Raw genomic sequence first — 139,503 nt, 5'->3', positions numbered from 1 at the left:
CTGATGCAGGGGGTCACTGGTGCCAACGCGGAGGTTTGCCTCCCTGCGTGGCTTTACCCCGGCTGTCCCCAAAATGGCAGGGCTGCATTCACTGCACCAGGCTGGCTCCCTGCTAGGGGATCTTCCGACCGACCCTCCAGCGCACTTCAGGGGACATCCTACTAAAGGCATTAAATCTCAATAAGCAAAAATCCCATCACCTCCTCTCTCACAGCAAACAGATCCCTGGCTGCCCCGGAGCCCGGCGAGGCGTCTCCCAGCTGGCCCCCGCGCAGCTGCGGCACGCAGGTTTTCTCCCCTCCGGTTCCCCAGCAGCTCCATAATGCTGAAGTGTGCATCTGCAGCCTGACCACCAGCAAAAACCCCACGGCTCCAGAAATCCCATTTAAATGGAAATGCTGACCTCTAGCTGGGTATGAGCTTCCATCAATCACAAAATCCCAAGAAAACAGGCTGTGGTCCATCGCTGGGCACAGCAGAGCCCGTGGGTAGGTGAGCCCAGTGCCGGGGGCTGTGCATGGTGCCCAGAGGGCTAGCCACCATGCCCAGGGGGCTGGCCACCCCGGCTTCACACCTTCCACCTCCCCAAACCAGCCACCAGTACCTGTCTGCGCCCACGCAGGCCTGGGCTGCAACAGGGGCTCCCCCTCCGCCAGCCACAGCGAGGAGGAAGGGTGGGCACCCCGAGCACCCTTCGGCAGCTGGGGGGGCTGCGCCACCCGGGAGCCGCAGTGGGACTCGGTGCGGGTGCCACCAGCACGACGCCAGAGCCTCGCCTCGTGCCGCAGCCCAGGAGGGGACGAGCTGCTCTGCCGCGCATCGTCCACAAGATACAGGAACCCAAAGCCCACTTCCCGAAGTCCCGGCAGTTCAAAGGCCAGCGGAAAGCTTACGACTGCCAAGGTCCTACTGGTTCAGCCACTCAAAGACTCACCTCCTACCCCGGTGATTTAAAATAACGCCTGGCGCACACAGAAAACATCCCCTCGACTCGGCACGCCGGGCAGCGCCTGGCTCACGCGGCTCCCGGGGGACTTGAGGCAGCTCCTAGCCCAGCACTTGGCACTTGCAGGAGTCGGACTCTCATCCAAGCACCCAAAACCTTCAAATTGAGAGACATTTAGATTCTGTCTGATGTGTGAAAGAAGGGGAGGGGGGATAAGGAGTTGGAGAGAGAAATCACGCAACTCCAGGAAAAAAGCTTGGATTGAAATCCAGCTATTTCAACTCCTACTTTTCTGCCCACAGCCATCTCTCCTTAAAGGGATGAAATGATGGAAATCCTTTGCATTTTAGAGCTCTTAAGGACATTATTTAAAAAAAAAAAAAAAATCCCAAACATGCTGCAGGCTTGAAAGCCATAATTCAGGTACCATGAAATATTTGGAGCAGACATTTGCTTGGAGCACATTTGTTTCTGGCCTGCACGCCTGTGTTAAAGCTCTGCATCAATAACAGTGTGACGTTATCCTCTCACTTCATCTTCCCCCAGGTCACGTCTTTCTTACACTCATACCAGTTGATTTCTGCCCAGCTCACGATTTACATGCCTGAAAATAAAAGCAGGGAGCTTCCCCGCATGGCCGAGCTCTGCAGTGCATCAGAACAACACCCAGCTGCTGCAGCTCCAGCGCAGCCCTGCACGCAGAGGTGCGGCGGCAGGTAGCGACAGCAGCCATGGGAAGCATCAATCTGTAGCTGGCATCACACCAGAAACAACTTGGAGAGTCCCAGGAAAACAGCCAGCTCTTCATTTAAACATTTACTCTCGCAGCGCTGTAAGCATCAATTACTGCATCTTGTTCTGCCACTTCAGTCCTTACATGAACTCGCTGTTGCCAGAGGCGACATGGAAGCAGAGAGGGCGATGGGGAGACGGCAGCAACGCAGGGCCAGGCTCCCCTTTAACAGGGGGTCATTACAGTCAGTAGGTCAAAATTACTCTGGCAGGTCTTCCTTACGCCTCGTTGGCACGACAGTTCTGCTAAAGCACGAAGAGCGATTCACATACCTCCCCGCGGGATGGCAGGACCTCGACACGGCCACAGGGGAATTGCCTCCATTTCCCGCTGCCCAGGAGAGGTGCGGGGTAGCCCTGCCATGAAGCCCACCTCTCCCCGCCCCAGCAGGACCAGCGCCTGGGGATGCCCGTGGCCGGCGGGGGTGGAAGCGGAGCTCTCCCTCCTCCCCATCCCCATCCAGCAGCCCCCCGGGACCACGTCAGCCACCATAGATAGAGGTGACAAACAGCATTTGAACCAGGCAAAGGTTAAAAATATACCAAGGACTCAACTCCCGCTCCCCAGAGGCCACCAGCCTCCCTCCGCCCCAGGGTATCACATCAGCGCCTGCCCAGCACCACCTCGCCTGCACGGGAGCGCATCCAGAAATAGTTTGTCTGCAGTGACATTTTTCTCGCTTCCCCTCTTCCCCCCTGAGGTATTTCACACAGTTGGGCTCAAAAATGAAAGGAAAAAAAAAAAAATCCTCCTCCTTTCAGAGCAGGCACAGCCAAATCATAACTGATCATCCAAAATTAAGAAACAAAGGCCTGGGGGAGGATGCCTCCTTGGTACCATCTGCACCAGACAAAATTAACGTTTCCCAGGGGCCTCTGCCAGACCCAGGAGCCCATCGCCCCGGCCTCCCCCGGCTGCGCTCCCGACTCCGGTGAGCAGCCCCAGCCCCGCCGGTAGCACCGGGGAGGGGGTGCCGCACAGCTGGGGCAGCGAGCCACATTGCTAGCAGCTAATTCATAAAACCAAACTCCCCTGGAGCCCCCGGAGCAGCTTGCGGTGGGAGCAGCATTGGGGAGAGGTGCCCGCATGTCGTCCGGCTCCATCGCACCCCCAACCAGGCACAACAAAAGAGCGAAAGAGGGGAGGGAGTGCGAGGCTGTGCCGACAACTGCGTGGCATTAGAGCTTAATGAGCACAAACTGCTGGGCTGGGACACTGTTTACGAAAGGAAACACAGGCCAATTCTGCACAGCCCTGGCTCAGCTCTCCCGTCACCTAACACGGGACCGCAGGGCTTGAACCGCCCCTGACATTGCAGCTGTGGCTGCCAGCAAAGCCACCGAAACTGGGGCGTTCAAAGGTCTGTCCAACGCAGCGCTGGCAAATGCATGAACCAACGGCGCAGAAGAAAGGAGGGTCCAAAGGCACCTTCCTCCCGGGAGGCTGAAGCTGCCAGCCCGGCCTCCTGCAGACACGCCAGCTGCAGGATGGCGTAGCCAGGCCACCAGCCCCGAGGCACGTGGGCACAGCCGCACAATTCAGTCCCCAGCTCCCTGCAGCATGGGACCCTTCGCGGTGCAGCCAGTGCAGGCGGTACCTGCTGCTCCAGTCCCCACGGGATGCTCCGGCGATTTGGGCATAGAAAGGTGAATCGCTCACAGGGGGGCTCCAGCGCGGGCGGCAGCACGGGGCTGACCCTCTGCCCACAGGAGCCCTCGGCACGGAGGGCACTACCCCCGCCGAGGGACGAGCAGCAGGCGCGGGCAGAGGAGGGGGCTGGTGCGGGTACCCGTCTGCCTCCTCGGCAGTCAGAGCCCGCACCGCAGAGCGGAATTATGCCCAGGAAGGGCAGTGTAATTCTTTCCTTTGTTACTGGGGCTAAGAGAGACTGATTGCATCATTAGTGCTTTAATATTGCATGTGGCACGCTGAGGGTATTCATCTTTCTATTATGATTCTAGGGAAGGTTGTGGGCACCCAGAAATATTAGATTTTGTCCTGGCAGGAAGAACACGCTGTGCATATCATCAGCCTCAACGTACAAAGCAAAGGAAAACAGTGTCCGAATTAATTCTGACTCAGCGCATGGAATATTTTTAACAGTATTTTCTCCCCTTTATGGTGCTGCTGAAGTGAAATGAAGCGAGAAACTCAATGCCTTAAACAGCAGCTTCCCACAAAACCCAGTTCTCCAAGGTGGCTATTCACTGCTCAACAGCCAACAGGTCTGCAGCACCAACCGGCTGCCACGGGGGCTTCCTCAGCCCCCGCGCTGGGGAGCGGGAACGCCGTTTGTCACCCAAGAGGTGAGCTTCAGCCAAAGAACAGTACAGCCAAGGAGAGCTTCCAGAGACCGTAACGTACCTCCGTCAGCCACGGGGCTGCGCGTTGCAGGGGACTCTGTGACTGCTTCTTTCCAACAGCCCGATCTGCCGCTTTGCTCTTTAGGGACGGACAGCAGCCTGGGGAGCCGAGCCGCACAGCCTGCTGATCTACAGCCCGCTTGTTAAACTCATTAGGGAGGGCTGAATACATCTAAGGTTTAACTGGGAGGATCAGCCTGCAGAATAGAGCAAGAATTGCAAACACATCCCCACAGAAATGAAGAGCTAATTCCCAGCAAAATGCTCGGCTGGCCAGAAAAAAAGTTCAGCATATCAGCAGCCTCCTCAGGAAAGGCAGTCCTGCTCCAGGTGCCCCTAAGCCGAGGAACAGAAAACAGGGAGAAAAAGTGCGCTGAACGCGCCTGGGGAGAAGGGCGGACCATGCCTCTATCCTGGCACTGAGGTCAGTCATCCCTGATGACAAGGCTTGCTGGTCCGTGCACCGGCAGCACGGCAGTGATGTGCTACAGCCCAGTGACCCCCAGTGCAAGTACGCATCCACTTCGTCCCCTGGCAGGAGCCATCAGCTGCAGCATCGCTGCAGCTAATGGCTCCGGTTCCTGCAAGCACCAGGGCTTCCACGGGAGCCCCAGGAGCCGCGGGTGCCAGCCGCGCAGGAGGCTGTGGTCGCCGCTCTGGGGACGCTGGGTTAGACACCACAGAGCCCAGCCCGCGGAAAGCCCCGCTGCTGTGCTCGCCCCGTCCCGCGCGCTCTGCTCAGCATCAGCCGCGAGCTGCTGGGGCGAGGTGGGGGCAAGGGGCAGCGGGGAGCTGGGGAGAGCAGGGCTGGCTCCTGGCCCTGCAGAGCCCACCCGGGGACATCAGAAACACGGCAACGGAGAGCATGAACGCTGGGGTCAGGGCTCCGGGGAGCTCACTTTCCACCCACAACATTTACATGTCAGGGGCAGATTCAGTGCTGGATAAGGCCCGAGAGCCTCTTCCTTCTGGAGAGCAAGGTTATGCCCAGCCCACGCTGCAGCCCACGCTCCAGCTCCTCTTCCACAGTGTTGATGCCATTTGCCACGCTAACGGCTCACAGACTCATCCCTACATCCAAAGCGATCTGATCCCTCCTGCTCAGTTCTATGAAAACGGCTAAAAAACAGATCTTGGAGGAAGCCACCGCTTGACCTGCGACACGTCACTTCTCAGACAGCGGCGACAGAGGGGTCGCCGATCCCCCAGCCAGCCGCTGCGCCACGAGCATTCCCGGTGGCACAAGGAGCACTCGGCTACACCTTAGGGACCACAGCACGAAGGAGGGGACCCCGGGAAAGCAACAGCAACAGGCGCTCGCTGAGCCCCCCCCGAGCACTGGCCAGGCGCCCATGTCCCTCACAGCCGGAGCCCCTGGCTTAGCTGCAGCTTTCAGGTTCCTAATGAGCTCTTGCGCTGCTGCCCCGAGCTGCACAGGGGATGCTGGAGAGACGGAAAGGTCGGATGACTCAGCCACATGGGGCCGCATCCAGCCCAGAGCGCCCCTGGCTCCTCTCCGCCCCCGCAAGCTGCTCTCTCGCACTCCCTGGCCGGCTCTTTGCACACCGCGAAAAGGTGGAGCTGGTGCGAACCGAAGGCACTGGCAACAGCACGGCCAGCACCGCAGCCTTTCACCCTGCCGAGGCCCCGGGGCGGACACAGACAGCCCCAGGCTGCACCAGATCCGCCCCAGGGTCACCAAGAGAGGTGGGGGAACCCACTGGCTGCTGGTTGCAGCAACTGACTGAGCGCAGCACAGCGGGGGTCCTGTCCTCGTTCGCTTCGGAGCTGGGGAACCCACGGCCCCGGCAGGATAAACCCAGCAGCCATCGCAGGGGACAGGGGCAGTTCCTCCCCATGCATCTCTGGAGGCATCCCCACTCCACGAGTACCGAGGTACCCAAACGCCTTTGGGCAGCAGGAACGGGGTAGCACTGCTGCTCACAGTAAAGTGATTTCTAAACCACGCAGTGGCACCAGGGAGACCGGATCCATTCCCTAAACAAGGCAGCTCAGTGACCAACAGGCAAACTCTGATCAGCCAAGTTGGGGACCGCGGAAAGGGCTGTCCCAGAGCCCCCATCACGCACATCCCAGTGAACGCTGGTGGTGGGTGGGAGCAGAGCTCTGGGACAAGCCAGCAAGGGCTGCGCTCAGCCTTGCAGACACACAAACGCTTCCACGGGACCACTGTGGGAGAAGACAAGGCCAAACTCTGCAAAGCCTGGCTTGGCTCAGGACAAAAACATCAGCAGAAATCAATGTGTTTAACCATCTCTGGATCTGAAGTCCATCAATGCTAATTTGTCTTTTCTTTGCAGTATCGATCTCTTTGCTTCCAGGCAGTGCAGAGGGGAGGCAAGGAAAGCGCGGTCCAGGCTGTACGTTCAGGAACAAGCCCCGCTCACTGCCACGCGGAGCAAGCGACTCCCCAGCCCTCCGAAGCTCACCCTGCGCACAGCGTCGCGGAAGCCAGAGTCCTCCAAGTCCCCGGCTGCCGCCTTCGGGCCTCCTGGGGGTAACTGGGTTTGCTGAGCACCCTGCAGCACCGAGAACATCGCCAGCAATCACATTTTGGACACACAGATGCTCTCTGGGTACCCAGCCTGACACACATTAGCAACTGGTTTCTCCCAGCATCACACGACCCAGCTCTTCAATGCAGAGGAACACAGATCTGGTCTGATCACAGCGCTATGCACAGAAAGTCATCACGCAGACTTCCAGGCTCATTAAATTCTCAGCCCACTATGAATTTAACGTACAGAGCTGCTTGTTTTCTCAGGTCCACCCATTTTAGAGCTGTCTTGCTAGTAAGAGGGTGAAATTCCCTAGAGAGGCTCTCTCTTTAGGAAGAGCCTGCTCAAGCACACAGATTTTCTGTGTGTTTTCCCCACCTCCTCCAACCATGCCCCTTCCCATGCAAGCCAAGCCCAAGAGAGGATGCTTCGGACGAGTAGCAGACGCCCGTGTCCACACACCCTGTGCCTCCCCCGAGGATCCGGCAGGAAGGTTTCTCTGTGCATGCTGCGATACGCACACGGCGTCCCTTGCTCTGGGTGCTCCAGAGACAGCCCGGCCCCAGGCGGGGCAGGCACCGCTGCGGGCAGCGGCCCCCTCCCATGCCCTGCTGCGGGCAGGCAGGCAGGCGAGCAGGCAGGCAGCTGGCCATGCCCGGTGCCAGGTCCCCGGGCACCATCACCATGGCTACCTGCACATCTACTGCGCATCCCGCGCCACGCTCCCCTGCTACCGCTGCCGGGAGTAGCAGGAGCTCATCGCCTGCTCGCCCGGGCGCTGGAGGGGCTGGTGGAGGGAGGATGCCTTAGGGCAAAAAAAAATGACAAAACCCCGTTCCTGCTGGTTTTCACCTACGTGTCCCGTCACCCACAGACCCGGGGAGGGAGCCTGCCGCGCGCCCGCTCCAAGGGCCAGGGGCTCCCGCAGGTGGGGGACAGGCGGGTGCTGGCACGCAGCTGGACCAGAGGAACCGGAGAGCATTTGGCCCAGATCACACGCCAAACACGGGGGGGACGTGACTGCAGCCTCTGAAGAAATTGTGGCGAGACAGAAAAAGAGCTGCTTAAACAAAAAAGCAGGGCTGGCAAAACGTGGGGGTGGGAGGAAAGCACAGGCATGAGATAGACCTGAACATGCTTTGGCTGGAAATTAGGAGGTTTCTAATCTTTAATATAAACAGTCTCTGGAACGGTTTCCTAATAACAGAAGTAAAGGAAAAAAAAAACCCTAACTGACACTCAGCATGTTTATGAAGACATTAGAGGAGACGGTGCCCGCAGCCGCAGGGAGCTGGGCTCAGGGGAGCGGCGCACGCCCTCGCACCCTCCTTCACGGGGGCTTCTCCTCCCAGCCCGCGCCCTGCCCCGCTCCCCGGCCCTCCAACAGCACACGGTTAAGCAGCGACCGCCTGAAGCCAAGATGTGCTGGCACGGGATTAGATTTAGGCAGCAATCAGGGCTCAGAGTCAAGGCCAAACTTGTACATGGCTCCATCTAAACACTGCAAACAAGACGCGCAGGATTTGGACTCGAGCTTTTCAAAACCCTGCTACATCTTGCCAATATCACCTGTATTTTTCCACCATTTTGGGTGGTTTTTGAAAGAGCTGGGCTAGATTCAAATCCGAATCAAGAAACAGCTCTTTCTGGTTTGGCATCCAACTTGGAGGCAGATGTTAACTCTAAGCAGGGATTCATCTACCCCCACAAAACTGGTAAGAGGTCTGGGGAGAATGAGCTGTTTTTAGCTCCTGGAAAAAATGTCTCTTCCTACTGTTGCTGCTGAAGTCCTGTTCCTGTTTCCACAGCAGCCGCTCACGACAACCAGAGCATCTGACTCCAGGTACGCGACAGGCAACAGCAGCAGAGGGACTCTCCGAGCAGCCCCCAGGACCCCGCTACCATGCAGATACGCTGAGCCACGAAGAGGAAGGAAGGATGATAAAACCAGTATCAGCAAAGAAAAAAAAAAAAAAAAGGCAGTTTTGCTGCTATGGTTATCGTGAGCTGCCCTTTGGGAGGAATCAGCAGCAGAGGGAGAACGAAATAGCTCTTAAACCTGGTGTGTGCAGAGAGCGAGCCTGCTGGCTGGAATCACGCTTCTTGTTGAATCTGAATTTAGACTCCTTGGCGTGTTTCCAACCCCCAATAAATCGTGCTGTGTGGACAGATATTATGTCCCTTGCGCTACTAAAACAACAAGCAGTCTTAAATAAAACAGCGGAGCCTGGAGCCTGCAAAGATGAGGAAATAAGGCAGTACCGGGCAGGATCCATCTCGCGTCCCGTGTACACCAGGGATGCAGGCGACATGCTCGCACAGCCCTTATCAGCACCGCCGAGCTCGCACACCAGGCTACACCGGTGCTCTGCCCGCGGAGATGAGCAGGATAAGGAGAAACGCTCTGCTCTGGCTCTGCCTTGTGAGCAGACATTACGCTGCTTGTCTGACAGAGATAAGCTGCGATCTCGCTCAAGGGGAGAGAGGAGGAGGGCTACCCCGCAAACAGGGCGCCGGGTGCGCGGAGAGGCTCAGAACAATCTCCTTCCGTGCTCTGTTTCTGTCAAATGCAAAAAAAAGTGGGGCCCCTCAGCAAAGGAGGTGCCCTGCGACGGCAGGACCGCAACCCCTCGCAGCCTGCCGGAGAGCCGCTCGCAGCAGGCACCAACGCCGCGGACCCCCAAAGCCATCGGAGCAGAGCACTAAAGGACCTTTCGAAGTTGCCTCCTCTGAATTTTCAATATTTAACCTAAGCGTTGGTAATCACCACACCAGTCACAGCGGGGCACAGATCCCACGTCCCCTGGCCCCAAGCCCCCGACACACAAAGCCTGCGCTGCCTAAAGTAGTCATCGCATATTTAGACGCAAACAGAGAAGCCGAGAATTGTAAAGCATCTCAACAATAGATCTCCAGGCTCTGCCTCACATTTGCATTCAGACAAGCCCACGCAGGGTAAAAACAAGGGCAAATACAGACTTAAATCTTTTCTGTTAAAGGCTTACCCTGGATATTTACATTCTAGTCCCCACACGCTATTTAAATACCGCTATACATTGTGACCGCAGTTCAGATCTAGCAAGGCTGGAAAGCATCTTACCTCGATATCCTCGCTGATCTCTGTGCAAAACCAGCAGCGGCTGCAAGCCCCGGCGCGGGGAGGTGCGGAGCAGCGCGGTCTCCCAGCCCCGCAGCCACCGCAGCCCCGGGGAGGCTGCGCCGGGCGCTGCGCACCGCGGGCCCCCGCGCCCCCGGCCAAGGGACCGGTACAGCCCGGGCGGGGGGCGGCAAGAGCCGGGGGCTGCTGCCGGGCAGAGCCGCCCTCCTCCAGCCCTGCCTGCTTCACCCTGCCTTGCAGACACCCCTACGCTTCACCCCTGCCGAGGGGAGAGGAATAAGCGCTGCTCAGGTGAAGCGTGTCAGCAAGCTGGAAACCAGGACTGGGGACCTTGGAGGGGGAAAGGAAAAAAAATAGGAGGCTCAAGGTCCGATGGGCTCCTAGGCAAGGGTTATCCACCCGAGGGGCTTCGGGAGCATCGCTGCAGCAATACCCACCAGCGAAAGCTGAGGATCTTGCCCGTTAAACCTGCCTGGGGCTTTGAGAGTGAAAGGGCTGTTTTGTGAAAAAATAACGAGAAAATGGAGCAACCCCCCCTTGGATTCAGCTTTGAAAGCAGACTTCAGTCTTACATGTGAGTCCCCTCATCAGTTACAGCTGAATTAAAGACAGACACAGACTGGACCAGACAAAAGAGCTTCCAGGGCCAAAATCTGGACCCCCTGAAAGGAAAGGCAAAATTTCCATTCCCACCAACGGGCCCATCCTTTCTAGGTCATGGAGCACCGACCCCAGCCCCACGCTGCCGTCACCCCGCAGAGCCCAAAGGATGAGCCTGCACCGCAGAGCTCAGCCCAGCCATCACAAGCTGCATCGCTTCGGTCCCCCTGGTTCCTGAAGAGATTCAGTAAAACCAGTGCAATTCCCTTTTTTGCCAGCCCTGAAACCTGTTTAACAGCACTAAACATCGACGTAGGTGATTCCAGCGACCAAAGGTGCTCAGGGCTGAGCTGGGCAGCCCGCTGCGCCCCACGCTGCTGCCCGGCCGGCTGCCTCCACGCTGCCTGGTCCCTGCTGGAGCACACATGGCTTGGCCAGGCCAGCGCTCGCACTTGGTGACCAACAGCCACATGAGTCTTTAAAACCATCACGATCTCTTGAACCCAGGTTTGCTGTGTGGCGAACCAAACTGCCACGGCCACCGCGCTGTTCCCCGGCAGCGGGGCCCGGCTGCCAAAAGCCTTCCCGTGCGCAGGAGAGGCCCGTCCCAGCCAAAGCGGCTCTGCCGGCAGCGGCATGCCTGCTGCTTCCGAACACGACGCTGTGTGTGGGACCAGGGCAAAACCAACCCGCCTGGGTGGTTGTTTCCTATTTTAAATCCCTGTTTTAAGGGATTGCGTGCAGCCCTGCCGAGAAGGACTTGGGGGTACTGCTAGATGAAAACCTGGCCATGAGCCGGCAACGTGCTCTCGTGGCCCAGCAAGCCAAGCGTCTCCTGGGCTGCATCCCCGCAGCGTGGGCAGCGGGGCGAGGGAGGGGATTCTGCCCCTCTGCTCTGCTCGGGGGAGACCCCCCTGGAGCCCTGCATCCAGCTCGGGGGTCCTCAGCACGGGAAGGACATGGAGCTGTGGGAGCGGGGCCAGGGGAGGCCACCGAAATGATCCAAGGGCTGGAGCACCTCTGCTGTGAGGACAGGCTGAGAGCTGGGGGTGTTCAGCCTGGAGAAGAGAAGGCTGTGGGGTGACCTTATTGCAGCCTTTCAGTACTTAAAGGGGGCTGATAAAGATGGGGACAGAATTTTTAGCAGGGCCAATAGCAATAGGACCAGGGGTAACGGTTTTAATTTAAAAGAGGGTAGATTCAGACTGGATATAAGGAAGAAATTTTTTACAATGAGGGTAGTGAAACACTGGCAGGGGTTGCCCAGAGAGGTGGGAGATGCCCCATCCCTGGGAACATCCAAGGCCAGGCTGGATGGGGCTGTGAGCAACCTGATCTGGTTGTAGATGTCCCTGCCCATGGCAGGGGGATGGACTGGGTGGCCTTTGAAGGTCCCTTCCATCCCAAAGCCTTCTGTGAGTCTATGATTCCCACAAGAAACAGGACTCATGCTCTCATCCCTCTATAAAGTGCTGCTCGAGTGGGACCAATGAGTACATCAACGTGTACAAATAATAAAAATAATAAAATACACCTGTTACATTAACCCCTCCAGCAGATCAGCCATCCTCTTGCTCAGCTGTGTCACTACCATTACGCAAAGAAAAAGCAGCAAGCGCAAAATAGAGACAACGATCCGATTAATGTGACAGATAAATAATGTGGCAGCCTGAAATGCCACAGAGCATCCCAGTGTCAGCGTGCCACCCGAGGCACTAAAACGTTCCCTAGCCGAAGCCTCCGCAGCAACGCGCTGCGGCCGAGACGAGCATCGGTGCTGGGAGGTGGGCACGGCTGCCCGCTCGCCGTGCCGGTCCCCCGCCTGCCAGCGGGGACACGCCGGGCCAGGAGGATGCAGGACAACGATGTCCCACACGCTCTACCAGACTGCTCCAGGTAACTTCCCAGCCCACTGGGAGATCAAATGAATCCAGTGGAATTAGCCCCAATGGTATTTCACATTAATTATAAACGGCGTTACACGCATTTAAGTCCCACATGCTGCATGATATACGTGCATCAGGGGTGAGATTAACGCAGCTTTTGATAGCAATTTGTAAAAATTAGTTAAAATCCATAACCAGCATGGTAATTTCAGTTTTTGGAAAGCCTCCCCGGCTGCAGGCGGAGGAATTGCCATCTGGGGAAGCGGCCGGCCACGGCACACGCGCACACCATGGCTCCCGCCGAGGAAAGTGGGGCACCTCCCTCCTGCTCCCAGAAAGCTCTTCTAGGCGTGGATGTCGCCTCCGCTCCTGCTCCCCGTGAGCGGGGCAGGGCCCTTCCCGCCCAGCCCGGGGTGCTCAGCAGCACCGTCCCCCCCAGAGACCCCTCACCCTGCAGGGAGCCTCCGAGAGCACCCGCAGCCCTTCCCCATCCCGGGCAGGGGCTCAGCCCGGGCAGCCCCTGCTCCCCGCAGCAAGCCGGGCGTTTCAGGCACCCCCTCCCTCCCGCTGTTATTCTGATACATGCGATTCCAGAGAGATAAATACTTCAGGGCTTTAAGGGCTCTCAGAGCAAAACTGCTGCTGAAATAAAGAAGGAAAAGCTTTTAGCCACGCAGCCACCCAGGGACTCGGGGTGTTTCAGTGCTCTTAACAGGCCGGCAAACAGACACTGCGCTATATGTGTCTTGAGGCCCGCAAGGCTTTTATGTTAATGGCATTTTATCACCAAACACCGGGATCCGAACCGACAGCGATGCATATGCATCGGCAGGGAGAGCCACGGCACATGCCCAGGACCTAGCTCCGAGACATGTTCTCGACCAGCTGCGAACGGGAGAGGTTAAGCACCAAATGAAATCGGGGTATCAGAAGAAATATTTTCCAGAGATCGCTTACGGTTGGGAGCTACGCAGGCTCTGGCTCCCAATTTATTTTTTTAAGTAAATCTCAAGTGTGCTACATGCATAAAGCAGGTCCTCAAAAGATTGTGCGCTTGACCAAAAGCATGGCTTTTTAAAAATAAAAGTTTGGGGAGGCAGTCAGTAATTTGTCCTTGGTTAACAGTTGGACTCCATCATCTTAAGTGTCTTTTCCAACCTTAATGATTCTATCATTCCACTGCTTTAAACCAGAGGGGTGCTGATGCGATGTTTGCAGCTCCCAGCTGCGACCCCTGCATCTGGAACCTTACTTTAAAGCAAAACCCAAGCCGCTCGGATACTCACAGGGCTCCAGAGCCAGGCTGAGGCTCAGGAGACCCACATCAAAACCACGAGGGCTGGTGACAGAGCAGGCTGCCGGCAGCGCTGGCAGGGGACGGGCCAGTGCTCCCCGCGGCCCCCAGCCCCGCACCCACTGGGCCCCCCTTACCTGCTGGGTGAGCCCAGGTCCGCCCGGCTGACGATGCGGTGCTGGTGGGGCGAGTACAGCCACTGGAAAGCCGTCAGCGTCCTCTCCTCGATCCGAAAGCGGCCTTCTCGCACGTACCTAAAAATAACAGCGAGAAAGACTGAAATATTTATTAGCGCAGGGTTGTGGAGAGGGAGCTGCAGGACACGGAGAGCAGAGCGGCTGCCTCCGCAGCACTGCTCGGAGCGGCGAGTCCAACGCTTCCTCAGTGGAAGCAGCATAATGACATTACAGCCCCATCCGTCTGCATCCCTGCACCATCCCTGCCCATCAGTGGACGCTCCCATGGGCACGCAGCCGCGGCTGGGACAGGGCATCCCTTCGAGGGCATCCCCCAGGGAGGGGACAGCAGCCCCCCAGCCACTGCTGCCACCAGGCCAGCGGTCCCCATCACCCAGCGCAGGCAGCGGGACCCCCCCAGGCCAGACCCACGAGCTCCCGTAACTCCCACGCGCAGAGAAGCGAAAAGCAAACGTTCCCAAAGCAGCGCAGGACGTTTCACTGTAAAACCCTGGGAGGCAGAGGCGCAACACCCCCCGCTCGGCATCCCCACCCCGGGGCGCAGCCTGCCTCCCACCGCTCCCCACCAGCCCCGGCACCAGCCCTGTCCCCGGCGTTATCACTGGCTCCAAGAAATGCCTCCCTAACAGTATTTCGAACATCAGGCCAGATGTTGAGGCTTATCAAATAACATTCAAGTGATGAATCCATGGTTATTATCTTGATTAGAGAAGTACGGGTTCTCTGTTACATGAGTAAAATGTCAGTAACTGCGGTCGTTCCCATCTTTCAGAACACAATTCTGCTGCCTGCCTCCATCCCAACAACCAGCTGCGCTTCACACACCCTCCTCTGAACACGAAATTTCATCAGCAATCAATTAATTATTTAAAGCCGCTGTAGTACTGGTTGGAGACGCACGCACACACAGCTGCGGCATCCATGAAACCCCAGCCAGGGCTGGGGCGAGCTCGCGGTCCTCTCCTCTGCGTGGGGATGCTCTGGGCGCTGCGTTCCCACCATTAACCGCAGGGATCCGGCCACGCTGCCTGGATGGGGCCAAGGGGATGCCCCACATTGGCACGGGCTCCCGGCAGCCCGGCCGAGCAGGGCCATGGCTGGAGCCGTTGGCTGCTGCTGGGCTCTGCCACCTGCCCGAACTCATCCAGCCCAGGGCTGCGGGGTCCTGCCGGAGCCGGGGGGGAGCGACAGCGCAGGAGTCGGGACCTCCCGCTCTCGGCAAAAGGAAACCCGAAAGGCTCCTTGAGTATCCCCGGTACAGGCTGACCTGCTAATTTCCTTCGTATAAGCAACCAAGCACATTGCAGTCCCCGTGCTCCCCTGCAGCTCTTGCATATGATAACGTTGCACAAAGTAGCGGCAGGCAGGCCAGAACGTCTTTTGGGAAGGAAGGGAGGGTGAGGCAGCGGGGATGGCAGAACGGCCAAGCCAACCAGCCATTGTAACAGTTTAGGTCTAAGCGTGCAAGAAAATAAGTGCCCCAGGCTGCTGAGGAGGGGAAAACAGAAAGAGGAAAAAAAAAAGCTTCACAAGTTTTGAGTAATCCTCTGATGATTTCCACTCCGGCTGTTCACCCAGGTTTGCAGGGATCCCACCCACACCTGGGAGCCCCAGCGCCCAGCCTGGCTCTGCTCCCAGCCCGGCCGGTGTTGGGATGCGGGACGAGCCCTGGGCTCGCTCCCAGCCCCTACATCAGCAGCACCACGCTGTAACGGGAGTCACCCCAGTCACAGCCTGGCATCGCTACAGCGCCCTGCTCAAAAGTCACAAGCTTTGGACGTCACAAACTACACAATTAAAAATAAAAAAAATACAGAGAAAGCTTGTTTCCAATGTCAGCCCGTCCCAGCTGCTCCGGTCGCTGCAATCACCCCGTCCCCAGCAGGAAGAAGCGGGTCCCCACGTGCCAAAGCCCGGAGCAGCCTCAGCACCCCTTCACCCCACGACAAGAGCCGGGATGCCCCCAAAGCATCCCGTGAGCATCCCAGAGACTTCCCGCTGGCAGGTACAAGACCCAGGCGTGCCCGGGACCAGGACACTGCTGCTCCCCACACTTCTCCCGGGCAGGGCCGTTTCCCAGAAGCAGGATCTCGCTTTGGGATCCGACTCTTCTACCTCTACTGGACCCCAAATGCCAGAGATGCCCCTCGCCGCAGCTGCAGCCCCGAACCGCCCTCTCCCTGCCCCGGGACCTGTGCCCCCGCCCCGCTGGGACCCGCCGCAGCCCCGCACCCAGGACCACCCCGAGGGGCCCCGGGGCTGGCCCCCCCCCCCCCCGAGCCCTCCCCGGCCGGGATTCCCCTCTTCACCCGACTCGGCAGCCGGGACTCCCCCCCGGGGCTGGGAGCACCCCCTTACCCCATCCCTCCCCACACCAGAGCCGGGACCCCCCTTTGCAAACTCAGCCCCTCCCGGTCGCCCGCTGGGGTCCCCCCTCCCGGAGCCTGCCGGGACCCCCCCCAGGGTATCTGCCGGGACCCCCCCAGCCCCGGACCGGCCCCCGGCCCAGCGGCGGGCCCCCCCCCGCCCGGCCCCCGCACTCACCAGCGCACCAGCTCCCAGCGCCGCTCCCCCGCCGCCTTGCCCGAGGCCATGCCGGGGCCGGGGGGCAGCGGGCGGTCCCGCAGGGGCAGGGCTGGGGCAGCCCCACCGGCGAATCCCCGCTGCCGGCCGGGCCGGCGGGCAGCGCCGGAGCGCGGTCACCGGTCACCGGCCCCCGCGGGGGCTGGGGCGGCTGCGCCGGCTCCTGCGCGCTCCCGCCTCCTCCGGCGCCGGGGGGAGCCGCCGCCGGGCCGGGCGGTGCGGGGGGGTCACAGCACCGTGCCCGGTTACGCAAAGCGGTGTGCGACGGCCGCTTCCCCCCGGGGCAGAGCTGCCCCGCTGCTGCTCTGCGGGAGGGGAGGCTCCCGCCGCCCCGCGGGACCCCCCCGGAGCCTGCGAGGCAGCGCAGGGTTTCCAGCCTCAAGCGCTTGGAGCCGGCCTGAGCCGGGGACCACAGAGCCCCTCGGGCACGGTCACCGCTGGAAATAAGCACAGAAAGGGGCTCCTGGCAGCCAGCCCCCCCCGCCCAGCCCGAGCCCCCCGCAGCCACCCCGTCCCCCTCGCAGCGGCGCGGGCCGGGGGGCTGGAGCCCACCCCTCGAACCCTGGTTCTGTCACCGGTCCTTGCTCACCCTTGAAAACAAACAACTAACCCAGCAGAACTTCCCCAGCGAGGTCCAAGAACACCAAGGGAAAATTATTCTCCCATAGATTGAAAGCTAAAAAGCTGCCATCCGCCTGAGCCGGGCTTCCCAAAGCCCTGGGAGCTGCAGGGTGCGTTCGGTTATCAATGGCCCACAGGGCTCAGGAAACAAACTGGGAGCATACCTGGACGTTAGTTCAAGGAGCTTCAAATGACATGAAGATCTGTTTCTCAAAAGTAATGTTCTAGTCCTAAATCCTAACTTTTCTGGTCTTTGAGAACTTAATTTCACAACTCAGCTAACCCAGGTGTTGCACCCACAATCCAACAGCTTCCTTTAAATCAAATGATGTTAATTACTCAAGTAAATACCTATTCTTGGTAAGCCTAGAGTCAGGCCCAAGCACACCTGAAAGGCATTGATGCCTCCGTCTCAGCTGCCCCTTGCCGGGAAGCAGAGCGGTGCTTTGCCGCGTCGGCTGGAGGGGCTGTGCCTTGCTCAGGGTCACATAAAGCCAGTTCAGCTGGGGGTTTCCCAGCTCCTGGGCGCTGACCTGTCCTCGGGAGGAGCCGCTGCCTCTCACAAGTTATGGGCTGGAGGGAAACAGCCCACCCCGAGAGGCTGTGGCCAGACACAGGGCTGGCAGCCGGCTCTGCCGCGGGGGGCTGGTAGCTTGGTCCTCAGCTGGATGCTTCAGCCATAATGATGACCAGGAAATTGTTGATACATCATATTTTAATGAGCCGGGCAGCAAGTGAGCTCATCCCTCAGCAAGGCTCCGTTATCAGCTGCCTGCAGCCGTCAGGCACCAGCTCTGCCTGGACCGATGTTGCTCACGATCAGATTCGGAGCCAAGGACAGATAAAAAATCTGATCCCTGCTCTGCAGAGCCCGAGAGCCGTGCCGAATTTCACACCTGTAAGCGTAGAGAGAGTCTGAGTCCTGACGGATGAGTCTGCGGTGCTTGCGCCCACTGCGGGAGGTCACGGGTGGGAAGCAGCGATGGGACCCTGTGGGGCCAGAGGAGCGGGCGCGGGAGAGGCAAAGCTCTCCCTTCTGCCCCTGGAGCCTGGGAACTGACCCACCCCTCTTTCAGCACACGTGTTTTTGCAGGCCTGTGAGATCTAAGAAATAAAACCAACTTTTATTTTAAAAGAAAATACTGAAAAAGGTTCTCAAATAATGAGAAATTTAAAAAATTGGAGTGTTCACGTAGCACATACGCGCTAATGCATCCGACGTCTTCCATGTGCCCCTTTGCGCTGCCAGCGCCGTGCTGATCCCGGCGGCGGCCCTCCGGGCCAGCGCGCCAGGGCCGGGCTGACAGATTCGGCCTGTTGTTTGCCACAGCTTTGCCCCGTTCAGCCGGGCCCCGTTCTGCCTCCTTCGCCCAGCATCGCCGCGGCACGCTGGGCCCTCCCCACAGCGAGCTGGGCAGAGCAACAGCTCTTTGAAGAAGGACAAATTGCATTGCTTAGCTCAAGCAATACCCTTGCAAGTCTGATATTTTCAAATCCCTGTGGGAATGTTAAGCTAATGTTAAATTTATCAAAACCCTCTAGCTTTTAGCCCTCCATCACTTTAAGGAGCTTATTATTAGGTTCTTCAAAGCAATTAGAAGGCACACACACATTACATTTCAATTAGGTTAAAAAATAATATTTGAGGCAAAGTTAAACTCATTTTTAAATTAAATGCAAAAAATTCCCCTAATAATTAACTCGGGGGGTGGAGGGGGAAGCAGTGGTCTAAAAGCATCCCACGTGGCTAGTTGAGAAGGGCACAGGGTTTAAGGTTTAAGGCCCAGGTTTAACCTCAGTGCACACCGAGATGCACGCTCCCTTCGGGCAGCAGCTGTTTTATCCCGGTACCAGTCACCTCTGACGTGAGCTGGTCTCACCTCACCCAGGGCGTTTAACCACGGGCAGACCTGCGGGCAGAGGCTCCTGGCCCTCCGCTCCCTCGGCAGCCAGAGGGAGGAGGGATGCCTGGCCAGGAGCAGCCCGAATTGCTGCCCCGGTGCCTGTTTCTTGCCACTGGCTGCAAGCGGAGCGCGAGACGACTACCGCCTTTACGTGCCCTCCCCGAACAAACATCTCAGCTAAGATGGGGCCACGCCAGCATCACAGACAGGCCCTGAGCAAGGCCGTGGCTCATGGCACAACCTTCCTTGTGCCGCCTTCCCTCCGCAGGGCAGGACGGCGGCGGCCCCCAGCCCCAGCCCCCCGCAGCCACCCTCCCGCCTGCCCGAAGCACCGGGAAGCCCCGCAGCAGGGCTGCAGCCTTCGAGGGCTGCGCACAACCGCCACCGACGCGTGCACACAGAGACGCATGTGCACGCGCGGCCACCCGGGCACCGGCGCGGGGTCCCCCCGAGTCCCCCCGGGTCTGTGCCCATCCCTCGCTGCCGGCCGAGGCCTCCCCGCCCCGCAGCACCCCCAGCACCCCCAGCACCCAGGACGGGGAGCCCCAGCCCCGGGCAGTGCAAGCTGCCGCTGCCCGTACCGCTGCCCGCACCGCTGCCCGTACCGCTGCCCGTACCGCTGCCTGTCCCGCTGTCGCTAGAGGTCAGTGTCGGTACGGAGCTGCAGGCAGCGGGCAGCAGCCCGCGCCCAGCCCCGCACGGCAGAGCTGCTGCCTGCAACACCCGGCTGCAGTATCCGCAGTCCCTGCAGCCTCCACCGTCCTCTCTCCAGGGCGGCTTCCAAGGGGAAAAGCCACGTCCCCGCAGCAAAACCTGGGAGAGGCGCTCCGGTGAGGTGCCTCCACAGCTGCTGGCCCCCGAGCCCCGCCGCCACCCCGCCGCTTCAGCGCCTGCCCGCATCCACAGCGGTCGGCACCCTCTGCCAGGCACCGTTGCCGTTGGATGTCTCCCAACGGTGCACACGGAGCAGGCCGCTCTGCCCGACAGCCTCCGGAGCTCGGTCACGCACCTGGGCTGGCCGCAGGGACCCCACAACTCCTGCTGAGGCTGAAACGGGCATTCCTGCCACTTCTGACTCATTATGTTGACCACAAACCACCTCAGCCCCGTCAGAGAAGCGGTTCCTGTCTCTCAGAGCAAGGCAGGAGCGGGGAAGGGCCGCAGCGGCACTGCGGTGCCGGGCATCCCAGTTGCGGGAGGCATTAGCGAAGGGACGGCTAGGTCACGTCCCAGTCAAAAAAGCTGAGAGCAGCTCTCTCCAAGCAAAAAGCTGCCAGTGAAACCAGTTCACTGTGGACCAGTGAGCGCAAGCAAGACAGACGATGGGAAATACTAATAGTGTGTGTGCATCATGGCTGAACCCAAGCTGCCGGGCAATCGCTGCAGAGCAGCCGGCTTTATCGCGCGCCGCGCTGGGTGCAGCGGATGCGCTGTGCTCCGCTGCCTGCCCCCGCAGCACGGCTGTATCCTGGAGCGATGACCTCATTTACAGAGGCAGCTCTCTGTCCCCAAATGCCTGACCTTGATCGTTTGCCGGCTCGTCTTTTATTCAGTGGAAAATCAATGAGAATTGTACAAACCTGGTGAAACATGATGCACTCAGAAAACCCCCCTCCCTCTTCCCCCGGCCTCCCCGTCTGTAATTCACTGCTACTCAAGGTAGAACATGAGGTAGGGGAAGATAAGCGAGACATTAAAGCAGCCCCCCTCCCCGACACAGCAAACCGCACCGAGAGGGACGAACGCCACCGTGGCAAGCGTTGACCTGATGGTTGCAAAGGGGTGAGAGGTGCTCCTAATGAGACAGCACTTCTCTGAAGAAGAAAGTCTGCGCTCTCCTCCTTCACGCAGAAACCCTTCACCTCTTACCGACTTGTCGTTGCAGGAAGAACTCTTTTTTGAAGAGAAAACAAGTTGAGAGGAGGCCCACAGAGGAGCCAGCACGACTGGATGAGCGTTAGGAAGCACCGAAGCTCTCGATTGCGCTGGCTGGGGCCTTAAGCAGAAACATCTGAATAATTCACCACAAATCAGAAGCTTGTGTGTGTGTGCGCGGGCCTGCAGGCCTCACTGGTCACCTTTTCTCCTGATTTAATGATTTCTCTCAGTGTGAATTAAACTCACTCTCCATAGAAGAGCCCTAATCCCCAGCCCAGCCCTCCTCTGCTGTCAGCCCGCCCCAAGCCAGGCCGTACCACCCCGCTCCGCGGCAGGTAAGGACCCACGCTTCGGCTGTTACGGCGCAGGGATGTTACAAACCCGCCGTATTACGCCTGGCCCGCGCTCTTCTCTGCCTGCCCTCCCGCAGGCACGAGGCAGGCCGGCTTCCCACGGCACACCCTCGATCTCAGCCAGAGGTTTGAAACATCCAAGGGGAGGAAAGGACGTGTGGGGTGACAAAACGATACCGCAAACCACAGCCTGTGGGCTGCCCTACAACACGTTCACATGCTGTTTGTGCACCGGAGGCTGATGCACGCAGCATAGCGGCAGTTTTAATGTGAGGATGGCAGCACGATCCAGCTGAGCATCAGAGGAGGAAGACTGCAGTCTCTGGAGCAGATTTGGGTTTAAGGGACGGGAATCAGCAGACTGTCAGCTGACGGGGAGGGCGCTACCATTTCTCTGCTCCTTCACTGCCGTGCGACGTGGAACAGGCCGCTGCATCTCAGCTTCCCCTGCTGCACAAGAGGCGCAATGGATTTAGTCATCTCTGAAAGTGGAGCCCCAGCTGCTCTGGATAACACGAACAAAAGGGCATGAAGAATCCGTAACCACACGAGTAAACAACCTTTTCCCACCACCTCTCTGACCCCAGCTCCCGGGGAGCTCTTTTTCGACCCGCTCTTCCCCCCCCAGCTCCCCGCTGAAGCGGGCACCGTCCCACGTCCGACACGCCGCCCCCCCGCGCCGCGCCAGCGCTCAGAGCCCCGCAGGGGCCGGCCCGGCTGCGGGGTCCCCAGCAGAGCCCGACCTCCCCCGCCCCCGGGCCCCGCCGCTCGGGGCCTCCCCGCGCCCCGCGGCCGAGCCGCAGGCGGCGGCCCGCGGCGGGCGGCTTCAGCACCGCGGACAGCGGCGGGGGGAGCGGCAGCGCGGCCCCGGCCGCACCGGGGGTCCCCGGGGAGCGCGGCCCGGCCCCGGCGCGGCTGCCCCCGGGCTCGGTCCCGCGGGGCCCCGCGCCCGCCTCGCCCCGGCGGAGCTCCCCAGTTCCGGTCACGTTGCCGCCTGTTTACGGCGGGGCCGGGCCGGGCCGGGCGAGGCGGGGCCGCCGCAGGCAGCGCGGGCAGCGCGGGAGCCCGGCGCGGCCCCGGCCCCGGCCCCGGCCCCGGCCCCGGCCCCGCCGCCGCCCCATGACGCCCAGCGGGCGCCCCGCGGGGCCCCGCCGCTCCCCCCAGGTAAGGGACCGGGGCTCGGCGGGGAGGGCGGCGGCGGGGCGGGCTCGGCGGCTTCCCCCCCGCTCCGGGCGAGGGCGAGCGGCCCCGGCGGGGCCGGGGCGGCGGCGCGGAGCCGCCCGCGGGGGTGCGGGCGCTGGCGCGGGGCGCGGGGAGCCGCGGGGACGCGCGGGCGGGCGGCGGAGCGGGCGGGGGCGGCGCGGGGAAGGGGCCGCCGCGCTGCGGGGGCCCGTCCCTCCAGAAGTTGCCTCCAGCCCTTCTTGTGCCTGCGCTAGAAGTTGCTTCACCCCGTGCAGAGCCGCCGGCGGCTCGGTTCTCCTCCTGCTGCAGAAAGCGGCTCCAAGCAGAGCGAGGCTCTGCCTGTTTGCGCGGGCAGCCGCGGAGTTCAGTGTCCGTGGGACTCAGCTGGGGACCAGAAAGCAGTGCTCCGAAATTCCCAAAGTGCGGGATGGCACCGCAGGGATCGCCCGCTCGAGATGATGATGGATTCAAAGCCTTGACGGTGGGACAAATTCTGCTCCCGACGGAGAGCTGAATCCATCGTTAATTCCCCCGGAGCCAGCAGGAGCAAACACGGCCTTGCTTTCAGCATCTGCAACCAAATGACGAGCTTCAGCGTTGGCTGTTAGTCAGGCAGTCGTGTTTAGAGACTTGCGAGAAAACACCATAATTTATAATCAACGTTTGTATTGATTGTATCTTTAAATAGATACTGATAGATAATGAATAGCGAATGGGGCTCCGAGTGTCGTTCTGCCCCTGCTGAGATCAAGGAAGGTTCCCCCTGACTTTCCCAAGGCCGGGCTTTCACCTCGAGGTTCTATTCCTGGCATCGCCACTGCCTCTGTGACCTTCTGCAAGTTTCTTAGCTTCCTGCTGCCTTATTTTCCATACGTTTGAAGACATACTTGCTTCGTGGCGTTGTTGCCAACTTCGTGTTCGTGTTCTTTGAGATTGTAAATACTAAGCAGTATAGATTTCTAATACGTATCAGTGTTTATTCCTGCGTATGTTTTAATGCGAGGGAGGGGGGGTTGCTGGCAACCACAGCAGGATAAGTTATCGACCTGTTCCTGCAAACCTTGTTTGTGCCCTCTGACTCCTAGTTAATTTGCCATTTATGGGGAAAAATAATTACGTGAATAAGGGCTGGTTCTCGGCGTGATGGTGTTTGTGCTGGGGTATGTGTATGTGCAATACCCTGTCTGCCTTTGAAGTGCATCGTCAGGAACGGAGGTTTTTTCTTAGGTCAAAGTTTTGGGATTCTGATTGGCATTAAACAACAGACCTCGGTATAGCTTTGCCCCGCAAGCAAATTCTCAAACAAGCTGTCTGTGCAAGGGAAATCAGTTCTTAGCAGACTCGCAACTAAATCAGTCGTAGCTACTGCAAGGGGTTGCTTCAGTCATTTTGTCTCGTGAGAAATAAGAATTCTGATAAATTGGGATGAAACCTCCCAGAAACCTCCTCTAACTTATCCAGCACTTAACCGGCTCAGCTTTCACAGTTTGTCTGAGTAAACTGGCGGTTGAGGGTTAAGATATTAAAAGTGCATTTTTAAAGCTAAAGATCTGGTCCCAAGTGCCCTGCTGAGCACTGCCCCACCGCTCCGAGGAGAGGCCTGGGAGTCCTGCGCCCAAAACCTTGCACGGTCAGCAAGGGAAACTTGTTCCTGGAAAGCTCTCTCCGATGGAGCAAAGCCCCTTGGGTGTCCAGTCTCCAAAACCAGAGACAGTGTTCAGCTGCAGCTCTGCGGGGAGCAGAGGCCAGCTCAGACTGTAGGTGTCACCTTTGAACAGGGGCAAAAATCACTGTTCAGCTGATTGCTGCCTCCTTTCCAGCTCTGCGTGTGTGTGTATACAACAATCAGAAGCACAAGGGCACAGAGCATCCTTCAAAGTGAAGGGGACTGTCACTTACCCTTGCCTTTTATTCTCAATGACATTGTTTTCTGGAGTCGTAACCTTGTACGTAACTCCTCAAAGCCACAGAGTACGTGGTCACCGCGAAGGCTTCCTCCACCAGTTGCTTTGGCAAGTTAGAACTAGTCTGGAAGAGAAAAGTGACAGCTCCAGCAGCAAGGCAGGGATCAGGGCACTTCCAGCCCCATCCCTACTTGCTGCAGGACGACCATCCTTTTGGGAGCAGCGCTGGCGAGGCCGGGGCGGGGGGAGCTGGTGCTTCTTAGCACGCCTAGGAGAGACAGCCCTAGTCGCTGTGCTTCGGGCCTCGTGCCTCTGACACAGGCTGAAGGTTCCCACCTTGCTTCACCGCGTAGAAATACGGTCATCAGCCCTTGCTGGGTGCTTTGAAGCCCTCGAGATGGGGAGCTTTGGCGTTATTAGCTGGGAGATGCGATGGCCCAGTAAAGCGTGAAGTCAGCCAGCAGCAGCTGATCCCCGGTAACTCCCAACACTTCCCAAGTGATTGTGCTGGGTGAAACGACGAAAGGCACGCATCAAACTAAAGGCTCAAAATGCTGCTGCAGTCTCCACTTGACTTTGGAAGCAACGGAGGGAAGATATCAGTTGTTGAGCGTTCGGTTCTGAAGCCCTTTGGGGTAACGGGTGGACACAGCCTCGGCGAGGCGGGAGTTCATTCCCTGCCTTCTGGTAACGCTAGAGACACCGGAACGGCTTAGAGATGCTCTTGGGGCCTCAGGACTAAATTGCAGCTTCATTAATAGCTCTTGGCTCTTGCATCATTACCTGTGACACAGCTGTCTGAGGGCTGCGGAGCAGAGCGGCACGTTCCTCCCTTCGCTCCGGGGGGCTGCGGGGCTGCAGAAGCAGCAGCAGCCTCAGGTCACCGCCCGCAGCCCCCCGGGCTCCCGTTGCGAGGGGCACAGGAGCCCCAGGAGAGATCTCCCCATCTCTGCTCTTGGGCAGCAGCGCGACCGGCACCGGCGATGTCCCTGTTTGCCTGGGAAGGCAGCTCCTGCCCAGCCTGCCCCGGTGTCCTTAGTGCCGACGGGAGCTTCACGCGTGGACAAGCCGCGGTGCTCTCCCCCAGACACGATCCCTCTGACGTTCCTGCCGCAAGCTGAGAGCCGTTTCTCAAGGGAAACGGTAAAAGTCACGTTGGGTAGGCAAAGCTGATGCAAACCCGCTAAGGATTTCCCATAGCAATTTTGAAAACAGGCTTTCCCTCCCTCCCCAGGTAAATTATGCAGGCTTTTTATCTTCCAAATCAGGGACAACAAACAGATCTCAAGTTCAGATTTTTTTTTCTTTGACTTTCTTTACAGCTTGATATTTATCAACTATTTATTTTTAAAGGAAAACACTTTCATTGGTAAAAAAGGGTAACTTCCCACTTAAAGGGAGGAGGGAAAGTTCAATGGAAAATTTGCAGCCATTTCTACTAAAGCCATTTCAACTAGACGGAACAAAGTGCTTGAAAATAGCACTACGTATCCCCCGGGCTTCGTCCAACCTACTTTCCGATGGTTCCTGAGACGAGGTGCCACAACTCCCATTAAGAAGCTGCTCCAGAGCCCAGCACATGGCGGTTTCACAGCCTCCCCGCGGCCCGGGCGGGCAGGAGGGCACGTGCTGCGGTGTGATTTGTATTCCTGGCCTGCGCAGATGCCAGATAACTTCTGTAGCTGTGGCACTGGCACAAGTAAATTAGCCCCCCCACCTTTAACGAATCCCCATCATTGCCAGCTCTCACGGTACAAAGAATGAATGCCAGCTCCTTGTCTATTAATTACGGTGCCATCGAGAAAGGCTAGGTGACTTAGGAGACTAAAAAATCATCGCCTTGCCACTCAGAAGAATGGGAATGATTAGGAAGGAAAGTCTAGAGCTAGGTTTTTTCGCCCCCCTGATCCATTTTCAAATGCCCAGCGCTGAGGGACCGCAGATCCCCGGGGTGCCTGGAGGTGCCCGTGGTTTCCTCGCTCAGAGCGCGCACACCTTGCGTTCAGGCGGGCAGGACTAAGCAGGCTGACCCAGGGCTATTTTCACTGACATGGCATTGTTCCACAGGGAAGCTTTAAGCCGGTATAAATCATACTTCCCACAATAAGCACCTTAAATGAGAAGCAGGACCTTTGTATCTGTTGCTTTTATGTATCACTCCAGCCTTTTTCATGCTTTCCCATAGCATTCATGGGGTGAATGTTTGGAGCATTTCATTCCCTGAACAGCAGAGCCATCCTAAAACTTAAAATTTCATTATTTTGCCTCCAGAAATGGTGCCCTGGGACATGAAAAAAACCGCAGTGGCAATCCACCGTAAATGCCAAAGCCAGTTCCCATTACTCCATGTTCTTATTTTAGGCCTTATGCGGAGCGCCCGCAGGCAGGCGCACCCCCAGGCTGCAGAGCGAGCCCCGAGGCAGCGCTCTGAGGGGGATGCCCAGGCCAGCCCCCAGCCCCTCGCACAGCTGGGTCTGACCCTCAAGCAGGGGGCAACCACAGGAGAACACCATTTCTGGGATTTCTACTTATTTACATGCCGGTTAGGTGCTGCAGCTGCCTCTGAGCACCCTGCCTGTGCACCACCGGCATCACAAGTTGGGGTACCCACCCAGCCCCCTCCCAGCGCACCCCACGCCGGCTGCAGGAGAGGAACGGCAGCACCGGAGCTCCCCAAACCGGTGGCACTGGCCTGCCTCGGGGACATTGCAGCCGAGACACCCCCCGTGGACGCCAGGCCGATGGCTGGCTGCTGGGCTTGCAGGGGGGGCAGCAAGGCAGAGCCCCCCCATGCAGCACCCCCGGAGGCAGAGCAGCACCAGCCCCTCGGGGGGGGCTCTCGTTCCCCATGGATCCCGTGGCAGCCGTGGCTACGCGAGAGGTGTCAGCGGAGCTGCCAAGTCGCCAACGGGAAGGGTCACACCGGTACCAGGAGCCACGGCCGGTGAGGGTGGGCTGGGGCTGGCCGTGGGGCAATGCCGCAGCAGCGGGGCACAGCAGGAGACACCCCGAACCCGTTAGTTCTGGAGCCTCGCTGCACCCCCTCTTTCATAAAATAGTAGGAATACGGAGACCTGACTTTAAGAATTTCACAAATTTGGCTTTGGCAAGAACAAAGCTTTGAACTCAGGGCACTGCCAAGATCGCTTTCTGTGGAATCAAGCTTAAATGCAGCTTGATTCGATTTTGGTTGCGGGAATTATCTTAAAATGTACTACGTTACCGAGCTGGGTGTGCCGCAAACATGAGCCAAAGCGCTCGCTTAGTTCTGAAGTTTCTATAGAAAACAAACTGAAGTCGGACGCGGACGAAGGAGGGAATGGAAGCAGCTTCCCAGGGACAGGACGGTGCACGCCGTCCCTCAGGCTTGCTGGCAAAACGTCTTCCCCACCGTCACCTCGGTTTGCTGTAGCTTCCCCTCCTCCCGGGCTGGGCGCGGGGAGGAAGGACGGATTCCGCATCCATATGAAACGGTATTTCCCAGGATTAAGGGTTCTTTCAGGGGTTTATTTTTATCTCCTCGGCGCAGCGGCACAGGTAGGCAGCTCGCGCGGCTGCTTCGCCGAAGCCATTACTTAACACGTGGTGATGGACCCCCAACGCGGGCTGAGCTGCCCGGCGCGGGGCTGACAGCAGCTCGTCTGCCAGGCGAGTTACCAGGGAAGACGTTTCTTCTTCTGGAAGACAACATGACTCTCCTCGCCGCGTAGCACTGATCGGGTTAGACGGGGCGTGTTGTATTTTTCATGTGTTAGATCTCTTGCTGCAGTTACTGCTTTGTAATACGCGGCTTGTCAAGTGAGAGCCAAAATCGTCTCTGGTGCAACTCCCACCTGGGGACTGCGGGGAGCAATCCTGTCCCAGATGTAATCCTGCTCAGCGATAAAATATTTCCTAGGGCCAAATTCAAAATAGAAATGAGCCATTCCAATGCCAGGGTCCATGTAGCAGCATTTTCTACTCATGCAGTCCCTGAGCCTCCCAGCCCGGCTCCAGGACGGGAGCCGGCCCCAAGAAGTGCTGGGGCGGTGGGATGGCTTGGGGCCATTCCCCGGGGATCTTCTGAGCAGAGCTGCTTCGCCCACAGCCCCGTCCCCGGGAAAGGGGCAGAGGAGAGCAGCCACCCACCTCCCTACCCGGCACCCGGCGGGCTCTGCCCCTCGCAAGGGCTCCGGGGCGCGGGCTCGCCAGCCCGCTGTGCTGCTCTAGGTCTGATCACGAGCCATCTCTGCTCCCTGCAGGCCTGGACTGTGAACTTGGTTGCGATGGAGACCGTGTCCCTGGAGCACCAGATCCAGAGCGTGCAGCGGCACATCGCTTTTCTGAAGAAGGAGCAGATGGAGCTGCTCCATGACCTGCACCTGGAGATCCTCCGCTTGCAGAAGCACTGCTCAGGTGAGCGTTGGGGTGGCCGCGGCGTGCGGGAGCTGCATGCCCACGGAGCACGTCGGGCAGGAAAGCTCCTGCTGGCGCCCCGGGTCCCGGCGCCAGTCCCGCACGGGAGCTCGTGGTGGCGTTTGGCGGGACACAGAGGAGGAGAGCGCCAAGCCGCAGGGGATCCTGCTCGGTGTGGGATCAGGGGAGCTCCATCCCCTTCAGGCTCCCGCTTGCACCCAGCTGCCACCAGCCCCTCCCTGGACCGTGCTACGTGGCCACCCAGTCTGGTGTGGGTCAAACCCTCTGCCATCGCTCCTCTGCGAACGGGTACCAGCAGCTTCCTCCAGCTGCAACACTGAAGAACCAGAGCGATTTTTTTTCTGGGCATCAGCTGGCCGGGCGGGTGATAAGACAGGAGGCTGTGTTGATAATCACCATTAAAACCCTCTCCTTTTGTTTTCACGCCATGCTCGGGGCACGCTTCTGAACGAGGATTAGCCCCGGTAGCGCAGCACTCTCGCCGGCTGCGTGCTCCTGCACCTTGCAGTAGTTTGGCTGCAGGAGTCGCTGCCCCAAGGGATTCGCTGGTGTAAGGAAAGGGAAAAACCCAGCATTAGCCAGCAAGATAGCCCTTCCTTTTCCTCCTGTGATCTGTGCCCACAAAGGTATTTTGATCATTAAAACATGAAAACAGTTCATCATTTCTCCCAGATGCCGGTGGGCTAAGGGAGAGAAGAGAGTTGAACACTGTCAGTAATGGGGGCATATGAGACCGCTTTCAGAACGGGAGGAAATGCGATTTTCTTGTCTATGTTTTGTTGCTCTCTATTCTCTTGCACACAGAGAGGCGAAATCCGTTCCCTTGCTGCTGGCCCAGCCCAGAGCCGTCCGGCTCTAGCGCCGGTGTTGGTACCCCCGTGCCGTGCTTTACCGCTGCGGTGCTGAATGAGCACTAACGCCAGCAGCATCGGCACGTCTCTTCCCCCGCCGCAGGTTGCTCCCTGCTCTGGAGGGAGGGTCCCTGCCAGGCATCCTCAGCAGTCCCTCACCCAGGGGCTGCAGCCTCCCAGCCTTTCCCGAGCTCGGGGGCTGTCACCAGGAGCCGGGCCCCTCGGGAAGGGGGCCAGTGGCTCCCCAGGGTCACGGCAGACCCTGCAGCAGCCGGCCGGGGTCTGCCCATCTCCAGTCCCCAGGAAACGCAGCCACGAGCCCGGTGCGGGGCTCGGGGACCTGCCCCGGCTGCGGGACACACAGCCACCAGCCCCCGGCCTGTGGCCCCGCTGCGGCAATGTCGCCCTCCCCTTCAGCCAGCCTCGCAAGAGCGACGGCTCCCCAGCCTCCTGCCCGCCACCGAAACTCATTCCAACTTGTGCCATCACTCTCATCAATAATTCAGCCATAGCTAATTACTTCTTGTCTTCCAGCTTCTCGTCTTCCCTGATTCCTGGGAAACAAAGACATTTCTGCATTGATGGAATTCTCTATTTTGCCCTGTCCTTTCCGAGATTTTGCTGTTCTCATTGTTTTCTTTTAATGGCTTCATCCACAGCCTCTCCAGATAGGTGAGACAGCAGAGTTCTCATACCTAAACCAGGCTGGGGGGTTCTGAGTCCCCAGGGACAGAAATGAGCCCGTTGCACAGCTGGTTAGCAGCGATCTCCTTCTGTGCGGCTGAACCACGGCACTGTCTGACCGGACAACTCACATCCTCGTCTGCGAGGGGTGTGGTTCTGCAAAGCCAAGGGGGCAAAGCCCCTGCTTAGTTTTAAGATGACTTTGCTGACGGTTTGAATGCCATTGCCTGGTGGGGCTGTTTGCAGGAGGAAAGCGGAGTCGGTCGGTCAGTGCTTCCCCCGTTGAGGCCCTGCGCCGGCTGCCCTGGAGATGTTGTTTCAGACCTTAACTTTTGCACCATCCCCTCGGTCTCCCCAAGGCATCACCGCTGGAAATGCCCACCCTCCTGCAAAGCTCTGTTTCTCAGCTGCCACCTACTCAGCCCTGAGAAGCTCCATCTGCCTGCAGCAGCAGCAGCAGCGGCAGTTTCCAGGTGCCAGAGCCCTCGCCGACGGAGGGACCGTCTGCTCTGAGGGGGAGCCGAGCCGGCTGTGTGCGGCGGAAGGCATGCAGCAAGCCAGCACCTTTGGATCCAGGCTGGATCCAGCAGCAGAACATATGTGTTCAGAAGGGACCTTATTCAAGTAAATAAATCCCCAGGTTTGCTGCCTCGGGACCCAAAGCAGTTCCCGCTGGCTGTGCCCAGCATCCCGGGAGCCTCCGACACCAACGGCTGCTGCTGGCCCAGCAGCAAGGGCTGAAGGTGGGATGGAGCCTCCGTGTGCTCAGGCCCCACGAGCCCCCCGACACCCGGCAGCCTTGCGCCCCTCGCCGCAGCCTGGCAGGAGGAGGGGGCGGCTGCTTTGGGCAAATCCCACAGCCCTCGCTGCGAGGCCAGGGCAGCACTGGCCCCAGCAAACCCCTGCAGCCCAGCATTCCCAGTCCGAGGCTTTACAGGAAGGTAAGGCAGCCCGGAGCCACGTGCTGTGATTCATTTATTGGAACGAGCCTTGCGTAACAGCAGAGAGTTGGCTTCCCTCCCACTCCCGTTTTATTTGCAAGGTATAAACACAGCAGAAATAGCAATAGATTCCTCTGGCTCTTCTGTTTCTCCTTTTACTGGAAGATGAGCTCAAGCCTTGTGGCAATAATTAGCCTGCTCAGTGGTGTTAGCGGAGTGACGGAGGGAAGGCTGGTGCCGGGAGCAGAGCCGGGCTGGGGGGGATCCCTGCAGGCGATAGCAAAGCTGGCTGGATGGGCTGTGCCGACGGTCCCTCCGTACCCTCACACATTGAGGCATCAGGACAGTCCTCCCAGGCAGCAAAGGGGGAAGCCCGATGCGTTGAGAGAAGCCATGTCTTAAATAAACCCATTTCTAGCTTGCCTGTGAGCGTTTAGCCGCCCTGAGGGGCACACGGCCGCCTCGAAGAGGGTCACGGGCCCTCGGACAGCCGGGGCTGGGGCTGCGGGGAGGACCCGTACGTCCTAGCCCATGGCAGGGACCATGGCTCCCGACCTCCTCAGCTGCCTCCTGCACCAGGCAAGTTGAAGTGCATCACCGGGCCGTGCCCCGTCCCCTGCCCTGTGCAGGGGTCACCCGGAGGCACCGGGGCCGAGCGGGAGAGCTGCTGGGAGCCGGCTGCAGCCAGGGCCGGCAGCACGGGAGGTGGGATATGGAAGCGCAGAGCAGCTGGATCCGTCCCGCAGAGGCCAGGACCGCCTGGGAGCCCTGCGGGGTGCTCTCCCCTGGATTTGCCCCTCGGGGGTCGTGGGGACGGTGGTGGGGCAGGTTCCCACCAGCCCCCGTGGCTCCAGCGCAGAAGCTGGGACCCTGGGTTGTGCATCATCCCCGAGCCCTGCCCGCACTCCGCAGGGCAATGTCTTCTTTGGAAATGGGTGACTGCTTTAGTTTTCATTTGAAATATATCTGAGACTCCAAACCTATTATTTTAGCTTCAGAAAAATAACACAGTTGCCATTGATTTCCAATGGGGCAGTCAGGAGCGCTGAAAGCTTTCCAGAAACTGCATTACATTCTCGGTTACTTCTGCCTTCTCACTACAGATTTGTTTTCCAAGACAGACGGGCACAGCAGCCTGAGCCAAGCGTTTCGTTTCAGAAGGATGGCAGTGATGAGGATTAGAGTCAACATGAAAGCAGATTAAAAGAAAAATGTAGGGCAAAGATTAACCATTTGAACTCATTTTCAGGGGAAGAAAAGCCCCAAAACAACCACATGCTGCTGCTGCCCTTCTCCTCTAGAGCTGCTGGCGGCTTGGTGGGCTGTGCTAATTAACTCAAAAGAGATTGTCTGTAAAGGTGTGCAGGTCAAAGTGAACTCCAGAAAGTCCCTGAGCTCCCTCCCTCACTGCCCTTGTGAGCTGGGTTTGTAGCCCTGGGCTTGGCAGAGAGCAGGCAGAGTGCAGGCAGTGAGCAGGCAGCGCAGGCAGCATGTCAGGGCTGAGCAGGCAGGTAGGGGCTGCAGCCCTGCGATGGACTCATCCCCGCAGGACGCCGCCCTCGATGCTGCTGCTGCTGCTGCTGCTGCTGCTGCTGCTGCTGCTGCTCCCGGGTGCAGCGTGGGCGTGGGGCAGCTCTGCCTGCAGCTGCCTGCACCCGGACCCCAGACCCCGCTACCCTGTCCTGGGCCCGCTGCAGCGGGAGATGGGACAGCCGCAGGGACACTTTGCAGTGCCCAGGGTCTGCAGCCGCTCTCCCGCGGTGGGACGCCTGTATCCAGCAGCCCTGAGGAGCCTCCCTCGGGAAGCTGGGGCCACGTCCCGCAAACAGCAGCTCCTCTGCAGCACTGGGGCTGCCTTGCCCCCCTCTGCCCGGGGAGATACCTGCAGCACCCCGGCTGCGCTCGGTGCCAGGCTGAGAGAGGATTTTGAAGGCACACGTGGCCCCCGGAGCAGGGCAGCATCCTTCTGCGGGCCCATCGCGCAGGGACGAGGCCGTCCCGCTTGCGTCACGTGCAGAGGCAGAGATCGGCCTGGAAGGAGTAAATTATGAAATACTTGGGGTGGCAGCTTACACTTTGGTCTATTTTCAGTCTGTTGCTCTGCTCTTTGTCCTGCTTTAAAGCACCAAAAATGGTTCAGCAACAATCTTAGAAAAAGAAAAGGCGTTGCCGGAGAAATGGAAGCTCTCCCCGCGCCGTGGGGCAGGGTCTGCAGACGCTGCCTTGGCCGTGTCACAGGGGCGAGCGCCGTGGCAGATGCCAGATCCCAAGGCTGCTTAATAACGTATAAATTGCCAGAATCGTCTATTTTTGGCTCAGCCTGTGGCTGATGCTCCAAGATGGCCACGCTCACACCGTGGGCTGGGCAGAGGGAGTGCCACAGCCGCGGGGATTGCCAGTGCCTCGGCAGCCCCGTCAGGGAGCAGGGGGAGACACGGGGAGCGCGCGGGACCGGCGGGATGCTCCTTCTCATTCCCGCTTGATTTCTCTTCCAGAGCTCACCCATGACCTGGAAATAAAAGAGCTGGAAGCCCGCCAGCAAGGTAAGAGCCTGGGTTGTGCATGAGATAAGGGGGAGCGGGTGCGGGTGCGGGGGGCCACCCGAAGAGCCCGCGGCCGGAGGGGACCCATCGGGGCCGCCCAGGGAGGGGACATGGCCCTCGTCTGCAGGGAACAGTCGGGCTGAGGGCAGAGCTGTGGCTGGGAAGTCAGGGTGTGTGTTCACAGCCTGTTGGCAGCCCAGTTGAATGCCTGGGCAGCCACCTAGGAAGGCTTTGCATGTGAAAGCCAGCATCCCTGGGCTGGCTTTGCTAAAGCCCTGACACAGACACCCGGGAGGAGCTCACAGACCCCCAGGGTGGGACTCAAAGCCTGCAAACCCTTCAGCCCCAGGGAAAAGCCAAGGACATTATCAGCTCCCCCTCAAGCTCAGCTCGCCGATTGCAAACCAGACGCCGATTCAGAAAATCTCCTGGCACTCTTGGTTCATTAAACAGTCAGTTTTGCCCACAGCATAATCTTTCACATTCCAAAATAAGGGGGAGAAAAGTCTTGGTGCATGAAAAATGTCTGCAAGCTCCAGGCACCATCCCAGGCCTGGGACCAGCAGCAGAGAGGTGCTCAAAAGGCATTTCACAACACGCTGTCCCCTTGGGCCACCCGGCCCCGTGTCCTGCAGCCCCTCCCGGGGCAGCCCTGGAGCTCTGGCAAAGCGCTTCTCCAGCCCAAAGGCAGCTTCATCCACCCAGGACAGGCAAAGGGGACTGGGGGTAACTGGAAACCCACGGGCAATTCCCCCATCGCGAGGCTGTGCCACAGGCAGGACACCTCCTGCCAGACCAGCGTGGCACAGGGCTCTGGCATCTCGCGGTGCTGGCAAGCAGCGGGCTGGCCCCCGCGACCTGACGGCTGAGGGATGAAAGGGAGCTGGCACTGAGCTTACCCTGATTTCAGCTCCTCTATTCCAGCAACGAGTGGCCAGATGGGCAGGGGCCTGGCCACGGGCTGGGCTGTGCCCAGCTGCACACAGACACGCCAGCGGAGCAGGGACACCCCAGGCATGGCGTCCCACTGCCAGCACGCAGCTGGGCACTGGTCCCCCCCTTCCTGAGCATCCCTCTGCCGTAGCCCCTCGTCTGGAGGCAGATGCAGCTGCTCCCTGCGTCCTGCACGCACACACGCACCCGCAGCCCTGACCCGTGGAGCAGAGTCCGGCCAGCCTGGCGCCCGAGTGGGATGCGTTGGGCAACTCTCCGGGAGGTGGACTCTGGCCGGTGGCCCCCGCGGGCAGGACCTGGGCGCTCCCCCGAAGGATGTGCCCGGCTCATCTGCCCCTCCTGGGCAGCCGCCGGCCCCTTTCCGGCAGGGCTGCGGTGCCCAGGGGCTCCCACCGCCCACCTGGCTGGGGCCATGGCCCCGCTCCGTCCACAGCCCAGCTTGTCGGTGTCCCTGGGGCGTCCCTTTGGGCTCTGTCCTGCCTGGCCTTGCCTCTGTCCCAAAGTGTCACAGGCTGAGACCGTCCTCACCACGCTGCTCCCGCGGGCCAGCAAATGCCACTGCACAGCTCTGGGTGACGCATCCCTGTCCCCAACAGCACGCGGGTCAGGCAGGGGCAGGCAGTGGTGCCCGGGCACCCGTGGCCAGCAGAGGATGCTCTGTGAGCATCCCAGCTCCTCTTCCTCCTCTGTCCCAGGGATGAAGCTGAAACTCGTCCCTGGTGCTGCCCGGGCACGGTCCCTGGCACCGAGCCCCAGCTTGTGCTTCATCCTCAGAGCTGGGGCTGGCAGTGCCAGGGCGGGCGCGGGGCCGCTCTCACCGGGGCTGTCGGGGTTCTCGTCCCTTGGCAGCACCCTCACTCAGTGCCATGACCTGCTCCAGGGGGACATGGCGCTTCCAGCCCCAGGGCCGTCCTCAGGAGGAGGATGCGCAGCCGGCGGTGCACACCCAGCCCCTCTCAGGCCATCACAGCCCCCAGCAGACCCCTGTTCCCACCTCAGCCCCCTCTTCCCGCTGAGCCTGAGGTCCCTTCCCCACACGGGTGGGCTCGCTGCGGATGGGAGGGCCTCGCGTCCAGCCTGCCGGGTGCCATCGGTGCGTCACAGACCATAATTCGCAGCGAGTCCCACTCACAGGTCTCTGCCCATCCTTCAGCCTTTTAACAGCTTACAAAGAGTAGGATCACATTTGCCACATTTATGGGGCAACCACCTGATTTAAGACGCCATCAAATGATTGCTCTACAAATGCCACTCATGTAATAATTACTGTGTGCAACTGCCTCCCTTAAGATCTCATTATAAAGCATTTTTCTTCTGCAGAGGACACTTAGGAGCTGAGGCTATAAAGCCGTTGCAAATCGTATCGTAAAAAGCAGAGATTATTGCAGACAATGGGAGCAGGCCTGGGCAGGCAGGGGTGAGCACGGGTAGGTGCCAGCCCTCGGGGAGGAGCGTTCGCTCCCCTCCCTGCGCCCCACCAAGGGCTGGGCGCAGGAGCTTGCGGCCAGGGCTGCCAGGGGCAGGAGCCTGGCCACGGGCAGGGAGGGTGCACCGGGGCGGTCTGGCCCCCCATGGCCCTGTGCCAGGCTCACGGCACGGCGGCACAGCCTTCCGCTGCCCGCTGAGCTCAGCCCTTTCACCGCAAGGGTGCGAATCCCCCGCACCGGCTGCTGCCGTCCCCCAAACACCTCCCAGGGCTGAGCGCAGGGAACGCAGCCGGTCATGAGCTGCAGCGGCCGCAAGCAGAAATCTGTGCCTGGGCCAGGTCCCCGGCATCGGTGACAGCCCTGCGTGAGCAGCGTGCCTTTCCTTTTGGAGATGACAACGCTTTTTGGCCAAGGACAAGAGCACTTTGAGCCACTGCCCCCTGCTCCCTCCCACCCAAGAGTGCAGAAGGGAGGAGAAATCCAGCTGCCAGCGACGCTCCAGTCTCCCCCTTCCCGTTCCGGAGCATCCTTCCCAATGCACCACCTTCAAGACAGTTCCACTGTCCCAAGTGCAAGGCCAGCACCCGTGGAGGACTGCAGGGCCCCAGGGAGCCCCCCAGCACACGGGGCTCCCGGCCGTGCCAGCCTGCAGGAGAGCTTCTTGGAGCGGGGGGTGCTCGGGCCAGCCCTGCCCCCCTGGGGCGCGGGGGAACCCTCCCTGGTGCACAGGAGTGGGTCCCTGTGGACCCGCACGTGGCCATGGTGCAGGACCTGGGTGCCCTTGTCCAGGGACGCCTTCAGTGCGTTTCTACAGCGAAGCGAAGGCTGCCCAGAGGAGAGGAGAGAGTCACCACGAAATGAGTCGCTGTGGCTGCCATGCTTCCCCTCCATCCCTCATCTCCTCCAGCTTTTCAAGGTCATTAGGCAGAAGGGATTGGGGAAATGCAAGGTGTTGTTATCCAAATTGCTCTACAGGTGTTTACTCAATGCAGTCTCTTGATGCCACCATGGCGGGCGGGAGGGAGGAAGGATGGATGGCGAGTGGGACGGATGGATGGATGGTGGGATGGATGGCAGGCAGGCGTTATCCCGCAGGCAGGTGGAAGGGAGCCCGCACGGGCCGGCCGGAGCGGTGCAAGGTGTGCGGGAGCGGTGTCCAGGACCGCAGGTGAAGTCACACTTTTTTGGGTGCCGTGGTGTGACTCATAAGGGCCGGGGCAGGGAGGGCATTCGTCACCCGCTGAGGTGTGGGAAGGGCAGGGAGGGCGGTGGGAGCCCTGGGGAACCTGCTGCTTGATGCAGTGCCTCTGTTTTAACAAGTCCCGTCCGCGCCCCATCGCTGGCAGGCAGCTGCTGCCAGGCGCAGAAGGATGAACAGGTCAGGCGTTAGCAACCAGAGGTGACGGCGTGGGGAGCGCACAGCGGGCGGGGAGGGCTGGCTGCCTGGCCATCCTGCCCCCCAGGACAGGCTCCCCTGTTCGAAGGGGTTCCTTCCCTGCCAAGCACAGCCTGGCTCCTCCGTAATCCTGGATTATCATCTCCATCCTCTCTAATCGGGCTGTGGAGTCTTGGGGCTTGAGGTCGACGACAGCTCCGAAGTTGGGCTGGTGGTTTCACTGCCGCCGTTTCCTTTTCTCTCCCAGCCCGCAGGCTCCCTGTGCCCTGTTTGCATACGCACAAAGTCACTTTTAGGATGAAAAACTAGTTACCTAGGGAAATTTTAAAACTGCAGCACAAGGCTGCAGCGAGGCAGAGGCGGCAGGTTCCATGGCAACAGCACCTCCGCTGAAACTGCCTTTGCTGTCACCTCCCGCGTTTGGGTGTTACACATCCCACCGCGCCTGCAGCACCGCAGCTCGGGGCTGATGGGGTTCCCGTGCCTGCTTGCAGTGCGCAGGGAAAGGCTGCCTGCGCTGGCGGGGAGCCCGCGCTTGGGCAGCTCATGGGGAGTTTTGGAGCCCCAGCTCCCAAAGGTGCCCGAGCAGCCTCGACAGCACTGCTGGGACATGCCAGCACCATGGAGCACCTGGCAGCTGCGTCCATGTGCCCTCACAGCCACGTCGGGAGCGCGCAGGGACCCGCTGGGAGCGGTGGGCTGAGGCCATCGTGCCGGGCTGAGCCCCCACTGCCTCCCCTGACCCCCTTCTGTGCCTTGCCCCACAGACGCCCTGGACCGGGAGCTGGAGGAGAAGTGCCGGGCAATGGAGGCCCAGCTGCAGGAGAAGGAGAAGGACAACCTGGAGCTGCGCAAGGAGCTGCGGCACAAGGAGACGCTGGTGGCCGCGCTGCGGTCCAGCCTCCGCAACAAGGAGCGCCGGTTCCTGGAGGAGCTGAAGCGGCGGAGCCACCGCGTCACCATCCTCGACACCGAGCTGCAGAAGCAGACGGAGGCGGCCGCCTACCTCTCCCTGCAGCTGCACGCCACCGCCCAGCGGCTGCCGGGCCCCCGGGCGGGTGGGCGGCCGCCCCCCGAGCAGCCCCCCGCCGGCCCTCCGGCCGAGGGCAGGCCCCGGCGCCGCGGCCACAGGGCGCACCCCCGGCGCCCACCCGGGGACAACGCCCGCCCCAGGGACCCCGTGCCGGAGGAGCACGACGCCATGCCCGACCCAGCCCTCTTCCTCTACACGGCGCGGCCGCACGTCCCGCAGCGCCCGCCGCCAGAGCCCCCCACCCAGGCCCGTGGCATGGCCGGTGCTGCTGCGGCACCCCGGGCGCAGAGGCCCCCCCGGCAGCCCGCGCAGGAGCCGGTGGCCAGGGCCAGGTCAGCCAAGGGCGAGCCCAGCAAGAGGCAGGGGTCCGGCCCCTGCGGTGCCCCTCAGGCCTGGGAGTAGGCGTCGAGAGGGCGGCATGGCCGGACCGGCCGGGAAGGCCTGAGCCCGGCAGCACCGGGGTGGGCGCCGGCCGAGGTTGCTTTCCCCCTGCCCCTGAGGGCAGCAGAAAGCGGGTGCCCTGCTCGCGCCTCCTGCCTGCAGGCAGCCAGGGAGGATCCCCCTTACCCGAAGGGTCTGAGCCGGGGGTGCCGCCGGCAGCATTGCGGGGCAGGCGGGCGACCCAGCACGGGGTCTGCGAGGGGAAACAGCTGAGCGCCTGTCCAGAGCTTCCAAGGAAAGAAAGAGAGAGAGAACAAAAGAGAGAAAAAGAAAGAAAATTAGCATTTCTGCAATGAGAAGATCTTCCTGCTGCTGCTGCCCCTCGGAGCGGATGCTGGGTGTCTTTTCCCCAGCCAGGGAAGGTCCTGAACAACAGTCGGTCCCATGCGTGCAGGAGGGATCCCCCCTCCATGGGGACGGTGCAGCCGTGCCAGCCAGGTGCCAGACCCTCTCTCCCCTGCGCGGTGATTTGGCTGTCTCTAAACACAGATTTCCCCCACGTTACATTTACACGTAGGACTTGGACAAGGCGGCTCGCCGTGAGCTGCGAGCACCAGCCCTGCCGGTTGCCCCGCGCGGCTCCTCGCCTGCCGCAGCCTTGCTCCACGTGCTGCTGGAGCAGGGCTGCGACTTGCACCCCCCGCGCCGGGCAGGTCTTGTCTCGGCACCAGCGTTTCGGTTCTCGGTCACATCCGCAGCCAGGTCTGGGTTTCCCGCAGACGACTGAGCAGCCACCTCAGGAGCGTGCTGCTGGCAGCGAGCCATGGTGCACCACGATACGCAGAAACCCTGCTGGGGCCAAACCAGCCCCAGGCTCAGCTTCCAAGAGGAGCAGAGGCTGGAAAAGCCACTTCGCCTGTGTCCCTTGCTGCGTCCCCCAGGGCCAAGCTGCTGCGGGGCCCTCCAGTCCTCCCCCACCGCCTCCCAGTCCCTCCCCGCGCAGCGGCTGTACAGCACGCAGCCTTCGCCCCGCCGGGGCAGCCTTGCCCAGTCTCCAAACTAAACTGGCGGCTTTATACATCCATTCCCTGGATGTTCTGAAACAACAGAAACAGGGAGAGGAGAGAACAACGCCGGCAGCTGGGCAGGGCAAAGGTCTCGCTGCTCGGGCACCAGCGGGACCTGCGCTGCTCCGGGCAATACCGAGGGGCAGGTTTTGCCCCAGTGGTTTGGCTGCCAGCCCTGGCCGGCCCGGCCGCGCAGGCGTGCTGGGAAGGCGATGCCCAGCTGGGAGCCCCGGCCCCTGCCCGCAGCCAGCGCCCTGCCTGGTCGCCTCCCGTGGGACCCCCACTGCCTCCGCGGCTGGCACGGGCAGGGGGAAGCCGCGGGCTGCGATCGGGCCCAATTTCTTTCCAATTCAGTTTGAAACCTCTTCAAAAACATCACCCTCGTAGACCAGTCGGGCTTAGCCTGCCCAAGCTCACCTGCAGCGTGCCCATGCAGTCAGAGGTGTCTATTTTTGTAGTTCAATATTTATATACTATATTAAAATGCTTTTACGAGATTCTCAGCAACAGTTCCTAGGCCAGCTCTTTGGTAAAAACGAACGCCTAAGCGTACGAGCTGCACTAGCAGGACAGAAATTAGCAGCTTTTGTAGCTTTTATTTGGCTGTGATGTGAATAGTCAGGCTTCGGAGGGCAAGACCCGTCGTGCTCCCCCCGGGGCACCCTCGAGGGCTGGGACCCCCAACTCCTCAGCTGCTACCACGGTCTCTAACACACCCCTCAGTTTGGGAAGAAGCCCAGCAAAGCCGTGCCTGGGCAGATCCCCCCTAGCAGGAGCGGTCACCCTGACTGAAGCCCTGCAGAGGTGTGGGGACGAAGGCAAAGCCCTAAGGGGAAATTCTTGCAGCCCCTGACACATCTGGAGCCACTGCCTCGGAGCCAGAGCCGAGCAGAGCCCCCACCGGCTCCCCAGCCGTCACCCCCCGCAGAAGGCTGCAAAGAGCCTGGGCAGGGCACTCGCATGCCCCGGCTGCAAAGCATCGCATGCCCAAACTGCCTTCGCAGGGCAGGCAGGGGCGCAGGGGCAGCACGGGGTGCATTGCTAACACCCAGCTGGGGTTTGAGCACCTGGGTACAGTTGCATGAGGGAGAAAAGCCCCGAGTCTGGCTCTCAGGAAGGCTGCAAAGTGATTTAGGGTGGGCTCTGCCCATGCCCCAGCTCCAGGGAGAGCTGGGGCGCTTGGGGCCCTGCTGCTGCCCGCCCGGCGGAGGCAGAGCGGGGCAGCAAGGGGCAGTTTGTGCTGCACTGCACAAGCAGCACCCGGGGGTGCAGCATTGTGGCCACCCGGTTCCTGGTGGCATCACGCAGGTGAGGTGCCGTTGGGCCCTTGGAAATCGCTGTTTCTCTCAGGTTCAGAGAGGTTCTGCTGAGGATTCGGCTCTATTCTCTTTTAACGTGAAAGAGGGTAATACATGTCTCTGCACTGTTTGGCTGTTCCTTTAGCTGTGGTGTGCACAGCTGCTTTCCTCTCTCCTTCCTAGACAATCCTGGTAAACAGAGTGTGTTGCATTTTTATTATAAAATCCTTGATAAGATCATGGTGTTCATGACCGACCTGAGCATTGAAAAGGGGAGGGAGAGGTATGATCCTTCTTCTGTGTAAATACCTTCCTAGCAACCATCATTTTTAGTGCCTAGTATGTAAATGAAGCAGCCCTGTCTGAGCTGCAGGATCCTTCCCTCTTCACCACTAATTAGCAGCTTGCTCAAGGAGTTGATCTCATTTCCAGTCCCCCGATTGCTTCTCCCTCCTCCTGGTGCTTGCGGGCAGCTGGGCAGGCCCTGAGCCCCGCAGCCCTTGGAGGTGCAGGCAGAGCTGCCTACAGCGGGGGGGGGACGGTTTCCCGAAGGGATGGGGAGGGAGCACCCCGGTTCCCCCCTTCACGCCACTGTAATGTGCTTGGAAATGAGTTGTCGGGGCGAGCCCCGCGCTCTTCCCTGGGCAGCCTTGCCTCGGAGCGGGAAGGATCAGCTCCTGTGTGCTGTACCTGCTTCAGTCACTGCTGCTTTTCTCGGGGGGGGGGGGAAGCTCTAGAGATACTATATATACACTTATATATATATATATATACATACACGCACTTGTTTTGAAGGGAAAACACTGTATGATTGTAATAGAAATGATGTTGAGATAAATTATTTTAATCTTTGTATTTATATAAAATGATCCAAGAGATCAAAATGATCAAAAAAAAAAAAGAACAAAAAGACGGCGTTCCTATTTTTTTAATGAGTAGGCCGCCGTTAGCCACAGCGAGCCCGGGGAGCAGCAGGAGCCCGGGCAGTGCCTGCCCTCCTCTCCCCGGGCGAGGGGCTCTTACAGACCCCCTGCTCTCGGGCCGTGAGTTAGCCCTTAGCCCGAAAGGTGTAGCAAGGATCTGTAGGTGCATTTAGTCAGTGCTGCCAGAGTCCTTGGGAGTCCAAAGGGTGCACGCAGCTTCGACCTGTGCCGTGTACCTGATATGTGTAGATCAAGGAGCGTAACCGCTGACACCTCCGTGCTTTGTATGGAACAAGCGATGTTTAATGTTGACTCGTAAAGCTTAATGATTAGACTGGAAATGGATGCATAGCAATAATGCTCGGTTGTTAAACAATGTCTTATGTGTATAAACCACAACGTGCTGAGAGCTTTCTGCGTACAGACTAACAGCCGGGCACCTCTCCTCTGCACCCCTCCTTTCTTTCTGCAGCTCTGCAGAGGCTCATGGATTTGATGTGTTGGGTTTGCTAATCTCTCTTGTCCTTATTATTATTTTTCCTAATGCTCTCTGAGAAGGTGATGTCTCAAATTGTGCAACCTTGCAGCAGGCGCAGGGCGAGCGGCGGGTGGGGAGGAGAGGCGCCCGCTCCACTCGCTGCGACTGCGCCCGTGCCAGAGCCGGCAGCACCGAGAGGCAGAGCCAGTCCTGGTGACTCGGTGCACGCTCCCCTGGACTTATTTTAGCCCTGGGCAGACCGATCGGGAAGTACTCCCTCTTGACCCTGTTAATTAAAAAGCCATATTTTCTGAATATGTTTGCTGGGGCTAATATAAGTGCTCCTGGCGGCATCTTCCCTGTCCCCATGGTGAGGGTGCCATTGCAAGGGCCTGAATAGCACAGCCACTCCCAAAAATCCCCTTGGGAGACTGCACGGTTTTCCCCGCTGCTGCATGGCACTGCGCAGAGACCTGTCCGTGGCGGGGCCTAATCCTGCTGCCTTGGGGAAGCTTTGCCCGAGGCAGAGCCCAAGGCTTTCTATAAACGGCCTTACTGCAAGCGAAGTTAGGCGCGGGGCAGAGCTGATGGGTGCTGCATGGGGGCAGCTGCCCCGGAGGGGCTGAGGGGTGGTCTCTCCTGCATGCCCAGGAAAGCTGGCAGCAATGCAGCAAGAAATGTCCTGCCTGAAGCGGCTGGAGAGCCGGAGCCAGCAGTGGTCAGGGATTGCTCTGCTCCACACAGCACCTCTGTGCATGAGGTCCCCAAAATAAGCTCCCAGGAGGCAGAGGAGCAGCAGCAGTGCAGCGCTGCCCGGCTAGCTCTCCCCACCGGGAAGGTAAATCAGCAGCATACCGATGGACTTGCATTCTCGGGACCTAGGTGAACATTTCGGGGTCCTTGTGCACAGCCTTGTGCACTGGCTCCTGCTGCCCCAGTGAAGCTGTGGCATCCTGCCCTTCCCCGGGAACAGCAGCCCTCGCTTCCCAGTGGCCCCGATGAGCCAGTCTCGCTGTAGTGACGCCGCAGCCGCCTCTGTGCACGTCTGTTCTTGTCACCCTCTTGCACTGTCGGCGCCTGGCTGCCAAGTCCGACAGCGAATACGAAGGAGGGGAGAGAAAACTCCCTTACACCCGTAGGTTGCCTCACGCTGTGGATAAGATCAGCAATGCCAGTGTGCCGGGGCTGGGTGAGCAAGAGAAACCTAGGATCAACGAGCACAGCCGCCGCGTAGGATCCCACCAGACGACGCGGCCTGTAAAAGCATGGAGATAAAAGTGCTGCGTCTCCTCGCTGGTTAAAGCTGCCCTTTGCTCCCCAAGGCTGGGTTTCTGCCTCTGTCTCCTCTCTGCCAGCGCTGCCTGGGGGCTGGCCCTGCAGCGACGCTGCTGTCCCAGCTCCCCGCTGCAGCCACGCGAAAGGGCTGGTGGCCTGTGGGCAGGGGGACACGGGTGTGACACTCGGTGCTGTCACCGTGTCAGATCCCTTCATTTCACCCTCACCTTCGGGCAGGAACAGGGTCGCGAAGCTGCTGGTGCGAGAGCTGCGCCCAACACAAGCCCGAGCGGCACCTGGTCCTCCGCGGGGTGTGGCGATGCCTCCTGCCTCTTTCCAATAGATCTCACTGATCTTGTGGCCTCCAAAAAAGATCCCCTTTCCTGTCGTTGCAGTTAGAGCAGGAACGAGACTATCAGGCCATGGGAATCCCTCAAATCTTTGTATGTCTGAAAAACCAGACCCTTTCACCCCCAGGGGACGTGGGTAAGGTGCTGAGCCACAGCCCCTCGGCCCTGCAGGGACAAGCACCATCTGTATTCGCTCGGGTGGTCCAAGGTCACGCAGAAGGTCGCTGTCATCCCAGTCCTCGCCAAGGCTGTAACAGGCCTCCTTAGGTGGGGATCACCTCTGCCTGGCCAGAGCTGTGCCCAGGACCCCGGGGACGGCTCTGGCAGAGGGAATGGGAGGGAAGCACCCCTGGGTGCAGCTCCTCCGGTCCCAGCGCAGCTGGAGTTTTGTCGGAGCAAAAATATTCTCCTGGGCTGAGTTTGTGAAGTTCAGCTGAGAACAATAAAAGCCTGTGCCTCGTGCTGGGGAGAGCCATTGTGGTGGGACCGATGCCAAAGGTTTGACACTGCTCTGCTTTATTTGAATGTTCATTTTACTACATGACACAATTCCTCGCCAGGACGATGTTAATGTTGACTTTGCTTTTTAACCAAGTGCTTTTCAAAATCTGTTAATACCCAGAGACTAGAGTATGGAGCTGTACTTTAGGAGTTGTTGTAATATGCCTTTTTCTTAATAAAGAGATTGAAATCCGCAGAGGGTTGCCCTGTCCTGCCCCAGCACCTCCAGCCCCAAACCACCCCCGTCTCTGCCCCCATCCCCAGCACCGGCTCCTGCCTCGGCACCCGGGGCCTCTCCGCAGCTGCGGGGCCGTGCGGGAGCCCGTGTCCCCGCGGTGCCAGGCGGTGGGTGCGTGCCCGGTGCCCCCGTCCCGGAGCCAGGGGTGCGCGGCCGTGTCCCCGCTCCGGTGAGGGCACGGGCAGCCCCGGCGCACCCCTGCCCGCGCCTGCAGCCCCTCCTGCCCCGAGACCCCAGCCTCGGGAAGATGGCTGCTTTTAAAGCCTCCAGTCCGTGTTCACCGCTCCCCCCTGCCCCGGGGACCCCCCACGGGGCCGGGGCCAGCCCCCGGAGCGCCGGCGGGAGCGGAGCAGCCGTGGCCGTGCGGGACAGGGCGCGCAGGCCCCGCGGCCCCGGCGAGGCCCTCCCGGCTCCCGGGGGCGCCAGGCCCGGGGCCGGGGCAGGCCGGGCGCTGTCACCCCCCTCCCCGGGCGCGGCCCGCCCGGCCGGCGACCTTCCGGCCTCCGGGAAGGTCGCACGCAGCCGGGCTGCGGCAGCCGGTGACCTTCACCGGGGCCTGCGGGGCCTCCCCGGGCCGTGCCCCCGCCTGGCGCCGGGCCGAACCCGGCAGCCCGCCCCCGGCCGGCGCGGAGCCCGCCCGCGGCCCCCAGGACGCGGTCCCGGGTGCGGCGGCGGCCGCCCGGAGGGGGCGGTTCGCGTCGGGCGAGCGGCCGGCGCGGCGCTGCCCCTTTAAGGCGTTGCCGGCGGGCGCGGAGGTTGGTCCCGGGCGGCGCGCCGTAGCGGCGCGCGGGGTCGCGGCACCACGTGGGGCCGGAGCGGCGCTGTCCTTCGCGGCGGGCGGGCGGGCGGGCGCGGGGCTCGGCGCGGCCCCATGGTCATTAAAGCGGACGAGATGCCGCCGGCCGCCGTGCCGGCCGCCGCGCAGGGCGGCGAGCAGCAGGAGCCGGGCCCCCGCGGCAGGAGGCCGGCGGAGACGCAGCAGCGCCCCGGTAAGGGGGCGCCGCGGACGGGGACCGGGATGGGGCCTGCGGTGGGAGCGCGGGTCGGGCCTGGCGGGGCCTGGCGGGGTCGGGGGTGCCCGCCCCGGCGGTCCAGGCTCGCCGCCCCCTTCCTGGAGCCCGGGGCCCGCCGGGGAGGTCGCGGGATGCCGGGGGAGCGGGGCCGCGGTGGGCCCCGGGGCGCTTCTGCCAACTTTGGCTGCTCGTCCCGCTGGGGGAGACCCCCGCCGGAGCGGCCCGGGCCCGGCCCGCCTGCCCCGCCGCCGGGTCGGGCTGCCCGGCCTCCCGGCCCAGGGGCCCCCGTTTTTTGCGGGGAAGCCGTGCCGAGGCCCGACGCCCGCTCCGCGGCTCGGGGAGGCTCTGCGCAGCCCGCGCTGAGGCCGCCGCCTCCCCGGAGAGGCGCTGGCTGCCGGGGCCGAAGGCCGCGGCGCTCGCAGCGGGGCCGGGACGCGTGATCCCCGCTGCTCGCCCGCGTCCTGGCGAGGCCGAGCCGGGGGACGGGGCCCGGGGAAGCAGCGGGGGAGCGGCCGCGCCGTGCGGCGCCCCGGGCCCGGCCCGGCGGAGCGGGGAGCCCCGGGCCCCGGTGAAGGTCACCTTCACCGGGCCGCACCACCGCGCGGCCGCGGGGGGGGAGCGGCCGCTCCGGGGCCCCGCGCGTTCCCCCGGCCCTTCCCGCCGCTGCCCGGGCCCGCAGCCGGCGGCGCGGCCCCCTCGGCGGTGCGGGGGCTCCGCGGGGCCGGGGCCGGGGCCGGGCCCTCCCGGTGGGACCGCCGGTGCCCGGGCCCTGGCTGCGAGGAAGCGGCCGCCGTTCCCCTCCGCCGCGCAGGCTGCGGTGCCGGTAGCGGCAGGCGCGGGGCGGGCTGCGGCGGCCGCTCCCGGTGCGGGGCGGGGGGTACGGGAGCGGTGGCCAGGCCACGAAGTCCGTTGCAGGCCCCGCGCACGTTGGGCGCAGCCGTGCGCGGGCCGCTGGCCTTGCCCGCGCTGGGGACCTTGGCCTCCCTGTTGTGGTAGGGAGGAGAGGGCTGGATCGTGTGGAAGTTTGGGATACAGGAGCCATTGACACGTTAGGAAATACTCAAAAGCAAGAACTTGGCTTTCCCTGGGAAGGGCAGACGGCTTGTTCGAGACCTCAGCTGCAAATTACATGTTTTAACTGGTTATTTGCTGGCTGCCTTTCCTTTAAATCAGAGCCTGTGTCGCTCAGGCCAGGGATGAGGTGCAGCCCCACATCCTGACCATCCCCAGCGCCTGCTCCGAGGCTCTGGGCGCAGACCCTGCGAGGCTGCCCCTGCTCTGCGTTTTGCTGAGGTTGGCACGTTGTATCTTCAAGAAGTTACGGTCCTGAGCGCTCATCTCGGGCTCAGCCTTTTTCTCTGATCTTTAACGTACAAGAAAAGAGGGGAGCAGCAGCGTGGTTTGTGGCTGGCCTTCGTCCCGAGGCACTTGTATCCGCTGAGCGAGTGACCCGCCACTTCCTCCCTTCCCTGATTTTATGGCGGCGTGGTGAAGTTTTGAAGTTTGTCACCTAAAGCAAAGTTCATTGGTGTTTGGTGCTGGAGCGGGCTGGATGCGGTTCAAGAGTGGGGAGCGCGGTGCCGAAAGCCTCACCCCCCCGCCGCGCGCCAGTTTTTAAAGCAGGCGTCAGGCCTGCGGTGCCAGCAACTGGGTTAAAAAGTTACGCTGTGTAATCCCTGCCTCTCAGGGCGCAAGCTGATTGCAGAAGGAGGCGGGGAGGTGGAAAAATCCTCCCCATGTTTCAGCACTGCACAATTGCTCAGGCTCCTTGTGGGTCTGGGGAGGAGGGGGAGGAAGGCTCTTGTCTTGTCTGGCAGCCTGGGGCTGAGGCGGTGCCTCTGGCCGCATGGCTCCCGGGCAGAGGTGCTGTGCTGCGGAGGAGGTGGGGGCAGCCTGTCCGCTTTGGCAGCGGCAGCGTTACAGGCTCTGGTTCCCAGGCCTCTCTTTCTGCCAGGGAAAATCAGCCTCCGCTCTAGTGTACTCACCGCTGCCTCTGCGGCTTGCGGAGCACCCGTCTCGGGCACCCTGCTCTGTCTGAAGGAGACTGTCGGTACTGCTGGGTGGTGGGCAGGCTCCGAGTGGGCTTCTCACCGAGGAAATACACCCCTCTGCTGTGCCAGGCGTCGAGGCTTGGGGGTTGTTTTCTCTGTCTCTAAAAGGCGAGGGGGCTGATGGCTGCTTCTCTCTACCAAGCCAGACAAAACTGTTGGGGCCACTCCGTCCTTCTGAGTGCAGAAACACACAAACCTGTGAACAGCTGGGGTTCCTGTAACGATTTCTGATGGGGGCAGTTATGGGTTAAGTTACCTTTCTTATTAGCTAGCACGAGATCAAGAGACAGCCACTGTGTGCAGCGTTTCTTGGATTATTTCTGTTCCTACAGTTGTCACTGCCTTAGAATAAGTTTGTCTCACCTGCAAGTTTTGCAGTGCTTCTAGCTACTGTAAAATGCTTTTCAACCTTGCCTTGCACAAAGGTTTGCTTTTCCTAGCTAGGTCCCTCCATCCCTGTTCTTCCAGGCGACCCATATCTTCAGCCACGTCTTCTGTTAAAAAAGCGGAGAATGCAGGTGTTGATGGAAAACTGCTGCGGAGGCAAGCGTAGCTGTGCATTAGTAACAAGGTCAGAAGACTGAGTCTTAATCTCGGGATCTGCTATCGCTGTCTGTCGCCCGACCTTGGAGGTTCGCTGCAGTTTTGGAAAGGGCTGAATTGCTGGCAGTCGGGTTTTTTTTTAATATGCAGCTGTAACAGGCTTCGGGGGGGAGAATCAGAGGAATATTGTGCAAGAGAAATCTGATCACTGCTACAAGGTTAAGAAGAGGAAAGGAGTGTGATAACAGCATCTATGTGGCAAGATGGGGGATGGGAACGCGGGGGGATCGTGTCCGGAGCAGTTCTTCCGGTGGGATAACAGAGTTGAGCTCCCGCTGCCTTGAGCTGGGTTTCCCAGCTGAAAAGTGGAAGTAAGTAGGTCAGGAACATGCGCCTAGATAAATCCACCTGCAGACGCACAACTGCCTCATGCACAGTAAAACCAGCGATGTGTTGCAGAGTCCAGCGTTTGCCTTCGTCGTCCGTAAATGGCTAAACTTTGCAGCGCACCCCTCTCCCGGCGCAGCCTTCCAGCGCTCGCTGTGCTTTCTTGCATTGTGCTCTGTTGGTGGTACTAGAAAGTTGTTATTTCTAAAGCTTTAAAGGTCTGAAGTTCATGCATTTTTTTATTTGCGTTTGAGAAGTAAAACCAGTCCACAGGGCAGTGCTTGGACAGAGCGCGAAAGATGAAAACCAAAGTGTGGCTACTCCCGTGGTGGCGGTGGCTGTTGCTTTTTGGAAGCAGGTCAGGTTTTTGCCAGCAGTAGCAAGGCTGTCTAAGGGTTAGTGTCTGGTTCTCGCTTCCTGCAAGCACGTGGTTGATGTAGCGGAGCTCGCACATGCCCGTTTGGCAGTTGAGCTTTCTGTTGCATTCCACCTTTTTAACGCTAGTGAGTCTGGGATGAGTGGTTATCTGGCATTTTATTGACAACTCAGCACAGAGGCACTTACACAGGCAACAAACCTTCCCTCTTTGGGTGGGAAAATAGATCTACGCTCCCAGAGTAAGCTCTTTTCTCAAGCTGAAGAAATAACTGCTGTGGTGCTCGCCAGCTGCTTGACCGGTCCTGAGGGAAAAATCCTGCAAAGCAGGCTGCTGAAGTAAGGTTCCCCAAGCTAAGTGACATTAGGGTAATGGCACATTTTGGTTTTTTTTAAAAGCGTTTTCTTAGTTTGCCCTTCTCTTTCTCTTTAAAGAGAAAAGCTCTACCGCAACCCTTTGACGAAGGCTCAGAGGAGTTTGATGTAGTTACTGTCCAAGAGCATAAAACTGCAGGATCGTGACTCTTGCCCTGCTTGCCTAGAGCTCCTGCGGGTCGGATTAGCCTGACACCAGCCCTGCTTCCCAGGCTTTCCGCTAGCTAACCTGCTGCCGTCGCGGCTGGATGAGACTGGAAACGATAATGTGGATGTTGCTGGTTAGCAAGCCGTGTCGCGCGGAGTGCCCTGCGAGCAGGCACGGGGGGCAAGGCTCTGCCTTTGCTGTCAGCGGCGCTGATGCCTGCAAAGCCTCCGCCAGCCTGGGAGCTCAGTGTGCAGGTTTGGCTGTGGTTAAGGTGGGCTCTGGTGCCAGCTCAGGTTATGGCACTGTGAGAGGTAGGGCAGGGTGCCCCGTGTCCCTGGCAGAGGGGTTTCTGCGGGACGGGCGGGTTTCCCAGGCTCCTGCCTAGCAGCACGCTTTTGCAGAGCCGCTGGGAGCAGCCGCCCAGCCTGTTTCCCTGGGGCTGTGTGCGGCCCCGAGCAGGCCCGGGGCAGCTGCGGGTGGCTGGCACAGGGCTGGCCGGGTGGGAGGCTGCGGGCTAATCGGCGCATCCGTGCCGCAGGGCGCAGGAAGGCAGCGGGAGCTGCTGAGGGCAACATTGCAGCCGTCAGATCTCCCCTGCAAACCCTACCCAGAGCTCCCTGCTGTTCAGCTCAGCAGGTCTTGGGGCTCTCGGCCACATTAGGATTTATATAGGGCTCTCAGGACCAGCAAAGTCAGACTTTCCAGGCTTGTGCTGCGTGGAGTTTTCTCCAGAGCTGCTCTGGTTGTGGTGACAGGCATCGGTGGCAGCGCGGGGTGAAACTGGAGTCTTCCCTGTGATGCTGTGGAGCTGTGGCTGTTGCCTCCCAACGTGGCTGCTTCTGTCTGCAAGGCTGATGTTCTGCTGGTCCCACTGCACACAAGGTCTAACAGGGTAGTTCACTGTCTTGGGCTCTCGCTGTCTCAGTAGCTTTCTGAAACTAAGGTATGTGCCAGAATAAAATACACGTACTTAGAGAATTATTGACTGATTCTCGGTATCTGTCCGAAATGTGATTCCTTCATCTGGCTCTCTTCTCTTGAAATTTGAGAAACATGCTCTTCCTAACATGGTTGATGTTTTTGTTGGTGCTGATCTTTGCACTTTGCTTTCTGTCTGAGTCTTTGCTCCCGATTTCTGTGATGTTTGAATTGCACGTTGTTGTAGCAGGGTCATCCAGCCAGCTAGTTTCAGGACTAAGTTTCTGAAGTTTTGGCCAGATTGAAAGTTTACAAATGGGTTTAAATGTATTTCCCAGGTGTGGAGAGCACAGCGTGGGTAACTCAGGGTGCCAGATGCAAAGCACGAGTCATTTCAGTGGCTTGTAAGTGCCTGAGCCAGCAGCTGTGGGACCCCGTGAACGCCCTGGGGCACGGCTGCAATGCAAATGTCCCAGTATCAATACGAATACAGAAAAGCCACAAACTTCTAAGTAGGCTGGAATGTGGCTTGAGTTGTTTAGGTCTATCCAGCCAAATTCTACTGTGGCTGTACAAGAGCTAGGAATGAATAATTTCCGCGCTTGCCATCCGTGGATTGTAAGTGCCACAGGAGAGACGTCCAGACCAGCGAGCCTGGGGCCCTCGTCGAGAGCGCCGCACGCTGCAGCCCCGCCACGCTCTGCATGCGAGTCAGTCCCCAGCGTTGTAAAGCTGCTGAAAAATAAATGCAGTCCTTATACCTCTACCCACAGATGGGTTATAACCAATTTCAGTTTAATGACGGTGGTAGAGCAGCTGTAACGTTTCACTGTGGGCCCTTATTAAAAGAAGTGCTTGTTGCAGCCAAAGTGCTGAAAGTTTGTGGGAAGCTGTGGTTTCCGCTGGGCAGATAGAGGGAGGCGCAGCCATGCTCTCTCCCACCTCCCCTGACGGGATGTCCTGCAGAAACGTTTCTGCTAGGGCCATCTCTGGAGCTAATGCCTATTCATTTACTCAATTTATTTACATTCATTAAACTATTTATTTTGTTTAATTTATTATTCAGCTAAAATGTAGTTTGCATTTGCTATACTGACGCCAGCCTTCGTGTGTTAAAGCTAGCACATACCGTGCTGCTCTGAACTTGCTTTGGCTTGAGTTGCAGAAATGCTGCTCAGCTTCATGAGACCTCCTGACCAGGTCCTTCTCCAGGAGGAGATTTCGCCTCTTCCCAGAGGTTGCTTGATAAGGAGGAAGAGTCGAAGCTGTCGGTACACCTAATCTCCTTCAAAAATCATCAGAAAAACATGTGTTACCCATGCTGATGTGATCTGAAAGTTGGTGCTGGCTCCCAGTGCCGAGGGGTGCCTTGTCTCAGGGCTCCGGGGCTCCCAGGCCCAGTGGCTCCTGCACCGAAGGAGCAGCCGTGCGGGTGCCTAGGGCTCCTTGCCTATTGGGGCAGGAGCTCAAACGATTTGGAGCGGGAGAGACTTCTCTTCTGATTCTCCTTCCCTTTAAAAGGACAACAGAAGTTAACCACGGTTTTCCGTGGAGAGCTTTTCCTCTGTTTTTCAGCTGGTTTCTGCCTTTCTGCTGGCAGGTGGCTTGCTGGCACGGAGGCTCTGGGGGCTGCTCCTGGCCTTCCCAGGGCCTGCTTTGGAGAAGGGATTGCCCTTCCTCTGCGTGTGTTGTGTTGGCCTTGAGCGAGCAATCACGCGAGCTGTGCGGTCTTGGCTTTGTTCTAGTTCTGAGATTTTTGTGCTTGGGATGTGGCACGTATTTTTCTTCTGCTCGCTGCAGAGTTGTGCCCCTTCCCATCCATGAGGCAGTGTCGAGCGCTCAGGAGGCTTGCCGAGGAAGCCGGTGCCGAAACTTGGGCTGCCCAGGAGCGGAGAGGTTGTCAGGTTTGCTAACCAGACACGAAGGCTTTTCCAGGCGGGTCCAAGGGTGGTCAGTTCAGGCTGCAGCTCTTGCACATCACATCGCGTGTTTGATGCCGCTGGAGGAAGGCGAGGAGCAGGCGGCTGCAGCGCGGCCTCGCTGGAGGGATGCTGCGGCCTGCTTGGCTGCAGCCTTCCCGGGGCACCTGATGCTTGCAGAAATCTCCAGCTCCGTAATCCCTGCTTCAGTTGCTAGGATTTCTTAAATTAGCACGGAGAGAGGAGTGGTGTTAGGGGGTTGTGTGTGTGGTTTTGTGGTTTGTTTGTGTTTGATATGGCAGAGCAGGGTGAGAGGACGGAAAATTCATCTGGAAACTGCTTACTGGTTCACTGCCTGGCTGTTTTGTGCCCGCCTGCTTAGTATGGATGGCTGTGCCTGGGCCCAGGCGTGCCATAGTAACTGCCCTCGCCTTGTAATTCAATGCATCTCACTTGCTTACAGGTTTGGCAGTGCTGAAGCGCTCTAGCACTCGTCCCATGCTGCACTGGTGCAGCACTCGAGATCGGGCTATTTATAACGACCTCCGGGCCGGGGCGATCGGGCCAGCATCCCGCTGCGAGCGTGCCTGAAGAACCTGTTAGATACGCGGCTGGTTTTGTTCTGGCGTGGCGGGGAGAGGCGAGCTTCAGCTGTGGGGAGCTGCTTTTGGGCTTCGCGGATATCGTGGTGGTGTGAGCGTGGCGGTCGGGGAGAGGGGCGAAGGCGTGCGGTGGATGAAGGTCGCTGGGCGGCACTTTGGGAGAACGGCTGCGAGCCCAGCGTCCGATTCTGTTGAGCGCACGGGACGTGAGCTCAGGTTGCGCAGGACACCGCGCGGAGTCAGCTGTCGGTCCTCTGCGTCCCGCCACCCTGGGGCCGAGTAGGAATTTTCTTTGGAGAAGGGGGCTGACTGCGTGAGAAGGCGAGCGCGTCCCAGCTGCAGAGGGCAAGAGCTGCTTTGTGAGAGTTTGCCTTGTGGGAACTGCAATATATGTGTGCAAACAAAACTAACTATTCTAATCTGGTGCTGTACGAGCCAGGCTGCTTGTGATCATGGGGAACAGCCTTTTTGCAAACTGCTGCAGGCATGTCACCGATCTAATCTTCCAGTCACGCAGCTTTAACTCGCCCGATGAGAGGTCACCCCTCTTACCAAAGCCTCCCACGAGCTGCGCCATCTGCCCGGAGACGCCAGAAGCTGCCCAGTGTACTGGGCCCTATCCAGACATCATCCCCAGCGAGGCGGTGACGGGAAGCCTGCAGAAGTGCACCGAATGCATCCAAGACCTATCCGAGGCCAAGACCGAAGAAGGAACAGTGATGGTCTGTGATAAGAGCTGTTTGAGACCTGGCGTTGGTGCTGCTGGCCTGCTCCGGCAGGCAGAGGCATCCCGTGCGGTGGCTGTCCTTCCAGCTGACCTTGGGGAAGGGCCGGCAGGGCTGGTCGATCATGCTCAGTCGCTTGAGGCCTGCCAGAGCTGTGTGAAACTTGAGGACAGCGGCTTAGCCCATAGATCCTGCCGCCGGGAGGAGCACGTGGCAGCAGCTGACGGGGGGGATGCGGCCCCTGGAGCACGTCCCGCCAGCCAGGGCCACGGTGAGGGACGAGCAGCCTTGCGTTTCGACACAGCCTTAGCGGGTCCAGACAGCGTGCTGAAACACAGAGGTACTGCTCCCTCCCTGGGGAGCCTTGGGACACCTTCCTCTGCTCCACCAACGAGTGTGGGGAAAACCCCACCGGCCCAAAGGACAGTCGTGCCGGCTGTCCTCCCTGGCGAGGAGTCATCTAAGGCTCGGGACGCAAGTACTGGTTTTGTGGTGACGGACCCCGCTGCCTGCCCTGGCGGCAGGTCAAGCTGTGATCCTGACTCTCGGGTGCAGACACTGCCCTCAAAGCAGCACCAGCAGAAGAAGAAGAGGAAGAAAAAGAAGCTCACGCTTCTAGGTGCTCAGCGGCGTGGCACTCTGTCGTGCTTCGTGTAGCCAAAACGCTGTATGGCTGTAACGGGGGTGGGGAGGACGAAGGAGAGGGGGGGAGGCAAGGTGATGTTTTAACTTCACGGCACAACGAAAAGGAGGAATGTGGCGAGGTATCCCACCCAGGCTGCGTACCACACAGGGACCTGTTTGTGCCTTGTCCTTGTTAGCGAAACAAACATAAGGGGATTTTGCTTATTTTTTTCTTAATTCATAAGGCAAATCCTTCTCTTGTTTGTGACTGCAAGCGTGGCCCTTGTAAAGGATGGGAGCGGGTCTGCCAGGCCCGGCCTGCAGCAGCGCAGACAGGAGCGTGGGGCGGCGAGGGACCGGAGCAGCATTTGCTCGGAGCCTTTGGCTCCATTCAGCCGCGTGCAGGTGGGAGGAGATGCCCGAGCTGCAGGGATGGAGCAGCTCCGTGGCTACCCTGAGCGCAGGGGTGGGATATTCCTTCTCCTCCTTTGCCCCATCTTTCCAGCGCCGTGGGGACAGCGGGGCCCCAGCAGTTGCTGCAGCGTGGGAGGGGAGCAGCCGCTCGGCTGCATCCTGCTTTCCTCCTCTCCCGCTTCTCCACAGACTGGCACAGCACGGCTCCGATGTGGCAGCAAGTGGTAACTGAGCTGGAGTAGCTTTTGTCCTCGCCAGGACTTCTAGGATATGAGAAACTCAGGTTATTACTTTCAAGTCTCAAGGTCAAATTTTGCCTTCCTATCGCCATATTTTGTTTCTGTTCAGTCCCTGTGCAGTGGCTGAATTTTGGTCTGCAGTGCTGTCTTTTGGTGCACGTGGTGGCATGAGGGGATGCGTAGGGTGACTGACCCCAGCTGGTTGCTTGGTTTCTTCTGGTTTAGCGCCTTGTTTGCTTTCCAAGTGCCCAGCGGCGGGTGCTGAGGCTGCAGGCGCAGCTGGTTGGGAGACCATGCAGAAACTGTCTTGCACTGCTCCGAATTCAAAATACCTTTGAGGAGGGAAAAGCAGGATTTGGGCCCTCAGAATGACACTGGAGCTGGTAATAAGAAATGCACTCCTAAACTCAGTGACGGAAAAGGTAGGGTTTTAATTTTCAGGCTTTGTGTCTCTAATAATCTCTGCTGTTACTAAATGTCGGGAAGGAAACATCTCCTCGATGGAGCAGTCCGTGGGTTTGGTACTGTTGCTTCCTCTGCTCTCCAGACCAGCCTAACTTGCAGCAACGTAATGTTGCTGTCTTTTTGACCTGATAATTTAAAAAAAAAGGATTAGTGACCAGCTTTGGTTTAGAAGATTTGTTTGAACAGTAATTAGTTATTAACTAAAACTTCCTGTGATCTATGCTGTCTATCCCTGTATGCAGCCAGGGACATTCAGGTTCAGGTGTGCACCCTCTTTCGTGCTGGGATCCTGACCCGTGGGGTTCGTGGGGTGCCCCCCACCTCTGCAGGCTCACTGTAAATAGGAAGTGTGGTTAAAACGGGGGCTGTCCCCTTGGTGCGTGTACTCATTGCCCAGGTGCAAAGATGAACCTTAATCCTTTTGCTGAACGTCTCTACCAGGTGCCAGCCGCAGTCAGGCCGTCGGTTCCTCCCGGTGAGGTGGTGCCTGTGCCACCTCCTCCCCTCTTCAGTGTTTTGCTTTGCCTGTTCTCCTGATGCTTCAGCGTTGCGTGCGCTCGGGGTTTGCTCACGCTGTGCTCTGAGTAGCAATGAGAACATGGTGTTACAGCTTGGCTGCCAGCCAGGACAAGCCAGAGCTTAGCAGCCTCAGACGCGCCTGCGGGTACAAACCAAGGGCCGAAAGGAGGAGGGTCCTTGCTGGGATGCTGGCGCATCCCTTGGAATGACAGGGGAGCCTGGAGGTCACGGCCTTTGGTCGAGACCGCAAAACCGCGTCTTGAGGCTGACGTGTACCAGGAGGGATCTCCTTGCTCCGTCTCCGGCAGCGTGAGCGGGGTGGTGAGCGGGAGGAGTGGCCGGGGAGCGCCCCCGCAGCGGGTGGGACCGCTTCCCCGTGACTCAGCCGCCTTCCACAAAACCGTCCGGGGTGCATTGCACAGCGCTTTCTCCTGCGGGTGAGAGCTTGCAGCTAAACGCAGCTACTGGCCTGGTTGGGGCTTGAACTGAGAGTGAGTAACAGGAGAGAGATCTCTGCAGGTGTCTTTCAGGTGTCCTTGCTGTTCTTACTGCCATCTTGAATATGCTGAAATCAAGCGCCCGATGCTTTTGCCTCGCTCTCCCTGCTGGCACTGCTGAGGCTGCGGCACAGCCGGTCTGCAGCAGGCGGTAAGAACTGGTGACCCACTTTAAGGCAGGCGGGTGAGGCTCCGCTTCCCCGCGGGGAGAGCGCACGTGGTGAGTCAGCACCCAGCAGGCAACGCGTCCTCCAGGCAAGCTCGCCTGCGCTGCAGTCAGCTGGGGCCGAAACAACACGCTGTTTTCGTCGAAACGCTCATTCTGTAAAAACCTCGCTGGAAAGCCTTTGCTGGCCTTAAATCAGAGGGTTAACCTGCTGGACAGCTGTTCTTTCTTGGTCCAGGCTTAACTTTTGTTTCTAAAATTAAGACAGTGCTGGCTGGAGCTGGATCTTCTGGCATAAGGAGACATGAAGGTGTTGCCTGTACATGTCTCTTCTGTCACAAAGTGCAGAACTGTACCAGCCCTGTCTTCACTCAAGCAGGGAAAGAGGGATGGAAAGTGCGAACATGTTGTATTTTGGCAGATGAGAAACAGTCTTACGATTTCCAAAACAATCGGTAATTTAGGGATGTGATACCACTGAGCGGTGAAAAGCAGAAGCGTGGTCCTGGGTGGTAACTTTTCCTTGCTGCCTGCAAGCTTTCCCTGTCTTGCTTTGCTTTGCAGCTGAAGGTGTTTGGTGTCCTCGAGACCAGCATGTGCATGGGTGGCTCAGCTCTCACGTGAAGCCTGTCTTCTTCTGGTTCGGTTAGTCTCTATACACTGCTTTCCTCCTCCCCGCTTCCAGCTCCAAGCTGGCCAGTTAATTTCTGCTTGCTATGGAGGCACCTTCTCTGCTGGATCTTGCTTAGAAAAAAGACATAAACCAAAATCACATTAACTCAGAGATGACGGTGTCCCTTTCGGGGATATCCTGCCAGCTGTCGTGGCACAGAAGTAGCTTCAGTGCCTGCCTCGCTGCTGCTGAGTTGGTTGGTTGGAAGTCATCCCTGGTCAAGCCTTTAGCATGACTGCCAGGCACAGGAGTGTGCCTGGAGCATGGCACAGGGCAGACTGCAGGAGCATCGGGACAGGCGATGTGGCTGGGAGCAAGAGCAGAGAGACAGGACCTGGCACATCCCGCGGGCTGCTCCTTCCGCGCCTCAGCTGCCAGCGAAAGTCAGCCGTTCGTAAGCAGCACCTCGAGCTTGGCACCTGCGACGCTGTCGGAAAAGGTCCTTGGTCATGGATATGTGGAGACTGGGGGTCTCGGGGTAGCACTGCTGCAGCTGTGCCTGGATTTTGCCCTTGGCCGCTGCCACAGAGGTTGAAGATGGGCTGTTGGGTCTTCAGTCAGTGCTACAGCCTTCCTTGTAGCCAAATTCTGCCTCCCCTTTCTGGCTGCTTCAGCAGGAGCAGAAGTTCAGTGATCCTGCCCTGCTTGGCTGGGCAGGGGCTGGACCAAACCTGGCTCGGGAGCCCAGCGGGTCATCCTGTCCGTGGTGGTGGTAGCCCCAGGTGTAGCTTTTCTGCGATAGCTTTTCTGCTCTCCCTCCTCGTCCCCGCATGTTCAGGCAGTCCAGGAACGTGGCTGTGCTGGCTGTGGGGTGTGACGAGGGGCTCTCCCCAGCCCTCTGGGCATGGCGTGGTTTTTCTGAAACCACATTTCTTGGGGCACTCTGGTGTGGAGCTTTTCTTCTTCCTTTCTAGCATGACTGCAGCTTGCCAGAGCCAGGCCTCTCGTCTGGCTTACACGTGGTTTCATCTGTCAAAGAAATGAACAGCTCGCGTTAGGGACATACGCAAAGCGACAGGGAACATGAGCAGCAGCTGCTGAGATGCTGAAGGCAGCAGAGGCTGCTTAAGGTAGCTCTCTTACCTGGTGCCTTTTGGAATGGGCGTGCTTCCCTTGTGTTTCTTGCTCTTTCACCATGTCCTAATTCAGCCTTGACAGTCGTCTCTGAGGCAGGTTTGCTGTTGGCAGTCGTAGTCTGGAGCAGGAGTAGGACGCTCCAGGGACACTTCAGCAGGGCTTGTCGCTGCAGCCTCGTGTCGCGCTCCGAGGTGTGCAAGGGGATATAGCGTTTCCATCCCTCCTCGTACACATGGTGAAGGCTGAGTGACTTTTCTGGGCTGCGGGAGCAGTTAGGGCTGATAGGCGAGAACTAGCCGTGATAGCTTTAGGTCTTCAAGCCACAGCGCCAGTCTGCATTTCAGAAATGATGGAGGTTGAGCTGCCATCTCCCCCGGAGCGCAGCTGGGGCTGGGACTGATGCCTTGCTAGGGGGTGAGGAGGAGAAGGAAGGAGACCTGCCAGGTGGAGCTGGCTGGAGGACTGCAGCTTGGTGCTCAGCAGCCTCGGGGCAGTATCCTGGCTTTGAGCAGCCCCGACCCAGTGCAGCCTTTCGGAAAGGCTGTTCTCAGTGCTCGGGAAAGCCCCCAGCCTGCTCTGTCTGCACCACCTGCGAGCGGGTGCCTGGGAGCACCAAGCTAGAACCGCCACGTGTGACTTTGGGCGTCCGATGGCGGCTGTGCTGGCTGTGTGCGGCCGGGACAGGGCAGCCGTGCTGCGAACGCACGCTGTATGTGCAAAGTCTGCTCCCTTCCAGCGTTCGCTGCCGGGGGTAGGTGCATCAGGGTGGTGCTCTGCTCCCGGGCTGGGGACAAGGGGGTCTCTTCCCTCTCTCAACAGCTGTCATCGGCAGCTCTTTCCATGACTCCAGCTTACCCTGGCAGCACCTCAGTCCAACAACGCAGTGTATCCTCTTGAGCGTGGTCCCAGCCCGGTTTGGTGGGTGTAGGCTGCTCTAGGAGACCTGCAGCTTCTTAGATCTTATCAGCTCTCTGATACTATCCGCCTTATTGGAAAAGAAAACAAACCATTGCATGAGTGATGAAGTAGGTGCAGAGAACTCCCCGTCCCTGTGACGCATCTGTCTAAACGAGCACTTAAAATGTCGTCACCTTTTTCTTGAATAAAATTGCTTAGGCAAAGCCTCGCCCTGGCACCATGGGATCTCTGCGAAGTATTTTGGAAATGCAGAGGGTGGCCAGATGCAGGCAGGGGCGTGGGAGCTGTTTGTGTGCCTGTGGAGTAACCTGGCTTCCACGTGACGCGCAGCTTAGCAATGCAACTGCCGTCTCTTCCCCTCCCTTCTCTCCTGGCTGAACAGTAGCGTACAGGAGGTATGTTAGGAGCTGCGTAACATGTTGGTGCAGAGGTTACAGCTGCCTCCGGGCCGCAAAGCACCACACACCCATTTCTTTTAATTAAGAGGCTTCTTAAGACTAAGCTGAATGTGTTATACACTGACCCATCCTTCCTGCTTTCCTTCCCTCCCCTCTCCGCACAGTTTGTGGAAGATGCAAACCCTGCAGGCGAGCGAGAGCATGTTAATTAAGCTGCGAGGGGAAGGGCTTGGCACACCTATGCCTAGTAAACACCAAGTGCAGAATAAAATGCTTGCTGCCTTTTAACCCCTGCTTCGCTTGGGTTGGCCAGAGGACGGTGGTGGTGTCCGAACCGGTCTCTCCAGCCACTCGGAGAGGACTGTCCGTTTGTTCAGACCTTGTCTAAATCCCTCTCTTCTCACCCAGAGCACCCATCTGGCGTGGCACTGATGAATGGCAGCGGCCCGCACGAGAGCCTTAAGGGCGAGAAGGATGCCAGGCAGAATGGCCACGAGGAGGCTGACCCAGGAGAAGATGGGAACGACCAGGAGGTCATTGTCATACAGGACACGGGATTTACCGTCAAGATCTGTGCGCCAGGGATAGAGCCCTTTTCCCTGCAGGTACCTCCCTTCGCCGGCTGGGGAGGGGAACGGAGGCAGTGCTGGAGGAGGAGGCGGGAAGTGTTCGAGCCAGGGCGCACGAAATCCTGTCCCTTCAGCCTGCCAGGCAGGGAAGGGGACAGGGGCCTGTGCCCAGCAAGGCCCCTGTTAGCCCCCATGGCCTGGACAGTACCTTCAGGCTGCTCACAGCTCCCTGGCTCATCCATCCTCTGATGGGATTAAGTGGGGAAGGAGGCAGCAAAGCATGGAGGGTGCAGGAGAGAAGCTGCCTGACCAGTGGCTTCTAGAGTAAAAGGAAGAAAGAGGAGACGTGAGCAACAGGCTGTCTGACACAGGCCTGCCTAGGCTTTGCAAGGATGGGGAAGGTGTTTTGCTCCGGATCCCAGGCGTGGAGCAAGGGGAAGGGGAATTAGCGGAGGTGTAGGTGCTCCTTGTCCATCGCGGAGGGGCTCAGGCGTGGAGCTGAGCATGGGGGAAACGGCCTTCACACTTCTGGGCTGTTTTAAAGGAGGGATGTGAACACATGATTTCTGGGTCTGACACTCAGGAAGGGAAAATCCCTTGCTTGCCCAGCAGTTTTGGCATGATGCTCCTTCGGGCTAACCTGGGTTTGGTACAGCGACAGGCGCTAGCACAGCTCAGGGAGTTCAAGCACCAACCTGAAGATCAAGGGAATGATGCAGTCTCCGCTTCCCCTCTGCACGGAGAGCTCTGCGTGTGTCATGTGGACAGTAACGTGCTGCCAGATCAGGATGGGTTTTGACATGCCTAGCCGATATTTTGATTTAGCTTGATACTTGACTGAAAACCATTTGGATGAAGTGTCTCTCGTTTTGGGGGCAGGCATCTGGAGTCTAAACCCTGTAGGAACCCTTATCTCCTGAAGACCAGCAGAGAGTGCAGTGAAATTACATCCCCCGTGGAACTAGCTGAATTTCAGACTAGCTTTTTTTTCTCCTTTAAATCCCCTCGGCTGTTAGTTTTAATAAGCTAATAATAGCAGGCCAAGTTGTTTACAGCAGCTTATGTAAACTACCCTGAGTCCTCCTCGCTTGAGAGCAGTGTCAGTGGTGCTGGAGCCAGAGCAGGGAGGTAGGAGAGCAGCCCTGGCGCGCAAACTGGGGCGGTTTCTTGCGTCACGGAGACGCGCACTTGCAGGCGGCGTGCCCTGGAGGTGTGGCACTGGCATGGACATGCCATACCGCGCTGCGGATACCGTGGCAGATCGAGTGGAGGAAATGGTCTGTTTTCCGTCTGCATCCTTCAAAGCCTTGCCACAAATGTGCAGTGTGGCTGGATAAGGGAAGAGCTCCTGGTTTCCCCCACCACCTTCTGTTCCCTCTCTGCCACCTCTGTCCCGTGCTGAATGCTTGGCACAGTGCCAGGCTGTGCCACCTCTGGGTGCCAGGCCCTGTGGGGTGGAGGTGGGGTGGCTGACCCTGCCAGAGGTGGCAGTGCCCTCCCAGCAGGGACAGAAGTGATCTTCCTGGGAGGGAGAGCTAGAGTCTGCCTCTCCAAGCCTGGAGGGGTACAAGAGGCGTTTGATTCTGCAGCAGAGGGACAGAGTTTGGCAAGAACATGTGTGAGGACTGAGAATAACTCTCTGGGTTCTTCCTTCTTAAGGTCTCTCCTCAAGAGATGGTGCAAGAGATCCACCAAGTTTTGATGGACCGCGAGGATACCTGCCATCGGACTTGCTTCTCTCTGCAGCTGGATGGCAATGTCCTTGATAACTTTGCTGAGCTGAAAACTATTGAAGGACTGCAGGAGGGCTCGCTGCTGAAAGTGGTGGAAGGCAAGTTCCTTCAGACTTGGGGAGGGCATGAGTGAGGGTTTTCATAGGGAGTGGTTTTGGCCACCTGGCAGCCCTTCCCTGTGGTTCCTTTTTCAGACCTGTGTGCCAAAGGAGTAAGCAACTGTGTAATTCCAGTTTCTTTCCTCCCTTTTTGCTCATCAGAGCCATACACAGTGCGAGAAGCCAGGATACACGTGCGTCACATTCGGGACCTTCTGAAGAGTCTTGACCCATCAGATGCTTTCAATGGTGTGGACTGTAATTCATTGTCCTTCCTGAGTGTCTTCACTGAAGGAGACCTGGGAGGTACGGGGCAAAAAGACTTCTCTGGTGTGGTCAGTCCTTTCATTCCCCTGACTCCTGACTTAGTTAAAACACATCGTAACCGTCAATTGTCCCACATCATTCGGGAGTGCAGAGAAACAGAGCACTTCTGCATTCCTTCTTGAATAATTACCGGAGGAGGGAACGCTACGTTTTTCAGCACTGACTTTCTATTTCTGTCCATTCTAGACAGTGGAAAACGGAAGAAGAAAGGTACCGAAATGGAACAAATTGACTGCACCCCTCCTGAACATATCCTGCCAGGTAGCAAAGAGAGACCCCTGTGTGCCCTTCAGCCCCAGAACAGAGACTGGAAGGTAGAGTTCTCCTGTGTCATTAAAACAGCTATCGGCACATTCCTTGCAGCAAACTGGTGTTCAGGGATTGAAAGCTGCACTGAAGTGGACTTTGGGATTTGCTCTGCTTGATGCTTAATGAGTGCTGGAATAGCACTGCTTAGCCAAAAGAATAAAGTCCAAGACCTTGTGTGCAAAACACTGGACACCGAGTCTGGACATCTGCAGAGTGTAAAATGGCCAGTCTCGTTGGGAGGGGTGGCAGGGAAGGGAGAACAGCATTTCTCTGCAGAGTCCTGGAGACAGGATCTGCAGATCACTACAAATTACCCTTAGCTTTCCCATACCCTCCCACTTGGATTCCGGTTTAGAAGCTGCCATTTGAAAACCAGTACAGCAAGAAATCCATGCCTTGTGCAGCCCAAAGGCCCAGGGTGTCTGTTTTTACCGGTGTCTTACGGTGTGAAAGGCAGCAAACCGAGGCAAATTAGTGGATTGCAAATGCCTCGAGGAAGGCTATGCTCTTGAGACCGGGTTTTTTTTTTTTTTGAAAGCTCTGTTTCTGGAACTAAGCGAGGGCGGCAGGTAAAAGGAATCTGGCATGTACATTGAATGGCTCTGTAACTGAAGGGAATTAATTCCTGCTGACAGGAGTTGCTTCTGTTGTGTTCTTCTGTAGCCTTTGCAGTGCCTAAAGGTATTGACAATGAGTGGCTGGAACCCTCCACCCGGTAACCGGAAAATGCACGGGGACCTCATGTATTTATACGTCATCACGGTGGAGGATCGGCACGTCAGTATTACTGCGTCCACGCGAGGATTTTACTTGAATCAGTGAGTAACTCGGATTCCTCCTGTCCTGCCCTGCAGCAGGGAGCTTGTGCTGGCCAACTGGAAAGGAACCCACAAACAATTGCTGCTTTTTTTTTTTTGGGTGGAAAATAGCCTACTTTAAGTCACTGCTCACATGTGTTTGTAGGAGTTGCTGTACTGGATTGGGCTGTTCAGTTACGCCTGGTACCATTTCTCCACAGTGGATAAATGCCTGATGCTTTAGGGAAAGTGTAAACATCCTATAATGTCATCAGCTAATTAGAGCATTTTGAGTTGGGAGGGAATTCCTTCCTGACCATTGCAACTCTCTCATTTTGCCCTAAAGCAAAAGCACAGCCTGTCAGAACTTCCTAAGCTGGGCACAGATTTAACTTTTTTTTTTTTTAAATAGTTTCTATGAGAGACTGTTACATTGGCTGTGCTGTGCCTGTCAGAGTGGCTGTATTGAGGGCAGTGCAGGGTCCATCCAGGCCAGTAGCCTGTAACAGAGACCTCTTAAGTTGAGGGTGGACAGGAGAGAACTTCAGAGCAACAAACCCTGCTGTACCTGAGCAACCATCCGCTCTGAAACATCTCTGGGTGGCCTTGATCCTGCAATCCAGATAATTGCTTTGGCAACCATAACTGCGTGTTTGAAATACAAGGTTATAATTCACAGAAAGAAAATGAAGCTGCCTGAAGAGAAGGAGAGCTTAAAATATAGAAGATAAAACTCAAGCACATTTCAACCTTCTGTCTCATTATGAAGTCGAAGTTCTCTGTGTTAAACTGGCTTGTGGAAGAAATAATTTGTAGGCCATTGTTTCCCCCCAGATCTGTAAAAATAAGCATTAAAAGTAATGAGCCTAAGGGTACGCATCTGAGGGCAGGTCCCAGGAGACCAAGTGGCACAATGAACATGAAACGAGTGGCCTTTTTGAGTTTGGCAAAATGGGACCTGGAGAGGGGGGACCTGTCGATGTGCTCCTGGCAGGTCTGGTGCTCAGCCTTCCAGCTGGGAGACGAGGTTATCTCGAGAGGGCACCGACTGGTTGGTATAGCTGGTGCCGTTACCGTTGGGTTCTCTGTTAAACAAAGGCCCTTGTGGTGTGTTTGGGAAGCTCTGTGAAATCAGTCCTTCCAAGCTATAGAAATATAAGCCTTTCTTGAAGCTGGTGGTGGCTGAAGGAGGTCTAAATTGAATTTGCTGTGCAATCCGTCAGGGCCCGGGTGCAGGGTTACTAGCTGTATCTCGTGAAGAGTCTAGAGAGGGCCCTTGCAGCCCGTGTGCCCCGTGGTCTCCGTTTTGCAAGCCAGGGCACGTTATGCAGGACTTCCATGCAGTGCATATATGGAAAGTTCTCATTCATGTACCGCGTTCCTAGGGGATGGGAAGTCTCGGGTATGACAACAGCTTGTGACTTGGTTTCTTTTTTCTCTTGCAGGTCTACTGCATACAACTTCAATCCCAAACCTGCAAACCCCAGTTTTCTCAGTCATTCCTTGGTGGAACTACTTAACCAGATCAGCCCTACCTTCAAAAAAAACTTTTCCGCTCTGCAGAAGAAACGGTAGCAGCGCTTTTTCCTCTCTAGTTACCTTGAGTAGTCTGTTGTGGAGTTGCTTGGTGAGGCACAGCGATGTGGCTGGTTCTGTGGGACCTGGATGCCACTGATACATCAAGGATCGCAATGCCTGCTTTCTCTGGGCTCACATATCAGCGGGGTGGTTGGGATGTGCGAGTCTATGCAGCAAGGACCACAAAACACCTGACTGAATGTCATGGCAGCACCCTGATGTAACTGGCTTTCCCTCGCTCGAAACATGGAGCTGTCAGAGCTGATGAGACTTGTCTGCTGTTGTTCAGCATGACAGTAACGAGGCCGGTGGAAGCCCGGTGTCCCAGTCCTTACCCACGGGATGGTTTCTCCTGGCTGGAGCTCCCAGATGACCCTTGCTTACAGCATGTAGATTTACAGATTTTGGCTCTGCCTAAAGCAGAGGGTGGGGGGAACAGCAGCTTTCCATTGCCATGGGAGCACCAGTTGTGGGGCTTACCTGTGAGAAACTGAACACGTAGGGCAATTTGCGCAGTGGGAGAGGAAGCCCAGAGACGCACTGCGGTGTTCCTACGAGGGACACCGCTGATGTGTGGACCAGCTCCCGAGATGTGGGTCTCCTCACTGAATCTGCATGTTGGCTACGTGCCCCCTGGGAGGCTTGGTGACTCCCTGGCTAGCCAGGCAGCAAGGAGTTAACATGAAGCGTGGCCACATGCTGCAGCAGCACTGGGCTGTAACCTGACCAGTAGGTGCTTCTCCCCTGAATCCAAAAAAGAGACTGAAGCATAAAATATCAGGGAAAGTAACACAATGAGGGCTTTGCGTAGGCTTACGGTGGAGAGAGAATAATTATTTTAAACATGTCCGTGCATGCTCATTTTCTCTAATTTCCTCTAGCTCCTAGAATAATAATACAAAACAATAATGTATTGTTTTATTCTCCTGTCCTTGCTGCAGGGACCATTTATTCTGCTCCAGGACAGTGGGTCCTGTGCAAAAGCCCGTCATTCTTTAGAGTCCGCTTAATGAACTGCCTGGGCTCAGCAGGGTGCAAATTGACAGGCACATTGTGTGGCTTTCAGGAGCTCTGCTTCTGCTCTCATTAAGAAGATGAAAGTGGCACTAGACAAGGGCTGGAAATTAGCAGTGGCCTCCAGCCACCACTGTGACTATCTGGCCATTTAAAAATGATTATACTGTATTGCTTCTTGGGCCAGAAGTAAATACAGATGAGACTCCAGCACCTGCTGAGTGCAGACAGATCACACAAGAGGCCATTCGGTGAAGATTGCTTTTTCGCTTCATTAGTGGATGTGTGCTGTAGGCTGGTTTTATAACGCAACCCGTATGGACCACTGCAAAAGCGGAGGGCCAGTCTGAGAGGTGGCTAGCTGGGAGCGGGCATCCTCTGCCTCCGAATGCGGAGGGTGGTGGGGATCTCCGGTGATGCAACTGAGGATAAAACTGGGGAAAGGGGATGGGGAGAGCCCAGGTCATTCTGCAGACTGCTGTTGAGACATGCTGCCCATGCCAACCAGTCATCGTGGGGTATGGTGCTTGTTAAATGAAAGTCCACTGCGCTGCTCGTGAGGCCTGGTCTTGTTCTGTTGTTTGTCAGAAGCTGACGTTGCAGCAGAGGGAAAATTCTTAGAATAGAATGAAATCTTCTTTTGGAAAATGTCTAATTGTTTTCACTCCCAAACTAGGGTTCAGAGACACCCTTTTGAAAGGATAGCCACTCCTTTCCAAGTGTACAGCTGGACAGCTCCGCAAGCAGAACATGCCATGGACTGTGTCCGGGCAGAAGACGCTTATACTTCTAGACTGGGCTATGAAGAGCACATACCTGGACAGGTATTGGTCTGGCTTTGCCTCAGAACGCTGGCAAGAGTTTTGCTGCCAGCTGCGCGGGGAACTGGTTAACGTTTAACAAGTAGAGCTCTGGTATTTGTGGAAGGGTTTTGCTCATCAAGGGAAAACTTTCAGGAGTCCTTGTTCTTGACAGTGCCCTTGACTGTAGGGGCTGTGCTGCTCAGGCTGCAACTCCCTGAGCGCTTAAAGGTCCGAGAGGAGCAATTTCTGCTCGGATGTTTATAAATCCCATGTCCCTGCTCCGACAAGTGCCACTGCACAGGAGGCAGAGCATTCTTCCATGCCAGTCAGGCCTGGAACAGCTCTTGTGTCTCTCAGCAAACTATTCCAAATGCTTCAGTTGCAGCTTCATAGCGTAAAATCTTGCAGGCCGTGAGCAGTGCAGGGCTGTAACGGCTGCCCACGGGCACCTGTCTGCCTGCGGTGTGACTACATCGCAGTGTGCTGGCTAATGAAACCTGCACCGTGCCCCTCCAGAGCTAACAAGCTGCTATTTTGGTTAAACTGCACTGCATAAGCTGGGCCAATGCAAGATCTATCCCAGGCTGCTGTTGAATAAAGTCCACTCACGAGGAGTGTTCATTCCTGCCGCTAATTCACTTCCTCTGAACTCCACGGCAGCCTGAATTCTTGCCCCTTCCCCTCCCTCCTCTCACAAAATGCCTCATAAAGCAGAAACGCTGCCTTGCCAGCCCCTTCCTACACAATGCGTTGCTTCCCACAAGGCTTTGATTCTTTCAGACCAGAGACTGGAACGAGGAGCTGCAGACCACACGAGAGCTGCCGCGCAAGAACCTGCCCGAGAGGCTGCTGAGAGAACGAGCCATTTTCAAGGTAACTTGGGGATGTGCCGGCAATTCCTCACGCACCCCTTCTCTGCTGCCCGTGTCGCATCTGGACCTGGGCTACCCTTTAGAAACTGCAAGAGGAGGATCCCTGTCTGTAAGCTAAGGGGTCTTGTTCTCTCTCGCGTGTCTGCCATCTGTTCCCAGCCCCACGGGGAAGAATTGTGCTGCTTGACCCCGTGTCTCCCTGCTGCCTCCGAGGCAGCCTCCTCTTAGTCCTCTGCTGTTCTGTCTGATCCAGCCCTCCTTTGAGTAGCTGGAACCAAGGGGAGGGGGGACACGTGTACACCTAAGGCCTCCTCTGCAGAGAGCTAATGAGTCTGAGCCATGCTGATCCCTAATGCTCTGGCTCCTGGAGCTTGTATCCAAGCCACTAGCCAGGCTCACAAAAGTAAAAGCCGGCTGACCTGCCTGCCTGCTGGAAGGCTATTAGGAGGAGAGGAGTGAAGGAGAAGTGTGCAGGGAGCTTTGAGAGCGAGGTGCTGGGAGGGTGGGAGCCCTTCCTTACCCCGCTTTCTCTCCACCTACCTCCAGGTTCACAGCGACTTCACTGCAGCAGCAACCAGAGGCGCTATGGCTGTCATTGATGGCAATGTCATGGCCATCAACCCCAGTGAAGAGACCAAGATGCAGATGTTCATCTGGAACAACATTTTCTTCAGCCTGGGCTTTGACGTCCGTGACCACTACAAGGACTTTGGCGGAGATGTTGCTGCTTACGTAGCTCCTACCAATGATCTCAATGGTGTGCGGACCTATAACGCTGTGGATGTAGAAGGGCTGTACACGCTGGGGACTGTAGTGGTGGATTACAGAGGTTACAGGGTGACAGCTCAGTCTATTATTCCTGGCATCTTGGAACGGGAGCAGGAACAGAGCGTCATCTATGGGTCAATAGACTTTGGCAAGACAGTTGTCTCGCACCCCAAGTACCTGGAGCTGCTGGAGAAGACCAGCAGGCCGCTTAAGATCCAGAAGCACAAAGTCCTCAACGACAAGAATGAGGAGGTGGAGCTGTGCTCCTCGGTGGAGTGCAAAGGCATTATTGGCAACGACGGACGCCACTACATCCTGGACCTGCTCCGCACTTTCCCTCCAGATCTAAACTTCCTGCCTGTTGAAGGGGAGGAGATGCCAGAGGAATGTAAGAAAATGGGGTTCCCCAAGCAGCACAGACACAAGCTTTGCTGTCTCCGGCAAGAGCTTGTTGATGCCTTTGTAGAGCACAGGTGAGCTGAGCTCCCCCCTTCCTCCACCCGCAACCGGGAGCGGTCCAAGCCAGGACCATGCTGCGTTGTCCCAGGGGCATCGCAACAGAGCTCCCAGAAGTGGGCAGCTGATTTCCCCATTGCTTGGCCCTGCAGGTGCAATTATAGAAACTTAATTAACGAGAGATGAAAACAGTAGGGATTCTGACAGGGTCACGGGGAGCCAGGGAAAGAGCTGGTTTGCTTTTTAGTCTCCAGATCTGTTTTTGTTGTTTCCTCTCCAAACATTTGGAAGTTCTTTCCCTGCAAGTATCCTGTGCACCGTGGCTAGGGAATGGGAAGGATTTATACTTCTTTTTAAGGCTGTCCAGATGTCTCGAATGCTACCTCTTTTTCCTAGAGGCTGAAAAAGAATGACCTATGGGAACTGCTGTGGGCACTTTTGCGGTGGGATGTGTTGGCGCTTGGGCTCACTCGGTGCAGGCAGGGAAGTAGGAGCCGTGGGAGCAGGACAAGTTGAAGTTGTGTGGTGCAGCCGCCTGGTGCTGGTGATGTTAACGCTTCCGATGCGGAGGGCTGCAGGTGCTCTGCTGTCACAGATGGTCAGAGCCTGTGCTTCGCTGGCGGGGAAGACGAGCCGTCCAGTTTCTGACAGAGGAGCCGTGCTTGCTGAGCAACCGGTTCTGCAGCCAGCACCCTTCCCAGTTCTGCCACGTGCCTGCAGGCAGGCTTTGCTGCTCCCTGGGAGAGCTTCCAGACCAGCAGCCTGCAGGACCGTGGCCGTAGGGTGCTGCTGCTGCTCCTTGGCTAGCAGAGGCTGGGCCTCTCTCTCCGAAGGTCTCCTGGCAAAATTGGTGCTGGTTTGTGTTTGACTGGTCCTGTGCATCTGGCAGCGAGAGTCTTCCCGAGCTGTCCGCTGATGCTGCCTGTGGAAAGCAATTTGTAACCACTGCAAGGAGATGAGTTTCCCATTTATGAGTAATGAAAACCCACTTTTTTTTGCTTCTTCCGATAAACTAATGTGCACTCCTTTAATTTTGGAAAGCTCATGGGAAGAGGGCGTACATCCTGCCTGTTCACAGGGAAACTGTATGGTCTATAATGCTAACTTTGTGAGGTTTTTCCTTGCAGAGCAGTGGTGACCCTCTTGGATTCTCCTGCTGTGCTGAATTCCTCTTTTCCTTTACTGTAGGTATCTCTTATTCATGAAGCTGGCTGCGCTGCAGCTGATGCAGCAGAAAGCCAACAAGCAGGAGAGCTCAGGTGCGCTGGAAAATGGCGCCTCTCCAGAGAACGGTACTGCAGACAGCGAGAAGTCTGAGTCAGAGGATGGTAAAATAGACGATAACGTGACTGGACTTGATCAGGTGAAAGAGCTTGCTGAGACCATTGCATCTGATGATGGAACAGGTATTTCATCCTCAGCACCAGAAGCAGCCCAGGCCTCCTGCCCTAGCTGGTGGGCTGTGCCCCTGCCAGGCTGGGGGTGGTCAGGGCGATTATTTGTTGTTAAACAGGACAAGCGCTGGCTGCTTTTATCAATCTTGTCTTAGCTCTTTGCACAGAGCTGTTCACACACTAATGAATTAATCACCCTGGGGGCCTGTTGGATAGGTGGGCAAGTGTCTCTGAACGCAGCGAGCCCATCAGCTCGCAGGAGCGAGAGCCTGGCCAGCGAGCTGGCCTGCGGGGCCGGCAGCCGGGGCTGGGCTGCCAGGGGCTTGGCGCAGGTGGAGGGGAGCAGGCCGTGGCAGGGCTGGGAAGCGTGCAAGGACAGACACCTTCGGGAGTCCCGGGCCTGGATTTCTGAGTAGCTGGGGGTGGGGTCCATGGGTTTTCTGGGTCATCTGCTGTGCTCTTGTTCAGACTTTGCATTTTGCAGTCATCCTCCTTTCCAAATATCTTACAATCGATTGTTTTTATCATGGATTTCTGCAGAATGTGCCATCGTTGCTGCTTTTAGTAACAAAACTTTTCTCTTAGTTTAATAGCTAGGCGTGTCGTTTTCTGCAATCCACATTCACTTGTATTCTATTTTTCTTCCTGCTCCAGTGGATCCCAAAAGCAGAGAAGTGATTCGAAATGCTTGCAAGGCTGTGGGCTCCATTAGCGACACGTCATTTGACATTCGGTTTAACCCAGATATTTTCTCACCAGGTATGTGTACAAAGAGCTGGTTTTAGTCCCCCTTCAGAGGATTGCTGTGTCCAGCCAGCTACCGACAAACAACTGCTCTGTAGCTAAGAATATTGCTGGCTTTTGGCTCTCTGGGCATGCTGCAGGATTCTCCGTGAAGCACAAAGATACAGAAAAGAGAAAGCAGTGTAATTGATTGCAATGCTGGAACTGCCAAGTGCAGGCAGTAAGCTGTCTCCCACCGCTACGCTCGGGGGAGGTCTGCAGGTTGCTGCCAAGAATATTCTTGCGATTCTCCAGCATCCCAGCTGCTAGACCACATGAAAAGAAGCAGAGGGAGGGGAAAAAATTAAATTTGATCATAATGTAGTAGTTTACACAGAAAACAACAGTTGTAGTTGAACAACTGATGTTGCATCCTCAGTGAAGGGCAGGGTTTGTTTCAGTAACGTGGTAAGCAGGTGACAGTGCCCTTACAAGCGCACGCATCAGTCGCAGACGTTGTACCTAGCTTTCCATGGCTGGAATCGGTATTTTTTATTTGGAAATACAGAAGCTCCCAGAGTGTTTATGGGGGTGACTACTGAGGCTCTATGCATGCAAATTGCAGGGGAATGGCCATATAGTTGAATTTAGGTTGGAATAAATGTGTCAGGAGGAGTGTGTGTTTTGAAACACCCAAGTATCTTCTGAGGCTGGTAAGGATTAGTGCTTTGGCACCAACTTGGCAGCTAGAACTTAAAACCTTATTTCAGTTTTGGTGTGCAAAAGCAGAAGGCTCCGAGTTTCTAGCACTTGCAGTATTTGCTGGTCCGTCTGCTGAAACGTTCCCACTCCAGTCTAGCCAGTTGCCTCTTTTACACTGGAAACGTACACAACACTTTGCAATAGGTAGAACGGACCAGATAAAGAGCAGAATTTGGGCTTTTAAAAGCTGCATTGAGAATGAATGAGTGGGCAAGAGCAGCAGAGCTACTAACCAAGCGGAGCAGCTACTGCTCTTTCCATTGAAACGTTGTAGAGTAGATGAGTTTTTGAAGAAGCATCTTTAATTCCAGGGCAACAGAATCACTTTGACTTTAAAAAGTTAAAGTGCTCTTACTATACGGTTTCTGTGTATGACTTGTGTCTTCTTTGAGTTGATATGTTTATGTTTTTCTCTTTTACTCTCCTAGGTGTTCGTTTTCCCGAGTCTAGCAAAGAGGAGGTGCAGGATCAGAAGCAGTTGCTGAAGGATGCTGCTGCGTTCTTGCTGTCGTGCCAGATCCCAGGTTTGGTAAGGAACTGAGGACCAGCAGTAACGGCCCCTCTGAAAGCTTGCCTCAAGCCTGGCCGCTCCGAGCGAGCCCTGACCCAGCGTACACCAGCTTCGCCTCCTGAGCGAAGGCTGTGTTCTGCCGGCAGCCGAGTTCTGGCACCAGTGGCGAAGCACGGTGAACGGTGCAAGCAGCTCTGGTGCAAGAGCGAGAAGGGGTTTCTATGTCCTGTCTGGCGTCAGGGCACAATTTTCCCACCTCAATCCAACAAAGAATTTTTGGCACTAGTAATTAACAGCTATTGCTAGGAGTTTGGGCCAATAAAGACCACGTAAGTCATCCTCCCTAACCCTGGGCATCCTGCACAACTTGTTATCTGACCCTGATTGTGACTCAGTCGGTGACGAATAGTTTGGAGTGAACTGGGAAATTGTTCTTACTAATATCTATTGTAAAAACGCCCTCTGTAAGTCTTAAGCATTTTGGATGCTTACCCATGCACCTGGTTAGATAAGAAATACCAGCTTCTCCCTTCTCAAGACGCTCTCTAAGTTGACTGCTCATGCATGTGTTACAGCAGGCACTGTAACTAGGAGGGGAGAATCGATGATCTCCGCTCCAAGAGGTTCAGGCGTTGTTGGTCTTATGTAGGAGGGGATTCTCCTTGCTGGAAGGTTTCTTCTGAACTCTAAATCCACCAGTTTTGTAGTCAGCATAACCTTTAAGACCAGCTACTCAGTCTTTAAATAAAAAGAAGGGTGAATGAATCAGAAATCTCTTGAATGAATCAGAAATTAATCTCTTGTTTTATGAGATAGTTGATACGCTAGTATATAAACCCAAAACGCTGCACAAGCATGTGTGAGGGCAAGTTACAGGCCAGCTGCTGTAAGCAGGCAGTCCTCCATACACTGCGTATCAGAGAGTAACTGGTGTTACTCCGTGACGTGAATTAAGTGACTCTTTATCAGCACTGGAACACAACTTAAAATGCAAGTGCCATTTCCCCTTATCAGCTAAGTGTGCGCTGCTCCATGTAGTCTTTTAATTGGAAATGTTTTTAGTTAGCCTGCTAGTTCCACAAGCATTAGTTAAATAAGCCATGCCAAAGGGAAAGCGGCTCTCCTTGCCCGAGCCACGGGAGTCCTCGGAGTCCCTGCTCTGCTGCTGAGTTCCCGGATGGCCTCAGGCAGACCGCTGGAAGCGCCGTGCTGAACTGCGCTGAACGCTGTCGCTGTCTCCACTGGTCTCCTTGGGCCGCTCGAGACACTGCGTGCTCAGCACCTGGTTACAGTCCTCTGCGCTGCTCCACGGGGCCTTTGCCTCTGCTTGTTTTGCACAGGGAATTGGAGAAGCCTGAGCTGGTTTACTATGACAGTTGAGCTCTCCCCACCTCAGTTGCCCAGTGCGTACTGGGATTGCATAGCGCTGCTCGTTCTCCACTGAGACGTAAGGGTAAAAATGGTAGAAGTGGCAAGGAGCTTGCACGAACTCCTTTGGGCTGCCTGCTGCAGGTGTTCCCCCTGCCCACGTAGCGTGGTGGCCCCTGGTCTTACAGCACTCTGCCCACCGAAGGAGCCTTGCTTGGGGTCGCTGTCGGCCTTCGGGGGGACCCTGAACCCCAGGTAACAGAGGTGTGTGCGACAGGCAGTCGGCGAACAGTGGTCCTGCCGCCCGTGCCCTCGCCACGCTGGGCGGGTAGCCATCCCCTTAGCGCTGGAGAAACCGCTCTCCCTCCCGCTGCTGGCACAGCGCTGCTCCTGCTCGCTGCCCTGCAGCTGCACGGGGGGCTCGAGGCCGCGGCCGCTCGGGGTTTCCTTTGCGCTGGATCCCAGAGCAGAGGAGATGCCAACCAGAGCTCCTGAGGAACCTCTCCAGGCTGAATTTGTCCTTTTTGCCGGCTGTGGAGCCGATGGCCCGAGGCAGGGAGCACCCGGCAGCCCTGGCTCTGGCTGAGCAGTGCTCTGTACTTGCCAGTTCTTGCTGTGCTTGTAACTTAGATGTCATCCCTGGAAACTGCCTTCTCTGTCAGGCAATGCCTTTTTCCCTCCTCAGTCAGATATTTTTTATTTTTTAATTTTTTAAAAATTCTTTCCTTCATGTTTGCTCTCTGTAACTGAAGTTTGCGTATACCCCGCAGGTCAAAGACTGCCTGGATCACACGGTGCTCCCGATGGATGGGGCGACCTTAGCAGAGGCCATGCACCAGAGGGGCATCAACATGCGTTATCTAGGCAAAGTGATCAACTTCATCGCCAAGACCCCTGGCCGTGCTCAGCTGGATCACATTTTTGTAAGCATCAGGCTTAACTTCAGACTGACAATGAAAACCGCCTCTGGCGTCATTTGCCCTGTATAGATTCCAACTTGCCCAATTGTTTTCTCTGTGTAAACATAAACAGCTTCAAAAATAGAGGGGGGAGAAGGACCTGTAAGTGGTGGATGGGGAGTTTGGCTCCCAAATCCATAATGGCTTTCATAATGTTTGAGGGTTTGAGCCTCCTTTGGGATAGAGAAGTACTTCAGGGATTCCCAAGTAGGTAACACATAGTTGGATTTTAAGCCATGCATTTTTTAAGCCTCTAAGATCCGTCGGGGCTTTGGATCGAATTGGAAAGTGGCGTGAGCGCGGCTGCCCGCGAGCGCGCGCAGGGCCGGTGCTGCGGTGGCTCCTGGAGCACCGCTGGAGCTGAGCTGTGCCGTGCCGCGCGGGGTGGCTTGTGGTCACCACGCCTGGGTGTGCAGGGGCTCTTCCCCGGCTCCAGGAGCACTGTCAAATGCAAACCAGTTCTGAGCTGCAGGGTGAGGACTGGAGAATGCGTCTTCTGCAGATCTTGATAAAAGCCCACTTCAAAAGCAAAGCCTATTTTTCATTGTTACTGCCGACTGACTCTTAATCTCTGTTCTTTATTCCTTTGGGTAGAAAATAGGAATCAGTGAATTGATCACTCGATCGGCTAAACACATCTTCAAGACATACCTCCAGGTATGACCTGCAGTCTAACCTCTTGCCTTGTGTGTCCTCTCTAATGACTTTTTCCAACGAACAGCGAGCGGTTGGCGCCTCTCCCCTCGTGAGGCAGTTCCTGGGGGTTGCCTAGCAATGGGAGGTACAATCTCATGAGCGCTAAAATCGGTACAGGCTTGTATGCAAGGGAAAACAAGTTCCCACTTGAAGATAGCTTTCCCAGAGAGTAATCATTCATGCTTTTCTTTCCCAGATTCTCACTCATTATATTGAAGGCTTTTAAAAGTGAAAGCAGAGCTTGTTTTCCTTGTAGTACCTTTTCCTCTTAAACAGTGTTGCTTTTGCCCTTCTCGGAAGCTTTTTTTAATTGCATGAACACTCGTGCATCCTGATACCTGTCCGTACACAGCATAGCAATACACCTGGCTTTATTCCAGTGCCAAAATCTTCTTTACACTCTCTAGTTTCTCTGTCCCAGGTAGCAGCCCGAAATGGAAGTATATGTTTGTGTGTGTGTGTAGGTATATGCTTATCTCTCATATCTACATAATTCTGTCTGTGCTAGTTCCACTTGCAAATATTGCCTTCCTCTCCCATTTCTGGAAGATTTTCCTGTTTCTGGTAGGACTGGATTTGTGTGAGACTCGGGGTCGGAGTAGTGCCTGTGTGATGGCAGTGTCTTCCACGACTGATTTCGGTGTCTCGCTGTAGGGCGTGGAGCTGTCGGGTTTATCAGCAGCCATCAGCCACTTCCTCAATTGCTTCCTAAGCTCCTTTCCAAATCCCATTGCCCATCTTCCAGCTGATGAGCTGGTCTCCAAGAAAAAGAATAAGAAAAGGAAAAACAGGAACCTTGGAAATGCTGATAACACTGCATGGGCCAGCATGACCCCTCAGGAGCTTTGGAAGAACATTTGTTCGGAAGCAAAGAACTACTTCGATTTTAGACTTGAATGGTAAGCAGAGCGAGTTACCCTCGCTTGTGCCCGGACTCTCGCCAAATGTCTGTAGCTCTTGTTGTTCTTTAATGGGACCTGCCTTTTTGACTTGTTTTCTGTTGGAATATAAATTTGTACTCTTGAAGGAGTTTTACAGGCTTATAATGGAAAGAAATCGGACAAAGAGCAGCAGGGGGAAGTGTAACTGAAATTTGAAATGAGGTGAAAGCTGTGAGGCAAAGGCAGCTAGGAAAACCAGCGGAGGAAGGGAAAGCTCTCCTCGGTGGTGCAGGGGGGAGCAGAAGGCAAGGAGCTGAGGGAGTGTAGTCACAAGATATTTGTCTATATAGATGATGACTTAGGCTGAAGGGAGCTTATGTTCCAAAACCAAGGACAGCTGCTGCTGTATCTGAAACAGATGGTGAATAAGGCTGCTGGAAGGTGCAGATAATGAGCGTTAAACTGGAAGTACAAGCAAAGCGGCCCACGAGAAGAACCCTGACTAGTTGGCTAAACCAGTGATCATCCCTTCGCGTCAGGGACAGCTCACTCGTTACCGAGAGCTGAGGGCATTCAGACTCTCACCTAAACTCTGCAGCGAGCTTTGAAGAGAACACGCATAGGGCTTCAGTAAAAAGTACTGTAGTGCGTCTCTGTAAGCTTTAATAGACCATTAGCAACCACGGTAGTGTTCGTCATTGGTTTCAGTTAGCACCTAGCTGTGCGAGGACCTGTGCTTCATCCGCAGGGGAGGGATGTCCTTGAGCAGAAACTTACCTCAGGGCTGAAGCTTGTGTGTGCTTTTTGCAGTGAGAATGCTGACCAAGCAGCCGAAGTGTATAATCTACAGAAAATCACCCTACTTCGTGAAATCTCCCTCAAAACTGGAGTCCAAGTAAGAGGCACATCTTCCTTCCCTTCCCTGTCACGTTCTGCGCCGAGAAGCACGAAGCCTAAGCGCAGGCTGCTTTGCAGGGGCCAGCCTTTCAGACAGATGGCGCGAGCCCCTGAAGGTCTTTGTGGTGTTAATGTTGGAATACAGGTTCCAGCCCTGGGGAAAGAGATTTCTAATCCCATTCCCTTTTAGAGTAAACTTGCTGTGCATCTCCCTTGGAAGATCAGCCAGCCTGAATACAATTCCTGTAGCTTGCTCTGGTCTGTCAGACCAAAGTCACATCTTAAGTTCATGCGCACACATGCTCGCTGTCCAAAGAGAAGCAGCTCTTTGGCTGACCAGAGCAGGACTTGAAGAACCGGGTGTTCCCTTCCCCACAGCCCTGCCTTCTCGCTCCTCGCTGGGTGCGGGGTTTGGCTGGATGGGGTTCCCCCGTCGGGGCTCCGGTGTGGCAGGACCGTGCCTTGGCGCTGCGGCGCGATTTCCCCACGCGCACGTGCTGTTGCACGCCTACACGTGACCTTCTTTCAAAACTCTGTCCCCGGGCAGCAATACAGGGGATGTTTTGACTGTGAATCTGCACACAGAATTCAAGGCTCGTTTCCCCCTCCTTTCTTGCCAAGTACCTGTGAAAGCGGTGACCCTGACCTCCGGTCTTTTCGGTTCCTCCAGATACTGCTGAAGGAGTACAACTTCGACAACAGGCACAAGCCTACCTTCACGGAAGAGGATATTCTCAACATCTTCCCTGTAGTGAAGCACGTAAACCCCAAAGCCTCAGATGCTTTCCACTTCTTCCAGAGCGGGCAAGCAAAGGTTCAGCAAGGTACGGACCCAACCTGCCTCCGCCTCTTGAGGCGACTGCCGATAAATGAAGAGCAGGGTGCGCGTGGCATGGCCCGCTGCCCTCCACCAGTATATCCCTGCCCTCCCCATTTTGGTAGAGAATCGTGGTCTCCAGGACCATCTGAAACACACGCCTGCTATAAAGTTACCAGCCATGAGCAAGGATGGATGCAGGGCAGCAGTTTCCTTCTAGGTTTTAGTCCTTACACAAGGCAGTGACCTGTGGCTACGTATGCCACTGCTGGTTTTGCTTCGTGGGCCGCACGCTTCTCCAGTAGTGCTAGGGGTTATTTAACATACACACGTGTATGAATAAACTCTTTTCAGGTTTCTTGAAGGAGGGCTGCGAGCTCATCAATGAAGCCTTAAACTTGTTCAACAATGTGTATGGTGCTATGCATGTAGAAATCTGTGCCTGCCTGAGGCTGCTAGCTCGTCTCAACTATATCATGGGGGATTATTCAGAGGTAAGCAAGGGCTTGGACAGGGGCTGTTTAGTCCTCTCGTTCCTTCCCCGTGCTTCCTTGCTCAAGTGCATGGCACTGTGTGACTTGCTCTTGGGTCTTCTGTTCTGTTTAGGCCTTAAGTAACCAGCAGAAAGCGGTGCTAATGAGCGAGAGGGTCCTGGGTATTGAGCATCCCAACACGATTCAAGAATACGTGAGTAGAGGGTGCCGGGGGAGAAGCAGCACCTCGCGTGTCCACCTGGAGTCTGAGAGCCTTAAGTCCTGTCTGCATCTAGAAAACAGTTGCAGTTCTCCTTCTCTTTGCAATGTTCTTCCCAGAATCCTCCACTTTCATCATAAATTTTGTATCTTATGATTTTGTAAGCTGAATACCTAAGTGTTTGCATTATAAGTGTCCTGCATGGTCACTATTTGTCCTACTTAGTTTAGAATTTGAGGTTTTGTCTGCTGAATGCTTATTTATATTCATTAATTCTGCTGGCTTTTGCCCTGGGCTTATGTCAAAAATGAAGAAAGAGAAAGAACCCCCCCCCAAAAGCGCAATCAGAATATCATATATGTACAGGTCAACTTTGAAATATTCCTTGAGGTGCGTAAGAGAAACCGCAGTGGAACGCTTGGGCTTCCTCAGCACTGTGTCTGACGGGCCGCCTCGGCGGAGCTGCAAATCAGCCAGCGGACTTGGACTTTTCTGAGTGGTTGAAATCCTCTTTAACCAGAAAGGAAGACCTTCTTATTTGTGTGCAGCTGAGGAAAGGAGTAGAAAGGAGAGATGAGTTTGCTTTACAGAGCAGTAAATAAAAGCCATTAATGCTGGGTTCCTTCTTTTGTTATAGATGCACCTTGCTTTGTACTGCTTTGCAAACAGCCAGCTCTCCACAGCGTTGAACTTACTGTACCGTGCACGCTACCTCATGCTCTTGGTATTTGGGGAGGATCACCCAGAAATGGCACTCTTAGATGTAAGTAATCTTTTAGAGTCTTCAAGTTTCTAATCTCCAAGAAATCTCTTGGCCTTTAAAATGCCTGTAGTGCTGGCTATTTAAAATAAATATTTAGGCACTGCTTTTTCTTCCCTGGATTACCACCAGTTAGTGCTATTGGAAGAAGGGAAAAAAGGAGTTTGACTCTCTAGCTGAGAGGGTCAGCCTTCTGTGGCTGCAGCTCGGCACTGGGGCACTGGAGACGTGGGTTCGGGCGCCTGTAATCCTTGGGCAAATTCCTTAGTTCAGCCTGTTCTTGTTGCCCTTGCATAAAATAAGAGTTTGTTCCTTATCTCTCTTTTGTCTGGCTTGTTTGGGCTGAGCTCCCAAGGGGGAGAACCGTCTCCTGTCACGTGCTATAGAGAGATCTGCTGGGGGCTTGGGGCTGCCGCGGCCTTTTCAGCAGTGAAATACCTGCCTGGCCGTGGTATTTAGGAAGCAATAAATGTGTAGTTTGAATTTGCTTTCTGAATGCCTGCTTGACTTCTTTGTGCAGAACAACATCGGCTTGGTGCTCCACGGGGTTATGGAGTATGACCTGTCGCTCCGGTTCCTGGAGAACGCGCTGGCCATCAGCTCCAAGTATCACGGCTCCAAGTCTTTGAAAGTTGCACTAAGGTGAGGCCGGGTGGAGCGCTGGGCTGGGTCACCGTCCTGTTAAAGGGAGCCGGTACATTCACCGTGCGCTCATACGGGAGGGATCCGAGCCGGCCGCGGCCAGCTCTGTCCTGTTACATTGGAGATTCGGTCTCGCCCCAGCTGTCAGCCTCCTTGGGACCGCTGGGCTGCGTGAGTCGAGGTCCTGGTGCAGCATCCACGTTTTGCTGTCGCAAAAGATGGAGGTCCCTTGTTCTTAGAGTTACTTGTGGGATCCGCTGTAATGCCGGTTGCCCCCAAAACCTGTCAGGATGGCCCTGGTCCTTGTGGGCTCTCAGTAGAAAAACGTATGTGGCAAGTGAAGGTTGGGGAGCAAGGCTAATGTAATTATACTGGGAGGCTGGGATGATACGTAAACACTTGTATTTAATTGTTTCAGCCCTCGGGGAGCTATCTTTGAGAAGCGTATAATTTGCTTTTGTCCTCTACCATAAAGCCTTGTATTTGAATAAAATACCGAGCGGTTCCTTGTGTTTCCAAGGGAGCTATGAGTGGTCGGCACGTTTAGGATCTGCTCTAGATACCCACTGCTCTTCAGCGCTGGCTGCGTTGTCCTTGAGTGCAAAACTGGCTCACTGTCAACCAAGCACTGCCCCACTCCTAATTACTACTACCACATTGCAACCCATCTGTTCTTCGTCAGGGCGAAAATAAATCTTATTAAGCACCCACAAGAGCCTGATTTGCTTTCCAGCAGTTGATGGATATGCGTTCTGCAGAAAGCATCTTGCCTTCCCTTAGTAGCGCTGGGATGCTTGATGAGATTCATCACCTCCCGCAGAGTAAAACTGCCAAACCCAGCAATCTTCTTTTCATTCCAGAAGCACCAAGGAAGCAAAGCCCAAGCCAAGGCAGCTCTCCCAGCTGGAGAGAGCCCAGGTGACTTGGGTCCCAGCTCTGCCACTGTTTTGCTGGTTGTTTCTGTGCTGGAAGGTTGTTTTTTTTTTTACTTTTGGCTGTGAATAATCAAGTAATTCACACCTTTGCTTTCTAAGAAAAGAGCCTTTTTGAAGGGTAGGGGCTTATGGCTGCCTCCTTCTTTCCCAGTTAACAAATCTAGCCCTGAAATGTTCCCGTGGATGCGCTGCCTCCCTTCAGTTTTTACTTCTGTAGGTCGTTTCTCAGCATTTCAACAAAAATCTGGCCCAAATCGGTGTAGTATATTAATCCCCAAACGGGGTGGGGAGAAGTAACTACCAGGGTGCTGTATTCGGAGTCCAGTATCTGCCTCCTTTGACGCTGGGATTGAGACTTTTAGACTAAACGTTGTTATGTTCAAGTCGTGCTCGCCGTAGTGCAGAAATGTTTCTTCTTCATTGAAGTACCTCTAAATCCTCCTCCTCCCCTCAGCCACCACTTGGTAGCCCGAGTGTACGAGAGCAAAGCAGAATTCCGGTCAGCTCTGCAGCACGAGAAGGAAGGCTACACCATCTACAAAAACCAGGTAACGAGCGTGCAGGCTGCTAAATTTGTGTCATAGCATTTTCCTGCCAGAAACGAGCCGTACCGCTGCAAAACAGTGCCACAACTTGGACCTCGGGCAGGCCTTTCTTACAGGCAGCTCTGAGCAGATGCCAGGGAATCTTCTTTCTATGGACGGGGCAGAATTGCTGCCCTGGTCGGTAACGGACTGGATTTTATGCCAAAAGTCTTCAAATAGCCTTCCTGCAAGTTTGTTCTTGCTGTGCCCCTGTCGCCGGACAGAAGCTTCTGTCGGTGGCGTGGCCCCACGTGCTGGCGGGGCGCGGAAGGAGCTGGCGCGTTCTTTTTGCACCACCTCTCTTTTAAATACCAGATCCAAGCGAGTTTCGTAGTTGAGCTGTTCTGTGGGCAATCCCTTCTCCCGCTTGCAGCGCTGGCTGAGGCACAGCGAAACTCCTGCGTCCTCGCGGGGGCTGCCCGAACACGCCCGCAGCTGCGCGCTCTGCTCCGGCGCCGTCGCGCTGGCTGAAAGCACGGCCTGGCGGAGGGAATGCCGCTCGCCCCGCAGACGTGCTCCTACTTGACGGACGTGTGTAATGTTGATAATCAATCAGGCTCATAGAGGAATTTTTTGTTTGTTTTTTGAATGCCAAGGCAAGTGAAATCCAGCTCTGAGGATGTTGAGCTAGCAGAGACTAGGAGCGCACCCTGCTTTGGGTCCTCTTCTGATTTGTAATATTGTGCCTTTTTTCCCCCCCCTTTTCTGATTAGCTTGGAGAACACCATGAAAAGACCAAAGAGAGCTCTGAGTACTTGAAATACCTGACTCAGCAAGCAGTCGCTCTTCAACGCACAATGAACGAGATCTACAAGAACGGCTCCAACGCGAACATCATGCCGCTGAAGGTAACCTTCTGCAACGCGCGCAAGCGAGAGGGCTTGCCGTGAAGGCAGAGATCTGCGTTTAGCTGCTCCTGAAGGACAGCGAGTGCAGGAGGTGGCGATGCTGTGCCAGATGCAGACCCCTCGCGGGCGGGAGGTCCCTGCAGAGGCAGGGGCTCGGGCAGACGTGGCTCAGTGTAACCAGTGCGGACGGAGCACTTGTCCCCTCCGCTTCCGCATAGAGCGGTTCTGGGCTCTGCCTCTGTCTCCCGAGCTCAGGCGGTCGAGCGCAGCTGACTGTTGCAGGGCACCCGGGGAAATCGGTAAGGACGCGCGGGGCAGCTCACAGTGCGGGAGCCTGGGACACCTACGGGCAAACCTGCCCCGCTGCTGACTCACTGGCTGGAGGCAGGTTGCTCAATGCAAAAGTACTTTGGTTTCCTCATCCTAAAACATGCCGTCATCTTTCACCAGGTGCTTTGTTCTCCTTCCAAGGATTTTGTGGTGTGGGGAGGCTGGGCAGCAGAGCGGAGCATGGCGGGGCTGCCTTGCTTTGCCTTACGTGGAGCAGGAGCGGATTCGCCCTCTTGGGCCAAACCCAGCTGCTCTTACCTGCCTGCGCACCCGGCAGAGCGCGCCAGCCCGGCCGCGGCACTGCTGGTGCCACGGGTGCTCTCCCTGCCGTGCCGTGCAGCAGCGGCTGCCGGAGGATTGCGAGCCAGCGGGTTGGGAAAGAGGCTTCCAGCTGCAGCGACTCCCTCCCAGTAGAAAGGGCAGAGCGGCATAGATAGGGCTCTGGGAGCGGCTGGGTTTTCTTCTCGCTGCAAAGAACTGGTTACAGAACTGAGGAGTTTATGGCAGAGTAATTTGAGCTTAAGGACCTCAAATTGAGTAAATGGTCAAGTCCAGGACATCGTGTCCAGCTAAGAGGCTTGAACCCATAAATGGTAATGAAGATTTTACCCTTGTTACAACACTTGAAGGACAGAAAAAAAACCCCACCACGTTTTGACCTCACATAGATGCTGCATTTAACTGAAGTCCTGCTGAGGTCGGAGGGGAGGGTGCCCACGGTGCCTCGGGGCCTCCAGATGCTGCCTTTCAACTTCTGGGTATAAAGAGGTAGAAAATATCACTTATGCCACTTTACAGCTACTGGAGCGTCGTACGAGACCTGGCTTTTTCTCAGCTGTTGCTAAATGGTGTCTGGACTTGCTTAGGAGCTCTGAGTTTTTCTGTCTGGGTTTTGACTTTAAAAACTTGTTTTTCTCTTGCGCTGTAGTTCACAGCTCCCAGTATGGCCAGTGTCCTGGAGCAGCTCAACATTATCAATGGAATTCTCTTCATTCCACTAAGGTAGAGTGATACCTCGGTGTGGCGTACCTTTAGAAATCAAGTCGTATTTTTGTGTAACGTTTGTTCCAGCAATAGCATAAATGCAACGCTTCCCTTTGCGCTAAGAGTCACTGACCCAAAACGTGGAGTTTCCAGGGATCTCGGGTGCCTCTTCTTCTCTTCAGGCAGCACTGGGCAAATAACGGCAGAAACTGTCACTTCTGCATGAAAATGGCTTTTGAAGGTGCTGGGTCCCCCGAAGGCACTGCTGAACGCTTGCGAAGGGATGCTCTGTGGCATCCCTGATCTCTTCTCCCTGATGACCAACGATAGGACCCGAGGGGACGGCAGGAAGATCTGCCAGGGGAGGCTGAGGCTGGACACTGGGAGAAGGTTCTTCCCCCAGAGGGTGGTGGAGCACTGGAACAGGCTCCCCCGGGAGGCAGGCACGGCACCAAGCCTGGCGACATTTAAGAAGCAATTGGACAACACCCTCAGACACAGGGTGTGATTTTTGGGGTTGTCCTATGCAGGGACGGGAGTTGGACCCTGATCCTCGGGGGTCCCTTCCAACTCGGGACGTTCTGTGGTTCTGGGATCCCTGGGCAATCCTTAGCGGCACTAAAAAAGCTGCTGGTTGGAAGAACAGTGCCTGAAACGTCAGGTGCCTCTCAAACCCGTAACCTCGAGCGTGTAGCAGCAATCTGATCCGATAAAACCTGAACCCCCAAACAGCTCTGTGACGCTAAAGGAAACCAGGGAAGCTTCCTGGAGAATTGCTGTGTCAGCGGGCAAGGCCACTATCGAGTGACTTGCCCCATGGCTCGCTCGGCCAGCAGCCAGGAGCTGGCATCCCCCCTCCTCGCCTGTGCTCCAGCGGCAGCGTGGGAGGTGGCTGAGGCACAGTCCCTGGTCTCTACCCCGAGCTGCGGTGAGGGTCTCTGCCCCGAACTGGGGAGCACCGCACTGGTGCCGCCTCGCAGGGCGGCCGCTTCCAGGGCAGCGAGGAGCTGTTCCTTCCCCAGCTCCCCAGGATTTGTTTACAAAGAACATTAGCTGAGATCGTACTACTAGCCCTGATCATCGTCATCATCTTTAAGACCACTATAAATAGCAGTACTCTTAAAATGTTTTGTTTGGATTTTTTTTTTTATTATTATAAATTATCTCTTAGACTTCTAGTTGAAAATTTGATTGGGGTGGTGGTGGAAAAAAATGACCTGAGCTGAGCCTGTATTCTTCTGCAGCTATAAATAATTAAGGCTATAAATAATCACTGACAGTAAAAATTTACCAAAGCGGCTGGCGGCTGCCTGGCCACAGATGAGATGAACCTCAGCGCCTCTGCCCCGAGCGGCCACGGGTGGGTCACGTCCCGGTGCCGCTTGGTTCAAAACCAGGTGGCAAACCAAGCACCCCGCCTCGCTCGGGCGCTGCCGAGCCGTGGCCGCCGGCAGGACGAGGGCGAGCGCTGGGAGCGTTTCCCAGTCTGTTGAGCGCTGCCTTCCCCCTCTGCTTCCCGCTGGTCTAACGTTTGCTACCCTTCCTGCTTTCCCCTTCAGCCAAAAAGACTTGGAGAACCTTAAAGCAGAGGTGCAGCGACGCCAGCAGCTCCAAGAAAGCATAAAAAGTGGCGAACAGCTGGAACCAGAGGACAAAGCTGTGGAGGAGAAAGAGGCTGAGCCGAGCATGCCTTCTGCTGCCATCCCCTTAACACAGAGCTCTGCTTAATGTGTACCTCGCTTAAAAAAAAAAAAAAAAAGTTTAAACCACCCTTTTCTGAATCTGACCCAGGGTCTCGGACTCCCCTGGAGCAGCTCCTCCTTTTTTGACAATGTTATTGCACTGGTACAATTAATACACAATGCAAAGAACTAATCTGAGAAATGTAATCTGTCTGACTGAGCTTGTGTCTGCCCGCGAAGGGGAAGGCGGCCAGGATGCAGCAGCGTACGAGACCCATCCTAGGCCGGCGCAGCCGGAGGCTGTCGTGCCTGCGCGTGCGTGTCCGTGTTGTGTGTGTGCACATCTCATCAGTTATTTCTACTTTGTACATATGAATTCCAAATGAACTGTCTTGAGGTATGTAACATTTCTCAGGTCATTTTTATGTTGACTAAGGACACTGCTTTGCTAAAACAGTACAAAACCAGCCCCATCCACTGCTCAGTGTTCTTGTAAAACGTGGATTCCAAGCCAAAAGATTTCTTTGCCCCCCAGCCGCTCTCCCCGTTTGTGCTAAGGAAGACGAAGCAGCCAGCTGGGTACTGCTCAGATGACCGGAGCCGGTACGGCTGCCTGGAGTGGGGGGAATGTACAGCGTTTTCTACATCAGGATATAGCCATTGGATTCCTTTAACCATTTTTTTTCTACTTTTGGTTGGCAGTTTGGCAATTCAGTGGGGTTTTGTAACATTCACATTCTAATTTTCAAGGTAAAGATAGAGATAGAGATTATATATATATATATATATATGAATGATACTCACAGTTCCACCTCTCTGCTCTGCCTGCAGCCGAGTACGTTAGGATGCTGTATCCAAAGAGTGAGGGCTTGATGTTCAAAAAAGCGCACAAACTTCCATTGCGATGGAAACCCCAGTGCCTAGGAGAGCGGGCCCGGGGCAGCAGCCCAGGTCTGGAGGAAGGGGAGGCAGCGGGACCGGGGGGAGGAGAAGGCAGAACCAGGGACTTGGTCTCATTTGCAATAGCGAGTGTAACACAGAGCTGCTGGACTCCAACCCCACGGGCAAGTTGAACCGGGTTGGCATCATCCGTTTCCCACAACAACGATTCCTAGGCTTCGGGGAGGGGAGGGAGCGTAAATAAAAACTACACTTCCCGCAGCGCTGACACCCGTGGCTAATACCTTCTTAACTAACACCGTTGTCGCACACTGGTTTTGCGATTGTTGCCGGGGAGCTTCCATTGCTGGCAATGGACGTTGCTGAAATGGCAGATGCCGCTAGCCAAACCCTGCCCTCCCCTCGCCGGCGCACGCGGCGGGGTCAGCGCCCAGCCCGCGCTCCCCTGGTCACGGGGCGAGAGGTGGCCGCTGCAGGGCACGGTGTGCCGACAGAGGTGAACGTCCTTTCTCCCCAAACAGCTCAAGCTGTAGAACAACTGCTGGCTGGCCCCCAGCCGCCCCGTGCTGCCGAAGGCGTCCGGGCTCGCTCCGCCCCGCTGGGGTCCGGCATGGGTAGTACCCTCTGCTCATCTGCGTTGCTGCTTTTACTGACCTTGTGGAGAACAAGTGCTGTCACTGTGCTCTGTGCCCTGTCCTACGAGACGGGTATTTGTAACGGGGGAGGAAGGAGGGCGCAGCCTCCCGGGTGGGAGAGCGACAAAGCAGGAGTCTTTACTGCAAAAGAACTCGCTCCTATTAGAAAAATTCTGAATTTCCTGGAAAGCAATCAATAAATGACTACAGTGCATCTTTCCTACAAGATTTTTCTTTTACTAGTGTCTTTCAGTCCATTAAACGCTTTTTAAACTATTTCAGGTACTTTATTTATTGGTTTCTTCACAGTCTGGGGCAAGGTGTTGGGCACCGTCACCGGAGCCCCCGCCGCTGCGCCTTCGCGCGGGAGCCAGCAGCAGAGGCCGGGCGGGGCCGCGAACGCGCGCCGCGGCGCTGCGGGTGCCGTGCCCCTTCCGCGCCCCTCCGCCCGCACGGGTTCGGGCTCTGCCTCCAGCCCGGGCCTCGCCCGGGCCCGCGTTCCCTAGCGATGCTCGGGGCTGCTGCGTGCCCGCAGGAGTTCCGTCAGCGTGGGGAACGGAGCCGAAGGATGCAAATCCCGGCTGATAAGGCTGCACAGCCGTCGTTAGTTGTTAAATAACCGCATTTAACAACATGGGTGCCGTAATTCTTTTTACCTCTTCTGGGGTTTGGGTGCTCTCAGGCACGCACTTCACAAGTTCTCAGATAAAAACGAACGGAGAACTGCGGAGAGGAGCGCGGCCCCGAACAGCTCGCCCGCGGCAGCCGGCGCCGGTCCCGCTCCGCGCAGCCCCGCGCACGCCACCTCGGCCCCTCCTCGGGCTGTTCGGGTCCGGCTCGGGCAGGGTTCAGCAGCCCACGCGTGCCGCCGAGAAGCGCGGCTGGCAGGTAGCCGCGCCGCCGCCCGAGAAAAGTAACTGCAGCAAACTGAAATTATTTCAGAGACAGATTAAGCCCAGCAGCAGGCCTGAAGGAGGCACATGGAAATACAGTGTTTTTATCCTCCTCGCTGTCTCCCGACAGAGGCATTTCCAGCACTTAATGCCATCACACATACGATAAAAGCTGCGACTTTCTTTCAAGTCGTCCCCGGTTAAACCTGGCCTGAGTTAGCGCTTGCACCGTCCAGAGAGAAGCCTGCTCGACCGAGCACGTTCTCTTCCCACCGTCGACCAAAATGCCTACACGTGTCATTTCTTTTCATATTCAACCCCGTCTGCTGAAAAATGTTTTAATACCCATCAGTGCTATAGCAAAACTGGAACCCGCGGGCGGACGCTAGTCTCGTCCGCTGTCAGTAAGGCAACAACTCGCCAAGCTGAAGGGGAAAACGAAATTCTTCAACTACCCAGCTTGCTCTTACCAGCTGACATTTTAATAGCCCTGCTCTCTCCCTTTTGGTAAGCTTACTGCGTTTGCAAACATTTAGGAGGCTTTCCCTTCCAACCTGCACCCCGACGCCTCTCTGGACCGACCGCTCGGGCCACCCCTTCCCCCGGCATCCGACCGCCCGCTGGCTCTGGCAGAGCCCCGAATTCCGTTGTTTTCCCCAAATGAAGGTCGGTCTCCCCCAAAAGCCCATCCCAGGTCGGTTCCGGCTCCTAAGTAACACCCTGCAGGATGCTTACGCAGCACGTAGCTGCTGGCAGCTTTGTTTTGTTCTCCCCCCATCGCGGTCAAGGTCACGTCCTTGCTCCTCCATCAGTGAAGAAACGCGCTTTCCATTGCAGCTCACTGACCCGTTCATAAGTAGCGCTCATGGCAACGAAGGCCAGACCACAGGGCAAAAACCAACAACCGAACACACCGCCAACCTACACCGCAACCAAAGGCACCGAGGCGGAAACCAAGCCTCCAGCCGCCGGGCGGGCACCTCCACCCGCGCCGGCCTCCTCCTGCCGCCGCGACCCCGCCGGACGCGGCCCCGGCGCCCGCGGCTCCAACGCTGCCGAGCGCAGAAACAGCGAGTGATGGTTCCTGGTAGGTCTGCTGTAAAGCAAGGGTCAAGGTAAGGGGGGAAAAATAAAATAAATAAATTAAAAAACCCCGAAACAAAACAAAAATCGGGAAAACACAGCACGGGGACAGGACCAGCAGCCGCCGGCGCGGCCGGAACCGTGCCTGGGCTGCACGGGTTTCTTTACGCGATCTCGCTTCGCCACGTTCACCAAGAAAACCTTTGACTGTTCTCACCGCGCCCAACTGCCTTAAAAATGCTTCACATTTCCTCAGCCGAGCACGATTTAAATTCAAATTAGATAAAAGGAAAAGCAGCTGTGGAGTAAAATCTGAAGGGTGAAACACCAATAGCTTTTTTCAAAATAGTTTTAATTCTTGCATCCAAGGAAACAAAACCACATCTAGTTTTATATGCATTTAATAGTTTACCAATTGGTACAATAAGATTTTTTTAATATGCAGAAAACATGAATAAATTTTGTTTTACACAGTCTGAGAGCAACAAATCTTACTGTAAAACACAGAGCAGTATTATATACATTCCTTTACTGATTTTTTTTTTTTTTTTTTTTAAATTGTGTCAATAGCTTCAGTTAACTCCTACAGTCTGGGAACTGTTTTCTCCAATTGCAACCTCTAACATCGTTCTTATGAAAAAAATTCGACGTTTGCCTTCATGTCAATGTCAGGATCAACTTCTAAAACGTGAAGATTTTGCTAACTTGGGGAAGCCCGAGGGATAGGTAGGACAAGAAAGCAGCTACTTACATGACACAGTGGAAAGATAAAAAGGCCAGTTAAATCCAGTTGTGACTTGTAAATCCAACTCAACCTTCCCCGCTCCTAACACGTTTATCCCTACCATTTTATGCAGGTATTCTTGCTAGAAGATGCTGGGTTTTGACTTTGTTAAATACACTGGACGTTACGTACGGCTGGACAGCAAATAACTCATTCTAAGTGCGTTTCTCCTTCACTCAGTATTTTTTTTCTTTAATATTCAACTCATTAAAAGGATTATCAAGCCACCACTGTCTACAAAAACAAAGTATAATCTTTTCTTTTAAATAGCTTTCGCGCGAGTCAAAAGCTATTTAAGAGTGATATTATCAGGCAGTTCACATAAAAACAGGAGGAGGCAAACAGGAGAAGCGGGGTACTGACAGGATAAGTAGGCTGGGCTTGGTGAGTCTATAGCCAAAGCTTTCAAAATACTACAGTGCTCCACAGCCCCTGGACAACTTGCTAGCAACTAGATTTTTTTTTTTTTTTCTTTTTACTTAGTGCCCCGGGCACATCATTGGTCACACCATACACAAAAGCAGGACGGTTTTTTGTTTTGTGTTTTTTTTAATCTTCTAAAGTGCAAGATGCTATAAAACATCGACCTCCAGATTATGTCTAAACCACAATAAACGTTGCACTTTTCAGAAGGCATCTAAGACTTCCTGGGCACGTTCCATCGGTGTGGCGCTGGAATGTCTGTCTGGTTTTAAGCCAAAAAGTCTGTATTGTCTATTTGGTAACGCGGTCTGTATCGAGTTATTTTTTAAGCGATGCCAATTTTAGTAAGGGAAGCGGCAAAGCAGCAGTGAACCTCTTAAACTCTCTAATAGATTTGTTTTGTAATCCAAACCAGTAACCTCATTCTTGTACTTATTATCACAGGAAAGGCACAGGATTAGCTGACAGAAAACACTGCGAGCAGCGGAAGAAGTTCACCGCGGCGCAGCAGCAGGGAGCGACGCTGCAGGAAACCCTCACAAACCCAACTCCTGTGTTGTGGCTTTCGCTTTTTTTTGTCTAACCAGGGCTTTCACTTGTGATCCGTTCAGGACCATCCCTGAGATTATTCACTGCTTACGAAAGGAGAAGGTTGCAAATTGCATTGCACAAGTACTTCGCAGAGTGCTTCACACAAGCAATTAAATGCTGCTTACGTGACCGGTTGTCCTCGTAAAGAGTTGTATGCTAAAGGGAAAAAATGCAGTAGACAACTTCCACTTAATAGGTACCTTTAATTTCTCATTCATCTTTATGAATTATGTACATGAGTGTGGTTTACTTTATACTTAAATAAAGTTTATAGGTCCTATCAGGAACTAAACAGATGTAGTACTTTACAGTTGCAGATGCACCGAGGAACTTTAAGATGCACTACTTGTGTATCTGGAATTCTCGAATAGGACAAAAAGCAGCAAATTTTTCCAGTCCAAGCAGCTAACAAACAAAAAATTACTTTATTTGTGCATGCTTAACTGCAGAAACACACACTGAAAATTACATAAACCACTGGATTTAAAGAGATTAGCCTGAATCTTAAACTGGCTCCAAAACCCCCCACATCAGAACTCCGTCTCCTCCACCCCTTCCCAGAGGCAAGCCTACGCCAGGACCCCATTCCGAAATCCAGCTCCTCCACCCCGGAGAACGGGCCCTTCTGCGGGCGACTGTAGGAAGTTAACCACCGTACCCCTCACCATTTTAGTGTGTACGCCCTCCAGCCAACCCGACGTTGGTCAAGGATTCTTGTTTTTAAAAGGGACAGTTTTAAAAGCCATGTATTAAACAAAATGCATAAAATGAAGCACAAATTCACCTGTTAAAACATCAGACTGGTACTTCATCGTACTGTAAATTTCAAAGTGGATTTTTAAAAAGACCTGGTTAGTTTGATAAGTATTGTAATTCTCAGTTATCTACAATGGAATTTGTCACAAAAATGCTGATTAAAATACTAATTTATAATATTTTCATTCACTTCAGATCAAAATATGTAACTTTAGGGATATGCAAATTAAAAATTGTATACACCAAACAACATAAATACTAAGAACCAAGCTGGGCTAGTTTTGCTGATAGGATTTGGTTTTAAATGTTTACTTGATAGCATCATTCCCACGGATGGACTTTGTTTTGTTGATGGTGTTTTGGTTTTCTTGTAGAAGCCTGTATCAATCTGTATCTGCCGTTAGAATCTGATTCTCAAAGTATTTAGTGCTTTCTTTCAAGCGTTTAAATACTGTATCCCAAGATATTTCTCAATATGCAAACCACAGTACGTTTTTATTCAAGCCACATTGTCTTGCCAAGGTAAGTATAACCTCATTTTCAAACGAGTTTCCAAGGAGGCACTAAAGAAACCAAGAAACCTTTGTAAATCCCAACCTCCTGCAAGTGAATAAGAGGGAAATGTACTTTGATGCTGTTGTGTAATAGGAATTGCACATCTCTAACAAACATTGAAAGCAAACAGCAAGTTGTACCATGGCAGCCATTTGGGAGATTAAGCTCTAGTGGAAATTAGATCACTAAATTCTAGTGGGATGGACAACTCCTCCTGGAAGTTCGTCTAGCATTAAAAAAAAAAAAAAAAAAAAACAACAACAACAAAAAAACCCATTTAAACTTAGTTTAACAACACAGCTTAACCATTGAATGACCAAATAAAAAATAAATACATTTATCACATCAGCTGCTACTAAGATTTGTTGTCTTATTTCAGGTTTACAGTTAGTTATATAAATATACCAACCCTTGCGTGATAGGAGGCCAAAACAAGTGTATTCTGTTGATTTGGCAAATGTTTCATGACAAATATTCCAGAGTTTAATTAATTTCCATTAATTACATATAAGGTTCAGAAGATTCTGAATTGCAGCCTTATTATCTAGTATTCTTAGAGAAGATTTATTAAGCACACTTAAGTGATGTTACATAGATACACATTTCTGAAAGAGCCCTACAAAACTTTTCCCAAATGAGGTCACCAATTCAGGCACCAACAGACAGCAGAAAGAAAAACAGGTATAATTATCCGACATAGAACGACACTGTCAACTATTCAGTTAAGTGCCCTATTTCAATTATCCAACTTCTGCCTTCTTAGGTCTGATGTGACCAATGCCAGCCCATGTTCTTAAACCTATGGTACTTCTAGACAACGTATGTAAATTTACAGTATACAATTTGGATTCACCATGCATGAATACTTTGTGTGTAACATTTAATAAGCTCAATCTACATCCAGAATAATTTACATGAAAGGACAATATTTATTTAAACAGAGCTCAATGGGTAACCATGGTATCTGAGTGCATCCAGAGGAAAAAGGGGTCAAATGTGAATTCAATCAACGGCACTCCCACACTTTTACTGTTTGATCTACACTTCCAGTAACCACATACGGTGCCGTCTTGTGGAAATCTGCGAGGAAAGAAAAGCTTATGTTAAGAACGAATCCAAAACTTCAGTATTTTCCGCTCTCGCTGAATGTCATTACTTTTTCAAAAAAAATTATACCACCTCAAACACCAAATTTCAAAGCTCGCCATGTCTGTAGCTCTGAAGGCAAATTCTCTCATGCTATCATCTTGTAAAGCGTGAAAATCTCCTTTCAGTTCAGTTATAAAGGAGCTTTCGTGGAAAAGAAATCCAGATAAAGTTATAACAGAGAGGAGTCCCAAACATCTCAAACTGGTAAAACCCTTCAATCCTACCAGAAGACAGAACTTCAGGTATTTACGTAAGAGATATTCAAGAATCAGAAGTCAAGAAACTTTTCCTTTTTGCTGTGAGCTAGTATTTAAAAAATGCAAAGTGTACTGTTTCTCAGGAGATCCCAAAAATATTCCTATATACAAATCAATTTTGGACTGGGTCAGCAGACAGCACTGGGAAGTTTAACCAAGAGGAATCAAGAAGCCTCACTGTGCAGAAAGGGTTCAGCAAAGCCACCTGTAAACGGAAGCAGCCAATTCCAAGGTCACCCAACCATCCTAACGGTTTAATGTTCTTCAACTCCTAACTTTTCTTTGCCCCTTTCTGATCAGCTGTCTTTAAGAGTGAAGTTGGAAACCCTGCATTTTGATTAGACCTGCGAGTTTGATTAGGAAACCTTAGTAGCCAATCCAGGTCCACTGCTAACCTAACTAACACCGCTTTACTGAAGAAGCTATAAACTGCTTCTTAACTTTAACTTCCTTAAAAGAGGAATACAGAGGAAAAAACACAATAGAGAAGATTCCAGAGCAAAGCTAGCTTTGTTGAACAGGGAGGGGTTAGTTTGTTTTGTTTTTGCCAGGGCAGGGGGGAACTAACGTCTACCAAGATCTGGTAATACTAATCAGGAATGTCCAGGAATTCAAAATATTTTTTTTTCTGACCATTTTGCTTCCTCCCACCCCTGCCTTTTTTTTTTTTTTTTTCTTCCCTTCTCTGGGCAAGCATTTGCACTACAGCACTCCCCAAATGCCTACAGACTCAGTGGTGAAAGGTTCCAGAACACCCTGGCAGTTAACGTCTTTATCCAGTATGCAACACTGGCAACACAAGTGGAAAAATGCAGCACACAAAATTCGTATCTGTCCTTATTGATTAAAATACACATAGCACAAAACTTCACTGGAATCCAAAACATGAATGTCTAGCTCGGTGCTCGACTTCAGCTGGTGAAGATGTAGAGAAATCTGTATCTCTGGCTCTGTACTTTGCAGTAAGCACTGGAGAACAATACATACCCAAAGAGGTAACAAAGTGTTCGTGCGCATTGAGGGTTTTCATGCATCGTTTGTTCTTGAAGTCCCAGACACGTAGAGTCTTGTCATCAGCACAGCTCAAAATAAATTTTCCTCCAGAATGGAACAGAACGCCACGTACCCAGTTATCATGGCCCACCTTGTGCATAAGGAGAAATCAGTCAGGAGGTGCACGTTTTAAGGTGAAACATTCTACAATTTACGCTATGGCAAACTGAGTGACTCCTTGCCCTGTTGCTGCGAGGATAGCATTTAGCTTTCTAAAACCTATTACAACTCAAAGTTTATCTTCAGTTTCTATTATTACGCCCGTATCAGCGCTACCAACAATGTCAGTTCCTGTCCTTGAAGGCAAACAAACAGAAGTTCTCATGTGATCTGCACTGATTCGGCTCCCCGCCCCCAGCGCCAACATCCAGTCCAGCCTCAGTACAGGCTAGAAAGCAGCAGTCCGTGGCCTGCCGAAGACCAACACGTTGAAAGAACGCGGCATTTTACAGAAGACAAAATTCAGATGATTATCAGCATTTCTGTAGACAAACCAAGCTACTCATCACAAACTACACCGCAGTACTCCTGCATTTATACTGTGCATTTTGAGATTCTTAGTCTTTCTTAAACAATTGCAAGATCTGAAATACAGAAGCCATTAAAACTGCATATTTCCAGTGTTTGTCTTATTTCAATAACTCTGGCTTCTCTTGAGAACATAAACATGTAAGATAATTAACTCCATTAAAACTAGCTTTACATATGCAGCTATGACCACCAGAAAACCATCAATGAACTTACAAGTGTCATAAGGCACATGCCAGTGCTAATGTCCCACATCTTAATGGTCTTGTCTCTGGATCCAGACAGCAGGAAAGGCCCAGGCTTGCCACTCTTCTTAGTCTACAGAAAATTATGTTTTAAGTTATGGAATATATGGGACAGGGGAGGGAAGAGGAGGGAGGAAGCAGATCCCTTCTGAGTGCTATCTCTTAGTAGCAAAATTAGATCTTGTGACAGCTTACAGCTAACAAACACACAATGGCAAAGCTGAGAGTCACAGGCGTTTTGTCACTAACACTAGGAGAAATAAACAAAAAGTGAAAGGAATTAAACAATCTGTTAGAAGAAGTGGTTGCATGTCCTGCTGATGCACCAAGCCAAATACTACTTTGAATCCACGCTTGCCTACTGCAAGACATCCTCTTTTCGTAGTAGGCGCAGTTCAAGTAGAGTCAGACATCTCAGGACAAAAGAGTACGGAGTTCAGACATACCTTTGTGCTCTCATTCGTCACAAAAAGTAATGAAGCAAGTTTAAGAATTTTTGAAAAGTTCCTACTCTGAACTTATTTCTATTTGTAAGCATGCAAAGCATGAAAGAAAGACTTAGTTCTCAGAACTTGAAACGTTTCAACTGTGAGGTTAACGTTAACTTGCTGCTTGAGCAAAGCTAAGCACTGTAATGGGATGTATACAGTTGATCAGACCAGCAGAGGGCAGGGGAGACACCACTTCAGACAGTTACCACTGCAAGAGGAAGTGAACATTTGGAATTTAGGTTTAATAATCTTTTAATTAAAAGATTATAAGGATCTTTTAAGGACGCAAGTAGAGTTTGACTGAAATAATCTGTAAAATCCATCACTAGACAAGTCCCTGTCTTCAGTGTATCTACTTTTCCCCATGGGTATTTGTGTCCTTTTTGAGGAAGAGGACAAGGCAGAAATGCTTGGGGGTTTTTTTAACTATAAATTGGAGTTAATTTCTAGTTCATTTCTTCTACACTTTGTCATCCTTAAAAGGAAATTTTTGCTGACCTTTAGTAAGCCTTTCTTGAAGATTTAGTAACCGAACCAGAGAAGATGTATCTGTGATCGCACAAAAATGGGGATTTATTTTTGTTAAAGAATGCTTTCTCATATCATTAACTTTGCAGACTAGGACATAGCAGTCAAAGCTAATTCCAGCACAACACACACAAGGCAGCTTCATTTCTGCATTCCTGGCTCACTACTTCCCTCCACACCTTTCAATTGCTGAGCATCCTTATAATCTTCACGTTTTGCCAGATAAGCTACCTTCCGCATTTCTTTGCTGAAATATGTGAAAGTAGTCCCACTCTCAACCTCCTCAGAAACAGAGCATCTCGCCAAAGTTCACTTTCATTAGTGCAAAGGTAGGGTCCTACTGCTAAACACAAAAGCATGGATCCTGTGAAGCCAAGACGGAGGATTAACAGTACACCAGGTATACTCAGCAGAAAACACTCATACACCTGCTGTATCTGCCGAGCACCAAAACAAAGCTTAGCTGTTCTAAATGCTACCCAGAGCATAGTCAAAAATCTGTATGTGCTCATTTATAGCATTGGAAACATTACCTCTGATCCTGTAGCTTCTGATATGGTGGAGTACGAGCTCTCGGGAGCCCAGGAAATGCATTCTACCACGTGCTCATGTTCTCGGAGCTCAGCTTTGCATTCCTTTGTCGCTACCACCCAAACACGCACTGTCTGGTCATTAGAACAACTGGCAATTAAGGTGCCATCCTGGTTAGGCCGCACCATGCGCACCCATTCTCTGTGACCCGTGAAAGTCTTCACACAGTAACTATTCAAAAAAGAGAAATACAGCACGACTCAATTAACTTTGCAATAAAACCATTACACATGCCTTTGAAATTTAAGGACACTTGACCTGCTCTTAGAAGTTAAGATACAATATCTTAGCATGCACGTGTCCATCCTGGATGATGATGTACAAGGCCGTAAAACAGTTCATGGATAGGAAGTTAACAAGAGAAAGAAGTGACAGCTAAGAACTGGCAAATCTCCTTAAGGTAGAAAGCAGGAAGCTTGGAGAAAAAAAATGAAGTTGACATGACAGCTTGCATTAAAGAGGTATTTTAAGAACAAGTAGAGATTTACAGGTCATTCAGACAGCCTTCAGCTACAACTTTAACAAATGGATGGATTAAAGAGACAAATGATGAATGAAAGAGTAAGACAAAAAAACCCCACCAATAACAAAGAAAAACCCACAAAACAAAACAAAAGCAGAGGAGAGACCTTGATCTGTGTCAAGAGAGGCAACAGATTTCTCTTCTCTCCTCTCATGCTCCCTTTAAACTTGTGGTTAACCACTGAATTTATATTCCTACCTGGTCCTGAGTTATGGTGTTCTACCCTCATAGCTCCCAGAAAGATAAAGCCAGTTAGTTTTAATTAGTTACTACTAAAATCTAAAACCCTGTGCTTAATGATTTAAGGCAGAATCCTTAAGTGAATTACTCTAAAGGGCACAATATCATACCTCAATTCAAATAATGTTTGCTGACATTCAAGATTTATGTGGCCCGTTTCCTATAAACAGTGGTCTACGCTTGCTTTGTTGAGGTGCTGATGTTTAGCCAGAAGTGCACTTACCCTGTTTGGACTTCCCACATTTTGATAGTTTTATCCCTTGAGGCAGAAACTATATGATCTCCATTGGGCATGATGGCTACTGAAGAAACATTATGATCATGACCTAAAAAACAAAACAAAACCTTTATTAGTGGTACTGTAACAGTTTTTACAGGGCACACAGGACTTGTTACTCATTTATCTTGGGCACGCAGCTACAGCAGTAGTGCATGTTTTATGGAATAATCTTTATATGTAGATGAGGTTTTACGAAATAATCATTTTTGTTTTTAGAAACCACACAGTCCAGACATTGAGCATCCTTCACAATTGTTTCAAAAATTTCTTTAAGATGTTTTAAAACCAGACCCTCGCCACTGCAAGCAACACTTTTACACAGTTATAAAAGCTGGTAGTTTAGAAGAGAGCTGCTACAGTGACTGTCTTTAAAATTATCAGTTAGATCTGACTACAGCATGCCGATGCACTATGCAGAAGATGTTTAAAAGGAGAACAGGTCTTCAGTGAGAGGCATGCCAAACCTCACTGCAGAAGCTTAATGCGAAAAGACTCAATGTTTCCCAGCATCTGATATTAGGTTTTAATAAAACACTGTACTACATTGATTCAAGAACCAAGTTAAGAACCAACTGCATACACATGACAGCAACTTCTACTACTGTTGAGAGATCTGAGAGGAAGATGCTCAATCAAGTCAGGAAAAAGCATCCAGATCATTTCCTTAACACAAACTCCTTACGACCTCGTGTATGTGGCTTCAGCTCTTGGCTTTACTCATCCCACAAGCGATGGGACATAACATATAAAGGGAGATTACACACTCTGTAAAGACTATTCATTTCCAGTATTACAAAAAGTTAGAATAAAAGTGGCAAACATTAGAATTAACTGTTTTGAAACTTTAGTATTATCCAGAACGAGCTGTTGGGTAGGGGTTTTTTTTTTTGACAAGTCCAGCTTGACTATAACAGTTTGTATATAATTCATGCACTTGTCTTACTTTGAGCTCTGCAATTGTCCCTACTTAAATTGCCAGGATTAGAAATGAATCTTCTGAGATCAGTAGTTTTGAGTATATATGATTTCTTATCAGATTAGAGGCATTAAACAGCTTCCTTTTTTTTCATCTGGAGATCTGATGTTCTTTTTTCCAAAAAGTTATAGCCAGTAAGTTCACTAACAAGTTGCTTTTTTTCTTTTATTGGCACTGCATCTTGCAAGCCATGTACCTACGATGTACAACTTCACAATTTGCATTTCCATTTTTCCACTACGAACTCAGAGCCCCTGGTGAACTCCTACTAAAAAGCAACCACAGCAGCGATCAAGTATGTGAAGTGTCAGAGAATACTAGTTTCAGTGCAAGTATGGTACTTTATAACTCCGCACTAAAAAGATTATTTATTTCTTTTCACTTGAATTTGAGTTGAAGGGATGTAACTGGCAATATACGTGAAGCTACTTCACCCACGCTCATGTTACAACATCCAGTTCATAAAAGTACACATACTGCATGTCTGTTCGTATAGGAATCCTTAACGACCAAAAAAACCCAACCTCTGCAGCACTACTATATTCTCTTGCTATCAGCCAGCTGCAATGTCTGTTCGTCCTCTACAATAGTGTTCTGTGGTGTTTAAAGAACTGCATGCCCAAAAGTCAACAGCTTTCTGTTTTCTTTGGTATATATGTGTGTGCATGTGCTTATTTTCATAAGCCTCAAACATTCTCTATTCCTACTCACCACTTCTACAAGAAGATATTAAAAGCAAGACAAGCAGCAGTATAAAAACACTTTTGCATCATCAACACTGTAAAATAAATAGTTGCTGTCAGTATTAAAATCTTATAGCTGTGGTCGTCTTGCTTTCCCATCGCTTCCTACGGCTTTTGAGCCTCATGCAAAGGATGTTCGTTTGAAATCAGACAAACATGGAAGCAGACGACTGCACAGGACACACAGAACACCGTTCGTACTGATGGATTCCTTCCTGAAGCAGTACATCAGGGAAACAGAGGGGTGAAGAAGGTAATTTTTTTTAATGATTTAAAGGCACAGTTTTATTGTCTAGTAAGCATTTAACTTTTAGTGCTAAACCCCTCTAACTGCCATTTCATTTCAATATCATTATGGGATGCTTCCCACAGCATCATGCATAGCAGATTTGAGATGTTATTTCATTCCATAGACACTAAACATATACCTTATTTACAGAGCACTCAAAGCATGAAAATATCCCCCCCTCCTTCTTTTGGACAATACCCTGGTTTATAACCCCTTTCCACATCAGCAGTTTTCCTGGATTAAAAAAAAAATATATATATCTTCACTTTACAGACAAAATCAATTCCCTTTATACCTTACCATGCATAGTTCTGATGCACTCAAAGCCCTGGAAATCCCATAGCTTAATGGTCATATCAGCAGAACAGGAGGCCAATAGTTTGCCAGTGTGGTCAAAGGAAATATCTTGCACAGAGTCTGTATGCCCCTTAAGGGTTCGTTCAAAGTCTCCTGTCTCATAATCCCACACCTGACAAGTGAACAGAAAATCTGTTAACAGCAACCTATTACTCTTTGTATTCTCCAGCCTTACATTTGCACTCTGCAGGCCAGTCTGGCACGTTATTCAATAATTAATTGAGCAAGAGACAAAGTAAGACAGCCCTGAAAAGCCCAACAGCATAGAAAAATAAGCATTCTTTTTATATGATTTTGTTACTTATAAATTAACTGAATTCATGTATCTTGAAACCTGTTTTTCAGCTAACTTAAAGCATTATAAACACAGCAAGAAAATAAGTTCCATTGCATCTAAAAGTCTTAACACCCAATACCCTCAAAAATAAATATGATCAATTTAGAAAACATTGGCGAGAACAAATCCACTTTGTACAGGTTGTTTTTCTCCATCCCTTCGTATGCTAATTCCCTAACTCCAGCAGTACAGCCCACTTCCAGGGGATGGGGAAAGCACCATCTTTAACACCCACCCCCCCTTCCCAAGCGTTATTGTGGCTCCAGAATTTATTTGCTGCTTCAGAACCAAACAGCAAATATTCTGCATACTAAGGAGCAACATTCAGAATGCATTGGTTTAGGGATGATAATCGAAACCCCTCTGAAGAGTCTGATATGCACACGTTAGTAGATTACAGAATTTGTCAGGGATTAAACAAACGTTTGCAGTTAATAACTGCAAGATAGCATGAAGTCCCCATTTTCACCTCCTAATTAAGTCAGTCTTCCATCATGTAACCGCAAACAAAAGCCTTTGAAACAAAACAAGCTCCTACAGATTTTATTGTGTCTCCCTTAAGCACAAAATTAATTTTAAATTATATCCTAAACAAACAAACAAAAAAAAAACCAACCAAAAAAACCAAACAAAAACCCAAACAAAACAAAAAAAAAACACCAAACAAAAAAACCCCATGAAAAACACACCCAACAACAAAAAATTCCATCATCCCAATAGATTGCAATCATTGGGAACACAACAGTCGGAAATTAAGCTATACAGCTTTGACTTCAAGAATAAGGAAATTCATCCAGGGTACCCATAAGAGGGAGCAAACCCAAAGTTAATTAGGCTCCTCTACAACATCTAACAAACACAGAGCTGTCACTGTTGCAGCTGGCCCTGCCTGCTTGAAGGAAAACACACCAGTCCTCTATGTTCAAGTCTGCTGCAGAAACAAGAACAGGTTAAAGCTTTTCATGAACTAGCTATGGCTGACACTTTTTATTTTAATCTTCTCCACCAGGTAGCCACTATTAGAACAATTTGCTTTTTTAAGCACATTACTCAACGTTTTTCAGAACAGCAATTTTCCAAATAGTTTTCAAACCAGCATAGAAGAGAACAATGAGAATTATCCGTTATCAGGATAATTCCTTAAACTGTGACATTCAAACAACAACAAAATGCAATCATGTCTTTATTGGATGCTAAAATGAGAAACTACTTGCCTACTACAACAAATCTCTTCATGCCACTGTACATTGCAATAAAGGCCTGTGAAGACCATTTAAAGTTACTGAAAGTCACGGGGACTTCACGGGACTTGCATGTCCCATTTAGAAAAAAAGAGAACTAATTTTCAGTTAAAAATACAGCTGCCTAACCACTTTAACTCAGCTTTAAGAATAATCACTTCAGATGACTTGAGGCAACCGTCTTCCTCCCTCGCATCACGTCACTACTCTATACACTATGCCACTCCTCCTCTACTGAGCAGTCAAAATGCATTCCTCCCCCTTTATCTACTTCTCCGGTCTCTAAATCCACATCAGCTTAATTATTTTTTCCTTAAGTCAAAGGATAGTAAAATACTCTTGAAGATATTAATTGGACCAGCACAAAACTAAAATTTGTGGATTACACAGGACATCGTCATTGAAAGAACTGTCCCTACTGAAGCTAAAGCAGAATCTCAAACGATCAATCTTCCATCGATACAACGCACGTCCAGCTTGAAGGACTGATGTTACGTATCACACATCCTCTGACTTGCTTAGTTTAATTTTCTGTAGCAAACACATACCTTTATTGTGGCGTCCTCTGAAGCAGAGACCATAACACTGAAAACTGGATGGAAAATTACTCGAGTGACAGGACTCCTATGCCCACTCAACGCATACTTCTCTGGAGGACGAGGAATCCACTCTTTAGGGTCTCGTTTCTGACCAAGAGGTCCACCTGATGTAAATTCTTCCTTAGCTTCATTCAGCTTCGATTCTAATTCCATTACCTAAGTTTATGAATTTTAAAGAGACCATTCATTTCTAGTTTTATACCAAGATTCACCTTCACTCATTAATAATCCAAATACCAACTGGCTCCCAAACTCACAGTAAAGCAAAGATTGCATGGATCCAAACCGATTACCAACTTCAATAGTGTTGGTATTTCTAAAAATCAAACCTAAATTAATCATTTATCGTTTATCCTTTAATAATTTAATCATTAATCATTTATTCTTCTCCAACTTCCCAAATATTTTGACAGGGAAAAAAAAAGTTCTACAAAAATCACACTTACTCAAATACTGTACAAATATGTTGGAGCTACTATGTTGACCAGCTATGGGAGGAGGTTGTGTTAACAAAAAGGAATGCTACTATTGCAATCATTTTTTTGTATCCCTGAGATGGCATGCGTGTTAACCAACAGCAGGGAAACCAAAGGCATACTAAAATCCTAGATATATTAACTTTTACAATAAGTAGGTCTTTATTGTTAGCACACAAATTTTTTTTTAAAGCTTTTAATACCCTCTAGATCCATTGAAGCATTACTAAAAAGAGTTTTGTACTGTCCACTTGCAGTAGCATCACTTGCTCTAATGCACTGGAGTTAATGGTTTCTTCCCTTTAACGTAATGGCCAAAGACAACTGGCAGCACAGGTTTTTACCTTCTTTCTAAACCAGTTAAGCCTTCTGGAGACAGCTATTGACCACTCACAAACTGCCTGAGGGCACCTCTTTTATTCCCAGCTTCAGAAACTGCACATGCAAGCCATAAACTGAAGTAAAGAAATTTTTATAAAGAAACCGAAAGGATGTCTCTGCTAGCACTGAGATAAACAAAACATTTTCTACAACATGGATTTAGCTATATTCCCTACTCAAGTCCTCAAAATTCATCTTTGAGGCATCATTTTCTGAACCTTGCATTTGTCTGACAAGGAAATTGTAATATAACATTCTGTTCAGTGATGAATGTTTGATTTCAGTCATAACATTTTATACAAGTTAAATCCATCAGATCTCTACTTACCTTCTTTTGTAATCTTATAACAGATGTCCATTTTTTTTCCAGAAGTCCAGCATACTTCTTATCTAACTCTTCATTCTGAGGAGGAGAAGCATTTAAATAAATTAATAAATTCTAGTTCTAAAGCCTGTAGAAGTGTTTCTTCAAAGGCAACATGAACAGCTCACTTTAATACCATCTCTTGACCACAGAAAGAGGAATTAAAGCAAAAGATTATCATCAGTTTTACTGGTTAAACAGAACAATCACGCTTCAAATTTTAATACCTACAATTTACACCCACAGAAGAGAAAAAACATTTTAAAATATAATTTTTAATTAAAAATACTGCAGCAGTACAGATTAATGATGCTAGATTCTGCAAATAAAATCCAACAACTAGGACTAAACTGTTACCTATGTTGTCTTCTGTCTTCATTACTTGAAAGCTTTTTAAGTGCTCTGTATATCTGAGAATGTTGTGCCATATTTTGTTACAGGATTCCCCCCATCCCTCCGCCCAACTAACTCTTATAAAAACAACAGCAGACAGCACGCATTGGCTATAAGGACCAAGATTAGTTTCTCAAGGATAGCCTCCTTTTTCATATCCACCAACCAGAGCGTTAGGAACTAATGAACTCCTACCTTCAGAGTTCGGACTGCGCTAGCACCATTACTTGTTAGCACAATGCACTTTTTCTCTCATGGAAGCACACGCTGTTTGAAAGCGGCAGCCAGCTGTCCGAGTAGGATTACATATACTCCATCTCACTTGAAAACCAGTTAGCCCAAACTAATTAATTTTTTTTTTTAAATTTGATTATAGTTAACCTCAAATTACCACCATAATATTGCATTTTTTGGTGCTACCTTCTCAAAGACAAGCTTTAAGTACACTCTCCCTGCATGTTTACTTCAGTAACTGAAGCAGAAAGCAGACTACTGTACCTGCCCTACTGAACACCACCCCAGCTACTCAGAAATCAACATTGATTTTACAACTCTAATGAAACTTTAATGAAGAATAATTTTCTTCCACTAAATATTTTTCTCCTTTGGGCTCTAAGGAATAGCTGAGGAGCAACAATGAACAGCTGATGTTATTGTAAAAGCCAGAGGATTACTCTTTTTTTTTTTTTCCTCCCACCTATTAACACAAGAGGAAGAAAAGCAACACAGAAAAACAAACATCAGAGGCACAGAAGAGTAACTAAATGCTGTACACTATTTCCATGTACAAAATGACAATCTCATACTAGAATAATTCTAAATTAGATGGAGAATAACAAAAGCATGGGGGAAATAACAATGCCATGGCTTCCTCCATAAAAGCTCTGAGGACTGGCTACCTTGGTCAGAGGCCAGACGTTAACCTGCTACTTCAGGGGCATTTGTAAAAGCTGGAGTTATCTGCAGGAATAATCAATACAAAAAACTAAATGCCTCTTTGCAGAACTACACTTGAATTCTTCCAATTTACTGAAATAATGTCTGCCTTTTTTTTTTTTTTTTTGTCATTTTAGTATAGTTCCATCCAATTCAGATTTTCTCGCAAGAAAGTCATGTGGAACTTTCAGCAACTGCATTTTCTATTTCCCCTCAGGACCATCTAGCCTATTTAGATTGCCTTTTTAACCTTTGGGAAGAGGAGACTTAATTAGGTTGATAGATAAGGCAGATAAGGGAATGGTATTAGGATTTTCAATTATAAGTATGGTATTCCAATTTGTCATTTCTACTTATTTATTAGATACTGGAAGCAGATTGGAGAAATGAAGTCAAACTTCAACCACACATTTTGGAAAAAGAACAATGCAAGATTTATAATAGAGAAAAGGCAAGGACTTGTCGAAGTCAGCACATAGACATCTACTACTCAATCCATGTGTCTCCAGAGAAACAAACTCAGATGAAATGCGCACCTCCTATGCTGAGAAGTGTCAAGTTTAAAAACGATACCAAGAATCACCTGTTACAAAGGCAAATCAACAGAATTAAGTTGCAGGAAGTGACTGGTCTAAGTCACTAGCATCCGTACAGTCTAACAAAACAGAGTTGCTTAACAGAGCTGATCAACTTTTATTAACTATCTAGGCTTGCCCTCCTACTACACGGTTAACGAACTGGTATGCAACAGTTTCAGGCAATGATTTAACTACCGACCCAATTCCAATCACAAGACAGACTTCCACCATTTGCTCTGTATGATAAAGGAGAGGACAAAAGCAATCCTGTTTTGTCTTCCTGTTTCTTAAACATTACCATGTCAAGTCAGCCTCCAGAGCTGCATAGTCTTACACCATTTCAAATCTGGTTACAAGAGAACAGTTTTTGGTTTTCTAATTTTGTATTGCAGAAAGTTTATGCTTTTATGCAGAATTCCATGATAAGAATAAGCGAAGTTAAGGAAATGAGTTACAGGGAAGGGAGGCGGGGATGGACACAACAGCAGGAAACAGAAATTAAATGTGTTAAGATTAGACACGTTCTTCGGAATGTTAAGCACAGAATAGCTCAGGTTGGAAAGGAGCTCTTCAGATCATGAAATCCAAACTCTCACTCAAAGCAAGGGCAGCTGGAGCAGACTGCCGAGGACTGTGTCCAGCGAGCTTCTGAATATTCCCAGGGACAGAGACTCCACAACCTCCCTGGGCAACCTATTCCAGTGTTCAGTCACTCTCTCAGTAAAAAAAAAAAAGTTTTCTATTATATTCAGATGGAATTTCCTGTGCTTCAATTTCTGCCCACTGGCTCCTGTCCTGTCACAAGCAGCACCGAGAAGAGTCTTCACACCCTCCCATCAGATATTTCTAAACAACAATAAGACCCCACTAAGCCTCCTCTTCTCCAGGCTGAACAGTGACAGCTCTCTCCGCCTCTCCCCATCCAAGAGATGCTTTAGTCCTATATGGAGTTGCTGGAGTGAGTCCAGTGAAGGGACATATCTTTTTTTTTATATACCATCTTTTATCATCTTTCTTATACATTCATGTTGCCTTTTGTTAGCTTTGTTTTCTAGCACCTTTCATCTTGAAGTATCTAGGCCCTCTCAGGACTTGGATCCTTAAAAGGTCATTACAGGAAAAACTCAGCATTGTATAGATAAGTGGTAGCTAGACCAAAAAAAAAAAAAAAAAAAAAAGATTAAAAATATGCCTAAGTCATGAGTTGAAGATAAAGGCAAGAGTTTTGCTCATAAATCGCTAAGTCATCCAATGATTGTTTTTTAATTTTATGGCAAGGCAATAAGCTGTCAGAGTTTATCACCTCCAGTTCCGAAACTGCATGAGCTAATAGGTAGATAATAAATATACGTGTTCAGAATGGATGCAAATGCCATAAAATTATGAACTCTACTTAAAATATAGATGAAGAATCTTGTTTGAACTCACCACATCTAACTCAGCTTCCTTTTTAAAAACCGAATATGCCTCTTCATAGCCATTAGAACGAAGGTAATCTGCTATTGCTCGATTTCTAAAAAACAAAGAACAGTATCTTCAGCCACAATTCTGCATGACAGAAAAAAATGGGTTCAGATTTTTTTTATTATTTTTAAAAAAACCATGATCAACATCTAAGTCTTCAGTGCAGCACAACATCTAGGATTATTAGGTTTGTTAAAAGCCCAAGCAAATTTTATAAATACATCTGGCAAACAGATTTTGCTTCGAGATTTCAACAGCAGGATATATGTTTTATTTTAGGTTTGGTGAAGAGCTTTTTTTTTGCTTTTAAGTTATCAAACATTGGAGTAGCATGAATATACCTATCAATCTGTACCATACATAAAACCCATAGGATATACAAAAGCCACAACCACATCTACATATTAGATGTAGCTTTATCTTTGAAGGAAAACTATTTTGGGTAGAACAGTTTAGGGTACAAAATTTTACTTCAGTTAAACTTGAATAAAACGCTCAGTTTAAGAGAACAAGTCTTGGCTTTGTTTTTCAGAATGATACAGTAAGTTTTAGTTAGATTACCGGAAACGATATTGCCTGTGACCAAAATGTACAGTGCTTCAAATTTTACATTAGTCTTCAAAATATTCCACACTTTGACACAGGACAATTACCAAATTAATCTGTCTTGAACCTCTCTCTCGAGATAGCATGCATCTGCTGTAGACCTACTCATAAAGTTTCAATATTATTCTAAGACTTCAACAAGCAGCCAGCACCTTTTGTTTAAGAGAACAAGACTAAGGAAACCCTGCATTTTCAAATTTTATTTCAAATGGATAAATATCTTCAAGTTACACAACAAAGAAAAGTTTGCTTAAGAGAAGTAAGCTCAATGTTCTAAACAGACTTAAAGGTAAAATTACCTTCAGTTACTTCATCAGCCTCCAGAAGGAAGTCTAGTTCTGTTTTCTTATTATCACTTACTTTCTTGGGAAGGGATATGTGTGTGTATACATACATATATGGGGGGTGGGGGGGAAGACAAGACATACACATACTAAAATATCTAAGTAAACTGATACACAGATACTTTTTAAAAACAAAAATCCAAAGGTCATCTACACAAGGCATTCAAGAGAAACTTAATACCCTTAGGTAGCTGAAGAAAGAAGCAATAATGACTTTTTGTTCTGAAAAGAATTTGCTTTTCACATGAAAATTCTTCCTGTGGCTTTCATCACATTATTCTTTCCTACCTTTTACACGTATTCAATCTCTCCTCGGACATTTAACTCTAAATATAACTCTGCATTCAAGCAGGAATTTCAAGTTTCTCCCCATAAACAACATATGCTAAAACAAAGTACTGCCTTCTCATCAGACCTCTAAAGTAAATCCTAAGTCTCTGGTCATTTCCCATTTCCATTCATAACAGTTCATTACTTCCATCTCCCCATTAACGCACATACTCTTTGAAGCTTTTGCCAGAAAAAAACTTCAGAGAATTGCTAAAAAAAAAAAAATCGTAATCCTGAATGTGTTTAAACCCCAGAGCTTCTCCAAATCTAATGAATAAACATTTGTAAAAATCAAAATTTGAAGATAGCTTCTACTGTACTTTAAGAACAACTGTATCTAAGTATATGAAACAAAAACGTAAACCGCATACTGTATTTAATATAAAGGGGGTTGAATCATTCCTGGGAAAGTGAAGAAGCTGTATTAAAAAGAGAAATTAGAGACTTTACCACGGACAAGAGAGACACCAAATGCTAAATGATACTTAGTCCATACTTTTAAAAGGAATAAAAAACCAAAACCAAACCACAAACTCTAAGTTTATGAACCTGGCTATCATGTGAGACATTGCCATCCTGACTGCTACGCACCACGCGCCCTATCATGATTTATTACAGAAGAGGAAGCAAACTAAGGCACGGAACTTGACAGCCTATTCCTAGCCTTAAAATCTGGAAAGAATTCCGTATCTGAAATGGAATTAAGGTGAGGGGGTTTGGTGTTTATTTTTTTTTTGTGGGGTGGGTTTTTGTCACCTTTTTTTTCTTTAAATATACCCTTAACTTTAAATACAATTTAAGGAGTCAAAGAAAGATTGTAATCACAATGTAGCACATTCTGATCAGATCCTTATCTACATTCAGAAGTAAAATAACAAAAAAGTATCAGAATTTACTCAAGATAAAAGTAGAATTCACAAATCGGTTTGGAGCATATATTGCAGAGTGCTTGCTGCTTACTGTAACTCTTTCATAACCTTGTGACTGAAATCAAAACAAAATAGAGGATAATAAATTATAGCAAATTTAAGAATCCATTTTTATGCCACTAATAACTTTGAAATTATATTTTCACCATTTCACAATTCTATTATCAAATACCAGCAGTTGTATCAAAAATAAGAGTACAGAGATCTAAACCATAATACATGGTACCTGATCGGCATGTGAGCAGAGCCACACTGTAAAATCTATTTGGAAACAGAAGTTAATACTTAAAGTTTAATGAAAAGGTGACACAAACTTAAAAATAACCATTCCTTACAGTTCATCTCGTTGCCTTTGTGACAGCACCATTGTGGCTGGTCAGGTTAACGTGATTCAGCAGTGGCTGCCTCCTCAAGATCTCAAGTCTTAGGAACCCTGGATCCACAATTCAGTCTGCCACTGAGTGGCTTAAATCAAAAATATTTTTCCAGACGTGAAATCCAATAGGAAATCCGGAGGCATTCAACACAGAAGAGTCAATCCATCTAGAAGGTAGAGAAAGAGACACCATTAATTTCCTTTAAATAAGCATTCAGTCACTCTGGACTAACATGAAGATTCCTGCACTCAGATTGCAACACCACTCTGGACAGAACAAACTGACTAAAATTGTAAATGCAATTTTATTTTGCTAGTCTGGATTATGCCCTTATAGCACATCTCCAACCTGGACTGAGTAGCCTGGAGAGACTTGTACACTTTCTTTACTCCTCGTCTTCCCACCGTCACTCCTCCAAGAAGCAGGGAGCTGAAGGAGACATCTCCAGTCACAGCCCAGTTCTAGTTTGTAGGCAACTCCACCATACTTTCTTGTAATGAAGAGAACTTGGGCCTACCGTAAGCACCCTACTTTTTGCACTCACTACTCCTATCAAAAAGCTACCCCCCCAAATCCTCTACCCTTATGCTAGATTTTTTTATCTTCTGTAGATTTATCTCTTCATCAAACTAAACCCAGCAAGGTTCATTCAGTTAATTTTGAGCTCACCCTAGAGATGAGCTAACACTCTGCTATACCTTTCAAGCTTTGGGGGAGAGTTTAAGGAAAGAAGAGAACATTCCAGAAAGGGACTATGGAAGATGCTACGGCACACTTCAGGCCATGACCGCTGGCATCAAGGCACACTCAGTTTGTCACTGTAGCTCAGTCATGGCATCATACTAGGCTTTACCCAAAAAAACACTCCAGGATTTACGCAAACAGCCCCTTTAAAGACTACAGCTATAATTCAGCACATGAACTTTACAGGTAGATTATTAAACAACTATATTAGACAAATTACTTTTCCTAGTCTAGTAACACTAGCTGAAGAAGTTCCAAAGAACCACATTCTAAAAGACAACACTTGCCTTCTTTTCAGTCGTGTGTTAACACGGTTTGCCTACAGCTAATCTTTTGTCTCACCCATGTTTGGAGTACAGCAAGTTTTTAAACAGATCCTCAATCTTATCAGAGTAGCACAATTACCATGGTGCAGAGTTGCCACAAGCCAGTTACTTCAGCTGGGTTCAGACAGCGACTCGATCACTACACATCTGACAACACAAGCTCATTCAGAATGTAGGCAAAATCTGATGCATTCAAGATAGTGTTCAAGTCAGTCAGAATTGTGCCTTTCACAAATTACTTATTTTCCACACACACACACTATTTAATATCTTCTTATGCAGTAACGTGAACTTCAGTATTCTTAGCGTACAATCTACTTCAACTGGACAGTTTTAATCTTAGTCAAGATGACATCACCAAAATCACTTTAGCAGCACTGCCTTTTGATTTCTGCACTGCAGGTACTCTTTGGTAAGCAACGTGATTATGAAAAGTGCTGAAGTTAGCATTTCTTGCATACGTGACAAGAGTCTGTATATAACACATGATTTACTCAAGCTGTTAAGCAAGTTTGACCAACTGGCTTTTAGCAAGGAGCTAAACTGAACACGACAATACCCGAAGACTGAGGAAATAGTAGCTGGGTTTGTAAACTTTCTACCAACCACTTCAGGAAACACGTGTTCCCGCTGACTCTCCCCTACTGTTTCTCTGCTAGACATACAGGTACGCAAGGTTCACTCTAAAAGTTGGATAACAATTTTGGTAAGGAGCTTCTTTTAAACCAAAGCCTTTCTTATAAGAAAAAAATAAAGAAAATACTAAGCTCGTATCATTAATGTCTACTTATCCATCACAGGGGATCAGGAGCTTGTTTCTAAACCTATCTAGGCTCTGCTGTCTGCTTCAAAATAAGCTTAAGCTGCAAGTTGCTTGTATTTCACTCTGCTGGTGGATTTTCCACGTCAAATGCTGTACACCATAATACTGCTCTGCAAGCTGTTTAGGACAGGAGCACTCTAAACAGGCAAGACAACATTTAATTAGTCTGACCTCTTCCCTAATAGCTATTTCAGAAACAATTCCATTGAAAACTGATAGTGCGGGCTGCACCCTTTCAGAGAACAGAAGCAAACATTTCACTTACTCTTGTCGCATACCTCGCTTTCTGACAGGTAAAGAGACGACTGGCTTTCAATAGATGCCTCTTGTTCACTACACAGTAGGAGTATCACATACAAATTAATGGAGATTTAGTTAATATAAAAAGAATAATCTATTGAAATGATCAGAAGAAGTGCCCTCTAGAGGGCAATGCTGCTATAAATTTAAGTACTGAAAAATAGAGGCTTATAATGGCTGAATCTCTGCAGTTCAGTATGAACATAGCAACGCTTTCAGTAGCAATAAACATTGTGGAGAAGAACAAAATAAGGCACTTCTTTATACACAGAAGCACTGTTTGAAGCACTGAATAGCACAACACAATGCGATAAACTTCCAAAATCTGCTTGCAGTACTACCATGGTAAAAAACACGGTATTAAAACCAGAAGGTGGCTTTTGTATTATGAACTACCACTAAGCAGTGAATGCCTTGTAAATCCAGCATCGGTGCAATAACTCCAGTAAAAATCATACTCCAGTATTTTGTCAATTTTGTGACTGCGTCTAGGAGATGCAACTATAGCACTGGCCTAAAAATAACAGCAAGCGCGTTTGTAAGGTGATCCTTGACATGTCATCTAGTTAGAAAGGCATTTTTCCCTCCCTCAAATGTAAAGTAACGCCAAACTTCTCCTCCTGTATCCCCAACACTTAGCAACACCTGGCCTGCTCCATCGCTCTAACTCTGAACTGTTATTCAGAAACAGATCTTAGTACTAAATAAATTTCAAGAGCTACAGGGCAAAGCAGCTGTTTCTGCTATTAGCAAATTACAGCTGATCCACAATAAGTTACCAATCAACTGATCTACAGTATCTTGCTTCTCTGAAAAGTGTCTGTTCCAAGCACCCTTCTCAGTATTCCTGACTTTTTAACTAGAAAGGCACCTGAATATAAGGCAAAGTATTTATAGGGCAACTTCCTTCATATACGTCCTTTAACAAAAGACAAAACAAAAAGAATGAAAACAAACAGAAAAAACCCAAAACCCCACAAACAAACAAAAACTCCACCCAAGCAAAAATGCCCAAAAACAAAAAGCCAAGAGGACCCAACTTTAATTATACACCTGTGCCACTTTTAGAAACAACAGAGAACGGATGAATACTGTCCATGTGCATTGCCTCTTCTTTAGCTGGAGAAGGCTTTGTGACACATAAAACTCAGTGGAGCAAGACTAACCAGTCCTCCTCCACGGCCTATCAAGGTTTGTAGTCACCGCTGCATTACACACACACCTGCAAACCGCCTCAGTAATGAGAGGAAGCAAGCGTTCAAAGAGAACCCTTGGGAAAAAAACAAAACCAAACCCAATACCTGTTTATTACATCTTGCCTGAAATCGGTCATTTCTAATATCAGCAGCTTACGGTGAATAAGGTGGTGTCAAGACAGAGCTAGATCTTTTTTGAAAGGAAAAATGTCTTCGTGTGAAAATTTTAAGTTGTTCTGTGTCAAGTACAGAAAAAAAAAAAAGACTGAACCTAAATAGAGCCATCCATGGAGCAACAGCCACTAATTAAATGTAAACCAGGATGTGCCTTTTATTAATAGCCCCACTTACACTGCAGAAAGTTTACGTTTCTAACTTAAGACCTATTTGATTCCATATCAATAGCCTGCACGTACAGAAGCACTGAGCAGCAAACCTCTGCACGTGTACAAATCTCGCAACAAAAGTGGGCTACAAGTGTTTTCAGCAAGATCAGCTGTCTTTATAAGCATTTTAAAACTGGGAGCTAGACCTGGCCGAACGCGTAACACTGGAACAGGCATGACACATCAAATGTTTGCCTCTGACTCCTCCTGGCAGTACAGTATCTGCTCAGTTTTCTACAGCGTGCAAGTACCTGGTGGGAGAACCAGACATCCCCCACCGCAGTTTAGGTAGGCTACTCCTTTATGAAACAACACAAACCATTTGAAAACTGTATGTAACGTTCTCCTCAGCTCCATTAACAGTGGCATATCCTCAACAGACAACTCCATCTCATCTCAACTGCTAACTTCTCTACTTAGCTAAAGATTAGCTTTTATATTTGAGGCTGGAAGAAACGTCTGAGCAGTAAGGATAAAAGATCTAATTCAATCCTTAAGTGCTGTAGGACTGGAGCGGCATACTAAAGCATTATCTTTTAAAAATAAATAAAAAGACAGCCAAGAATCATCACAAGCCAGAATTTTTTCCCCTACAAAAGCTTCTAAAGCATACAGAACTATTGAGAAACACCAACAAATTGGGCAGAAAAACCTGAAAAGCAGGTTCCCTTGTAAGGGAAGGTGGAAACAGCACAGTATGGGTTCTTCTGACTTTCTCATTTTAATTAAAAAATAAATAAATAAATAAATAAAGGAAGACCCTCTGTTTCCTCCTATCTAAGAGTTGCCTCCCACCTTCCTAAACTGGGATTCAGAGATTCCTTAGCTTCACCACATACAGCCTTGTGCTGGAGCCAGCTGCGCTCGCCACAAAACTCACCCACACTGCAACGAGGACACATTTATTCCTATTGAAATCGCTTTGAGGCTCAGCGATTGTGCCTGACATGCACTTAAAGATGGTCCCACCCTGATGGTGACTAAATACATACCTTTCACAACTGGTGAGTGCCAAGGCACCCAGCTGAGTCTAACCTCACGCTTGAAGTGGACATCACAGATCTGATATTGTGTCGGAACCACCCTCCTCCTGAGGGTGACTAAGACATCCGAACAATTCAAAAGACAGTTTCTTCTTCCTGACTTTAAACAGTAGGTGCTTATACCGACGTCTATCAGTATGGTTCAAGTGTTTCCTAGATTACTGGAAAACTTCACAACAACTTAACGAGAGGCCTGCTAACCATTCATAAGATGCACAAATAGAAAAATGAAAGGCTCAGCTATATTTGCTAGCTCTTTGAGACAGCTATAGTAGTAGGTATATAGTATACAGTAGGTATTCAAAGCACAACAGCTAAACAGATACAGTCAAAGCAATGAGGTAGGAAAAAAAAACCCACTCTTGGGCAAGAGATAGCCAGGATTCCTCTCAGTTCATGATACGTCACGCCAATAAATGCTAAGCCTTGGCTCGTAGGTATTTCTGTGATGGTGTTCATACTTGCTTCAGGAGACATTCAAATATTGTAAGTATTCTCCAAATATAATTGAGAAACAGATTATGGAATCAAATGAACCCTTCAGCATCTTAGTCTCAACCTGCCAAAAATACCTGTTCATTTATCTAAACTAGCATCAAGCAAGAGCAAAGTTACTGGAATTAAAAGTCCTGAAAGTGCTCATTCTGTACACATAAAAATAATCACATTTAGTCTGTAAATTCCTACAGAGTTCATTACATTTTTGCTTCTCAGAGTACACTGGATGCTAAACAGTACTAAAATTTGGTTTGAATACACATCTCTGATAAAGATACTGTGCCCTGAATTTGACATTTAGCATTTATCTATTTCAAGCTGATCATCTACTTTGCAAAGCTACAATGAGACTAAACAGAAGCTCTCAAACACACCTGAAGACAGAAGTTATTAAAATCAAAACCAGCCTACTTTCTTAGTTTTAACTACTAAAACAGTTTCTGGACTTAATCCTTGACTTACTGATTACTGCTGCTAATTACTGCATAGATACCCATAGATACCACAGCTCATCCAAATAGTTTAGAGCAGGATGAAAGTTTTGTTATTTTTTCTGTTTCACCTACTTCTGCTTTACTACTGTTATGACTTTGTTTAGCAATTGTAATAATTCACTGCTACAGCTTTAATCGGAAGGTTTTATCTGTATGTGGCAGGCTACCCTTCAACTCTTTCTAAGTAACACATATAGCGTACCTTGACAAAATTGAAGCCATAAATACAGAGGTCAAAGAAACCATTAGCTACTAGTTATTAACTCATGATATAAATTATACCTTCAATAAGATGCTACATCGGTCCCTGCAAGGTATTAGTTCAGTCAGGGATTTAGCATCCCAGAAAGAATGAGGGCTTTTGTCCTTTAAACTGCCTTATGGGAATCACGCCGTAGGAAGGAGCTGCACTTGGTGCTTACCAGCTGCCAGCACGCAACCGCAAGCTTAATAATTTCTCCACTAATGTTGCCATCCACAGGGTGTTTCACATTAAGTTCTTATGAAGCCCTTCCAAATCCAAGCATTTTCGTAAATGTATCCTGAGATACCAAACTGTGCCACTGCAACCAACCTCAACTTCCTCAGTATTTTATCAACAAGATCAGTTCAAGGTTCTCCATTATCTTTCCTTTACTCCTCTCGAGTGTGTCAAAAATACCGCTTATGGATCAACACCATAAACAAATGACCAAAATGACTCAGCTGACTAACAATACCCATTTCTGCTCTTCAGAAAAAGTTATAGTAAAAATCACTCCCAATTGAGATATGATCCATCTAAATTGCAGTTCGCAAGTTAAATGATTACATAGTTTATTAGAAACAACATATACCCCAGTAAACAAAATACATAAATGGGAAATAACGTTTGTCAAACTCATCTTTCATTCTGGACGTCCGCTTGCTTTGCTAGACTCAGTTGCGCGTGCCTCTAGCACGAGCAAGACCCAATCTAACATGCATGCGTTGGGATCAGTGCTTTCCTTTCACTGTGAGTGACTATGCTACACGCAAAACCATCTGTATCAATGCCTTGTTGACTGACAGTGCTCTGCTACCATAGCAATAAGGTTTAAGAAAATCTACACAAATATCTAGTAGTAACATGCAGACAGAGAGCAGAAAACTATTCCAAGTTCATGTTGAACCAGCATTCCTTGCAGACATTTGTAGGTTCTAACCACATTTTTAAAGTCACCTCAATAAAGCTGCAAAGAGTAACGTAGAAAAAGATGTATTTCATTAGAAGGCCTTTGAAAGTTTCAGAAGTGCAATTTTACAGGCTTCTTTCACGGCCTAAATTACTTGGATTACTTAAGCCAGGGCTCCCGTCATCAAGAAAATCCTCACCAGCACTATGATGAAAGACGGTCTCACCCACTGGAACTCCAGGCTCAAAATCTTTATCATTCCAGTAACTTAAGTCCTCAAGCCTACAGAAACATTTGCTTACTAGCTTCTACAAAAAAGTCAATCAGCCTTAATACGTTCTTAAGTACTTTTCCTATCTCCCGTAATTCCAACAAGCACATTCATCCCTCCTATATCTTATATCTTCTCTCTTAATTTTTGACTTTTTATGAGTTAAACCAAGAAAATCAGTTTCTACGTCATTCCCTGGTTCCCAACATCAGCAATAGCAGCAAACAGTTAAATATATCAGCACTACCCCAAGTTCACCCTGCTGCTGTCTAGCTGCTGTCTAGCGACCTAACAACCTCTGCTGACCAACCTGTTATTGCAGATCTTGGCACACATGCTCATAGCTCCTCCAGGAACTTAAAAATAAGTAAATTAAATTTCTGCAGTTTTAATGACCGTTGCTTAGGCTCCATAAACAGTCTTCCCCATAAAAACACAAGCTACATACACTAAACACGTAAATGTAGCTCGTTGTATCTGAAATTGGAAGAGATAGATGGCATAAATTACAGAGGAAATGTATTAGCAGACACAGAACAGACCAACACCTTTCAACTCTGAAACTTATCAAAGAGCTGTGCATGGCTGTGCTTTAAGAACAGTAAATTTGGGGTTTTTTTCTTCAGAATCCTAATATCCTAATATACTTATAAAAAAATGGTTTTGTAGTTGAGTTTTATTATGACAAAATCGTGTATATAACAACATTCTACAAGAACGTTTCGTTCAAGGAGACAAAATCTGAGATCACGTTCTCAGATCGGCAGGTTAGGCACACCTGATACGAAGTACTCGGGTGTTAAAAAGGCAGATAAGCCGTTATGAACATAAGGGACACACAATTGGGTTCACATTATGGAATCAATTACAGAGGTTTAGATCGCTCACATTTAGCTTCAAATTTACATCTTAATTTGCAATCATTTAGAATTCCAACAACCTACGTAAAACTCAAAATAGTCTTGAGTGTCCAGCTACATGCTACCAACTTTCAAGCGGTTTCTCTACCGCATTCTGCTGTTCTTAAAAGATGTTTTACCTGGAAGGAAACTCCTTATGTTTTCTTCCGAGTTTGTTAATGTAGCTGAAATCCTAGTTCGGCTAGCTTCCTCTCTTCAGGTAATTTTTCAACCCCAGTGAAAGGCAAGCCACTTACGCAGTGGTAGCAGAGACCAGAGCCACCAAAGGACTAACTGAATTGATAAAACCGGAATTAAGTTCCACCAGTCTTTAAAGCTGAGACAAACCATTTATGCACTAATAAGGTAGAAACTCTTGTTGCATTGTCACTTGCTACATGGCTGCCATATTAGATCCTTACAAAGTTTTTCAACAGTGTATCTTGTTTCATAACATATTAACAAGAGGACTTAACAAAGTGGTTATTTGTGAGTATTTGCAGGCAATTAGAGCTATGGTCCTTTATGTGAGAACTAGATTAAACCAATTGTTCTCTCATACCTCTAGATTATACAGCTAAATTCTAGCGATTATATAAGCAGGTATATAACAACATTTCCTTTCAATCTAGACTAATTTTTAATGGTCTGATTTTGTTTTAAACTCAGTAAGCAAAAAGCTGCTTTATCAAACTCAAGCCACAGAATAGGACAACTCTTCCCACAAGTGTACTGTACAGATTCCATAGAAGCTGCCATTTAAATAAGAATCTAATTAAAAGTGAAGTAATATCCATATTTCTTGGGCATAACTACTATGACCTGAAAAGGTTTCTTAGAAATCTGTCTCCATCTGTTGATGGGAAAGAAAAACGCTAACAAGTAAAATAAAACATCCAGTTCCTTCCCCCCCCCCTTCATCTCACCCCCAGCTGCAGCAGAAAAGCCCAAATACAGTATAATCACAGGAGAACAGCCACGCAGTTCTTGCAGTGTGGCAAACACACCTTATCCTAGAAAAGGTTAGAATTCATCACCTGCTAAGCCGGCAGGGATGAGTCAAAGAATACAAGGGAGCTACTCATTTATGAGCTGGGCTAATCTTTTTTCCACTTTTCGGCCTACATCAGTAAAGCCAGCTGAAGGATTATGAAAAAGTGAGCTCCACCAACGATCTTATTTTGGAAAAACAAAACAAAAAGCAAATCTGATCTGAATTACAACTCTGAGCCTTATTTTTAATTCACATGTTTAGTAAGCCTTTTATTCTACAATTAAGTGAAGTCTTAAAATGCCCATAGGTCTTAAACACAAATGCTTTGCCAAGTATATCAATATAGTGTTACACATAATATAGCATTTGTGCAGTGTTTGTTCACATTTTGCAATGGTACAAAAAATATTTTCCATTTCAGTTCAGTTAAAGGTTTATCAAAGCAAATCTATTTTTAATACAAAAAATTGAAAAAGTCCTATGCCTGTTTTCTTATCCATTTCACCTACTTTTACAGGTTAATTGAATTGACTTTGCTGAAAACCTGATACTGTAGTTTACTTCTGAAAATAATTCAACAATAAATCCATGGGGAACTAGAAAGTAATCTATAGCAGATCAGATGTAGTGCCTATGTTCCAAAGACTTGGAATGCAGATTGTAATTACATCTAAAAAATAAAGCTAAGAAATGTCATCAAGAGGCTATAAACCAGGAGCAAGTTAACTACTCTATACCGCATGTTCCCTAAATAAATGCATTTCTATCCTCATTAGAGATGTGCATTTTGAAATAAACTTGTATGTCCATCTACTTTTCTGCATTATTTCAAATTATAGTCAATACTTAACAGATGACAGGCAGTCACTACCTACCTGTAGGACTGTAAAACAACAAAAGACATTTTTGGTCTTGTTACCTTCCCAGGCATGAACACTATGTGGCTTTTGGTTACATTTGGACCAAATTTGCTAGGAAAATTTTTTGGGGAAAGAAGTCTTTAAATTAATTCAATCTTGACATTTATCCTCCCTCTATCACTTCAGTTTTGCCATTCTGGTACAAGCATGATACAGTTAACTCTCAGGAGAAGAGCACATAGTCACGACATACAGTTAACTCTCAAGCACATAGTCACGACATACCATCTTAGTGCCTTGAAACTTCTTCCAGGCCAGAGCTCAAGTTTGTAGTCTATGTGTAGACTTTGGAAGAAAATAAGTGAAAATATCCTGAAAACAGCCTGCCTGTTCCATTCTGTGTGAAAACGCAGGTAAATTTAACTACCAATAAATGAAAAACTGGGGGGAAAAAAAAGCAGGCTGCAGTAGAAAAGAAACCTTTAAAATGTGTGAAAAAGTTCTGGACATAGAACTCTCCATGTTGTTGTTTAGTATGTTGCGACAGTGATATGATAGCAAGGAATTATTTCAGAAAATTAGTTTTAAATTCATATTAACCCCCACTGGGTTTTCACTGAACTTCACTGGAAACCTGAATGACTTTCTGGTCAGACAGGGGTTAGTGAAATGGGGGCGGCGGGTGTGAAGAAGAGGACAGAGGGAGAAGGGAGGAGGAGGGTTAGTGTTACAGTGGGCTAAACTACTACAAGCTGCTACTCTAAACTTGTTCAGAGAAATGCGCAATGCACATGATGGTTTATCTGGATGACTTCAGCAAAAGACATTTTTCAAAATCCTTTTTGCTAGCTCAAACAATACATAAACATTTTGTAATAGCAATTCTAGAACATTGCATTTAAGGTACTTTCTCTTAGCCACCAAGAGAAGAGTGCATGTATTCAGAATAGTTTCTCACGGTTGGTCAGCAGTCATGCACTGGATCTGAACTTTGTTCTTTTCAGTTCTTCCCCCCATCCTTTTCGAGCTTGAATAATTAAGTAGTACACTTACAACTGTAAAGGAGGTCACAGGACTACATCCAAATGTAAATACTTCAATTATTAAGCTGCCTGTTATATTGGAAACGTGATGTTAACAAAAGTGATTGTGAATTGATTAAATTTATATATGAAAAACATTTGGAAGGAAACTTGAAGGAACACCTATGTTAAAGCTTTAGAAACAGGAGAAGGTCAAAACCACAAAGAAATCCAAACAAAAATTCAGACGGAACTTCCACTCTTCAAATCATGACAACACTCCTTTAGTCCTTTAGCCATTTTCAAAGCTTGTTGACCAAAAATGGCTTCACTTGACAAGAGGGGAAAAAAAAAAAAACAAAAAAACCGAACATCATAATTGTGATACATACATCTTATCCTGTTACAGGGAACAGAGTCTAATCTTTCATGATACCGGTACCAAAAGTAATGAAATCAGGGTTCTTGTACAAGGTGTCTCATCTTTCTTATGACCCATCTTGCCCTACTACACTACTGCCTCTAAAGCAGATGTGAAGTTGTGGGAACCAGTCCCTGCGAAATACCTGCCTTCCTCCTCCCAACTTTACCAGCATCCCTTCTTCCCATCTATTCGCACACGCAGTAACTCTCCCGCTGCAGACAGCAACTGCTCTCCCTGGAGGAAGGTCCCTTATCTAAGCCAAAAGAGGGCAGAAGAAAAACACAGAACTATTTCTTGCACTGCTGAAGTGGAAAACCCCTTCCCATGGGGAAGCAATGTCAGGTAGTACAAAACAGGGCCAAGAAAGACCAGACACTAGGCAGCAGACCAGCATATTCACAACCATCTCAGTTCTCATTTTGTTGATGTATAAATTTGTGATTTTTCATATGCTGCGGTACTGGAAATTATCTATCATTGGTACCTACCCCAGCCTTATTAGTGTGACAAAACCGTGAAAAAGACAAATTCCAAGTTTGTTGGAGTAGTGTTAGCTATTCACAAGATTTTATTACAAAAATGGCATGCACGATGTTAGAGCTTTAACCCCATCCTCACTGTCTGCTGCGGATGAATACTAGGGTCGGAGCTCCTCTGTTAAGCTTCCCCTAATCTAGTTTGTGCTTGCTGCCTACAAATCCAGCTGAGTGAGAACCAAAAACTTCTACCATTACTGATTTAATAGACACCATCTGTTTCAAAATACATATACACACTCACATTAATGACATCATCCTCTTAATAGATTGTAAAGACACTAGCATTTAAATAAACCAAATTGTTTATCCTATCTTTTTCTTCAGGTGAATCAAGCACAAGACAAACTGCCAACACTGTTTCTTTATGGAAGAAACAGTCATTTATCTACAGGTAAACAGGCTAGATGTTTCTAACTGCTTTTCCTCTAGTCTTAAAGAAGGATAAACTTAACACCTTTGCTTTAGCATTAAGCTACCTCCGTGCAGAAAAACAAGGCAGAGGCAATCTGCAGGAGCAGGGGGGAAAAGAGCCTTCTCTAATCAAACCAAAAGAACTTAGGATTTGTGGAGCACAATAGGAACAATTAACACTGATACAAGAGGGAACGTATGCAGGCTCAATCATGAAGGCCACTGTGCTATCTCAGATGTAAACTAGTACGGCATCATGCCATAAAACCTGTTACCTTTAGCCCTGCCTCACAGGAGGTATGCCAGCTGACTCACCAGCAAGCAGCGGAGGACAAGAGGTGCTTCAGAAAAGCCTATCTACGAACTCACTCAACAGGGACCTATTTAACAACAGATCCGAGAAAATTACAGGACAGACATTTGCTGCAGCACCACCTATAAACCTCAACCACGATGGATTGTCCCGTAACTGGAAATACCTTTTCCAGACTCCAGCAACTAGTTACTGGTTAAAAATATCAGGTAAGCCTTCCAGAATCAACGGAATCACAACCACAAAGATGCATTTATTACATTCATTTAGTCACGATCCTTATGCAAAAGTCCATAAGCAGCCAAGTCAAACTGCTGGGCTCTCTCAGAAGCAGCACCAATAAGGAGCAAAAGGCAAAAGTACATCTAACTGCATTAACTAACAAGCACTTTGCATTCATAATGTTGATTTTTTTTATAGTTACACATGCACCAGTGCACTTGATACTGCTTAGTATGACAATGCTGTGCACACATGATGTGCTTTGAAGGACGGTATGTTTATAGTACTGATGAAATGGATCACCGCGTACACTTCCTTTGTAAGTAACATTTTTCTTTGAAATTTCCTTAACAGTACATGCCAGCATGAAGAGCTATGATAGGTAGCTTCCATGACAGTGAACTAAAAGCAAGACAGCCTAACTCACACCTATCTAATCCCCTAAAGAAAAAGCATGAGGTTAAAAAAAAAAAAAAAAAGAAAAAAGAAAAAAATGAGCTTTTAAACATGCTGAATGAGACAAGCATCACCTCATTCAAGTCCTGCCTCAATGAGTATTAAGAAGAAAAGGCCCTTCTTTAAACAACTAAGATAAGATGCAAGTTAGATATACGCGTTTGTTGGGGCTAACCTGCAGTACCTAGCAAGTTCACCAGGTTAAAACTAGAACTAAATTATTGATCAGATAAAAAACATGGTTCTTTCAGATGTTTCGAATATGTAATATTCATCAGTAGGTCTCAAAACATGGTAGGAATGAGGAAAAGCATTATTCTAAAATAACTGTAATACAAGAAAAGCAGATATTTAACCCAACCTAAGCTAAGGGCACCACAATGAAGCTGACATAATAAAGCTCCAGCTCAAATCACACCCCTGCTTCTTCGGTAACGGCACAGGCCTTCCATGCAGAAGATGAACACGTGAGCACTCCTGCTATCTTGGACAGCATTTATAGTAAGAATTCTGAAGAAATAACTTGAGGTACTTGAAAACTAGTTTTCAACATGTTCAGGATTATGTCTTAGTGTAAATGCCTATTTTTAAACACTTAAATTGAGGTGTAACCTACTCTGTCAGGCAGATCAAAAGACAAAGCAACATCACCCATTAATAAACACCTATGCTCACAACACCCAAAAGCCACATTAGGAGGCCCATTCCCCTTGTGTCAGTAATAAAGTAGTTCCTGAGAAAGCCATTCAACCCAGGCAAGGCTTAATCAACTGAATACATTTTCAGGTTGTTCTGCCAATGATATTTAAGCTCTTATAAAAAGGAGAAAGAGGAGACCAGTTGTAACTTCATTAACAGATCCGCACGTATAGACAGTACATAAAACTTACTACTTCTCTACAGTAAGCCTCACAGAAGAAACCCAGAACCATTTTGATTAACACACATGGCTCTGATACTTGAGTAATATCTTCAATTGCTATCAGAAATTACATGTTATAGGCTGGAAACTCCTCCACACCCTATACGAAATCTGAAATTATTATTTATTAATAACAATTACTGATTTTTATTGCCCTCTTGATTTCCTAAATTTAGGGCTACGCAGTTCTTATTTTCAGGCTGACAAGTATGTCAGTGCTCACTCCACGGACATTTCAGCAGCCCTCCCACAGTCTTCACCTTTAGTTTAGAAAACAGGCCTGAAGTTCACAAAAGTAGGGGAAAGCTGACCAAAACAAAACTGTTCAAAAGCTGCTCTCCTTCCTACTACGGTAAGTCCAACCGCTCTAGTTCATGAATACCAGAAGCAGCTACAGAGGGTTGTAAATCAACTTTGTAACAAACGTACAGGGTATATTTCTGAGCTAGAGAGAGGCAGGGGTTTTCCAGCTATTGTTTGCCCAGAGCATTTTACAAGAGGGTACAAACACATTATAATTAGCACTGATGGAAATTGGTTACAGAGTTCTTGGAGAAAGACAAGGTTGGGGCGTTGGGCAAGACAGTCAACAGATGTTAATTCAATAGCTGTCCCATCGATAGCAAGCTGGATAGACAAAAAAGTTGAGAGCAGACAAAGAATACGAACTGAGCACTCAAGGCTGGGTGGAGCATAGGAAACAGTAGAGGCAGAAGAGTCAGCAATACACACAAGACAGACCTTGCATACAGTCATAAAGGTAAGTATTAATGCCTTTTTCTTTTGTAGAACAGAAATTAACAAGTTACTCCTGCACAGAAGGTAACTGCCATCATTTCAAGGACAAAAACCAACCAAAGTTATAAAGAGGCAAGTGTTTCATTGGATTCGTCGTTGCTCTTAGCCTGGATTCATTTTTAGACACAGGCATTTAGTGAACACATCCATTGAATCCTGCAACATCTACTCTAAGTGAATGAACTACATCTTCTAAAAAAGCCGCTACCCTTTAATTTAATTTTGCGCTAATTAAAACCAAACGCGGTTTCATCTGTGGCCATCTACCATCAAAAACCAGACTCCAGAACTGAGACAGACCCAAGAAAAAGCAAAACCTCAGCCCGCTTCGGAATCATTCATGTTCAGTGTTGTACTTGCTCTGATCAACACCAAATTCAGGTGGGAATGCCATGAGCCACATCTGGAACGGGAGAGCACTTCTACAAGCAGCCCTTCCTAGGTGCTTCATCTGATCCCTATTGTACTCCCCAAATCCTTTGTTCTAACGCCTTTCCGACACAACTTTAAGCAGCAGTATTACCCCCACGACGCAGCAGTACCCGAGTGGCACAGTAACGCTCTTACAGAGCCATATTGTTCAAAAGGGCTTCCAAAATCTTGAGATGTTATTTTATATGAACATGGCACATGAAGAAGGGTAATGCAATTAAGTCTGTATACTAATAGGAGTTACTCTACTGTGGGCACCAGAGAAAGCAGGGATTGCCTTTTCTTGCGTGTCCACCCATAACCCACTCTAACCAAGAAGTTATATGAACAAATAATAGCACTAAGCAACAATACAGGGGGTTCTCTACATTTGAGAGAATCTCGTCTGTAAAATACCCACACAAAAATTACAAGAATTATCTAAAGTGTAAATAAAATAAATTCAACAAGTGAATATCTAAGTCGATACATTGAAATGGTTATCAGACAAAAAAATTCTGGCTTTGCAACAGTGACTGGTCACTTCTCACTGTCAGACAAATCAAGATCCACCCTGCAGAAAAATAAGCCTCAAAACAGAATGTGAGATTTGTTTCATTTCAGAAGGTTCCTGCACCATTAGATTCTTCCCTAAAGAAGAGACTTCATTGTTACGGCAATTAGTATTCCTCCACCCCAGCAAAACGCAAGCAAAGGGGGAAAAAAAAAAAAAAGCTATGAAAGGGTAATCTAGCCATTTCGCAGCTTTGCCTCCTTACTCCACCCAGTCTCTTCTCTGCTCAATGGCTGCACACAGCATCCATAAACATGGTAATATCAAAAGAAACACACAAAAATGAGATCCCTGAGAACAAGCTAGAAATTTGCAATAAATCTTTCTGTTTAAAAATATTTTCTTTGTTTAGCTCCCCAACATAATTTTCCTATTTAACAAAATTACTCTAAGGGCAAATAACATTTTGATAGCAGACCCTCCCTCTTCCGAAAACCAGCCAAATGCTGCACAATCATTTACAAAATTATCATCACTGAACATAGGTTCTTTAACCCCCATTTCTAATACTATATAAACAATACTGTCATAGGAATATACACTTAAAAGAATCTCTACGTAAATACATAATTCACCCAGGTCAGTATGGCCAAATATTTATTCACAGTAAAATAGCGTTTATTAAAGATTTTTAATATAGCTGAGATTAACCTTCCACCATCCCCTGGTTAGGTAATTCATTATGAATTGACTTGACCTGCAACAACCAAGCCCTCTGCTGCAGCACTATCAGCAAGGAAATTTTACCAGTGATACTATGGCAAAGAAATGGAAGGTGTCACATTATTATTGGTATTAAAGGTCAGGTTTAATTGCATCCACCTTAACCAACCAACCAACCAAAAAAATCTCACATCCACAGAACTGAGTAAACCCTAAACTTTTTAAGGGAGGCACCACTCCCACCCCCCAACTTCCATCAAAAGCCCTGCCTGCACATAACCTCCTACCGAAACAAAAACTCAAGAATAGCAATAAATAGAGCATTTTAGCAAACTCGATTGCTACTAAAAGGTTTTCAAGCAAAGTCTGTGTGACTGTAGACAACCAGGCAGCGATATGACCCCAAGAAGGAGAGATTAGACCTCCCTCCCCCGTTTTTACTGCAGCTGGTTCTGAAGGTCTGAGCCACCTCCTATCAATGTTTTCCCTGCTACAGCACTGCAGGAAAACGGGGTGGATGTGAAACAAATTCTTAAAATACCTACTCCTTCCCCCCTGTATTATCAATTCTCGTTTTGTTTTCCGTGCTGCGGCCGACTCTGGAGATCTGGGCCATCTCCTGACAAACGCCTGCCTTGCCCTCGGAGAGGACGGGGGAGAGGAGAGGAGGGGGAAACCCTCCAGGAGGACTGCGGGGAAGGGATGCTCGGCATCCTCTCCGGCACACACACACCAGACTCCTCGGCCCAGACTATTTTTTTTTTTTTTAATCATTATTTGCGCCTGGCCCATTGCCTCCTCCCCGGTATCTTGCTAAGTCACCAGAAGAAATGAAGCGGCCTAAGCGGGGGGGGAAGGACACGGAGGCCGGGAGAGCCGGAGCCCACCGCAGGGGCTCCTCTCCCCCTCACCCCACCCCGCTCCCTTGTCTGGCCCACTCCTCCCCCGCGCCCTGTTTTCCTGCTAAGTCACCGGCAGCGAGGACGGCGCTGGAGCCCGGGAAAGAGCCAGCGGAGAGGGGAGGGAACCGCGCCCGGCGGCCCCCACCCCACCCCGCCGCGCCGGGGCGCGGGGACCGTCCCCCGCCTCGCCTCCCTCCCTCCCGCCCCGTCGCCCTGCCTCCCCCGCCTCCTCCCCGGCTCCCTCCTCACCAACGGGCGCGGCCGCCATTTTGAGAGCGAGCTGGAGAGAAGGAGGGAGGGGGCAGGAGAGGGAGCGGAGGGCGGGGAGCCGGAGCGCAGAGGAGGGGGGAGAGAGAGGAGAGGAGCGGAGAGCCGAGCCGGCCGCACGGCCCGCCGGGCCCCGCCGCCGGCCGGGACAGCCTCCCGCGGGGGGCGACGGCGGCCGGGGGAGGGGAAGCAGGCAGGGAGGGAGGGGAGGCGCGGCCCCGGCCTTACCCGAGCCGCCGCTTCGCTCTGCTCTGTGGGGCCGGCGCCGCCCGCCTCTCCCATTCACCGGTGCGGCGGGGCGGGGCGCGGAGGAGGGGGGTCCGGGGGGGGTCCCGGAGGCTCTCGCCGCTCGCACCGCTCCGCTCCGCGGTCTGTCAGTGGCGCCCCGGCCGCCAGGAGGGAGGGAGGGAGCGGCGGGGCCCGCCGCGCCACTGCGCATGTGCGGGGCGGGGGCGGGGACGGCCGCCGGCCGCCATCTTGGGGGGCTGAGGCGCAGGGCGCGTGTCCCGGCCTGCCCCGCGCGCGCCCGCCTCCCGGCCTGCCCCGCGCGCGCCCCGCTGCGGCCTGCGGGCAGGGCCCGGCACCGGCGGCGGGGCCCGGCGCACCGGCCCAGGCCCCGGCCTCCCCCCGGCTCCCCTCGGCCTCCGCTCGGCCTTCCCCTCCAGCACCAGGCGTTGTAGCTCCTCCTAAGCGTCCCTTCCCAGGCGCCCGTGCTCCTCACGCTCCGGCTGCTGTGGCAACCTGCTACCCTGTCACCCCCCACCCCCCCATCACCGTTCATCAGTGCTTTAATTAGTGGTAAAGCTGCCTTAGTGATGTCAAAAAGAAGCTGTAAATATCCGCGAAGAGACTTAATACCACTGGAGGGGCTGGGAAGAGAAAAAAGGCAGAGTAAATATATATTATTTCCATTTATCTGTACAGTGTAGCTTGGTTCTCCAAGCTTCTCTTCTCAGGCTGTCCGCACCACCAGTGCTTGCACGACGTGAAACACGCCATAATCTGCATCGGTGCTGTGCAAAGCGACGGGAGAGAACAGTGAGACGGGGCCCGGTGACGCAGCGTGGCACAGCTCCTCGCTCCGGATAGCCGCGAAGGAGCCGATGCTGGCTTTGTTCTAACCAAACTGGTGCAACTGCCAAGAATAGTCTTAAAGCAGAGTTCTGCTGCTCCTTTCTGTGGGCCGTTGCATCTGGCCTCGCTGCACAGGTACACTGCTATGGCGTGTTCTGGCTTGTGTGGAATCTGCTCCTGAGAAAGCACTATTTTTAGTGAGTAACCTTGTCCCACAGACCTAGAGTTCCCAGGTTTCAAAGAAGCATGCACATCATTTGTGACCGTTACCTCTGCATGTCTGGAGATCCAGGAACTTGGCGTGTCCCTGTATAACTTGCTAGTGCACATTCAGAGTACCAGTATGAAAAAAATCATGCTTTACGCTTGGAATAGAATGTTCCCATAATCTTCTACGAACCCTGCTTAGTTAAATCTCAAAATATCCTTGGTCTAATATATCAGTGTTCCTAGTGGTAAACTGAGGCATAGGCCACTGATAATTTAATCCACGTGCTCACAAGAAGTGACTGACAGAAGAGAGTACAGAGTCCTGGAGAAACGGGCTGCCGCCTCCCTCAATTGCCATTTGACGTAGTCAAGCAGCGGTGTACATCAGAAGCCAAATTCTCCCCTCAGTTTTTGATTTTGCAATCCTTATGCTCATCAATGGTTTGAGTGTCAGTGGCAGCAGTCCTTACCCAGGTGCGTTGCAAAGTATTCTGTTAGGCAAACGCCAGAGATGAGCTGGCAGTGGACCCAAGCAGTATAACTGCTTAATCGCAGTAAATCCAGATGCAGAACAGAAAGAGCCCTGCTGTTACAGGAAACAGTTACATGTGTCACTATCAAAGACCGGTGACCAAAGTCACCTCTAATGTTGGCAGGCGTAACAGCATAATACAACATTTAGCATGGGCCATAAAGTTTTCTGAAATGCTGATTTGAGGAAATAAGTCATTGCACATGTAAAGTTATCCGTATAGCAAAAACTTGAAGAAACTTCAAGGGACACTGAAAATTTCATAATCAAAAGCTGTATGGTTTTATCTGTTTCTATTGTAAGTAGCAACTGAGATTACTAACACCTAAAATTTATGTAATGAATCTCTGTTTATGTACTGAGGGCACTTGACAGGGCTCTCTGTCAGCTTCGCTGTTGTGCTATGGCTTATGGTCAGTCACTTTCTCTTTTGTTTATGTTGTTATTTTATATAGCAGTAGGCAAGAGAGGGCTATTTAAACCCAGAACACAATGCAAAACTGCAAATGCATCCAGGACAAATTTTGGGTATGAACCTGCATTTAAGTTTGTTTTTTTTTTTAATTGACTAGATTACAAGTTTTAGATCCATTTAAGCCTTGAAAATTTCTTACAGTTTACACCCAGAGATGATGATATCACAGACATTCCCAAATACACCGGTGACATTCAAAATGGACTAAAAGTATAGAGTAGTTCAGATTCAATATACTGATTAATATAACTAATGATGAGATAAACAGTTGGATAAGTCAGTAGGCCAAATTTCCAATGAGGAGACAATGCAGTGTGACTCTGATCCTTTTGTTAATGAAAAACAATCAAAACAGAGCAGCATGTGTCAGTATCCTGTACCAACATTTCAAGGAAGTGTTCAGATACTTTCCAAAAAAGGGGATTAGATCTGGCCATACTGTTGGGGTTTTTTTTCCACCCCGTATTTCTAAATTTCTCTGCTGACCACTGGCCATAGCACTTCAGAGGTAACATTCCCGGTTCCCACGTGAGGCACATGTCAGTGGTATTTCATAGACCTGTCAACATGAGAAACACACAGGATCAAAACTGCAAATCGGCGTGATCCTTCGTGCCACTCAGGTATACAGGAAAATAATGTGTCCAAATGAAGATTATTACTCCCCACATTCTAAATCCTAGGGGGTGTTAGCCATTGGTTGATTTTAGCCTCTTAAATTGTTCTCTGGCAATTATACTTCTAATTTTTAAACATGTTAAGTACATTTTCTTATCTCTTAGGAGGCATACAGTCATTGGCTCGTTTGTTTTTTAATGTGCTGATTATAAATGGGCAGGCCTGCAAGCAGCTTAGAGCCTTCCACTCCTGCTGTTAGTAAAGGATATGAGCCCTTTTCACATTCAGGTTAATTACCCATAAGCATGTTCTCAGTTATATCATTGTGCGTGTAGCTCACACCCTGAAATCCAGCGACTTTGAACTGCTGATTGCAAGCCTTTGAGCCCGATGGTTCAGCCATTTTTCCCCCAGCCATACAGTCTACCTGTCTAGTCTGTATCTCACCAGTTTGGCTGTCATGATACTGGGAGACCACGTCAAAAGCCTCGCTGAAGTCAAAGTAAACAACATCCACAGCTCTCCCCTTGTCCGTAGAGCCGGTCATCGCACTGCAGAATATCAGGCTGGTTGGGCGCGTTGAGCACAGTCTGCCCTTGGTCAATCAGTGCTGGCTGCTCCCAGTCATCTTCTTGTTTCTTGTGCCTGAACTTGGCCTTCTGGAGGGTCGGCTCCGTAACCTTCCCAGGAGCCGGGATCAGGCCGGCCAATCTGTAATTCTGTAGAAGTGCCCATTATGTTAACTGCAAGCAGTGAGCAGGACATCTGCAGAAACAGGGACTGAAATTTAGGATAAGACTTTAAAATGGTATGCCAAAATTACCTTTATTTCAGTTTGTTTGCAAAGCAGGCAAAAGTGCTTTGACATTCTCAGAATTCTAATATATCAAGCATTTTGGGGTGCATACTCAAGTGATAATTAGCACCTACCCAAGAAATTAAATCCATTTCAAAGAGATTAATGAATTTTCCCAACGCTTTTATGACACAGATATTTTATTCTCCTTTTACAACTGGCTTTCCTTGTAATATCATTGCTTGATACTGGGATAGAAAAAAAAATCCCAGCTCCCAGCACGGCTGAACTACGAGGAGTCTCAGCGCCCATTTCTCTTGATAGTCTCCTTGATTGCCACAGTGTACCTTGATAGTAGAAAACACATACCCTCCGCTGCCGCGGGGACGTGCAGATCCAAATTGCGTAGCTCCTTCTGATTCCAACTTCAAATTTTTCTTCGGGATATTCCTAAAGTCAATGTTTACAACTTGCACAGCCACGCTTCAGAGTGAGCCAGGCTCCTTCGGTGTATTTTTCCCATGTGGGGTGGCACACACAGCTGTATCTACTACACCGGAGATTACGTATTTCAAAATGTTACATCAAACCTCGCTAAAAGGTTTCTGCTAAGCACTGAAAACCTCATTCATTGATCATTCCTATGCTGCCTATGAATGAAAGTTGTCATTAATATTCTATGTGTCTACATATTTGTGTAGCAAAACATCCGTAGCGACTGTACCACTGCAATCAACTAATTTACATGTTGCAAGTCCATCTCGGTGCCTGACCTACAAAAGCTACAAGCTGTCACAACTACAGAGCTTTGAAAGATAAAAAGTTGTACGAAAATGGCTCCACAGATTTGAACTGAAAGATTGACTCCGTTTTAGGTTGGGAATAAATTCTGGTGACACAAATACTGTCGTAACTAGGTGCCTAAGCACCTAGGAAAATTAACTTCTAGCTGTGTCTTGCTGTTCAATTTAATGAGTCAATGGGCATGTCTACCTGTGTCATTAACCCTGTCCTTGGAGTAAATCACAAGAAGTGAGAATTTTCTCATCTTTTTGTTCACTACTGGATAGTGACTTCTCTGTGGCTCAAGCAGGACTTGCCTCTCAAACGGCAAAATTGTCCACTTTATTGTTTTCATAGAGGGAGGTTCATGCAAAAGTTTCTGCCATTGCATATTTTTTAATTTTAACATCACTTGGGGTTTAACTTAAAGATGTTGAAAAAATTATTAATTTTGCAACCAAAACAGAGAGAAAATACTTATGTGCAGGAAAATGTGTTCCCAATGCAAAACATAGCACAAAAGCGTTCAGATTCCATTTTAATGTATATTCAGATTTTAGAAATCCTACTTCCAGTACTCCTGTGGCCTTCCCTATAAATTATCAACAGAAGGGAGAGGGCAATCTGTAACTCTGTCCCTCTCTACCCGACCTTCTTAATAGCATTAAAAAGAAGAGAAGATAAACCAATCCGGTCTCTAATGTGCTTCAGTATTGAGAACCTTGGCCTTGCGCAAAGTCTTCACCCTTCACAAGAGAATTTTTTACTGAAGTTAACCCCCTTTCAAATTTATTATAAAGAAAGTGAAGTGATGAAATTTTCAGCAAGCCTTCCATTTTTACTACTAGAAGTTCACATGTCTATATCTCAACTTAACTGGTCATCGTGCATAGGTTATAAATTGTTTATGCTACTAACGGTGACGATGTTGTCTTTCTATACCTTGATTCAATAGTCTGTGTTTCTATGGATATTATTTTCACATGGGTCCTTCTTTTAACTCCCGTGTTAGCCCAGCAACTACTTTTCCTAGAGCCAAAGGACGAAAGTCCAGGTACAAGTAGCATTTCATCAGCTTATCAGTTTTGGTTTTACTGGCTGTACCCTGACAGAGGACCTTACATAAACTTTATTGCTCACCTTTGAAGTAGAGCTTTGTCTGACAGCTGTAAGCCTGGCTCACTTGTGAGGTCACAATTTATCTGCTGGCTATTTTGCGTTTTAGTGAGGGTATAATCAGTGTCGGCGGGGCCTCACATTCCACCTCCTCTGTCCCCATACAGTGAGATATTAAAAGTATCCTTTTTTGTGATGCTGTGCCTATAACAACCTTGACAAAGTTTTTAACATAAGCGTACTAATTGCAGGTATTTATTGCCATACAAGAAGATGTTTTCTGTTTCCAAGTTTTTAAAATTTATATGAGAATTACACTTATTCAAAGGATGAATAACTTATTTTTTAAATTTGTATTTAATATTTTCAGCACGTTATTCCTTATGTCTTCAAAATGTTCTTATGAGTTAAAGTGAGGGCCAGGAACATGTACATTCCAATTAAAAGTACAGTAAAGCAATGCAGGGATAATAAAAGATCCGCCTTCCAATCTAATTGGGCATGCACTTTTGCATGCAAAAGATGCACAGAGTTTTCATGCTCGTCTAGAGGCGTCCTACAGCTGAGCATGCAGATTAGGTCATCATAGACTCCCGGAGCTAACTGGAATAATTTGTGCGCATAAGTACCTGATTTGCATAGAAAGCTGCTGCAAATGCGCATGCAGATATTTCAGATCAGATAAATCATTCATCGGTCTTACAGATATGTTTCTAAGCATGTTGCAACTGCAATTAAGCAAAGTTTGAGGTGCTCTAAGTGCGAGCCTTTGTTGTGCCTCAGCATCACTTTTTCGTTCACACCTGTAACCTTTAGAAATCACACTCCAGAATGAAATAAAATACACTAAGTATACAGATTGTTAGGAGTCGCGATGAAAGGTTGCTTCACAAATTTGGGTATCAAAGTAAAAAAAGCAGCTATAAGAGTTGGTCAGTATAAGGGTTGGGGAAAATAGTCCAAAGCGTGTTAGCATGAGGTAGTAGTATTAAAAGAGGGGAGCACAAACTAACATCAATGTATTCTTAATCCATAGTTATCCCAGATTTGGATTAAACTGCCTTCTGGAGGGTTTTTAGGGCCCTTTTTGTATGGAAGCGTTTACCTTTGGTCACAGCATTTCTCCTTCTAATGGGTTGATATTTTAAAAAAGCCTGAGGTAAACTCTTCCGCCAAGTGTATTAATGGAACTGCTGCTAAGTCAAAAGCATAGTTAAAAACAAAGCAAATGTGTTGCTTTTTTAATTCTTTAAATTCCATTGCTAATTATAGTAATGTGTAATCACGTATGTTGTTACTGCTGACACTATCCACCCCCTTCTAAATTCCTTTCACTATATTTCTTTTCACTTGAAATAATAAAGCACTGCCGGCAATGCTAAATGACATTATTTGCATTTTATATGATCATCATACAGCAAAGGGTAGTTTCATTGCACTCAGCCTAATATTAAAAGTTGTCCTCGTGTTATTTTTCATGCTTTTATAATTATATTGTTTATCTAGCATACATAGAAATCTGGAATTTGCTTCTAAGTTAAGAGTTTCTTTCCTCTGAATCATTTTCAGCCATACGTGTTAGTTTGTTATTGCAGAATCACCAGAAGCTCTTTAAAGTTCTGCTTTTACAGCAGAAATCTGTTGCTCAAGATATTGTAAAACAATAGGGTATGGCCTCTGCCCCAAGGACACTGCAGCGTTCTAAACACAGTTTTAACAGTACAAGTATCTTTATCTAGTTGATCCATGAAAATTAGAGAAAGGTGTTCTTCATAACGTCATTTCCATTATGGATGTGGGAAATGGAAGAAGCTGTATAGGAACTGTAACTTGCGGCTGTCCTAAAGGACATTTATCAACAGTTACTGCCTTTGTAGTCGTTGCATGCCTTGCTGACATGACATCTCACTGCTCTCGCCAGGTGCAAGAGTGAGCTGAGCTGACTTGAGGAGTGAGTTGCTGCTTCCCCAGAAGGATGATGGACTTTGCAGCTGAAGTTACGACCAAGCTAACAGAGGAGATTTATAACGTGCAGGCTAAGGTATGCAGGAAGCCTCGTCAGTAGCTACTTGAAAGACGATTTTTAATCTTACGTGTCTTCTAAACAAAAATATAATCCTGAACAGAAATACTTACCTCTTACAGGCAAAATTAATGCTCTTTTCCTAAAGTACAATCTATCTAACTAATAAACCTGTTTCAAACTTTAATAAACTGGCATTCCAGTCCCCCAGTAAAATCAGCAACATTTTACAAAAAACAGAGCTATTCAGAATTGTAAATGCCATACTGATGCTTCATTTTTTTAAATTTTAGAATATTAACTATTACCAGAAAATCCAAATTCTCTTTTAGAATAGAAATTTCGTAACTATTGTTTCTCAGTAACACGATGAATGTTATTGGTCTAACTAGAAAGCTTAGGAGTTAAAACAGATGTGTGCTGAGACTGCTGTCAACTTTTAAAAAGATGGCCCAGGTGTCTTTCTAATAGGAAGGAATATTGCGGCTTCCCTACTACCAGGAGGTAGGTGGCTCATGTCTTATGATTCACATACATAAGAATGTCCCATGAACAACCCATGCACAGATACTCACACGCCCTAATCAAATTATATGTTTGACACATTCTTAAAATGAAACTTTCTGAATGCAATTATACTTGTTCGTTGGGCCGTGATTCAGTATTATGCTAGCCAGTAATTAAATACTTCAGTGGAATTTGGCTGTTCTTCATAGCATCTCTCATAAGGAAACAGTAACCTTAGCTTGCTTTTTTACCACTGTTTTTCCTCTGGAGAACAGTTATAATTAATATTATGTTATCTAAAAATGGGTTGTGAGGAAGGACCACTTAGAGACATCGCCTGTCGTAGTAGGTATTTTCTAGTAAATGTACTGAAAATTGTAAATGGAAGAAAAACTCTGAGATTTAAAACTTTTGTCAGACAGCAAATCCACAAAAAGAAGCCCGGGTGGGGCAGAGCGCTTGCTGTTACTGTTGGGATGCTGCACTACTGCTCATGTGGAAGTTCAGCCTTGACAACTGTAAATGACAGAAGCAGTAAAATGATTCATTCTGTAGTACACGAATACCTATATTTCTTTAGTTAATCCCTTCTGGCTGAAACTGTAATTCTGAATAGCGAGGAAAATGGTAGAAAGAAGGAACATCGGTTCATTTTTGGAAAAGTTACAAATTATTAACACTGATACACTGTGATGTTGTCCTGTGCTTTGTTCTCTCAATAACTCCTCTCCTTTTGGGCAAATCACTTAACCTCTTTTGAATGCATGTAAAAAATCCAAAATGCCAGCATTATTAATTCAGGTTTATGAAGTTTGTTTATATTTATGCTTCAATAAATGTCACCACAAAAATAATTTTAACAAGTATTGGAAAAAATCTCTTTCAAAACCAGTGTTAAAGCTGTAGGTGACTGTGACAGAATTAATCATCTCACTGGTCTGGAATGTTTAGAGCAGAAAGTTAATGTGCATTCACACGCTACTGGCTGAAGTGCTTTCTCAGACCTTTGGTATACTTCCATTATTTGTTCTAAGCATAACTTAGTGCCCTCAGTGACCTTATTATGTTTATATATATCATTAAAAAAAAGATACATTTCAGGATGTGACCTTTTTTGCCCAGGTTAGAAAGTGCACTTAATTAAAAATGCTTTGGAAAGGATGAATTGTCCTTGACTCTCTACTGTATTTTCTGTTTTCATTCCAAATAGGAAACTCTAAGCAAATTTCATTAAAGTAATGTGTGTTACCTAAAAAAATGATGAAGACTGAGTTCTATGGTTTTAAGAGCTCTCTATGAAAAAAGGGAGTAGAACATTACCTGAAGGCAAAAAATTAGCATCCAACCATGACATAACATTTTGCAGGCAAAAACTCCATTGGTTTCAGTTAGAGCCGCACTAAAATAAGATCATAGTTAGGTAACAGAATGTTTTATTGAATGGTTTCATAATTCAATAAATTATTATATGACCGAAAGAGACATAGGACAGAGTGGTCTCAGCAGATGACAGGACATGATTTTCAGAGTGTTCACCCTTTATTTTACATCAGTACTCTTTCTAGCTTATCCAGTAATGATATAGCACTTTAACTGGGAACAAGATGTGAGGCGGGAATGATGAAAATTACAGTTGCGAGGTTCACTTTCTTACCATTTTAATGCGTAGTGACATCCTTGGTTAGAAATTGTGTTAATAAATAATGACAATTCTTGTTTGGAATTGAGAAGAGTTTCTAATTGAGCCTGATTTACTAATTCTTGAAAAAAATGGGAATGAACTCCTCTTTGGTTCATTTACAGAATCCCAGCAGATTTCCATTTGGCCTGGAGAGTTTTCTCTGTCCCCATTTTCAGGCTTCATTGTGTTATCTGTATTCGCTTCTTTATCTTGTATGGCAGCTTTTTCATTATTAAGCAGGCTCTGTGAAGGATATACGAGATTAGAACATTTTTGTCATTTTGTGGTACAAGACAATACAAAGTATCTCCTAAGATTTATGGCATACTGATAAAGCAGAAGATTTATTGATATAAAATATAACACATCTAATCTGTAGTAATCTTCCGAAAGGTTGTATTTATAGAGCTACTCTGGAATTGTTCAAAAACAAACAAACAAACAAACAATTTGCCTCTTTTAAGGATTTGTTCAGAAGGATGTGAACCAGCCGAAGATCCTGACCAGTGAGCAAGAGACTGAAAATCGCATAAATGAGAAGTCTGGGCTTGCAAAGTTGTTTCTTCCCATAGCAATATTTCCTAGGACTCTTATTTCTTAGGACTTAGAATTAATCAGGCCAATGGTATGTAACACAGCTGAAAGAAATATCTTTTGTTCTGTTTTAAGTTGGCAATGTAACCATAATTTAAACAAACAAACAAACAAACAAACACAAACAAACAGTGTTGGGGGAGAATGACAACTGGTTGACATATTATGCGAAAATAATTAAGTTAGGTAAGGCTGTTAAAAATAAATTGAATTATGGTAAGACAGTAATAACTAGTATGGCAGTCTGGACTTTAAAATTTTCATCTGTAGTAGATCAACAGTCAATTGTGTGAAATTCACCTTTCTGTAGCCACCTACACATCTGTAGGAACAGGCATTTACACAGCTGATAAATGCCAGTCTAAAAGCTTGATTCTGAAGCAAATACATAAGCAATTGCCGTTTGTCACAGAGGCTGTTGCAGAAGCAGAAAGAAATTAAGCAGCCCAGAAACTGCTAAGAGTTACTTTAGTAAGTTGAAATGAAAAAGTAAGTTTTGAGGAAAAAAATGAATCATTTGAGAAAAGTGGTTTGTTTTTTGGAGGGTCTGATCTTCTTGTACGGACTTCTGCTTTCTCCATCTCCTACCTTCTCCATCTACTGATGCTCAGGATACTTTCACCTTTTATTTTAATGTGAGCAGGAGTGGGCTCCACGTGCTAGCACAGCTTTCAGAAGCGTTCTTTGAATGTAGAGAAATACCTGTAGGCACTTCCAGCAACACGGCTTTTATTTTCATTTTCTTGAAAGAAAAGAAACAAGCACTGAAAATTGTGATGATTACATTTCGATATCCAAAGAAATCAGATAAGTTTTAAATGTCTAAGAACAAATGTTCAAGGGAAAATAAAACAAAAACCTTTCGACCTAAGACCTCAGTCTTCAGAGTGCATAACCCGCCAGATTCCCTAGGTTCACTGTTAGGTACTTTGTACAAACTACCTTTTTTAGTTCAGGGTGTTTTTCCCACAAGGGAATCCTTCCATGCTCCAAGTTAATTATGTTTCTCTTCTCTCAAGTTTCTTTACTACCTAGAAATTTAAGCTAATGTAGTCTATTTTAGGTTTTTAAAAGTGCTTAGCGCTATGATATCGCTGTACTAATCTAAAAAGATTATAAAAATCTGAATATGGGGAAGTAAGAGGACAGCTAGGGATCATCCTACTTCTCACAGAACCTGGTATCTTTTCGCTGGCTTAAATAGTTGTCCTGCAGTAGTACCGC

At 50.7% G+C, this 139,503-nt stretch overlaps 3 protein-coding genes and 1 long non-coding RNA gene across 10 annotated transcripts; 3 read left to right on the top strand and 1 right to left on the bottom strand.

Moving 5' to 3' along the window:
• Positions 1-22,174: 22,174 nt before the first annotated feature.
• Positions 22,175-38,788, top strand: CCDC92B (coiled-coil domain containing 92B; the record flags this gene model as incomplete). The annotated part of the gene is made up of 4 exons (XM_082328680.1): positions 22,175-22,219; positions 28,383-28,536; positions 33,529-33,576; positions 38,121-38,788. 4 exons carry the CDS (start codon positions 22,175-22,177, stop codon positions 38,786-38,788), a joined length of 915 nt encoding a protein of 304 aa, XP_082184806.1.
• Positions 38,789-45,768: 6,980 nt separating this feature from the next.
• CLUH (clustered mitochondria homolog) lies at positions 45,769-87,545 on the top strand (the record flags this gene model as incomplete). Of its 4 annotated transcripts, none has more annotated exons than XM_082328324.1 (26): positions 45,769-45,886; positions 60,352-60,548; positions 62,172-62,343; positions 62,506-62,649; positions 62,857-62,984; positions 63,643-63,797; positions 65,222-65,347; positions 67,045-67,192; positions 67,952-68,044; positions 68,590-69,284; positions 70,456-70,673; positions 71,316-71,420; positions 72,575-72,675; positions 74,796-74,948; positions 75,579-75,641; positions 76,335-76,579; positions 77,372-77,456; positions 78,129-78,282; positions 78,630-78,769; positions 78,882-78,962; positions 79,606-79,731; positions 80,249-80,370; positions 81,760-81,853; positions 82,603-82,737; positions 83,996-84,069; positions 85,611-87,543. In XM_082328324.1, the coding sequence occupies 26 exons, from the start codon at positions 45,769-45,771 to the stop codon at positions 85,777-85,779; spliced, it is 4,041 nt and encodes a 1,346-aa protein (XP_082184450.1). In that variant the 3' UTR covers positions 85,780-87,543. The 4 variants fall into 4 exon arrangements, 3 of the variants coding, with proteins under 3 accessions (XP_082184450.1, XP_082184452.1, XP_082184451.1); XM_082328326.1 differs by lacking the exon at positions 45,769-45,886 and adding an exon at positions 52,353-54,572 and having other exon boundaries at positions 85,611-87,545; XM_082328325.1 differs by lacking the exon at positions 45,769-45,886 and adding an exon at positions 54,654-55,274.
• A 2,044-nt stretch (positions 87,546-89,589) lies between these two features.
• PAFAH1B1 (platelet activating factor acetylhydrolase 1b regulatory subunit 1) lies at positions 89,590-128,263 on the bottom strand. 4 transcript variants are annotated; one of them, XM_082328376.1, is made up of 11 exons: positions 128,099-128,263; positions 109,917-110,124; positions 107,337-107,421; positions 103,966-104,040; positions 102,730-102,936; positions 100,547-100,715; positions 98,182-98,284; positions 97,138-97,366; positions 95,557-95,658; positions 94,747-94,903; positions 89,591-93,433 (listed from the first exon to the last, which is right to left on the bottom strand). In XM_082328376.1, exons 2-11 carry the CDS (start codon positions 109,946-109,948, stop codon positions 93,360-93,362), a joined length of 1,233 nt encoding a protein of 410 aa, XP_082184502.1. In that variant the 5' UTR covers positions 109,949-110,124; positions 128,099-128,263; the 3' UTR covers positions 89,591-93,359. The 4 variants fall into 4 exon arrangements, with proteins under 4 accessions (XP_082184504.1, XP_082184505.1, XP_082184502.1 ...); XM_082328377.1 differs by lacking the exon at positions 128,099-128,263 and adding an exon at positions 127,853-127,894; XM_082328378.1 differs by lacking the exon at positions 107,337-107,421 and having other exon boundaries at positions 89,590-93,433.
• Positions 128,264-128,497: 234 nt separating this feature from the next.
• Positions 128,498-138,464, top strand: LOC309598265. Its single transcript, XR_014230018.1, has 3 exons — positions 128,498-129,079; positions 135,396-135,515; positions 138,150-138,464. It is a non-coding gene; the product is annotated as an uncharacterized lncRNA (long non-coding RNA).
• Positions 138,465-139,503: the final 1,039 nt, after the last annotated feature.

Source organism: Platalea leucorodia, assembly GCF_965183815.1.
Source record: "Platalea leucorodia genome assembly, chromosome: 16".
Taxonomy (NCBI): domain Eukaryota; kingdom Metazoa; phylum Chordata; class Aves; order Pelecaniformes; family Threskiornithidae; genus Platalea; species Platalea leucorodia.
Note: the sequence above shows the minus strand (reverse complement) of the source record. Positions and strands in the feature narration are given on the sequence as shown.

Excerpts from the sequence above, each read along its gene's own strand:
- PAFAH1B1 (XM_082328376.1), bottom strand. The coding sequence starts at position 109,948 with ATGGTGCTGTCACAAAGGCAACGAGATGAACT. Across the intron at positions 97,367-98,181 it reads ATGTGGGAAGTCCAAACAGG|TTACTGTGTGAAGACTTTCA; the intron begins GTAAGTGCACTT and ends TTTTTTGAATAG. Across the intron at positions 93,434-94,746 it reads ACACTTTGTTACCTCTTTGG|ATTTCCACAAGACGGCACCG; the intron begins GTATGTATTGTT and ends CTTTCCTCGCAG.